Source organism: Gouania willdenowi, chromosome 21, assembly GCF_900634775.1.
Source record: "Gouania willdenowi chromosome 21, fGouWil2.1, whole genome shotgun sequence".
NCBI lineage: Eukaryota > Metazoa > Chordata > Actinopteri > Blenniiformes > Gobiesocidae > Gouania > Gouania willdenowi.
In genome coordinates, this window is record NC_041064.1 from 14,984,793 (window position 1) to 15,106,688 (window position 121,896).

The 121,896-nt window shown below is 37.5% G+C and overlaps 4 protein-coding genes across 8 annotated transcripts; 1 reads left to right on the forward strand and 3 right to left on the reverse strand.

The window, feature by feature from the left end:
* The first annotated feature begins 6,371 nt into the window (after nucleotides 1-6,371).
* Nucleotides 6,372-10,293, forward strand: LOC114455676 (protocadherin 8). The gene is made up of 3 exons (XM_028437057.1): nucleotides 6,372-8,998; nucleotides 9,091-9,289; nucleotides 9,584-10,293. The coding sequence occupies exons 1-3, from the start codon at nucleotides 6,569-6,571 to the stop codon at nucleotides 9,895-9,897; spliced, it is 2,943 nt and encodes a 980-aa protein (XP_028292858.1). The 5' UTR covers nucleotides 6,372-6,568; the 3' UTR covers nucleotides 9,898-10,293.
* A 16,473-nt stretch (nucleotides 10,294-26,766) lies between these two features.
* Nucleotides 26,767-31,709, reverse strand: LOC114455014 (endothelin receptor type B-like). The gene is made up of 8 exons (XM_028436006.1): nucleotides 31,399-31,709; nucleotides 30,770-31,228; nucleotides 30,516-30,628; nucleotides 30,123-30,327; nucleotides 29,695-29,835; nucleotides 29,444-29,577; nucleotides 29,227-29,335; nucleotides 26,767-27,821 (listed from the first exon to the last, which is right to left on the reverse strand). Exons 2-8 carry the CDS (start codon nucleotides 31,214-31,216, stop codon nucleotides 27,639-27,641), a joined length of 1,332 nt encoding a protein of 443 aa, XP_028291807.1. The 5' UTR covers nucleotides 31,217-31,228; nucleotides 31,399-31,709; the 3' UTR covers nucleotides 26,767-27,638.
* A 19,488-nt stretch (nucleotides 31,710-51,197) lies between these two features.
* cog3 (component of oligomeric golgi complex 3) lies at nucleotides 51,198-75,275 on the reverse strand. 2 transcript variants are annotated; one of them, XM_028436298.1, is made up of 23 exons: nucleotides 75,063-75,275; nucleotides 74,698-74,844; nucleotides 74,552-74,613; nucleotides 71,757-71,922; nucleotides 71,340-71,414; nucleotides 70,597-70,689; nucleotides 68,951-69,076; nucleotides 68,744-68,824; nucleotides 68,607-68,650; nucleotides 68,393-68,519; nucleotides 67,213-67,304; nucleotides 65,388-65,527; nucleotides 64,601-64,761; nucleotides 60,052-60,151; nucleotides 59,794-59,912; nucleotides 59,566-59,655; nucleotides 58,674-58,794; nucleotides 58,302-58,390; nucleotides 58,077-58,211; nucleotides 55,455-55,530; nucleotides 55,184-55,311; nucleotides 52,667-52,765; nucleotides 51,198-52,551 (listed from the first exon to the last, which is right to left on the reverse strand). In XM_028436298.1, the coding sequence occupies exons 1-23, from the start codon at nucleotides 75,246-75,248 to the stop codon at nucleotides 52,522-52,524; spliced, it is 2,487 nt and encodes an 828-aa protein (XP_028292099.1). In that variant the 5' UTR covers nucleotides 75,249-75,275; the 3' UTR covers nucleotides 51,198-52,521. The 2 variants fall into 2 exon arrangements, with proteins under 2 accessions (XP_028292099.1, XP_028292098.1); XM_028436297.1 differs by having other exon boundaries at nucleotides 60,043-60,151.
* A 2,682-nt stretch (nucleotides 75,276-77,957) lies between these two features.
* mid1 (midline 1) lies at nucleotides 77,958-121,526 on the reverse strand. 4 transcript variants are annotated; one of them, XM_028436810.1, is made up of 10 exons: nucleotides 121,342-121,526; nucleotides 96,106-96,827; nucleotides 88,361-88,456; nucleotides 85,910-86,017; nucleotides 83,677-83,825; nucleotides 83,458-83,585; nucleotides 82,236-82,379; nucleotides 81,522-81,683; nucleotides 80,105-80,312; nucleotides 77,958-78,647 (listed from the first exon to the last, which is right to left on the reverse strand). In XM_028436810.1, the coding sequence occupies exons 2-10, from the start codon at nucleotides 96,769-96,771 to the stop codon at nucleotides 78,299-78,301; spliced, it is 2,010 nt and encodes a 669-aa protein (XP_028292611.1). In that variant the 5' UTR covers nucleotides 96,772-96,827; nucleotides 121,342-121,526; the 3' UTR covers nucleotides 77,958-78,298. The 4 variants fall into 4 exon arrangements, with proteins under 4 accessions (XP_028292611.1, XP_028292612.1, XP_028292610.1 ...); XM_028436811.1 differs by lacking the exon at nucleotides 121,342-121,526 and adding an exon at nucleotides 113,495-113,682; XM_028436809.1 differs by lacking the exon at nucleotides 121,342-121,526 and adding an exon at nucleotides 109,962-110,147.
* Nucleotides 121,527-121,896: the final 370 nt, after the last annotated feature.

Below are 121,896 nucleotides of genomic sequence, written 5' to 3' on the forward strand. Positions count from 1 at the left end.
CTCATTTTGAATTAAATTCATTTGTTTTATTTTAATTCAATAAAAGAATTGTTACATTTTGATGAACCTTTTATTTTATACAGAAACAAATTATATTTATTTGTGCAAGATTTGCGCTGTTCCTTTTTAAGTTTATACATGAGATGTTTACTGTATGCATGGGAACCGTGGCAAGATTTATTACTAAAAATAAACATGGGAAAGTAAATACTAACTTTTACTTTGAGTACTATTTAATTGGGCTACTTTTTACATGTGGATGTTGGGTTCTTTCTTTCTTGTGAACTGTTTTTTTGTCAAGCGCTTTGAGATGACTGTGTTGTAATTTGCGCTATATAAATAAAGTTGAATTAAATTGAATTGTACTTGAGTATTTTACTGTATGTATGACTTACTTGTACTTGAGTGCGATTTCAATCAAATAACAATACTTCTTTGAGTTGGATGTATCAGTACTCTTTACGCCTCTAAATATTATTAAAGTCAATGTTACAGCTGTAGATAGTCCTGAGAAAACAATCCGAATCAAATGTTTTTTATTTGCCAAGTACAGTTTTAAAAACAAGAAATTTAATTTAGTTGGTGCGAAGAACAAAAAACAAACCATGAACAATTAGAAATATATATAGAGAAACAAACTAGTGATGTGCAACGGTGAATTGTGATACTTTACTATGTTTGAATCAATTATCAAGTAAATAAAATGAAACTGTTATATTAAGCTATTAAATCAAATCATTCCAGTTTGTTTGGACACATTTGTTGTAGAAGCGTTGAGAGCACCTAACCTCTAAATCACTGGAATATTTGGAACGTAATCTTATTTTCAGAGTTGTTTCTTCCTCCACACTAGCTGAAAACTTCAGCGCGGCACATGCAATTACTGATTTTATCTACTTCTGCTTGTTTGGCAGAGCTCTTCAGAAGATTGTGGTTTGAGAGATTTGCTTGCATTCAGCCACGCAGTTATCAGTGAGGTCAGACACTGACTCTGAATGATAAGCTCTGTCTTGTTGTCAACACTACATATTCACCGGAAGAAATAAAAAGCAAGATGATGTTAAAATGGATGCTCTATGTTGGTCCTTTTTTTTTTTTTCATATCTAAGTGAGCAAATACTTTTAAGGGCACCAAGGTCAAACTAAGGAAAATAAGTTGTATATATTTTCCCAAATTGGCTTCATAGCATAATAAGTATCTTAGGGTTTAGTGTTGGCTTCTTCAATTTCCCTAGAGCGCGGTAGTACAAAACACAAAGATTGGTAGATAGCGGACATTTTGTATTGCCAAATTGTTGGGTTCTCTGTCGACACCAGCATCTCCCATGACATTCATGTCTTTCCTAAAAAAAAAAAAAAAAAAAAAATCGTGCTCGTCAATAGCTGTGTTTCCATTACCCTTGGAAATGCGCAAAATCTAAATAGCGCAATAAAAACTGGTAATGGAAACACAAAAAAAAAACACAAAAAAAAAAAAAAACTCAAATATCCCTAGGAAGTTTTTACGCTTTCATGAGGAAGAATTTCAGACGTTTTGATATTGAAACGTGTCGCGAAAGCGCTATGGAAACACTTTCCACAAATACACGTCACAAAATTTGACGTACATTGTCACATGATCACTACTCTCTCACAAAACATTGCGCGGTACGTGAAAACAGAAGGAGACCGGGACATTTCTTAGCATTATATACTGTTTTATTAGACGTGAAATACGGAGAGTTCATCTTCACGCAACGAAGTCTCGAGCAATAAGATTTAGGCAATGGTCTATCAATACGGTTGCCATATCAATATACCAGCATTCTATCTGTACACAGCACCCCTATTTGGCCAGTTTAGGTCATGTGACTAAGACTAAACCTTACCCTAACCATAAAGTGTTGCAATATTGGGTTATAATCTAACCTAAGACGCTACGTACTTGTACTTTGGTAACCGTACCAATAGCACCAGGGGTTGTCCGTATGGCAACCATACAAAAAAACACTTTTTAAGATTTACCGGGAGTTACGAGGCTCCGGCCCAAAACACGTTCAAAGCGCAATTATCCTTTTTGACATTTAGAATTATTGCTTTTATTTTGCAAAAATCTGTAATGAAAACCCAGATCGTGTCTTCATGAATGTTGATTTACATTCTGGGATAAAGTTAAGGAAATGGAGGCTATCCCTGAAATCATACCACACATTTCGAAAAATGTATTTGTCCAAAGTGTCCATGGGATGCTGAAGCATCTACAGTTTAAATCTAAACTTGACAAAACTACTCCTCTGTCACATATCAATCATAAGTTGGTGAAGTTGATTGGCTGAGAGCAAAGTATTGCTCTTTATTTTAGAAAAATACTGAATTTGAAGCCAGCAGATATTTTTTTTTTTTTCACCACAGTATATACTGTATGTCACTTTACTGTTGCACTTTGTCATGGACGTTCTGGATGCTCAACCATTGCAACGCTTTTCATTAAAGTATGTGGAGTTCTGTAGTGATGGATTGGTGGCCTTCTGTTTTATCAAATTTAATTATTTTCCTGTTCTCCAAACCCTTTTTCCATTTTATTTCACCCATCATGTCTAACACTGCCGTGTCTTTTTTTTATTTATTTTTTTTTACATCTTTTCACCTAATAATCTGGTGATGGTCAAAGTAATGCATTATAATAAATCTATTAATTTATATTTTGCAAGAAAATGCATGCACAGTTGTCGTGAAAATACATCATGTCGTGTCAACCTAAAACTCCATCATCAGAGGGGGGTAAAAGATGAGTAAAAATCTATATTTAGTTCCAGCACACTGGAAGGTGGATGATTATCGGTGTAAAGATTACTTGTGCCGACCATAGTCCCCATTGCTTCAACTGGATATCGAACAGCTGCGGAATACTAATTATTGGAGGAACTCTAATTCGTGATTTATTGCACAGGTTGCAAACTGTAAACCATTAATTGTTGACTTGACAAATCTTCTGAGAACAACTTATTTTGTTTGGCAGGTGTTTAAAGAAGCAGTCAGCATGCCTCGCTGTTGGATTTTAAATCTTTTTGAAAGTGATTGATCACAAAAGAACAGACGTATTGCAGGCAAGTATGCTAGAGACGGAAATATGTTGTTTTTCCTCCACTGAATGAACTGTCGTTTGATTAAAAACCAAGAAATAGCACATTTGAGTACCAGTGCCACAAAGTAGTCTAACCTACTGTAATGGACTGTTCAATTACTCTAGCCTTTATCAAAAATAAATAAAACAAAAAAAATAACAGTTGTCCAATAATGTCTGGCATTCAAATATTAGGAACAGCCAGTAAGTAGCAGCCCTGCAGGTTATAAGACTCATTAGTCTCATTCATAATAAAAGACAACCAACACTGCACCATGAAAACACTGTCTGGAGCTTTTTTCTAATTTATTTCATTGTTTTCACAATATTAAACAATAAGCGTGTAGCTCAAATCAAACTTTCCTGTTTTACCTGAACATGTGTACCCAAAACTATCTACGGTACTAAAAAAAACCACCATTACTAAAATATTTCATTTACCATTGCCCAACGCCGCAGATGGGCACCAGCAGACCCCCACGACCATGAAAAAAGTAACAATTGGGTCAGAAAATGATGGATGGATGATTAAGTCAAACTAATTTTAGTTCATGGGCCAAATTATAAAGTAGTTTGATCTTAAGTGGGCTGCAGATTTCAACAATAATTTCCCATGGTTGCACTTCGACGTACAAACGACACAAAGTATGTTAGGTGCCAACAGATACCAGTCTCTGCCAGATTTTCTCTTTAAACTTTATTGATTTTGACTGATTTTAATTGAATTTTGGGAAAATGAGAAATAGTACCAGGAAAATTGATTGCTCCAATTTGAGATTTGAAATTACAGTTATGTGATAAAAGCATGGGAAAATTGCAATCCTCCAAATATTGTGGAGTTTTATTGAATTTGTGTATTTAGAAGGGCTAAGATATCGACAACTGAGTTATTTGGTTATTTACACATTAATTCATTTTTTTCCATCTTTTTTTTTTTTTAGGTTCTCCTGCGGGCCGATTTGGATGGTCCAAAGGGTCGGACTTGGCCCCCGGACCTCAAGTTTAGACACTTATTGACTTACTAAAAGCACTGACCAAAATAAGGCTCATGCATGACCAGGCTAATTTTATTTGGATAATTTATTAGGTTGGATTTGTAGAAAGGCTGGGCAATATATCAAAATTCAAGAAATATTGAGATTTTTATTTTGGCGATTTTGAAAATGATAGTTTTGCCTAGAACGTGTCCAGGTAAAGGCTGCTGACAGAAATTCCCTCGAGCTGAATCTTCCCTGATCTCACCTTGAGGAGGAAATTCTGCCAGTAGGAGAGTTTTTTCACCAAAAAAAAAAAAAAAAAAAAAAAAAAAAATCTCTTCTGGTGGGTCCTGAAGTGTCTGGCTCTTTCTGTCACATTGGGTGGGTGTGGTGGACCAAAGCCAAGAACGAGATGGAGGCAGCAGGCAGGCGTGGCATTCATAAAACCAGTCCACGTTTATTTAATCTAAGTCACAAAAAACCCAAATCCAAAATTGGCACAAGTTAAACAGAGAGCAGGGGACAAAAAAAGAGGCCAGAGCACACAAAGAGGCTAACATTTACAATGAACTCGCCATCACACTGTGTTCAAACACTCAGCTAAATAGAGTGCGAGGCTTGATTGGTAACAAGCTACACCTGAGTGCAAAACATGTGGCAGCTAATCACTCAACCCAATCACACCTGGGAACAAAAAGACACAAGCGTTAAAACATGAAACTACACAAAACAAAGACGTACTAAACTAAAAAGAGGACCACGAGATCTAAACACAATCAAAACCAAACAGAACCTGACACACAAATTGTGCAAAAGTGTGAAAGTGTGACATTTTGATTCAGCAAATGTAACCCGAAATTGTCTTTGGTAAGACTTTATTAAGTTAAAAATATTGAGATTTATATCTATATCGTCATTTTGAGAAAAAAATATTGAGATATGCATTTTGATCCAAATTGCCCAGCAATTTGTATAGCAGTGGTTCACAAACTTTTTTGGCTCAAGTACCCCCTTTCTATTATTTCTGAATCCATGTACCCCCTTTGTCCGACTACAATATTTTGGTTAGAAAACTATTTCAAAACAACTATAGAGCATAATGATGAAATTAACTAGTTTTAACACACATTTGAAAGAATCTCATTGTGTAAATAAGCGGAAAGAAACAATATTTAGTCATTTTTTTTGGATCGTGGCCCCATTAATATCAAGATTTTTAATTTTCTTTTTTTTTAGAATTAGTTTTTCATCATGTTTGTGTTCAGATATTTTATCACAATATTTTTTTTTTATTTTTTTTTTTTTTTTTACTGCATTTTAGTTTAACTAGATTTATATTTCACAAAGGAAAAGTATAGAAATACAGTTGTTTCAAATTGTATTTCAATTTAAAAAAGAATAATAATTTCAAAATTTCAAAATTGTATTTTAATTTTTCAGAAATTTCAGGCAACCCCACATGGGGTCCCGACCCCAAGGTTGAAAAACACTGATTTAGTGGCTCCTGAATAGATTTATTCCTATAGTTTTTAAAAATATATATAATCTCCAGCCATCTCACACCTGGACCAAGACTGACACTTTATTTGTAAATTGTCCAATCTCTCTTCCTCACTGCAGTGCCATCGCGTACCCCTAGGGCTACACGTACCCCCATTTGAGAAACACCGTTGTAGAAAAAACCTGACTAAAACAGTTAATAGAGTTTCTCTCTATGGCATGTCATCATCATTCTTTTGTATTTGTATTTTATTCAAATGAATTCGCAACAAAGGAATTCTGCCCTTGACACCAAGGTATCAACTAAGAATCCATCCTTGGTTCTCATTCCTTTCAGATGATTAAACAGTGAATTCACTGAGCCTCCCTCGGCTCTTTTTAAACAATGGAAAAGGTGTGTGTGCGTTTTTAGATTTTAGTGCAGAGCTATACACCGCTGCAGACGAAAAAGAAGGAGACATCAAAAGCAAAGAAACTGTCTAAAGCTGGGAAAACACATCACTGAGTAATGGCTGTAATAAGACGATAAACAGTGTGAGAACTATCTCTGTCTGCCCCCTTATTTCTCTTTTCTTTCTTTTTTTTTTCTTTTTTTTTTTTGCAACTTCTGTCATTGTGCACGAATGAAAAAAACAAAAAAAAGAAAAGAAAAAAAAAGGCTTAGAGCCTTTTCCACAAACGGGTATTTTTAATTCTAAAGCGAGGGATTGGTCACAGTTGGTGTCATTAGCATGAGGAGCCGTATAAAGCCCCCACTGCGGAGACGAGCTGTGTAGAAGGCGAGGCAACAAGCTTGTGTCTGTGTGTCTGTGTCTGTGTGTCTGTGTGTGTGTGTATGTCTCTCTCTCTCTCTCTCTCTCTTTCTGTATGTGTGTGTGTGCGTAAAAGGAACTTTCACTTTACGCACACCTCATAAAGGCTGCAGCTGGATGGAAAGCAGGCTCCTGAGGTTCAGCTCACACTGAGAGAAGGAGAGTCACATCCAAACATGGCAGGACGACATTTAAAAACTTTTTGGCATCGGCGGATTTTAATATTCTTCGTTTATTATGTTTTCTTTGCGTCCTGGGCTGAGTCGGAGGGAAATACCATCAGATATCAGACCAGGGAGGAGGACGCACCAGGTACGGTGGTCGGAAACCTTGCCAAGGACATGTCCTTGAGCCAGACTCATTCCTCCAAGACCAATTTCAGGATGATGAAGCAGTTCAACGCCTCATTTATCAGGGTAAGAGAGAGCGATGGGGAGCTCTCAGTGGGGGAGCGCATCGACCGGGAGAGGATCTGCAGACACACTCCTCAGTGTCTCATCACTTTTGACGTGGTGAATTTCTCCAAAGATCGCTACAAGTTGGTTCACGTGGAGGTGGAAATAAAAGACATCAATGACAACTCTCCTGAGTTTCCGCACCGGGAGTCTGTGGTGGAGATCTCTGAGAACGCAGCGGTGGGCTCCCGGGTCCCATTGGATCCGGCTGTGGACGCTGATATCGGCTCAAACTACATCCAAAGCTATCAGATCTCTGTCAATAGTCACTTTACTATTGATGTGCTCACTAGAGCTGATGGGGTTAAATATGCGGAACTAGTTTTAATGAAAGAGCTGGACCGGGAGACCCAGTCCTCATATGGAGTGGAGCTGGTGGCCACAGACGGAGGAAACCCGTTCAGATCAGGCTCGACAAAGATAACCATCAAAGTGACTGATTTTAACGACAACAGCCCCGTTTTTGACCAGAACAGTTTTTCAGTCAGTTTGCCAGAGGACGCACCGGTTGGCACTGTTATTTTGGACTTGAACGCAGTTGATGCGGACGAGGGATTGAACGGAGAGGTGGTGTACGGATTTGGAAAACAAGTTTCTCATGAGATCCGAGAACTTTTCCAAGTGGATAATAAATCCGGTCGATTGTCCCTCAGGAATCCTGTGGATTTCGAGGACAAAAGCACGTATGAGATAGACGTGCAGGCGACAGACCTGGGCGCAAACCCGTCCCCCTCCGTGTGCAAGATCATAATCCACGTCACCGATGTTAATGACAATGGCCCAGAAATAAGCATCACCCCTATGACCTCCATCAGCACCGGCATCGCCTACATCAGTGAGTCTGCAGACAAGGACAGTCTGGTGGCGCTGATCAGCACCTCGGACAGAGACTCTGGCATCAACAGCCAGGTCCACTGCACTTTATACGGACACGATCATTTCAAACTCCGACAGGCTTACGAGGACAGCTACATGATAGTGACAGCAGCTGCTCTGGACAGAGAGAGGATCAGTGAGTACAACCTGACAGTCATGGCTGAGGATTTCGGGTCACCTCCACTGAGAAAAATCACCCAGTACACAATCAGACTCAGTGACGAGAACGACAACGTCCCTCATTTCGCCAGAGCTGTCCATGAAGTTTCAGTGGTAGAAAACAATGCCCCGGGTGCTTATATCACCACGGTGGAAGCCAGCGATGCTGATTTGGGCAACAATGGGAAAATCACCTACAGACTAGTGGACAGTGTTGTCATGGGATCCCCAGTCAACACCTTTGTGTCTCTTAATTCGGTGTCTGGCTCCATATACGCCCTAAGAAGTTTTAATCATGAGGTAATGAAGCAGCTAGATATACATATTCAAGCGAGCGATGGGGGGTCACCACAGCTGCAGAGCACAGCTGTCATCAGATTAAAAATATTGGATCAGAATGACAACTATCCATCCATCATAGAGCCCCCACTTTACAAGGGCTCTGCAGAGGTTTTCCTGCCCAAAGACGCACCCGCGGGTTACGTGGTCACCCAGTTAAAGGCCACAGATGCTGACGAAGGCATAAACGCACAGCTGTCCTTCAAAATCACAGAGGGGGGACATCTGGGCTTCTCTATTAACAAAGACACGGGGAAGGTGCACGTGAGCAGACAGCTGACGTATGATCTCACAGACACCGTCAAAGTCACCGTGTCCGTCTGCGACAAAGGATCCCCTCCTCTCACCTCCACAGCTATCATCCACTTTAGTTTCATAGAAGGAACTCTGGCCAGTTTTCCGTCCTTGGCTGAAGACAGCAGCGAGGAGCCCTTTGAGTGGGACACATCCATAGCCATTATCATTGTCCTTGCAGGGAGCTGTTCTGTCCTCCTATTGGCTATTATTCTAATTACAACTATCTGTAGCCGGAGGAGAAAAGATAGAAGGGATGGAGGGTGTGATGAAAAAGAAGACGTACCAAATGTTGAGAATGTGGAGAGTGATCAGATCGATTCACTGATAGCCAACCACAAAGGGAAAGTTTTTGATAACCATCCATATCCAGAAAAGCCTCCAATGACCAGCAGCAACACAACGGAGGTGAGCTGCGAGGAAAGCAGTCAGACGGCAGGCGTCTTTGAGCCTAACGCTAAAATCATGGAGAGTAAATTAAAGGTACGCATTTCAAAAAAACAATCCAAATCCAGTTTGTGAGCTATAATTTGTCTTTTGTGTGACTTTTTCCTCATGTTTTCGCTTCCTTACAGGGATATTCTACTCTGCCAGGGTATGGAAAAGAAACCCTTCGACCGATAACGATATGGAAGGGCAATTCTTTCACAACCATCTCAGCCAGAGACCCTCACATCAGTGGCAAGGACAGTGGCAAAGGGGACAGTGACTTCAATGACAGTGACTCTGACATAAGTGGAGATGTGCACAAAAAAGAGTCGCCACCAACACACAGTGAGTTTCATAAATATATATAAATATAAAAAATTAAAAAAAAAATCAACAAAAGCAAATGTGTAGGGAAGGGAAATCACATTCCAGTACATAACGGCTGTGTTCACACTTTAGTAACCTCCTTTAGTTTGATATATATGTTTAATTATAGTACAACAACTCAACACACACAAAGGCACTGGGTACAGATGAATTATGAATGGCCTGACTTGAGCTCACGGGGATCGTTTATTTTCCAGGGGAGCCAGTAACTGTATTCATATTGCACACTGACAGAAGTGCTATTTTTCACAGGTCTGTGGGCATGTACAAGCGAGTGCAAAGTGCTGGGACACTCAGACCGATGCTGGAGCCCTTCAGCTACAAGGCCCAACACGAGCCTGGCCTCCGGACCTCATCTGTCCACATTTTCCAGGACAGCCTCGCTTCCCCGTGACGGCAGGAGGGAAAACTACTACCCAGCTCAGCTCCCTAAAGCCAACCCTTTGCAGAGCGTTTATGAACAGGTCCAACACCAGGAGTTTGATTATATCTTGGTTGGCCCAGCAACGCCAGCCAGAATACAAGAGACTGATGAAATATCCATTCCTGAATATACAAACTCTTAAAATGTCCTTAAAGAAGACTCATATTGGTGTTTTGTCTTTTTACTGTACAGTACTTTTATTCTTCATTGAAAATGTTGGATTGTTGCTGTTTTGTAGTGTAATGTGACTTTTGGCTTATATGAGGCTGTTCATTGTATTATGTGTAATATGGGCAAGATTTTTTTACATTTATAATATATATTTTTCATATTGACTCATTGTATAGAAGAATTTTATTATGGATTTCTATGAGCATGTGTTACTACTGTATTTAAGGGCATGACCAATGAATTCTAAGGCTAGAAATGGCCTCCTTATGTGGGAAACAATCAGTGTGAAAACAAAAAAAACACAAAAAAAAACAAGGTTTTTGGTCGACGATATCACATTGTTGCACAAATAAAAGGTTGAAGAAAAGGAAAAAAAGACAATGTTTTGCTTTTTAATAAGAGTTAAAATGTCTCTATCTGGCTTACAGGATTAAGCGTTTATTTATTTATGTTTAAATGTAGCAGCAATTGTCCTGAGGAAGCATTCATGAGGCACACAGAATAACCATAATTACCAAACTGAATGCATTTCATTTGACTTAAAGCCTCCTAAGCTGCAGTCGATAGAATGAGCCCCGTCTAACAAAAATTGATCTTTTTTTTTATTGTATACAGTGAAGTTACTGTGCCTGCCTCCATTTTCAGGCAGCTATTGCTTACCTCATCAAGTGCTCCCACAATAACATTGTTCAAAGGTCAAAAAAAAATCTGTACCTTTCATAATTGCCTTCCAGCTTACCAATTATACAGAAAATGTGATTTAATCGGTTTCCAAGCAACAGCGGCGCTGCGTGTTATTATTCAGCTTCATATAATGTTCTTCCTTATTATGCTGTGATAAAGGTGATGCAACCTTGAGTACAAAACATTCTTTCTCATAGTCAAATCATCAAATTGACAAATAACCCATGAGTCTGTATAGTTGAGTGGAAGGAATCAGAAAAAAATAAATAAAAAATCATTATCTTTTGTGTGCACAATGTAGCAGAAACATAAACACTGCCAAAAACCTGCAGAAAACTTTTAGTGAGAAGCATGCTAGTGACCTCAAACTATTATATGTGTGTTTTTCAACAAAGGGAAACCTAAAAAATCTCTGACAAGAGGCTGATTTGATAGGTTGTATATTTTTTTCCTCCAGCAATCACTGAGTGAAAGGTCAGACAACAGCGTTTCTCCAAAGCACTGCATCACCGCTTGTCATGCTGGACTCGAGCCAGTATCCCATGAGGTCAGAGCTGCTTCAAAAGTCTTGATTTAGTTTGATACCGCCGGGTGGTCACTTTGCTCTAGGCAACTTGGGCACACAAGTAACATTCAGACGACGTACTTGGCCACCATGATATCTATGAAAATATTCAACTCGTGTCGGTGACACCTTGGAGTCGAATGGCTTTCAGGTAGATAGCTCGACTCCTTTAGAAAGATTTAGAGAGAATATTATAGGAGAAATAATTAACAAAGTGTACACTGCAAATACACAAGTTGAATCCTGCACAAATTTTAAGAAACACCATTATAAAAATGGATTAAAACACTCCCAGAATCTTCTGAGGGTAAGGTATTAGGAATCATATCAGAGGCTTTGATATTTGTGTAGGATTTACAAATCTTTAATTTGGAATCATTACGGATGGTATGAGCACAAATGACGCTTATCTTTTGAACATTTTATTGGCAGCAAGTGAAAAAGCCATCACAAAATGCTTGCTCCAGAAAAATAGCTCTGCTATTGCCCTCTTTGGTAACATTGTTCAGCAGCTGCATACCTTAGAGCAAACTATTCTTTAAGCGGTGTGTATATTCAGCCACTGAAGTGGACCAACACTGATTATTAGGTGACTGTCATAGAACTTAGAACTGTAATTCATCTCAAGGTACAGCCCCCCTTTTAAAAAAATAAAATAAATAAATGAATAAATAATTCAATGTAATTACATGTGGGCGCACGGTTGCTTAGTGGTTAGCACGTCCGCCTCACAGCAAGAAGGTCCTGGGTTCAAGCCCTGGGGTGGACTTGGGTCCTTTCTGTGTGGAGTTTGCATGTTCTCCCCGTGCTGCGTGGGTTTCCTCCAGGTACTCCGGCTTCCTCCCACAATCCAAAAACATGACTGTAAGGTTGATTGGAGTCTCTAAATTGCCCATAGGAGTGAATGAGAATGAGTGGTTGTCTGTGTCTGTGTTGCCCTGTGATGGACTGGCGCCCTGTCCAGGGTGTACCCCCGCCAAGCGCCCCATGAGAGCCGGAAATTGGCACCGGCAGACCCCCGCGACCCTGTTAAGCGGGTATGAAAATGGATGGATGGATGGATGTAATTACATTTTCATTTTTTTGGTTTTGTTTTTTTTATCTGTGTTGATACTGACAATATTCTCATTACTTTTTGTTTTTTTTTATTGAAATGTTTCTTTAAAAAATGTTATAAATAAAAAGTAAAAAATGAAATAAAAGCTGTGCCAAAATAGTACATCTTAGATCTTTAATAGCATAATTAATCCGGTTCTGATGATTTTACTGTCAGTCTTTTTAGTCTTTGTTCACAATATACTGTAAAGCAGGGGAATCAAACATTTTTTCTTTTTTAATTCAGGGTCAAATTTAAATTTCTTTCGACAATGTGGAGATTAAAATTGACCATCATGCCATCATGTGATACAAGCAGGGAACTGTGAGCCCTGAATACCCCTGATACTGCTACTATATTAGTTGGAAATGTACACAATGTTTCATGTTTTCACTGTCATTTTTATTTCTCCCTGTGGGCCGAATTGGATGCACTAAAGGACCAAATTTGGCCCCCGGGGCCTTGAGAGTGGCACATCAACTACTCCTGCTATGATTGTGATAGGTGAGGTTCTTATTGTTGGTACTGTGTTAAAGCTATATGCATCCATTGCTGGCTCAGTACCTGTGGAAAGTCAGAGATGGAAATGTTTGTGTCAACAAAGAACTGCTGGGTTTATTATATTTCCTCTCCTTGAGCACAAACCTGCGAGTGAGCATGAGGAGGATGTTTTTTGTGGAAAAATAGATCCAAAGTTGTTGTAAATTTTTCTGCTAAAAATACATTTTGTTGAGGGCGATGCCTCATCGAAAAAGAAAATGACATATTCAACTTCATACCACATTTTTTATATCCAGGAAGGCAGCTTTTATTTTGAGAAAGCTTGTACTGTTTATTTGTGTTCTAATGAGCTCACCTGTAGGGCAAACATCTCCATCAAGGTCTACGACAACATTCCCTGTGGTGCTTTACTCCAAATCTCAGTGTGGTGAAACTACAGAGGATTCTGTTTTCTGAAAATGAAAAAAACAAAAAAAACAAAAAAAATAAAGAAATAAAAACGATTTTTCTCAGAAATAGCATAAACACAAAGCAGCTTGTTCTGTCTGTTTGCCACAGCAGGGTTTACACAACTTGACTAATCAGTCATTTCATCATCCCTCTTTGAATGCCACCACGTTTATAATGTTCGTTACAGCATGAACATCAATAGGGAGCTGTGGGAGGGCTTTGGTGAAATTGATTCCGACAACAATCTGCGAGAGATTGAGAACTGAGAGTGGAGGAGATTTATGATTTTCAGACAGTGTGTGAGTTTGTCCTTGTTTTTACATTTTTCAGGTAAAGGCTCTGCGGAGACCCTTTGTGTAACGTAGCAAAGCTGTGAGTGTAACCATGACATCTCTGTAATTTGGTGGAGTAAATAACTAAAATCCACAACAATGGAGGTGGCGAATACTGTATAAAGTCCCAAATCAAAGCCAAACCTGCCACAAAGATGAATTCATCCTTGTGAGCTTTGATATGGATTGCAGCTAAACGACACTAAGCTCCAGAGCAGGAAAATATAAATATTTGTGGGAAACTTTCATTTTTAAACGATACTGCATGTACGACAAGGTTCTTCTGTTCTGCTGCTTTCAGGTAGATCTCTCCATCACATCCATCCATCTGATTATTAAGAAAATCAAGACTTTGTTGCTAAAAGAACTTGAGTCACAAAAACCCTTTTTTGTTGTTAAACCGAGACTCTGTAACAAACTGGCGTTGTAATCTTTCTTGCCTTAAGAGCTAACTTTAGTTGCATAGCTTTCAGTACCGCTTGCAGCTTCGTACTGTACATATTGTAAACAGGAGGCCTTGAGCCAACACAGAACTGTCAGAGCTTCCCGTCTGTCCCTGAAAATTATTAATTATAGAGATAATAAATGTGGGACTCTTCTTTGGATGTCCCATGCAATTTTAAACTGTGTGACAATAAAACCTGAGAGCATTTCTACTGACTATGTACAGTACGTAGGGGTGGACTGGCCATATGACATACTCTGTGGGTCATCGACCCAAAATGGGCCATTCTGATATGCTATTTTTTTTTTTTGAAGAGCGATTGGAGGCAGGCATGGTAACAAGTGGCCAGAAATGGTCCAAAAGTGTCAAAAAAGGAGTGAAAAGTTAGTAAAATTGGCCAAAAACCAGTCACAAGTGACCAAAAATGGGCAAACAAACTAGTATGTAATGGAAAAGTGTGGCTTGAATGGGCAAATTTTGGCAAAGAATAGTGAAAAAGGGCAAAAATGTGAAACAAAAAGAGGCAAAATGTAGGAAAAAATTAAACAAGTGGTATTTATTGAGCAAAAGTTAGCTTATTTGGATGAAAAGTGGGTAAATAAAGTAAGGAAAGGACAAAAATTGGATGAAAGTGTCAAAAACTTACAAAAGTTGACAAAAAATATGAAAAAAAGGGATATTTATTGGCAAAAGGAAGTCGAAGTCTGAAACAAGTGTCAAAAGATGCAAACATAAATAATAATACTTAAGACATAAAGAGCCACATGTTGAGCATCACTGACTTAATAATGGCTTCTATATGGTAATGGACTGGTTTGGACAGAAAATGCCAGGACTGGATTTTTGTTCCAATCCACCCCTGAAAGCACGTGATACATTTCTTTACTTAGCACCAATCTTCTAAAAATATTCAATCCAGGTCCAGTTCCCACTGAATGCACCTCAATCAGTGAAACTGACTGTAATAAGTTGTGTGTTTTTTTGTTTAACACATATCACCTATACACACGTGTTTCACAACAAAACAAAGACCGAACAGTGATTTGTTCATTGATTTATATCATATGTCCTGAAATATCACTACCAAGAGCAATACTGTGAATATGAAACCATTACCTTATTAAAATGATACTCAATTCAATTAAATTCAACCTTATTTACATAGCGATAATTACACGAGTCATCTTGTAACGCCAAAATATGAAACTCTTAAGAAAAAAACCCAACAATTCCACATTAAAGTACATCAGATACAGTGGGGAGGAAGAAAACCTCCCTTTGAACAGGAATGAATCTCCATCAGAACCAGGCTCAGAGGTAGCAGCCATCTCCTCACCTTCTTAAAACACTCATGGTGTGTTTAGATGTGTTGCATCTTTTCATTTTCCTCTAACTCATCCTTAATCGTGATCACCTCCCATCTCTTTGAGCAAAACTCGCGGGAAAAAAAATGAATGTCTCGTCGAAAAACACTTGAGCATGATGAACATACACTGTGTTTAAAGTGTTTAAAGCTGAACATCAAAAAAGACTCACAGATTCTTGTATTAAAAAAGAATGATCATGAAATATGCAAGGCTGCTTGATATCATACTGCTGCTAATTCAATTATTTAGGACGCCTGAGACAGCTCCAGCTATGTAGGATTGAGCTCTGAGGACATGAATGGCATCTTGAGAATGTTGACCCAATACTATTGCCTCTTGCGGCAGCTGTAACAGATGGGGAAAGGAGAAAGAACGATGCAAAACCAGCCAAACAGCAGTTTAACATGCAGGAGTTTGGGGCGGCTGCTGAGGAGAGAGAACCAGTGAGTTAAACAGAGCAGACTTCCAGATGAGGAGGAGGGTGGGGTGGGGGCAGTATCCCGAAAAGCCCCATCCTTTAAGCAGCAGCAACTTCGTCAACAACACTGTTTATGATAAACAGGACTCAAGAGTGGGTGAATATTTAATTAATTGTCAAGAGGCGCATTCTGAGGCTCGAAACTACCCTCGCAGAAGTGAAGTTTCCCCCTGTTGGAGATACTTTTCCAAATCTCTGAATAACACATGCTTGGAAAACAGCTTTGTTAGGATGATTCCACCCAAATCACACATTAAAGTGTGTTAACTCAGTTAAACGGACGCATACGGCTGCTCTTGTTGCTGGTAAGGTGTCATTATGGAAGTTTTTGACAATAGGTCACAAAGTTAATTTCTGCCATTTAAATTTAATGAACTCATGTGAAAACTCCCTTTGATCATGAAAATGCATGTTGGCTTGGAGTGCAGGAGTCACGAGCTCTGGGGGTGAGACGTATTTGGGAAAATTGACTTGCAAATAAGTAAATGAATAAATGAAGTATAATTTTTAATATGTATAACATTCAATGGTTTATACCACCAACTCCATGATTTGCCCTACTTTTCTATGACATTATTAATACTGTGTTAGCTCAACTGTCACTTGTAGGTTGTTTAGCATCAGGCGTGGCCAACTCGAGGGCCGGGGGCCAATGCAGCCCTCGCTCTAATTTTGTGCGGCCCCGAAAGTAAACGCTCAAAATGGCTTTGAAAAAAATAAAAAATAAATAAATAAATAATCATTCAAAATGACAAAAAACACACAATGATTACCAAAAACTCTCAAAATGCCAACAACCCCACCAACCACCCCCACCCCCCCCCCCCCCCCCCCCCCCCAAAAAAAAAAGAAATTTGAAAAATATATACAAAATGAAAAAAAATCACACAATGACAAGAAAAACACACTAAACAGCAACAAAATTACACAAAGGCGAGTCCAAAATCAGAAACTTACAAAAAATATACATAAAGATGACTCAAAAAATACAAAATGACCACATAAATGCACAAAGTGACTCCTAACACACAAAATGATAACTAACAAAATGGCAGGAAAATACACAAAAAAACATTGAAGGCAACAAAAATACACAAGACGACAGCAAAAATGCGTAAAACATAAGCAAAATAAACAAAACGACTAAAGAACAACACAAACAGAGACCAAAAACACACAAAACAACCACAAAATGAGAGACAAAAATCATACAAAAACATTTGTTTTTTACTTCAATAATGAACAGATTTTTTTTTTTTTTTTTTCTAAATGTTGACATGAATATTGTATTGAAATGAATGAACTGTATTTATTAAATATGATTGTTATCAGATTGTCACACATTTTATGGCGAATGTGTAAAAAATTGCCTAACATTTATGGGATGTCTTTATGCAAATGTTTTCCCCCAAAAAACCTTTAAAAACCCTACTTATATGCAAATATTCATTTTCTAAGTCTGATGACTAAATTCTGCCAGACAGATGCACGTGCGAGCGCAATATGCAGATTATTTATAACACATCAGCGAACGTTAGCATTTGTCATCATTATAGCATACTTCTTCACACACTTTCAAAAGTGACTGCGTTCCTGTTCACAGCGACAAATTTGCAAATGAACGCATTCATTTTTTTTTTGCACCAAAGCACTGTACTGTGTTTAATGGTTAGTGTGGGACCAAATCCAAAGGCAGCCTCAGAAGGATCATGTACCTCTTTGACTAAACAGACTTCAATAAATTCTAATTACAGTAAATGCTGAGCTTTGATGTTGATGTTTTTTATGTTGCGTGTTGTTTCCATGGTTCCACCGGGTGTTTTTCTGATAAAACTGAAGTGACAGCAATGGTTGCCTTAACTTCCTTTCACAGCTTCAAATCAGTTTGAGGGCAAAACAATCTGTTCACACTGACATCTGCATTGATGTGAACTAATGTGAGATGAGTGTTGTAGAAATGATGGAAAATGTTTCCACAAAAGTGACATTTTTTTATTAAATAAATAAATCAACGTGTATTCCAATGAAAAGAGAGAGAGAGGCACAAATGCTTAGCAGGCGAACGGAATACAATCACACAGGCAGACTTCCTCATGTGCAGCTGCTATTGGAGCTTAAGGTGCAGGCTTTTCAGAATAACACATAATCAAAAGAAATCTGATTACAATCTCTACAGCCAAATGCCAACTTTCTAAATAATTGAAAGAAGCCATGTTGTGATCAAAATGATTTCACAGAGGGCGATCCAGGCACATCAAATTACAACAGATGTGAAATTGCACCATATCTGCCACCAAAGCCGCATTGAAACTCTGAAGCAGTGCGGGGATACAACACAAAGAGATGCTTGTCTCTGTGCTTGGAGATTTTTTTCCCCTGGTTTTCATGGGGGTAGAGGTGCTTATCACATCTGTGGTGCTGATAAGACGGCCTCTGTGCTTCCGTAGGCTTTATAATATTAATCCCTCTCCCACGTCTGCAGATACACTTAAAGGAAGGTGACAAGCATGACATATCCAGGACCTCCTGATGGCTCGTGCTCTAGAGTGCAGCCACTAAAAGAGCCCCAAGTACCCTCAAGTGATGTAAATTTGCAAGGGGAGTCCAATTTCCATCACAGCGCTGTCACCGCCATGGTCATTAAACTAAATCATCCCGCTGTGTGTCACACAGCTCTCATTTTAAAGTCTTCTCAGTAATGGAGTTATACTTGGACTGCAGATTGCAACATAACAGTGTAAGTCTGACCTGACAGCAGCTGTAAGGTTATCCTGCACATTCCTTAATTACACAAAACTGCAAGAAAACAACACAAATCGAGAATATTGGCATTTCCTGAAGGAAAAGCAAGTGAGGATGCAGGTGCCGGCAGAGCGTCATTGAACACTGCATTAGCATTAGCCTAGCATTAGCCTAGCATTAGCCTAGCATTAACCTAGCATTAGCCTAGCATTACCATTAGCATTGGCCTAGCAATAGTATTAGCCTCGCATTAACATGGAAATAGCATTTGCTAGCATTACGTAGCATTCGCATTAGCTAGCATTAACCTAGCAATAGTATTTACTAGCATTAGCCTAGTATTACCATTAACATTAGCCTAGCAATAGCATTAATCTAGCAATAGCATTAGCCTCGCATTAACATGGAAATAGCATTTGCTAGCATTACGTAGCATTCGCATTAGCTAGCATTAACCTAGCAATAGTATTTACTAGCATTAGCCTAGTATTACCATTAACATTAGCCTAGCAATAGCATTAATCTAGCAATAGCATTAGCCTAAGAATAACATTAGCCTAGCATTAAGTAGCATTAGCATTAACCTAGCATTAACCTAGTAATAATATTAGCTAGCATTAGCCTAGCATTAACTAGCATTAGCATTAACTTAGCTATAGTATTTGCTTGGACTAGCCTAGCATTATCTTGCATTAGCATTAGCCTAGCATTAGCCTAGCATTAACCGAACATTAACCTAGCATTAACCTAGCATTAGCCTAGCATTACCATTAGCATTGGCCTAGCAATAGCATTAGCCTCGCATTAACCTAGAAATAGCATTTGCTAGCATTAAGTAGCATCAACATTAGCTAGCGTTAACCTAGCAATAGTATTTCCTAGCATTAGCCTAACATTACCATTAGCATTAGCCTAGCAATAGCATTAGCCTAGCAATAGCATTCGCCAAACAATAACATTAGCCTAGCATTAAATAGCATTAGCATTAGCCTAGCATTAACCTAGCAATAATATTAGCTAGCATTAGCCTAGCATTAACTAGCATTAACATTAACTTAGCAATAGTATTTGCTTGGATTAGCCTAGCATTATCTAGCATTAGCATTAGCCTAGCATTAACCGAGCAATAGTATTTGCTAGCATTAGCATTAGCCTAGCATTAGCCATCCGACAGCTGAATATTTTAAAAGTGAAATGATTGAAATTCGTTGAAGAATGGCTGAAGAGCTGAAGTTCAAAGTTGAAGCCATTAAAACTTAAAATGCTGAAATTCCCAATCGAAACCAATGGGGACATTTTTTAACATAAACATGTAGTTAAAAAAATGATAAAAGTTACAAATCACAGAAGTACAAGCACCCGTGTGCTGAATTTTTGATACCTTAATTGTCAAAATCGGTAAAACTCTGAAGGAGTTAGAAACAGATAACAATAGTAAAAATGATCCCTCAATAATTGTTAAAAATCCATTTCCATTCATAGGAGCTGCAGATCAATAAAGCGAAACACTGATGCCATATTTATAGAGTGAATCATCTCTACAGGTGGCTTCTGAAAACACTCAAATATGATATGACATGTACACTGATGGCATTCTTTTATTTATCTTCTTCCTGCCACAAAATTGAAACAGCTTTGAGTTTAAGCAAAAATAAAAAAGCACAAAGCAATAAGATAAATACACATCACCACAAGCAACAGTTAAGAATGACAGTTTTACAGAGGAAAAAATACATAGCTTAGAACAGCAGCAGTTTTGTTATCCCGAGGCCCTGTTTCTAAAGAACTCGTTTCTTTCTGCCATCCCTCTCCTAAGAAGAGAAATGTTCCCTGTTGAGTAGAAAAGACGAATGTGTTGGAGATCAGCTCCAGTGTGTGAGACAGTGGTGCCTTTTTGTTTGTTTCCCCCTCTGGAGCTAAGCTTACCCCTGGAGCCCTGCAGGAAAAGGGAACAAATAGAGCTTTGTGAGCACTGACCCACTGTACCCAGCAGCCAGACTGCAAACCGCCACCACTCCCGTGCTAATGGGACACCACGGATGAGCATTGGGTGGTACAAGCGAGGGAGGGGTGGTCGCTTCCCTGCATCCACCTGTGCTTTCATCATTGCCATTCAAAACAAGCACAGGCAGGCGGGGGCGCGGTGGTGATCACTCAATTGAAAGCTTTGTCACCTCCAATCCTCTTCACACAAAAACAGGAACACGAAGCTTCATTTGGGAAACCTCATTTTTAAAAGAAAACAACAACAACAACAACAACAGGAATTAGATTCTAATCAGAAACATGCACTTGCTAAATCTCTTTATAAATGTGTCAGCAGGCAGTAGTAATGTCTCTCTGTTGTTGCCCAGGAGGAATTATAAGTGTGAACATAAGTGTGAAGTGAACCACTCTAGTCCACGTGCCCTACATTCGATTGCATGTTTTCTATTACATCCTGAATGGAATAAACACTACAGTTCATTTTGCACCTTAACCAGTACACAGAAACCCTTTTAGAAAAGCTCATTATGAGGTTGTTTTTTCTGCAACAAAGCACTGCTGTACATACATTGGTGGGAAAAAAAAACCTTGCAATTCACATTTTTTGCCCCAGCAGTGAAATCAGCTTTGAATTATTTGTCCTTTTCTGTGTCCTGAACGGTGGTGAAATACGTGTGTGGATGAAGAAAGGGTTTGGTTCATGGCTTAGATGCTGTTTAATCCCATGGTTGAATGCCCGCTTGCAGCCCAACACTGTGTCTGCTCACTGTTTGCAGGTCTCTGATGTTTCCTGACCATTGGCTGGAACACACAGGCACCTTTCTCTCTCTCTGCCTCGTTCTATTTTATATCGTGAGCCTCACATAACCATCAATTATATGTTTGGTTGAATTTCCGAAGAAGAAGAAGTCAAATTACTCATTTCATATCCAAACAACATCTAAAAACCCGCTTACATCATTACAGCGATTCTCATGGATCAATCAGTTACTCTGCACGCACTGCAGGGATATTTTTTTCTTCTCGTCTTTATGTATTGCACAGGGTTGCATATTGTCCTTTTTTTTTTTACTCAAACAGGAAGCCTGTACCGTGCTGTAGGTCTAAATTGGACACAGTGGTGGAATTTGAACTGGAGCTGCCATGTGGATGACAGTTTACAGTTTATAGACATAAGCAACTGGGGACCCGGGGTCTTAATTTTGTGCTGCCCCCAAAACAAGTCCCCAAAAATTGTATTTCAAGAAGTTGGAAGGAATATAAAACCCAATATTATACACAAAATAACTCCAAAAACACACTAATCGACAGCAAAATGCACAAAGTACACAAAAGGACTCGTAAAATAGAAAATGACCAACAAAGACAGACACAACAACCACTTGAACAAACAAAATGACTACAAAAACACAAAAAAACACAAAAATACGTTACAGAAGACACACAAGTTTACACAAAAATGTTACCCCAACAATGCACAAATCCACAACATAAATGAAGAAATGACAGAAAAATACACACAATTACAACAAGAACAATTTTGTTTTTTTAAATTCACATAAAATGTTAATGAAACAGCAGAATTTAGAAGGAAAAAAAAAACAGTAAAATATCGCAAAAAAGTTTTCACGCTTTCATGAGGAGGAAATTCAGACGTTTCAATGTCGAAATGTGTCGCAAAAGCTCTATGGAAACACTTTTTTCGCAATACATGTCACAGAACGTGGCGTATCTGGTCACATGACGAGTGTAAACAGAAGAGGAGACTGGGACATTTCTTAGCGTTATACTTTCAAATTATTACTGCCACATTAAAAGTGAAACAAAAAATAAATACAGAGTGTTATAAGGAGGTTCTGAGCGTCCGTCTTTCTGCAGCAAAGTCTCGCGCGATGAGATTTCACGGGAGTTACGAGGCTCTTGCCCAAAACAAGCTTCAATGGAAAAATTATACATCGTCGACCTGTAAATATTACTTTTATTTTGCGAAAATTTGTAATGGAAACCCAGCTAATGACTCCAAAAACACACAAAATGACTAAAAACTGACATATTAATGCTCAGATCAGTCATTATTCTAAATGCTGGCATGACATGAATGTTGATTATGTGGCCCTCAGATCAGATACAATCACATTTTTGTGGCCCCCACTGTGATAGTGTTGCCCATCCCTGGTTAACGTGGCGTAGACATCCAGCCCATAACGGACGTCACAAAAATAATCGCACCACATTGTTCCTAACCTTTAATTTAAGCCAATAGCTGCAAAGTTAAAGCATTCCATATCAAAGTGTGGCATTTGTCTAAACCTCGGTCACTCTAGAATGTACCCTAGACACATACACATCCTCTAGCAGGGTGGTAAAAAAAAAAAAAAAACGAAAAAAAAAAGGGGGGGGGGAGGGGCATAAATACCTCAAAGCAGACAATTCAATACTTCAAATCTACAAAAAAAAAATGTGCTCTCACAGAGCAACGTCATGGGGTTTGCCACATGAAAGTGGAAGTTGTCTAAAGAGTTGCAGGGAAGCACTGACAAAGTTGATGAAGTTAAAAAAAAAAAGTCAATGTGTTTTTAATCCTCAGCCACACAGGCAACAATAAGGGAGCCTGGGCGTTTGGATATGCCACCCCGGGGGCAGGCTCTATACTTAAGGCTTACAACAGCCTCATTATCTCCCTCAACTCACATCAGATCCGAGCAGCAGTTTGTCACAGGCAGGCTCCTCTCTGCCAGTAGGCATCAGACCAATCCTCCTGCAACACTACTGTACATAATTGCCATATGGACAACATTCTGAGCCAGACTGAAGTCTATAAAGCCCTCCAGGCAGATTCCCCAGATAACTAAATGAATATTTTATCTAATTTCCATCTAATTTGCACCACATTATTATACAGAACTGAAATATTTAATTAATCATTAGAACAGATCAAACACAGGTTTACGTTTTTGATTATCGGGAGCTTCTGTTTTGACTATTTGCGTGACTTTTTCTTCCCCCCCCCATGCCAGGCTTTTTAATCTTTCAGAAATGATGCACCTCTATGAAAATGCTGGGAGGAAAGAGGAGGAAAGGGGGGGGGCATAGAAAATTAATAACTGTGTACATGAAATGCCTGTCTTGGTTGTGTGAGCAGTTCCAGTGAGGTTCTTTTACCTAACACCTCACTGATTAATTAATTTCACACTGTTTAATTAAATCCACAGTCTGGGGAGTCTGGGCAGCGCCGTGGGGAGCCGTATTTGAGCTTTGTGTGCACAGAGATTAGTGAAGAAAGGTCTGAGGATCCTGCACTCTGGCTGATGTTGACACTGACATCAGCCTCGTCTCAGTCTTTGAGCCTGATTGTGTCATTGTTATCTGGCGTTTGGTGAGTTTTCACTGTGATAGCACTGCACCACTGCTTGATTATCTGCTAAGATATATATATATATATACACATTGATGAGACATGTGAGGATGTAGTAGCATGTGGGAAACAAAGCAGTATTTATCAGGCGTATCTGATGAAATATTCACAGTAGAATTAAAAGCTGTCCCCCATGTTTAATAGCGGTTCGATACGAATTAATCCAGTAATAGGTAATTGTAACAAAAATGCATTAGAATAGGGAAAATAAAACACAGGCAAGCCAGAGAAGGCAGCGAGTCGACACAGAAAATAGATACGAGGACTAAATTCTAGATTAAAAGAAGCCCAATTTGGCAGTAGCGCAAATGAGCATATTGAACCTTGGTTATCTCATCCAACACTGCTGTATCCAACAGCGAAACCCTTAGAGACACTGACTCTCTCAAGTCAAGAGTGAGAGAAAAAAAAAAAAAAAAAAGCTGCACAGCAGGGGGGGGGGTCCGTGTGGGCTAAAAAGCATATGCATGTTACTTTACACAGTTCTCTTTAAACATTTTATTTTTTTATTTATTTTTTGCATCGCTAATGAAAAACGACAGCGTGAGTCACATTGGTTCAATCTGTTTCTGCAGGGCAAGTTATAAAGATGATGTCTGCACAGGGTACAGGAAACACACACTCACACACACACACACACACACACACACAGACCAATTCATTGTTTCGAAGTTGAATTTTCCTGTGGTTTGCGATATGAAAACCACTATGATTTGATTAAGGACACAATGGTGGCGAGCTGCTGACTTCACGTTGCCACATTTGCAACTATTGTTTGAGAATCTATGTGACAAGTAAACAAATCCAATTTTGTGTCACAATAAGGTTTACATTTTATCTTCACATGGATTGATTGTGTTGGATCTTCAAGAGGGGTAAAAAAAAAAAACAAACAAGAAAAACACTTTACAATAATAATACTAAAAAGTGGTAGTTTTATACACTTTTTGGTCACACTTTGCTTGAAGTTTTATACATAAAGGCTGACATTACGCTGTCATTATTATGACATGACACCTGTCATTAGCATAAATAAGGTGTCATGAAGGCTGTCATTAAATATGTGTTATTGAAAGTAATTGATTACAACTACTCACGTTACTGTAATTAAGTTACTTTTATGGGTATTTGTACTTTTTTCAGTACATTTCTAAATCAGTCATTTTACTTGTACTTATGTATGTTTTAAAAGAAGTAAAGTAATTCATTTATACACCCAATCAATACTGGGTAAATTATTATTTCTTGTGATCATTTTTTTAATTATTTAACATAATCCATATGTTCTAAGTTGTGCTATTTCAGCCACGTTCTTGAGTTCAGGTTGGGGATGCTATTTATCATGTTGTTACCCACATGGAACATTTGAAACATTTGTTTTAGAGTTAATACAGTTAGCAATACTTAGAGCCTGATATTTTTAGTTATTTTTTTTAAATTTTCAATTGAACTTATTGGTGTCATTTTATAAAAAATTAAGTTTATACATGTTTACTGTATGCAGGGAACCGTGACAAGATTTATTACCAAAAATAAACGTTGGGGGTGAAAGTAACTAGTAACTTTTACTTTAAGTACTATTTAAATGAGCTACTTTTTACTTGTACTTAAGTATTTTATGTATGACTTTACTTGTACTTGTACAAGAGTACAATTTCAATAACAGTAACAGTACTTCTAGTTGAGTAGGATATATCAGTACTCTTTACACCCCCGCCTTAACCCCACTAGATCCCTCCACCTCACCCAAAAAATGCCAACATAGCGCCAAAGGTGTCATAATTTAGGGAAAGGTGTCATAAATTAGCGAATGACACTTAATGACTAAAGGTCCCATATCATGCTATTTTTCACCCATCTCTATTTGTTCTAAGAACCCCAAAAACATAGTATTTGAGGATTATTTTCCCAAACTTGCCTGTTTTCCAGAGTTTTAGCCTCTGAAAAGTCACTTTCTGAGCAACTCTACACAAACAGGCTGATTTGCAGCCTACTTATGCATATTCATGAGTGGGCGTGTCTATAGACGGGACACTGACTTCCTCCTCCCCGCACGGTGACGTAGGGCCAGAGGACGGCCCACCCACCCCGTAGCAGAGCGTGGGGGTGGGGCATTCACCGGTACATACATAGACTGTAGAAAATGCATACATAGCACTGCGCGAAGGACCCTGAAATGCTCACCTTTGTGGCCGTGTCTACTTAAATGTCAATCACAGCAGAGAGCTTCCTGGAGGCGCAGCTTCTCTAACTCAGTGCTGGGTCAAATTCGTCATCAAAGTGGGAACACGTCATCAATTTGGGGCGAGGTGTTTGGGCTCACCCTGCAGTAAGAAAGGAGCAAATCACCCTCTAACTAACGATTGAGGGAATCAATGAAAAAAACACTTTGGGCATGTGTATGAAGCCTGAATAACACTTTTATCATGTTTAAAGTACAGAAAAGTTGATTTAGCTTAACATGGGCCTTTTAATGACAGCCTTCGTGACACCTTATTCATGCTAATGACAGATAATGACAGCATAAAGTCAGCCTCATGTGTAAAAATTAAAATGTTACCCACTTTTTTTTTATAGTTTATAAATAAATACATGTAGAATTAAAACTCATTACTTAAAAGACATTTCAAACAACAACAAAAAGTGAACACGTCTTCTTTTCAACAACCCAAAGTTTACTTCCACATGAATAACTTTCCATTGCACATCGTAAGGAGACAAGATAGCAGCCTGATACGGCTTTAGCGGGACGAGCAGCGCTCTATTTGTGCTTCCCTTGTCCTTTGACAGGGAGACCTATCAGGTAACGTCCCCCCCACCGCACACACACACACCCCACATATACTGACTTGTGCACACATAGACACACACAGACACTCAAACCCCTTCCCTCTCTCTCTCTTTCTCTCCCTCCTTGTGAGTCGTGACCCCATTCTGTCATCTTCGTTTTCCTTCCTCCCCACTCACAGGTCCTTTAGAAAGTGTCTCCGTGCATTACACATTTAACAATGCATTAAAATAGGCCACCATCAATCAGTCATTCTGGAGCAGAGACCTGTAGTGCCGATGTGATTTTAGGAAGATGACAGATGCTTTAGAATATACACATAGGTTGTGTACAACCCCATAGAGGTGAAAATAACATTTCTGTGCTAATAATACACCACGGCTGGTAAAATCCTCTGTAATAATTTGGGTTGTATTCACATAAGCTTGATTTGCTTTGGCACTGTGTCGTTCCAGAGAGCAGAATCAGAATTAAAAGAATGCAAGTTAAAGCAAGCGGTAAACTGTGACTAGATATTTGCTGATCGGTGCCAGCTCAACCCTGTGCCCTAAACAATGATTCGAGCGCTGCGGGGCACGATAACAGATAGGTGTAGTTGGTGAAATCTGATGTAAGTGTTGACAGTGAGTCAAGCCTTCAGGGCAAACCTTCTGAAGAGTCTGATTCCAGGTAACTCATTCCAGAGCAGATGTTCAACTGAAGACAGCATTGGAAAATAAGAATAATAGGTTTGGGGGTGCATTTTTTTTTTTTTTTTTGCATCAATAACACAATGTTGATGTTTCTGTCCAACTCATGAAACTCCCAAGGAGAATGTTTGGATGATCATGAATATTTAATACACAAACGTTAACGTTCTGGCATCATTGACGGTAGAGCGCGAGCGACGGCTCCTCCTGCTCAGGTACAGCTGTGCGCGTCTGTTTATGGGCTTTGACGTTGTCGCACTGTTCCGAGGTTTGATCGTGCAGTCTGGACTTCAAAACAGACTGCATGTCATCATGAGTAACAGATGAAGCAGGTAGACACGGATTGCACAGGCATGCCTGATGGATCACACACAAACACATAAAGTTAGTTAGACTCACATCTCTCTTCACAATAAAATGGAAAAATGAGTCTAAGTGAAGAGAATGAAGAAAAAAGTGACCTTGCTTATGCTGATTTAACCTTAGGGTTAAAAAATATCATAGATTTGCAGAGGTGTAAAGAGTACTGATATATCCTATTCAAGTAGAAGTACTGTTACTGGATTGACATTGTACTCAAGTACAAGTACAAGTAAGTCATACATAAAATACTCAAGTACAAGTAAAAAGTAGCTCAATTAAATAGTACTTAAAGTAAAAATAACTTAACTTACTTTCACCCCCTACGTTTATTTTTGGTAATAAATCTTTAGATGTTCCCTTGCATACAGTAAACATCTCATGTATAAACTAAAAAAGGATGAGATGAACTTCATTTATTTTCCACATAGGCATCTGTATAAAATAAAAGTTTTGTCAAAATGTACAATTTAAAAAATTAAATAAATAAAACCAATGAATTAAATTCAAAATAAGTATACGTATACATTCATGAACTTCAAAACTGAAAAAAATAACCGGCATTCAATGCTGTTTTGGCGCCGTGCATTACGTTCAATCTGATTGGTCGGCTATGATGTCATGCATTTGATGTCTGGTCATTTCATTTTTTGTAGTTTCACAATGTCTGTTGATCATTTAAAAAAATGAGAAATAAATTATCTACTCAGTTACGGTTGGGTATAGAAATGTAACAAATTACTTCTTTGGTGATGTACAAGTAAAATTACTGATTTAGAAATATACTAAAAAAAAGTAGCCATAAAAGCTACTAAATTATAGTAACATTTCCATTACTTTCACCTCTATTTGTGTTAAGTTTTGTGTGGAAAAAAGAGTTCAGTGACATTAATAATATGAGAACCTATACATATATATTGTAAAAAAAACATACAAACGTTACAAAGCCAGGGTTGTTTTTATGCACCTTAGTGAGTAAAATTCTAATGAAACAAGTGAAACATAGGGTTTCAAATATCATCCTCTGAGCTCATAATGCAATAAAAGCTTTCTGAATCCTTTCCCTGAAAATTGCCTTGAAGCTATGCTTTCTTTTTCATCATAACGCATCACTTTGATTCAGTGACCAGCTATCTGGTAGATTCCCAAGTGTCTGTTCTTTTTTTTTTTATTTCTTATTCTTTTTCTTTCCCCGATGATGTTTTTCCAGACCATTTTCACTTATGATCCCCTCAGGTCATTACATACTGCAGTCTGGCCATGTTGCAGACATGTCTCCATATGTTCTAATGACGTACCATAGCTCATCCACTGACCTATGGGGGTGGCAGCCCTGCTGTTTCAGACGTATAACAGAACTGAGAATAATTGGAATATACCGCAGGTAGAAGTAGAAATGTACCTTGAAACCTTTTTTGAACCGTCTGCTGACCAAGAACAAGGCGATAGGGTTGATGCACGAGTTCAGGGATGCCATGTTAATGCCAAAATAGTCAAGGACAAGAAAAGCACTGAGGAAGAAGCACACAGGCTGCAAATGACACATATGCTGGGGCTTGAGAATGGAATAAAAGAAAAAGAAAATTCTGAATTAGAATAATACTTTTTCATCATCTCACCTCAGCATCCGACACCTGTTTGAGTCTTTTTCATCATATAAGGTTGATTTCAAGATTCTGCTGAGATATAGTGGCAACCAGCAGATTGCAAACACAGCGACGAGGCAGAAAACTGTTTTTGCAACTTCACGTCTCTTTAAAAAAAAAAAGAAAAAAAGAAAACGAATAAATGCAGCCCAGTTTAATTTAAGGGGAAAACAAAAACATGGGGAATCAAAATATTGCAAAGTGGAAAAAGTTTGACTTCCAACCTGTTTGACATGCTCACTCAAAGCATTCTGAGCATTTTTCAGCATTTTTCTGGTCATCAGTGTGGAGAACACAGCAGTCCAAACCAGCGGCATGCAGAAATAGAAGCCAAAAAGCCACCAGTCCTTTACTGATTTATAAAACTGTTGATATAACATGACAGAAAGGCCAGCGTTTGTCAGTGCAGTAAGGGACAATAATAGTCGGTTCTTCATATGATGCAGCACTCGCAAAACAACAATTGACAGACACGTGTTGATTTCAAATACAACAGGAAGGGAAAATAACTTTGCATCTATAAGTGGATGATAGAAACATTAATGAACGTCCTTTTTCTACTCCGTTCAACAAGTGCGGCAAATGAAAGGAGAATCAACACTTGTTGATTTGTTTATCACATCCTGTTGCACAGGGAAGACAATTACATTACCTGCATATACTGTGTGGTTTGCACAGGATGAAGGAGGCAAATTCTCAGATGCTTCTCTTTATAGTTCATTGTTATCATATCAAAGCCGACAGCTTCAGGGACAGCCAGCAGAATAGAAATAACCCATATCAGAGTTATTTTCATTGCTGTCCACACAGACACCCAGATGCCTTTGATTTGATTCCAGGATACTACGGCTCGGTATCTGCGAAAATCAACGACAATTGTTAAACCCTGGGAAATTGTTCCCTCGTGCTTTCTGTGGCTTTTTCATGTGAAGAACATCTTAAGGGCTGTGGGTAAACAAATCTGCCGACACGAACGAAATATAAATTGCAGCCACAAGATGATGTTTTCTTGGAGAGCATGTTGAAACACCGCCGCCTTCCTCACCTGTCAACACTTAAAGCACATAAGCTCAAAACGGTAACACCAACAGAGGTTTTTTGGATAAAAGGGGTGAGTTTGCATACGACTAAACCAAAGGGCCAGTCCTCTGCCATTAGCTGCAACAAAGAAGAAAAAGCAATCAAATCAAGTTGGCGAGGGTTCAAGATTCAGAACAAAGTACAGAGAAAGAACTTGAGCTGCAGTGTTGTTGGTTTTTTTTTTACATTTAAATGCACATACCTGAGAACATAACTCACCCTGTAAGCGTTGATTGGAATGTCGATCACTATGTGAATCAAATCCCCCAAAGCAAGACTTGCAATAAGGTAGTTAGGTCCAGTCCTCATGCATTTGTTTGCATATATGACTTTAAGCAAGGCTACATTTCCAACAATTCCAACAAGGAAAACCACCAAGGAGACTGTAATGTTTATATATTTAAAGGCGTCTCTGATTCCAGCGGACTCCAGGCACATCGGTGGATTTGAAGCTTTCGGCCCTGCCATTTTTGACTGAGGAATCGAGCTGTTGTGGGTTTGAAGTGCTAAAATATTAGCAGAAGTTGTCTCAAGGGAGTTGGCCACAGAGACGTTTCCTGTGTGCTGACTGTTGGCTGTTTCAGTGGCAACAACATTCCCCAAACACAAAACAAAAATAAAGGGCCACAACATGGTTGATGTCTTCCAAAGGCTCTGAGACACCATGATTTACAAGCTCTAGAACAAAAAAAAATAGATGTGAAACAATCAGCAATGTGAGTATTAAGATTTTTGATAAACTGTAAGTATCATAAAGGTTTGAGTGATTTCACCATTTTAAAATCTAGAAAAGAAAAAAAAAACAGCAGCAGCAAACATGCAGTTTTAGGTGTTTTCTCGGAGCTTACCTTAAGGTGTACTCCTGCAAACTTTATTTAAAAGGGAGCCTTTGTTGTCGTAGCTGTGTCTGTAATACTTAAGACACTTGCTTGTTCCAGCGTCTGCTATAAATGTTCAAACCCATCAGAGAAAAATCTGGGTTTTATAGACTACTATGGTCTTGCTGCCAGCGTTAGTCATCGATCTGTCGCTACTGACTGTAATTACTCACTTGATGCATCACCCTTGAATGAAAGGACTGTGAAGTGCATTGTCTAGATCATGATAGTAGAGGACTCACTTAAAGTACTATGAAATCCTCTCCCTCCCTTCTCACTATACACCAACGCACTTACAATCTTAAATATCATGACAAAACTCACATTATTAAGTTGTACAGCTGTGGTTTCTTTCAAAAAAGGTAAAATAGAAAAACAGCCCCTCCCCCCCGCTTCTTTCTGACAAAGTACATGAGCTTGATGCACCTTGAACAGTTGCTTAAGTCATACTAATGAAAGCGCGCAATTTTCGGTGACTTTCCTCTGGAGGTTTTGATTCAGCTGACATATCACGCTTTGAAAAATATTCCCCATTCCTATCGGAGAGAGATACAGCTTTTCAATCTCCAGAGAGTCTTGGAGAAGGTGACTTCTCCCCTCTGCAGTTTTATGACAGCCTGAGGAGTCTGGAGAAGCACAGCGAGGAAGATCTTGATGTTAATAACGCGCCCGCCAACTACTTCAGTTCCCTATAGAACACACGGATCTGTTCTTCACTTGTGGCAAATGACCTTCAAAACCTAGTTGGCAGGTTTTCACAAAAACTAAAAATTAAGAACAGTGTATGTGTGTGTGTGTGTGTGTTCTCACAGGCTGGAAGACACTGTGCTTTTGGGTTACTTTATGATAACCATGTCAAGGCGCTCATATAATTAACAATACATCAAATAAAGATAGTTACCATATTCTATTTCATAATTTTGCATTTTAATGCTATTTTTGTGTTATTTAAAGTTATCTGTAAAGAATTAAAAGGATTCAACATATCTGTAAACTGTCATCTTTAATCAATGGGTAAATCGTCAGCTTCGAATGGGAAAGTGCTGGATGTATTGGGTGTGAAAAGAGAAAACAGCCCCTGCCTCTGTAATAGCAACAGACATGATTACTAAATGGGGGTGTTTGCAATCCTGTTCAGAGAGAATTTTTGTTTTTCTGGGCAAAACTGTCCTTCCATCCTGAGAGTGGTTAATACATTTTGTTTGAGAAAAGGAACAAAAACAATCAGACCCCTGTAGCTGCTAGAACCCTGTAGAAACTCTGACCAATCCCTGCCATTCGGTCCTAGCCAACCAATCAGATGCCTTCCATGCCCTCCCCTAACCTGGCAAGAGTCAGACTGATGTGAAGCCCTCCCTCAAACTCGAGTTCTCCACTTCGATCTGGGTCCGTGTCAGGAGAATCCTTTAGGAACCAGGGAGGGACATGAACAGAATGCTTGAGGCTGATTGAGCGAAGCGCCTGTCCACCATGATTAGTTTTAGCCAATCACACGGCAGAGACGCTGCTATGGCTACAACAACAACAAGGCTGGTGAAAACATACGTCTTTAACATTCAAAAAGCACCTCTCGATGTTGCTCTTTCAAAAAAATTGTTGTATTCTTCTAAAACTGAGTTTATACCAACTTCCACATGTTTATCCTCCTGCGTCGACTTCTTTCTGTTTTGATTCGAAGTTATGCTAATAGCGGTAGCCCAGCTAGTTCCTCTCCCCGCAACTGCGCATGCGCCAATTTTGCTTCGGCATTCTTTCTTCATCACAATCGGATATCCCGCCCTAAACCACAACACTGCCTCATGATTGGTTCGAACCGATTCGGTTTGCTTACGAAGGGGAAGGGCTGGAGCAGCACAAGATGGATTGTGGTGTTTGTGAACACCAGGAGAATCCATCTTGTAGGCAAGGTGAGCCCTCTCCTTCTGTCCCGCCACTCGTTCATGACACAATTCCATAAAATATCAAGCACAAGGCATCTAAAGGGCCTGAGATGTGATCCAGAAGTTTCTGTCTGTCTGTTGGACAGCTCATTATTGGTTTTGCTTCGAGGGATTAGTTATTTTTATATCAGATGCATGTTCAAGGATTGTGGAGGCGTGGTTTCGGCTGGCGCTTTGGTCAGAGCAGTGACAGGAGCATACGGGCGGGAAGGAATTGGGGGGGTTTGTAGCTTAGAGAGTCTTGCTTGCTCAAATCATGCTAGCTTTCCAACATTGCGTACTACACCTTGAGAGAAAACTATTAGAAATTCAGGAGCCAGTAACCCTATCATGAGCCAAAGTGTACATAAACTTATACTACAAACAGTCTATAAAAAACTCTCTTGTTGACGTTAGCAGAAGTAGGCTAACATGGCATTGACAATTTTCTTTTTACAAACCCATTTTTAATAAGCTGTGGAAAAAGTTATTAGACACTTTACAGCATTTACTTGGTAAGTGCCTTTCAGGGCTTTGTTGGTTTATTTTACCTGATACGCAAACGTCACTTGGAAACTTTATAAGAAGGTTTGACAGAATATGACTAGATGATCTTTTATTTATCAGATGTTTATGCTTTTGAGAAAAAAGTTTTCAGTTGTCAATAGTAAAAGATGAGATGGACTAAGCCAGTACTTGTTGCTGATTTTGAAAATGATACTTTTGTAAAAAGAGAGGTCACAAGGTTAGAATATTAAGCTTGTGATAAAGGATTTGTTGGTATTAAAGCTTGGAAAACAATCTCTGAGGTCAGGGTGAAAGGTTGCCCCGGCTATTGTGGATCCTTAGAAGTCACAAAAAATCATTAAAGTTTGCTCCATACTTGACCAAACATCACCTCTGTTCTATCTAAATTAAGCCCTTAGAATTTGTCTTTCAGCAAGGAAACAAAAACCTACCTCTACATTAAAATTTTCCTTGAATTGCTAAAGGTCGAACATAACACATATAATGGGGAGTTCTTTACACACTGAGTGCTCAGACTAGTTTGCTGAGGTTTTTCAACAAGAGACTCGCATAAAAATGCATTCAATACAACTACAGCTGTTCCAGGAAAGTGAATTCTTCATCCTTTGTCTCACTGCTCTCAGGTCTCTCCAGAGTTCACGCAGACTGAATGGAAGATTTATCACCACAGTGAGCCCTCGCATATAGACAGATTGGACGTGGGTGGTGCTGAGCCCCTTTTCAGCTGTCTAGGTAAGCCACATCATCAGTTTAGGTGTGATTGGGTCACCTGCAAAACTTAAACATCTGTTAAAGTTTTAATTATTTCTATTTCTTGTTGTTCAAAAGGAAAATTAGAATTCCCTGTTGTTACTAAGCTACATATAAAGCCTGCTTTCATGAAAAAACAAAGCATGGTTACATTAGTTGATTACTGCTGCAAGATTATTAAGTGGTTTTGCATTGTTTTGATTATTTTGCCCATACTTTATGTAAATAAGTGGATGGATTTTTCTACCTCTGTTATAGGTCAGATATAGTTCTTATGGAAACAGTGAATTTGTCACAGGATCTATAAAAGGCTACAACTAATGAGATGGAAATAGTTTTACCGTAATGAGGAACGATAACAGAAGTGAACGCTTTCTTTTTACTGATTGACTAAGAATACTTCATTGACCTCTTTTAGTCTTTGAGAATTTTTTTTTTTTTTATGAGTTCTACCTCCAAACAGCTCAATATCCTTCTGAGAAGAGTTTGCACACTTTGGCTTGCTCCAGGTAACCCAGTTTCCCACTATAGCTATAGTACGTAAACAAGCTACAATCTCTGCTCTTCTCAAGCAATGGTCAAATATAAATAGCAGAGGTATCTGTCATTGTCTTTGGTCGCCCAATGACTGATACCCAAAGCCCAAAAGAGGATATGGCATTAAATCACAAAGCTATGTTAAAGTAATGGAGTCCATTTATCCGACAAACCAGACTGGATACCATAAAATCTGACAATGACTATGACACATTCAGCACTGACTGCCAAACAGACAGAGGAGTCTAGGAAAACAAAGGGCAGCTGGTAAACATTAGGCGAGGGTAAGCAGCAAATAGAAGGGAATGAGACTCGGAGATCGACAACAATAGATAAACGAAAAACTAAACAAATGTAATCCTGGGTTATTTCAAAGGCAAAATGCCCATGGTTGAAAATTTTGACCGGAATGTATGATGATAAATGCTACCAGTTTGGGTGGTTAATAATAAAGGACGGAGATGTGTCCAACTTGGAGATCAAAGTCTTTCTTAGGGGCATTGAAGCAAATGAACAGGTAAAACCTGGGATTGAACCAGTGTCTCTTATATACAGCTGTATAAAGTATTTAGGAATGATCAGAACAATTTTATTTCTGAAGTTTTGGAGGTATTTTTTTGATGGTAGACCATCAGCAGTGTCTGACAACACCGTCTATGCTGCTGCATGTCTTAAAAGTGAGTGAAAACACTTTTTTTTTTTTTTTTCCAAAGGAGGCCCTTTCACAGATAATGTTAAGTACATTTAAAATAACCTTTTAGCACTTAAGAACTTATCTTTATAAAACAGCCGCTGTGAGCTGTAACAAAAATGTCCAAAAAAAAAAAAAAAAAAAAAAAACCCAAACCGAAAATAAGTCTTTCCATTCCTGGCTTGCAAATGTTTGTACTTGTAGATATGACTGAGTCATATTTTAAAGTTTTATCACCACAGGTTGCCCTCCATTAAAGCTATTTAAAGTTGTTTTTGATGCTGGTTTTTTCTTTTTTTGAGTCTGTGAATATTGATTAGCGCTTTGGTAAATAGAGAGCTAAAACTATCACCAATCAGTAAATCCACAGTATGAGTCATTTTGTGTTTGTGTCTTTAAGTGTCTTTGTTTGTTTAATAGCCCTGTGGGACTGGAGACTCTGCAAGGTGTACCAGGTTCCATTGCACCACAACCAAATCAGGATGAACTTAAATGGCTGAATGTCTGCAAATAAATGTAATATTCTTTATAATAACAGTCACACATCACCTTGATGAAAGTTGCAAAATATTAGAAATTCGTACTCTGGTCACATTTCTTTTCTATAGCTACTGTATATCATATTAAGTACAAATGATCTACTGTGTGAGCAATTCATAAAATATTCAGTTAAAGCTCCTCGTGTTAAAAAGGTTCTGTCAGCATCATTCAAGACCTACAAAGGAAAGGTATTGCATATTTTTCATATTTTTCTCACAGTATTAGCAGTGCACAGATGCTATAATATCTGCAGTAAAGAGGTAAATGTGTGTCATTTTTGTCCTGCAGAAACCAAACGTTGAACTTAAAAATGTTCAATTCCTTCCAAGTAAAGAAGCTGAATGTGTTTCACACGCAAAGACCAACTGGGATGGGAAAATGGCTTTGAGGTCACTGCAGGACTTGTGAATGTATGCATGCATGCAGCCTTTTTACACTTCTACTACTGCAATAAACTAGATATAGTGACTGCCTTCATCAAGTTTGAGTAATAGCAACGATGATTGTTTTATTGCAAAAACTCTGATTCTTATTCCGTGATTAATCATAACTGTTCCTATTTGTTATGGCAGGGTTCCTATGCTTCGATCAACACTTTTTAATGCCATTTGAAATTAAATCTAAAACCAACTTCACAGTGAACACAATTGAGTGGGAGAAAAATGCCACATCAATTGCATAAGGTTAGGATAGATTTTTTCCAGGGTCTAGTGCAGACATGCAACTGGTGGCCACTCAAAAATACACAAAATGTCAGTAAAATACACAAAATAATCAGATTAAAATAAACTCCAAGAACACGACTACAAAAATAGCCAGAAATCTATAAAGCAACAACAAAAATACAAAAAATAAAAACCATTTAGAAAAAAAACATTAAGATAAATCTTTGTTTACATTTCCCCATGTTGTTGAAAGTTGCAACAAGCATGACGCGCATCTGCATAAAGTCCCGCAGCAGCCACATCATTGTTACGGTAAATTATATATATAAAAAAAACAAAAAAAAACAAACGTAATTTATTTTGAAATGTGAGACTAATTACAATCATAATCATACTTATTATGTGTAAAACATTAAGACTTTTGGAAGAACTGATTTAAGACATTTTAATGACAATTAAGGCCTTATTTTTAGATTCAGGAATTGAATGCCTTTTAAGACTTTGCAAGGATCGCGGGGACCCTGTATGGACACGAGAGGTGTGGAATGTGAACCCCTCGTCCCTTTCTCTGGTTTAATTCAGTGCTAAATTAGCAACAAAATGTTTGAATGTTTAATCTATTCTTAATTTCCATTATGGAATATTTACCAAAGCCTAAAATACTGGCATTGTACACAAGATGAGACAAGTCTCTTAAATGACTGACATGATGATCTGACTGGAGGAGAGAGATTAGGAGGACTTTTTTAACGTTGGCATGTTATTGGGTTTTTTTTTCTTGATGGTGAAAATGCTGCTTCATAAAGAAAACTGCCTCCAAATTACAAATACAATACAAAGTGTTTTTTGACTTAATCAACTCGAGGTGTAATGTTTTGCTTTCAATCTAAATGGTGTGAAAAGTGTACAACTGATGATGTTGGTCAAAGCACACATGAAAAAGCACCTTTGTTTCCTTTAAGGTTTTTTTAAGTATTAATGATGGTTAATGGACCAAGTTGTCCTTCTGGGAAAGCAGCCATTAAATTACTCACTGCAGAACCTTCACTTAGATAATCATGGAGGACAAGGACGAGGCGTTCAACATCAAAGGCAATTCTTACAAATACAGGCTGCACCGCACGCTCTCATCCCAGTGGAATGACACAATAATTGCTATGCCATAAAAGTTGTAAGCATGACCTAAATTAAAGTCTTTATAGTTGAAGATGTCAGTTAAAGGTTGTGGCACAAAACCATGTGTTTGTTTTTTGATGCAGGATTCGTTGTGAAAAAGATTGTGCTAAGGGCATTTCTGGCCTAAAAGAGAAAAAATATATATTTTATTGGAAAAATATGAACTATTTTAAACTAAATTTGGCCTCACAGCAAGAAGACCCAGAGTGGATGATTAAAACTTCTGTGTAAAGTTTGCATGCTCATCAACATCTATGGGGTTCATTTGCGTCTCTAAAGTGCTTGTATAGTGACTGTGTTTGAGTTGGCTATGAGTGTGTTCCACTTCGCACCCAATGATGGCAAGGACATGGTGTCTGTGGGTGATGATCTAAAAATGAAGTTGTTGATGTAGTGTTATGGCACGTTCACACCAAAATCGTCAAAAGCGTCAGGTTTACATACGCAATATATGGTGGACGCTTCTAGGAGCGTCGAGGGATCCCGCAGCGCCTCCCGCTCCTCCTGTGATCCCTAGTGGGGTTAAATAATGACAGCATAATGTTAGCCTCCACCTTTAAGGCTAAACTCAAAGCCTACTTATTTGCTAAAGCGTATACCGTATAATAGCATTAACCTAACCACGAGGAACAAAGCTTTAAACTTAAAATTAGGAACTAAAAACTAAGATTATATAGTAGAACACCAACACTATATTCAAACACAATCCACCATCTATACATAGCTCTAATGGGCTGCAATGTCCAGTCAAACAAGGTTGTGCCGGGTTGTAGCCAACCCCCCACTTCTGAACCTCGTTGTATACCCATCACACTGCTTACACACCATTTACACTGATGTCTACCCCATACTCATTCTCATTCCACTCACACATAGTCTAGCACCAGGTGTTTCCATGCAGGCAGACCTGCTAATAATGTATCATGTTTTTCTGCAGCCTGTGCCTTCTCCTCGCCCTTCTTTCTCTTTTCTGTTTCAGGTGTCTTGTAGCTGGAGTTGACAGTTCCTGATCTGTGGTTCATGGCTCAACTAGTCTGGGACACTCTGAGGTTCTATCTTTCTGTCCACTAACCCTAACCAGTGGAGGCAGATGGCTGCCACTCTGAACCTGGTTCTGCTGGAGATTTATTCCTGTTAAAAGGGAGTTTTTTCTTCTAACTGTCGCTAAATGCTTGTTCATGTGGATCGTGTTGAGTTTTTTCCTTCTTTCTATGAATTTTATATTTTGATAGCGCTTTGAGATGACATTGTTGCAATGTGCGCTATATAAATAAAGAATTGAATTGAATTATGCATAAAATATCAGGTAAAGTGTTCTGAAGGAAGAAGATTGAATACACATTATAAAGATACTCAAGTTCAAGGGTAAAAGCTGAATAGCTGCATTGTATCATTAGTTGTTAGACTATGTAGAGTCACTGTATATTGTTTGCATAAACTGCGATGAGAGATGTACTAAGGGAGCCATTTTACGCCACAAAATTAAAACCACACCTAGTGTTGTTGCACAAAGCCCCTAAAGAAAAGAAAGGTTAGTGTTCAGATTAGTTGGGTGAATGTCAAGCTTTGATTCAAACAATACACACCGGTAAATTAATATGAAACGTCTCCTGCCTGCCAAGAAAGTGCGGCTGCATCAGGCCGCCAATTAAATAAATGAAAATCATTACATCCCTCCTGTTCAGCATACTGTGTACATCATTTGCTTTCAAATTAGGGCTGTAAACTAAAATCCTTGATTAGTGACTCTAATTTGCTGATGTTCTATGCTTGTGACTTTCCCTTTTCAACCTTTATCCTTGACGACCAAATTTGGTGCAAACAAAGAGTTTCCTATGTGCATCGGAATTAACTTTATCCTTCACGGCAATTACAAACAAATGTAACAATGCATTTCTGATTTTGTAACTTGTAATTAAATGTGCTTCTCATACATATGTTAAATATAGGAGCTGCAGCTGTATTCTCGATCTGGCAAACTGCAGCAGATTTTACTGTTAATCAAAATGTATTCACAAGAGACAACTCTATTACAGCTCGTTTAATCAGAGAGAAGGGACAAGACTGGACAAAAGGAGGAGATAATGCAGAGCACTTTTTATGTTCTTCATCATATACAACAGTAAGTCAGTCTGTAGTGTATGTGACCTAGTTACAGTAGTTTTACAAGAGAAAAAGGGAAAAAAGAGGGGAAAAAAAAAACCTAATTTAAAGCTGGGGTTTGTAGAACTGTGAGGCGCTCCACGCTCCCCCCTCCCCTCCTGAACGAAACTCTGCATGCACGCGCACACTGTGGAACTCTTTGCGACTGTTTTCTCCATAGAGACTAGTAACAAATGTAGGGACTTGTGCTATTGGATAGTTTCTGGTGTTTTAGTTACATGAAAGCACGTATCACTCGCTGCTGAGGACAGTAAGAGGGTCAGAGTCACAGCTGCTGCTCAAACACAAGCAGCCGATCTCAGCCGATGCAGAGCAGACACACTCCGTCCACACTGAATTGGTCTGTTCTTTCACCTTAGATCATTTTTAAGAAGCTATTTATTCCGTCTGTTATCACTCTCTCTTTCTGACTCGGGGCGGCTTGCGCTGACTGAAAGCGGCTTGCTCGCAGTTTGTGGCACACACCGACTCCACACGTTTGTGCTTTATTATGTTACTTCACATTAGTTTGGAATAAAGTGCTTGCAGTCATTCTAGGAACATTAAGACAATGAAATGGTTCCAAAGAATGTGTCAATTATTGAGTTTTAGAATCAATTTGAAGAAAAGTACAGGAAGGAGAATACAGCACACATTTTAAAAGTAATCATGTGCAACAAAACACATTCATATCATTAACATTTAATAGTAAGATAATCAATCAAAACACCCAAAGTGGGCCAGTTCGGTCGACTAAGTTTTTTTTAACAAGTGAGTGGAGGCAGACATGGTAACAGATGGCCAAAAATGGTCCAAAAGTGGCAAGAAAAATGTGAAAAGTGACTAAAATTGCCTAAAAGCAGTCTAGAGTGGCCAAAAAATGGGCAAATGAAGAGGAATCAGGTTGTATGTAATGGCCAAGGGTAGCTTAAATGGGAAAAATGTGTCAACGAATAGTGAAAAATGGCAAAAACGTGGAACAACTAGAGACAAAATGTAGAGAAAAAGAAAACAAGTGATATTTATTGGGAAAAAGATAGCTTCTTGGGATGAAAAGTGGCCAAATAAAATTAAGAAAAGGCAAAAATTGGATAAAAGTGTCAAAAATCGGGAAAAAAAGAGGATATTTATTGGCAATTGAAAGCTAAAGTCTGAAAAAAGTTCTGAAAAAGGGCAAAAAATGGGACAAAAAAAGGAAAAAGGTAAAAAGGTGTTAAAATTTCCACCGTTTAAGGTTTTCTGAGGGAAATAATAATTTAGATTAAAGCTGCAAGCAGCGATGAACGGGCCCTTGCAACCACACACATGTCGGGAAGTGGCGCACGTTAGGTGTGTTGCGTGTCGGGGTGTGGCAGAAATTTTAAAGTGTTTAGACGTAGCCGACCATTTTCAAGGATTATATCACAAATTTTCCTGCGATGTTCTGTGCAAATTGAATGCCTGTGATTTCCTTTTACCAATAGGTGGCGCTATGACTATGAATGGGTGGGTTGGGTGAAACCATAACTGGAGATGCATGATTTGTTTCTGAGTGGGTATAAAACAGATGTAAATCATTAGACGATAAGGTTTTATTGTGTAATCTTTGGGAATGTGTGTTTGTGGTAGAAATAAATAATCAGGGAAATCCTCAGTGTACTGAAGTAATAGTTCTTCAGTGTACTGAAGTAATAGTTCTTCAGTACACTGCAAAATCCTGACATCATCACTAGTTCTACTGTAGAATTCTGACATCATCACTGTAGAGAGTGATGATGTCAGAATTTTGCAGAAATTCCACAGTGATGATGTCATCAGTGCCAGCTGGGAGCAAATACAATTTTCAAGAGAGCGCCATTGAGTCATTTTGCCATTCACATGTCAAATTCCCCCAAAATATCAAATTTTTCGCTAGTCCTAATATGCGTTCAAATGTTCATCAGTTTTTGAACGTGTTTATGCCCTCAAAAATGCAATCATTTGGCCGTAAATAAAATAAAAATAACTCAGTGCATTACAATAGGGTTCTACGCACCGTTGTTGCTCGGGCCCTATTAAGACATAAAGAGCCACAAGTTGAGAATAACTGACTTATTAACGACTTCTACATGGTGTCCTCTGATATTGTAGTGGGCTGTTCTGGACAGAAAATGCCAGGGTTGGATTTTGGTCCCAGTCCACCCCTATGTACCAGTACACTACACCACTTACTGTTTCAGATACCCAGCAGTCATCCAATAAACATGCTTTATTTGACAATTGAGGCTTTGTTTAGATGGAATGGAGCTGTAATAGCGCTCCTTACAGTAGTCTCATTCTGCTGCTGAGGGACCTGCTAAAGTTTCCTACGGGGGCTGTCCATGTCTACTAGAGTCCAAGGGACAGGTGAGGACATGACTTGCAGTTCTTAACTGTAGTTTAGTATTCTTTTTTCTTCTTTTTTGTCCCTGCTCCACAGCAGATTATTACCACTGTCATAAAATAACAAAGACCTTCACACTTTAAAGGAGGTCGACTCCTTCTGCAGTTGACGGAGACAAAGACCATTTCTTGGAGGACGTATGTGCCATTTGTTCAGAGGTGGTTATTGAACAGATATATCAGGTTTATGAGGGAATATTGGGTCCAAGAGGACCTAAAGGAGACATGACATATGCCATTAATGTTATTGTCAGAGATGCCGGAAAGAAAGAAGTTTATAGCATTAGAGAGGATCTAGATTGTTCATTATTTGGGGCACAAACCACAGGAATAATAAGGCTTTGAAAGTGCTCATCAATAGCAGTTATGAGATGACCTTGATAAAGTAAGAGCTTTTCAAGGACACTCAGAGATGGAGACATTTCCTCAGAAAGCAACAGAATATTTTCATGGTATTATTAAACTAACATCGAAATAGCTGGCGACTTGTGGAAATCCTCTAAATAAGCAGTGAAAAGACACAATTAGCATATACTGTATGAATCTTTTTTCTTTTCTTTGTTCGGTGTTGTCGAGATAATTCGAAGTAGAACTGGGTTTGCGTTTCCGTTGCCTTGTTTATCATTGTCACTGTGTGGGTTTTATCTTGTGAAAGATGATATGACATGGTACCCAGAGACATGGAGCTTCACGGTTTTGATTTATTCATGAAGCGCGAGTTAAAGACCTCAAAGAATTTAACAAACTATGAAGTGTCTTTGTTTTTTTTTACTCCTTCTCTTCTCCTCAGAGTGTTCCTAAAAACATGAAGAATGAGCTGGAGATATCCCCAGATAATGAAGTGTTCAATAAGGAAACACCCTGAACTCCAGAAGACTGCAGAGAAGAAGCTGAAGAGGCTTTATATAGTGTTGTAGTAGTCAAGACCCGTCTTGGTCTCGAGACCGAATTTTAAAGGTCTCGGTCTCGTCTCGGACTCGGAAGCATTTTGATTCAGTCTTGTCTCGGACTCGGGCTGCCCGAACTCGGAATTTTCCCTCAAGACCGTTCGAGACCAGCACTAATTTCTGCTATTTTTAAACTTTTTTATAATGTGATAATAACAAGGAGAGGAACGGGTTGAAACAATCCTTTATTCATTCTTTAAACCAGCCCGTATAATGACCGCAACCTTCCTTAATGATTCCTTAATCAGTTTGGACTGCGGAGCAGAAGGGAGATAGAAACTAATCACCGGTAAAAATCCCAGTAAAACAATCACCAGGAATAAATATTATCTCCCTGGTAAAGACAGTAGCTCTAACAACAGGTAAAATGATAAACTGATGATATTACAGCCTGTGCATGCAGTACGGAGACGCACTTATTCCGCCTCTGGGTCCTAGTTCCTGCCATCCTGTGAAGCCTGTTTCGTTTACCGAGGTCCATGTGTGTTTAATAAGTCGGTGTGTGTCCATGTGAAAGTCTGCATGTTTATGCCTCTGTCCACTCTTTTCATTATATCCATGTCTTTTAAGGCTCTTAATAAATTATGTCATCACCAGCGCATCATCGCCGCAAGTCAAATTCCTCGTGTGTACAACATACACTTGGCGAATAAAGATGATTCTGATTCTGAAGTCGCGCAAGCGCAGAATGACTCAAATAAATGTAAAGAGGTCTTATATTAGTCTATTATCTTTTTAAAGTGGTGTTTTTTGTGGCTTTAGACTCCAATTACATATTTGTATATAATATCTTCCCTACAATATAAATAGGTTCACAATATAACTATTTTTTTATAGTTTCTGTTTACACTGTATCCAGAATAATAATAATAATTCTCAACAAGAACTGTTGATTGATTTGTCACATGACGGTTCCAGGGTTTGAGTTTGTTTTATTTATTTTCACCATGTTATTTCTTGGCAGAAATGCTTTTAAACACTTGCTGTACATTCAGCTGACATAAAAATCTTGTTTTCAAATATGCAGAATAATTGTGAACTTTTCAGTAGCAGTAGTAGTTTTAATATTTTAATTAATTTTTTGCAGGCACCTTTTTTCTCCGTCAAATGTATTTAAAAGAAACTAAAAGTAAAGAGAGAATGTTATTTAACTGTCGAACCTTGTCATAATTTTATTTATATATATATTTTTTTAAATTTAAATTTTTTTCTCCGTTCTCGGTCTCGGCTTGTTTCGGTCTTGGTCTTGGTGCATTCTGGTCTCGGATAGTGCGGTCTTGAACACAACACTACCTTTATATAATCCGGACATGTTATAGAAGAAAATGCCACTTTTTTTAAGTTTTTTTTTTTCCCTCTACTTTGGATTCATTTGAATTCATTGTGCATCACACAATTAGTCTCTGCTTATATTGTTTATGAAAACGTACCTGTCACTGCTACTGCTGCTGCTTTTAAAAAATGTGTTGGAGTTTGATTCCAAATGCCTCATTAACTGGAATGTTTGGATAGCACATAAATCTGGCAGCATCTGCTTAAGAGGGAGGAAAAGCAGTTAAAAAAAAAAAAAAAAGTTCGATTTAAAGTCATCTATTCCCATAATGTTTTCACATTCCAGCCTCAAGTGTATCCAAGCAGTTGCTGCAGACTGTGTTGAACATTTGCTGTGGGCAAAGCCGGCAGCTGAAGAAATCCCCGGTGCCTGGTGATCAAATAGCCAACAGCACTGACCCAAAAGAAGCGTGAGAGTGTGTCGCATAATCCACAGTTAATATGGCTCCGCAAACATGTTAAAACAAAAAAAAAAGAAAAAGAGAAACTGACTTGGAAAAGAAATGAGGTATTTTCAGCAAAAACTGCCTCACATGCAGCAAGAAGTTATTCTAGATGTTGGTTCACACTTGGGTGGTCACGCTGGTCACGATGCCTAATGTTGTGACCAAGTTGGTAGATTAGTCATCTTTAACTTAAACGTTGGTATATCAATTAACCCTCTGGGCACCTTTAGAAAATATTACACTTTTTCAGCTTAGGTACCAAAACGGTAACCTTCATAAAACTGTCATAACAATTTTGTATATACAGTAATTTACCCATCTTCCCCCCAATTTTTCACATCAAATATTTCAACAACTCCAGACCTAACCATTGATATAAAGTTTTCATTATATTTCTGTTTTTTTTTTATATATGTTTTTATGCCCTTTCTGTCATAAAAACACAAAATGTGCATTTTTTTTTTTTTTTTTTCAAAAATAAGGGGCAAAGTGGAATATTTCATATGAAGTTATTATAGACTTGAGTAGGTCAATAATTGATAGGAATATTGATTTTGATGTATTATTACTTTTAGAGCTATGAGCATTTTTTGAAAAAAAAAAAAAAAAAAACCTTACACTCTGCACTTATACCAAAACAGTACCCTTCATACCCCACTTTTCTCACATCAGATCTTTTCAACAACTCCAGACCTAAATATAAAGTTTTTAATTGTATTTTTATATTTAATGATATATTTCATGACAATAAAATAAAACTCCTGGCCAATGTTCATGCAATTAGGATTTAAACTGAATGAGATATTGATCATTTAAGACAGTGAATAAGCAGAAAGTACACGTCTGGTCCCCCAGGGTTAAAGGCTTTACATATCCATGTTGCAAAGTATCCTTGTGCATTTATATATATTATATACATGCAAGATAAAAATTGTTAATTGCACTTTTTATTAAAAAATAAATAAAAAATCATAATAGATTTTGTTGTTGTTCATTTGATTTCTATTAAAAACACTTTGATAAGAATGACTTCATATTGTTAACTTAGGCTACAAAGTTTAATTTTTTTTCTAACATTTTTTGGTTGGTGGTGTACCTTAAGATTGTTTTGTTATGAATAGGTGTTCCTTGGCTCAAAACACTGATGTATAGCACATTACAACTCTAGTGGTGATTAAAGTGCTATACAAGTGAAGTCCATTAACTGTTGAGAAATGGAAAACACAGTTTGATGATGACAACATGGGGAAAAACTCAAATAAATCCTCGTCCAGGACATAGAAATATTGGCTATCTGAAAAAATGGTAAAACATGTTACCATGTTTTTGTTCCCATTCCACCTAAACTTTAACGTTATGTAGACAACACTTTATTATTATAAATAACATTTAATCGCGCTAAAAAATGCATAGCCCGGTACAGGCCTTGTTCAACTATATCGCAATATATATCAAATTGTCTAGTATCGAGATATATCGTGTCATGACAAAATTGTGAATCGTATCGTTAGATCAATAATGCCCAACCCTAATAAACGACTAGCTAACTAAACTAAACCACATGCTACGTACTACACTTTAAATATTGATTGTACCATGTTAATTGGCTTAAGTTTATGGTACACATTAACCTGCTTTTTGAATGGATAACTAACAAACATGAAAAAACAAATACTTCTTTTGTGTATAGAAATGATTACAATTACATTTTGTGTTTGAAAGACAGGGAGCAGGCTTTTACAACTTGGAACAGAATGTACTCTGCAATAGTACTGGTAGCATTCATTTACAAATATGCCCATCGGTCTCATATCTTGTGTTTTCATTTCTGACATTTCCAGGTAGAAAGAGCAGTGCACGTACTATGTGCTGGTATTTTTAACCATGCTTGCAAGGAAATGGTGCTGTTGCTCAGTGAGCCTTGTTAGAGTGGTTTGATACGTCTTAGTCAAAGGGGCGGAAAAAAGACGAGGCCGGCTGACTTTGACGACCTTCTGACTTTTCCTTTAAGTGCTCTCATGAGGATGACATTTTGTGCATTGGAAAAGAAAAAAAAATCTCCAAAGCTATTCAGCAAAATGTCTTAAAATCCTGATGATCTTTGAAGTCTTCACCTTCAGGAGGACAAAGGTCCTACACTGCTCTATATTTCAGCTGAAGGTCACCCGTGTACAGGATTTCCTTCTACTCAAAGTGGAAACGAGCTAAAATCATGACTGAACCTGAGCCCTGCGGCACAGTTTGAGTACTGTTGTATTTTTATTTTCTTTTTAACTCCCACCATAAGCAACCACTGCTGGATGTTTACAGCTCAATTCTTCAGTCAGGTTGAATTACTCCATATGAATAGACATTTAACTTGAGTATAGAATATCAGACTGTTTAGGCAGCTTGATTTTTGCACTTCACACAAAGCCTTCAGAAAAGGTGCAGAAATAACATATTAGTAAATATATGTTTTTTTTTTAAAAAAAGAAAGTTTTGAAAAACACTTGAGCATTGAATTTGAAAAATAAAGGTATTTCAAAACAAAAGAAAGATTTATGGAAGAGGATATTCTTACTATACAAATCAAAGACTTTTCAATGCCACACATTCATTTTATTTCATTAGAAAAAAAGATTAAAAGCAGAACTCAGTAACTTTTTCACCTTAATAAATCCTTCCCGTAGTCTCTGTGAGGGTAATACAAGTGTTTATGGGGTGATTTGGGGGTCTTTCATCTCTCCCTGCAGTCTCTGGCCTGAAAATCGCACTTGTAACTTTCCCTGCCTCTGACCTGGTGGCAAGACGTACTGCTTTACGGCAGCACAATACAATCTGATGCTAGATTATGACCGTATTTGTAGACTTGGTCTACGCTGCACTGGCACGCCTGTGGGATAAAACTTGTACTGGGCTTAACCTTAGACACGTTGATCCCAAATACCTGTTATGGGTATTACCACTCACTCCTTCCCTCTGTCCACAGCCACCACCATCATACCTAAGCTTCATGCTTGTCACCAGAATGGCTGACACAATAAGCACAATATGCACAACTACAACTTCACATTTCACACTCACTCTTGTGCACCCTTTCCATTTCCTACCTTGAATCTACCCTCCCTGTTCCCTTCCCCCTAATTTAGGTGTAACACTGCCCTCACTTTTTATATCATCCCTATAATAAAGTGTTTCTTACCCTTCCTTAGGAAGGGCTGGTAATGGTCACAGGTTCTTTGTTCTTGTTTTCTTTGTTTTTTTTTTTTTTGTTTTGTGCACCATCTACCAAGACAAATTCCTTGTACTGTCCTTAAAACTGTACTTGGCCATTAAACATTTCTGATTCTGATTATGCAATAAAATAAATGTATTTATTTAATTGCAATAACAAAACATACATTGCTGTCTTAAAAAGATCACACTTCTTGTAGCATTGACCTTTGACAGCATGTGTAGACAAAGTGAAAAAATAAATAATAAAACAAAAGATATTCAATATTGCTGAAGGGCAAACTGTGAGTGAGAGAGACCCTCTGTAGCAGAAAGATCAAAGGTCAGGATTGCTTTTGTTATTTCTTGCCTCACTACTATAATCTGTGTCCTCAAATGTAAATCCAGCTGCATTGAATCTTTGATGCAAACGTTTCCATGGCAAAAATGTAAGTTGGAAGGTTTGAAAAATGAAAAAGCCTGCCTTCAGCAGGTCACACACACCATCACCCACAGGAACCCTGCACATTAAATGAGCCTTTTTTCCTTCCTTCCTCCCCCCCACCCTTTTTTTTCATAGCAAGTAGCTGTGAGTTCCCATAGGCAACAGTTAATATACCAAGAAAGAAACTCCAAGTGTAAAAACACATTTGATCACAGTTAAAAGCAATAAACTCAGTTTGAGAATGTTTGCTTGATTCACTTACCTAATTCTAAATGTACAAATCAGTCTAAAAAGCAAGGAATCTCTGTTTGTCTGTGTGTTCCCCAAAAATCTCTGCGGATCAGGCTCAGATCGACCTGAGACTTTCAACATGGCTGCTGCTTGGTTCAAAGGTGTGCGATTTCAGATTAGTTATGACTGCATGATACCGTTAATAAATAATTTCTTAAAATTGTTCACCTGGAGCAGAGCGCCAGAGCCAATGACTGTGGAGTTAGAACTGATGACATCATCACTATGGAGGTAAGACTGATTAGCCTTTGCTTGCTTTAATCACCAGGTAGCAGCGGCACGGGCTACCGTAGTGTTTATAAGGTCAATTTAAAGACGATTTAACTTTTATTCTCAATTCAAGAGGAATTTAAGCTCCCATGTACATGTGAGTGTCTCAAAGTGTTTCTCCAGGCATAAGTTCATACTGGTGCGTTGCTTTGTCCCCAATTTATTCATTTAAATATATGAAAACAATAGTTATCACTACAAATTTCACAACAAATTCGGTAAAATGCTTAAAAGAATTTCATTTTTTTATTAAAAAATAAAATCGGCCAACACTTTAAGTTTTATACACATGGCTGACATGACGCTGTCATTAGAATGAATAAGGTGTTTTAAATTATGACACCTTTGGAGCTATGTTGGCATTTTTAGGGTTTAGGGTTCGCAGTTAGGGTAACGAAGGGTTAGGGGTTACGATAACAAATGACACTTAATGACACCTTATTCATGATAATGACAGGTGTCATGTCATAATAATGACAGTGTAATGTCAGTCTTTATGTATAAAACGTGCATGTGTTGTCAAAAAATCATAACCAAAGCAGCACTGACAGGAATAAGGTCCATAACTTTAAAAAGAATCCGTTGAAAAAACGTTAACTCAATTAGATTTTACCCCAATGAGACAGTAAAAATGTAAATAGTTTCCTATGTGCTTTACTGTTCCTTTTATTGTTCACCTGAAATGCATTTATTAAGAAACACACAGGGGGCATTTTAGCTGCTGCTGCAAGAGGAAAATAGTTGCAGGTGACAGATTAGACTTGAAAATGTGTCATACTATTTGATTGCACATAAACAAGTGCATCGCCCTTCATTCTGGTAGGGTAGAAGGTATGAGCGTTTCACTGCAGCATCTGGGTAAACAAAATAAAAGTCTCTGGAGGGGTTCTTTTATTCAAAACATGCATTTTGGGGGTGGAACATGAATTCACAGGGCGTTCCCTGCTTCAACAACACATGATTGAAAGGAGCTCTCGAGCGGGATGGACAATGACAAACATGGGAATAGAGCACAATGTGAGCCCTCACCAATACATTTACAAACCCTCCCAGATGCTCATGACCTCACCGTGCGTTTGTAGCAAAAAATTTAAATGATTGTCAAGCGATCTGAATGAAATCTTTACTTTGTATTAACGCGCGGCAACAGCTAAGGAAAAGGTTGGACGCAGCCAGAGGCCTACATGCCTCAGTGATATTTGCAGCAGATGAGGTGCAGAGATCAATGTCCTGCTCAAGAACATCCAGTCCCTCATCACCTATCAAAAGACTGTCAGTCCACAGGAGGTCAAGCCCCCGGAAAAGCCTCATCTCACAGATAGAAAAACAGGCAGCTGCCAGAGAAACTGCACCAGTTTGCCAAGAAAAGCCCCTAAAGCTGAGTACGTCCTTGAATGGCAATTTCTCATTTGTGTGAAGCCACTGGAACTACTGCAAAGTGCCAAATTAAAATCTGAAAATAAAGTTTTATTTTAGAAATAAAACCAAGAGACAGTTCATCCTCATCCATTTAATCAGAATGTTCATAAATAACTGTACAGTTTTTTTTACAGTCTGTGCCAGAGGAAAATGTTACATCAACTGTGTTCCATTACATTTGTAACTCGATAACGCAGCCCTTTATCATAAAGCAGGAGCCACCATGAAAGTCTATTATTATTATGTAAAGTAAGCAACAGAATTAGGTATGCATATAAAAAAAAGTATAAAAATCAATATTTCTTTGTACATTTAGAACAGAAATGCCACAAAACAAGAAAGCTGGTTGGAACTCCAGATCAACTAAATGTAGTATGTTCTTATGCCATCCTTCTGAACCCACGGAGGAAAAATAACCCTCACTGGCCATTAACCACTCCTGCTGAAGAGTGTTTGCTGGTTGTGTTTGTGCACCCCCCACCGCCCTGTAGTGTGCGAAGTTTTCATATATTGCAGTTTCTGATGTCCAAAGAAAGAGACCACTACAAATCCACTGGAGTACAAAGTGGATGCAACCCCAACCACAATTAGAATTTTAGTGAACACTGATTCATTCAACATCAACATGCTCCGAGATGTTTGACAAACAAACGGAGAAGATTCTGCTCTTTCGTACCGTGTATATTTTAGGACATCCTCAGGTCTCAGAGTGAGGTATCGGGTATCAGGAAAAACTCTGTCATTTGTCAAACCAAAAGGATCCATGTCTCAGCAAAACTTAACGGCTTCACTTATCAAGCCAAGCTCCGTCAAATGGCACGGCCTCTCGCTTCAAAATAAAAGTCATTAGACTCGACGGTCACAGGCTGTAAAACACGACATGACGTATTTTGAAGAAACCGGAAATACACAACTGCAAGTTGAAAGTTGTTATTTTATTTATTCATTTTTTAAAAGATTAAGCTATATCGATGTTTCATTTAACTATGTATCTATTAATCAAACAATATGTTGATACATCTTAACTTGAAAAAAAAACAAGTCATGTATACTCTTTGTTCCTCCAAAATCATCGCGTGTACTTAGGGTTAGGCTTGTGTTTTACGCCGCTTGGTTTGATAAGTGAAGCAGTTAAATTTGATGGTTTTCCTGATACCCGACTCTGAGAACTGAGGATATCCTAAAATGTACACCGTACTTTCGGTTGGTCAGAAAAAAAAAAGCTTTGGCCTTAAGCTGGAAAGTCCATTTCCTGCCATGGCTTCTTCTTTCCTTCATTTAACTCAGGAGCAGGAAACGGGTCATCTCTCAGTCTCGACTCAAAGCTCCTGTTCAGGGCAAGAGGTGCTACATTGCACTGTTTTCCAGAGGTGGTTTCACTAGCATCATTATAAGAGACATTACTTATTGACAGACAGCAGCAGGTTCACCTTTAAGAAAGAGAGAAAGGGAAACGGTGAGCACTCACTATACCTTTACTATTGGATATCTAATGGTTTTTAAACTGAGCTTATGCTATTCTGATCCACAATGATGCTAGTTTACCTGCTCCAATGATGGACATGCAATGATCTGAAGGTCCTCTCCACTGTACTCCTCTTGAAGCAAAGTATGCAGCCTTTGGAAAACCTGCTGGATATTATTCTGTGGGGGAAAAGCAATCACATTGCTGAGAGCCGAAAAAGGAATTAATACTGTATTTCCATCTGGCCTGAGTTCCCTCTCCCTATCTTGTTTCCATGTCAACGGCAGAATGTTGCCCCTCTCTCATTCAGCCTCACCTGTTACCTTAATGAACGCCCCGCAGGCGGCACAAAAGATTTCTCTATTAGGGTTCAATCACATGGGCAATTTGCTGCTAAAAGACATGTTCTCCAAGCAAAAATTTTGAAAACAGTCCCCTTAAGGGCAAATCTGGGAGTGCGCCATCATATCAATCAGAAATTAACCAACATCTCTTTCACACAGGCTGAGGGAAAATGACACTGCAAATGGTAACTGCAGACACCAAAGGCATAAAAAAGGTGACAAAAAAAGATCTATCATAGGGGGACCTAGGGGGATCCACCCCCAGAGAAATGTTTTGATGATTTTAACACATAAATTAAGCAATCTTGAACACTCCGAAGAGTACAATAAGGCAAAATACACTATTTTCTTCAGGCAAAAATAAAAAACCAAGTTGTGGTTTGTGAAAAACAATGAAAAAAAAAAATATATATATATATATATATATGAACTGTGATGTTAAAAAAAAAAGTACCTAACATTTGTACAGTTATTGGCTTTGTTACTTAACACCACAGCTGCTGAGCTACTGGTTTTATAGTTCTTTTAACAGTTTCCATCATGTGCCTTGTTTATTTCCTCTTTTTGTCTGGACAAGCCTCTCTACCTTTCTTTGTTGATCCATGAGCCGTTTACCAGCCACACACTCTTTCTCCACTGCTCTTGCTTTGTTCTCAGCTACACTGCACTTTCATCGCAGGGTGAAATAACTGGCAAACATTAACAGGACTTATATAGGTCACTATAAAACATATTTTATTTAATTTTTTTTATTGTTTAAATTGTATAAGTTTTTTTTCAGAAAATATTGGTTTTCAACTCCTGTGAGTAAAAAAGATGAATAGTTAAAAAACAAAATGACAACCATGAACAGGAATGTATGTCAAAATAAAAGTGTAATTTAAAACCATGTATAAACTCCAATTCATGCTGCTCCTTTTTAATTATGTATAATCATATGTCATTAAAAGATGTATGAATGACAGCAGCATTAATGTCACCTATTTCCCCTTAGGGATCAATGGTTTACTGAATCTGAGCAGGTTTACTAAGCATTGATAAACTTCATTTAAAATAACCTAATTTAAACTATCCTGATGATATTATTCCAGATGATTAGACAAAAATAGACACAAGATGCATCAGTTAATTCACCACTAGGAGCCAGAACATTAGAAGCTATCAAGTTATTATGAACCTACAATGTTTTAGATTCTACAATCCCTGGAATCAGTCTCATCCACAACAACACACAACTTGTTCCCACAGATCTTATGTAGCACTAATAAAATGCTGTTCATATTAAACACTCTGAGCAGGTGAAGCCCCTCCCTCCCTGTTTGTAGCGCTTCACCAGAAACAGGTGTAGCTTCACAGACACAAAAGTTAGGAGCTGCTCAGCTTTGTATTTAAGACTGCGTGATAGGTTTTTTTGACAGTTTAGTTGGTGTTGCGGGTGGCAGATTCAACATGTGTTTACATGTGCGGGGCGGGGGAACGAATGAACGGCTTCTTTATGATGACGGCGTTTCATTCACATTCAATTTTTAATGGTCGATTAAAAGATTCCTTAACGTGAAAAATAATAGGGCCCTAGATACCTGATAAGTGTCTGTGTGTTTTCCCGGTCAAATGAAACCGGTTTAATCCACTCCTGTGATTTGTTCCAAGCAGGTCCGTACGGAGCACGAGCGCTGACGGCTATGTGCTCACATATTAGTCCGCCGCGGAGTAATATGTAGAAATTACATCTGTTTGTGGATGACTATTTCTCAGAACAGCATGAAAATCACAGATTTCTGAGTGCGTCCTAACCCAGACCTTCATCTAAACAAGCCATACTACAGAACTCACTCACACATGCTGTCTGTTATAGGAGAAAAGCCAAAAGTGGCACATACAGTATTGCCCAAAATACGTGGCAGTTTTCATTAGTAAATCTCACCCAAAATTGTCTTTGTGGTCTGACTTGAGTTAAAAATATCGTATCACATATCGCAATTTAGAGAAATGAGTTTTGGTCCATATCGCCCAGCGCTAATAGACACACAGTTCAGTGCATGAGTTATAACCTCAAACCCCCGACTAACAAAAGTGACTCACATTCACACTTTAATATATACACTGTATATACCAAATTGATCTTGAAGATCTTGTCATTTTTTTCCTGTATAAATCTTGTATGAAAGGACTATTGAATTCTTTGGGTGAACAATCACTACAGAAAAGAGACTAATGCAGTGTGTGCTATAGAGTGGATTCACTGCCACCCACCCGGACCGGCTTGAAAAGGATGAACTCTGTGTCTCTATTGGCCAAGTACAAGGACATGCTCTGTAAAGTGCTGGGCAGCTTGCTCTTCATCACCCGATAGGTGGCCATCACAATATCGTTGATCTTGGCTGGAAGGAGAAAGGAGAGTGAAAGAAGGTTTTTATTTAAAAAAACAAAACAAAAACACATTGACATGCCCTCTAGCATTTACTGGCAAGCTTTTGATGAATTACTGCTCAGTGCTCAGGATGTTTCCTGAGACAAATCTTACCTGGCTGCGCCCAAGGTTGCTGAGAAAGACTGTATGTCGGACCACCTTGGATTGCCATAGTTTTGAGTGCTGCAACCTTTGTGTACACAGAGCAAAAAGGATACATTAGACATAAACTAAAGATCTGTTTCACTGCATTACTCACAAACAAGCAGAGAACTGAATCCACAGTGTTGGCACTAGAACTAATTAAATAGTTTCTTATTATGTTGGACTGTTTATAAATTGTAGTTCAAGGGTGGCAGAAAAAAAAAGGGAACAAATTCTCGCAGCACTGAACATTTACACCAACAACTTAAAGCCGAGCATATATGAAAGAAAACGCAGGATTTTTATTTTTATTTTTAATTGCCTGCAGGACAACCATTTTTTTTTTTTTTTTTTTTTTTTTTTTTTTAAAAATCAGATTCATCTTTTTATTTCCACCATAAACACACTGTTGATATTTTCGTACAATGCATTATGGGATGTGGAGTCATGAAGACGGGTGCATAGAAGTGTTTTTACTTCATTCTGTTAACACGGGCAGTATGGGAAATAAACTAGAACAATTGTGTCAAGTGAATCTGACCTTGTTGTTTGGTGAAAAGCAGAAGAAATCACAGTAAAAATGAAATTTAAAAAAACCTTCTATGCAGGGATGTCCAGAAGTGGAGGCGGTGGCAGAATCGCCTACAACTCTTTCAGATTTCAACTTGTAAATGCATCATGCAAACAAAAACTAGGTGAGAGAAAACACATCATGCTAAGAAAAGTGCTACAAAATAGACAGAAGAAAAGCCACAATTACACTAATATAATGCATCAAAAGCCACCATATATCATCATTTTTGTAAAATTTTCCATGGAGGGGTATTCCGCGTCATCGACACGCAGCGGCGGCAACTCGCAGCAAGTTTTAGCCTTCTACTTTTTTTTAAGCCAACTACTGTTTTGTTTCCTGGACATCTCTGCTTCTATGCATCCACCTACGCCAATCCCACAATGCAACTTGCAACATTATTTTGAAAAGGTCAAAAAGAGAGATATTACTTACTTCATCTATTTTGCACAATTAAATAAACAATACATAATAGCACAGAAATAGATACGTAGTGCAGGAAGAGACAGAAAAATCAAAAATCAATTAAATTAAATTAAATTATTTAAGATTTTTGAGTTTTCTGAACTCTTCCTGCACTTTTCAAATTAAAATACCACACACAATCTCAAACACCTATATTCTATACTTTCACTTTCTCAAATATAAATGCAGTATAAAAATATCTGAGCTGGCACATCTCGTCACTTTGTGCACTAATACTGGCTACTCTATATTTGTAACCCTAACCCTAACATAATCCATGAAACAGATAAAACATGTGTCCGTTCACTTTGAAAACAATAATAATTTTATTTATTTTTTTTTTTTTTTTGCAAAAATTAATTTTCCGGTAGTGCGCATGCGAATATACAATTTCAGTATGATGCGCACTCAGTACATGACACCGGGGGTCACCAGAAATTTATGATATACGAAATGGGGTCATGACAAGAAAAAGGTTGGGAACCACTGCAATAATCTATAAAGTCTACACTACAATTTAATCTACCAAAGAACTGCTACTTAACTCATTGAGTGCCATTCACATCTATTGACGTATATAGCTGGGGTTGCTAGGAGACACTGTGACGAAGCTCTCCGGTGAATATCTTATTTGTACAATGATGTAGAGACCAACTGGTAACATGTAGGTGGCAGCAGTGTACCTTTGGATGAGAGATCACCCATGATGGGCAGAGCTCAGAGGGAGAGGAATAGAGTTTACGAGACAGAAAATGGCGCTACGAGAGTTGATGCTGAAGTTCCCAGCAGAGCACACTCAACCAGAGCATGTGCGGAACCTAAGTGGACTATTGAGAGTGTTGCGATAGTGAAATAAAACGATCAAAAAAATGGGGCAAGCGGTGACACTCGGCATGTCCGGGAGGAGGAGGAAGTTGCGTGTGGGGAGAATGACGGGGGGAGAGACTTGGAGGAAGGCTAAAATACAGTAAGCAAACCATTCACTTCTGACTCGGATAACAAAATAATAATGATGTTGCCATCAAAAGCCCGGTCTCAGTGTTGTTTTTGTAGTTTTATAAAAGGAAACCAATGTTGAGGTGTCCCTAAAGTAAAAAAAAATAAAAATGCTTCAAAGTCACTAATGGCTTTTTTCAGAAAAAGCCATTTTTCTCAGCTTTTTGTCACAAACTGGCGATTTGTGTGAAACATGCCTCTATTCAACTGCTGATTACAGAAGAACGAAACAAGCTAGAAACAAAATTCTTTGTTCTGATGAAAGTAGAGAGTCTAATCTTTCAGATGTCAGATTGTCATAGGACAAAATATTCTGTGGGTCTTTAAAAATCTGTCAAAATGCTCTGAGGCACTGAGGGGGGGTAAACATTTTGAAAAGGGCTGGCACTGAATTAGTTAAAGGTAGCAGCTTAAGGTACCGTGACCCTGAGTGATGAGTGAATGAGAATTTATTTATTATTTGCTAAAGGTCTTTAAACAGAAAAAGCTGTGAGCAACAAAAGGTACAGATGAGCCACTACAGCCTGAGGCTAAGTCTGCCTTTTCTCTCACACTCTTACCTTTGTGAGAAACTCCTCCAGGTTCCCCACAAAGATCTGAGTCTGCTGCTGAATAAACTGCTCACAGCTGAACTTCAAGTGGCGGTCCACATCTTTCTTGGAGTCAATGTAGTGCTCCTTTATCTCTGGCGTTCCCTTGGGATCAAACACACAAAAGAGGCTCAATCTAGAGGAATCTAAGGTATGTCGAGAAGGACAGCTGGAGAAAATGAAGACTCACACTACCTCCAACAGGAATTCAAGTATTGCGTTGTGACTGTTGAGTCGGAAAAAATTGGGAACAGCCTTAGGGTTCAGGATTTTGAAGGCGGCATCTTCACACAAAGCAGAGATTTAATCAGGGGCTGGCGTAATATTACAGTGCCCCCTAGTGCTACAAATTAAATTTGTCCTGTCCTGAGAAAAAAAGACAACAGTGGGAGCAAAAAAGAAGCACTGAGGAGTATCAGCACACATTATTGTGTTGCATAACAATTTCCACATTAATTGTTACCACTCATGCATTTGATGGGCACAAGTTGCTTAATGAGCGTGAAAATGTAATGACTGGTTTTATGGGGCTGAACACCAATGTTCCCCCACCTTTAATTATCTTACCTCGGGTTTTTTTCAGGTCCACTGAGATTTCCTTGATGGCAAAATCGGTGTGAAATGGAGCAATCTGTTCGCGCATTATCAGCAGGTGCTTGATCAGGAAAAGTTGTCCGTCTATTTGTGTCTACGGAAAGTGAAAAAAACACACTGAAATCCACAGTGCCCGCTGCCAAGACAAAAGAGAATTGTAGACCATCTAAGCTGCGGAGAATATAAATAGCTCAGAGATGATAAGGGAGCACGTTCAATTAATAACTGCTGATTAACCACAACTGGAAAGGGACATGTCACTGCAACAAACAGGGTGGCTGATAACATTTATTACTGTGCGTTGTTAAAGTATAAAATATCCACATCACTTTTCCACATTTTGTCACATTACAACTACTAAAATAAATATATTTTATTGGGATTTTATGATATAGACCAACAAAATATGCCAAATAATTGTCAAGTGGAAGGAAAGTGACATGTTTTCAAAATAAAAAAATTGCAAAGTGTGGCAACTAAAACGCTTAAAAAAAAAAAAAAAAAGATGCCATCAATAAAGGATGAAAGGAGACTTCTGGGAATTAAGTGGCTGCTTTAATTTAATGCGCTGGTTTGAAACGAGCCAGTTAGCACAAATATTGACAAGAAATCTGAAGGTCAGAGAAGCCCATAAATAAAAGAGGATCTGTTGCACATGCTGTAGAGCATAATAAAGTATTACAAGAAAACCCCAAATGACAGCCCAGCTGCTTTATCTTGAAATTTTAAGTACCTAAGGGACCTTTATTGGCAAAAATTGTGTTGAATTTCTGTAAAACTAGCATCGTCATATGCATACAAAGTGTATAAAATGATGAAGTTCTGTGAGAGGACAGCAAAAGACTTTTAAAACACGTGTGCCAACCTTATTTTTGAGGATAATATCAGATGCTTTAAGAAGGGACTGGATGCAGGCAGATAAAGCTTCTTGGGATAAACCTTGGAAGACTGCTCGCTAAAAAAAAAAAACAAACACAAGAAACCCCGAAGTTAGCATCAAAGAATCCATCATTTAAAAAGAAAATGTACAAAACTCTAAACCAAATATCTACTTGTACCATTATATAACGAGATACAGCGGATGGTGACTCACATCTATACATCTGTAGAGCTTGGATAGACAAACCAACGTTCGTCTGACAGTAGGGTACCACATGCCGTGCAGATCAGCGGGAGAGACAGATGTCTGCAGACGAGATGCTTCTGCACTGCCTGTATTCATTGAATCAATATACAGAAAAAGAGTAAACAACTGGTAGATGACAAGACCATCAAATTGATTTTTTTGGTTTTTTTTTTTTAAAAAGCGAGTTGATGCAGGTGTCACAGTCGGAAAACAGACCAAGATTACTGTTTCTTCTGCCATGAGGATCCTCAAGCTGCACATCAGAAAACACGGGCTCGTGTGACATCTGTTTCATCTGCTCTTCCTTCAAGCTCTGAGCGATTCTCTATTCAGACGGAGACAAGGAGAGGCAACAGTAGCTTATAGAATACGGGTAGGATTCTGAAAAGGTGTGTTTTTTTTTCAAGGCCTCCTCCAACAGTTCGCCTTTGGGCCTCAAAAAGATGCAAATACAAAGCAATCACCTTGAACAACAAGATAAATACTTTATCTCTTTGTATCTCTCTGTATCTTTATTCATCCATCATTCTATACAGGCATACATGTATTTTTTTGAAAAACTTTCATTCTCTGTTAAAACGGTGAGGATGCAACAAGTTGAATAGTTGTTAAAAAGGAGTTGTGATTAAACAGAAACAATCATGAAATTGACACCAATCTTAAGAAAGACACGTGTTTGCTCTAGCACAGGAGTCTGTAACCTTTACTCTCAAAGGAGCCATTTTGCCTCATCACACCTGGATTAAAGTCCTCCTGAAGCCGAAAAAAATACCTTCTCAATGAAGACAATACAGTGTATTAAATCATATACAGTTAAAATTATATAGAATGTTTGATTTAATTTGATTTGATTTATAATGATCATGTAAATGACAACTTAAAAACAGTTTAAAATAAAATAAATTGACATCAATAAATAAAACAGTATCTTGCATCTTCAAATTCTTACACATCTTAGTTTACATGAACACAATGTTATATAAAGAAGTTTTTTTTAGCTAATGTAACTGAAAGGCCACAAAAAGTAACTTGAATTTGATAAAACATGATCATGTGGTCAACACATGCTAATTGCTCATTTATTGCCGCACATAAAGCATGCATATTTACCAGTGGCGGTTAAATTAATCTGTCTCCACACAATTAAAATCTCTATTGCACAACATGATTTATTTTAGGTAAACAAATTGTTACATCTTGATATCATTAATTATTAATAGCATCTGTAAAAAAAATACCAATATATTTCAATAGATTTTTTTCTAAAGCTATAGGGAGCCATTGCATAAGAGTCAAAGAGCCACATGAGGCTCCAGAGCCGCAGGTTGCAGACTCCTGCTCTAGCAGAATGATTCTAAGGAAACACCAGGTGGTAATTAAGGCACACGTGTACTTTCATCCAACAGTTATTCATAATGCAAAAAAGAGCCATCAGACTAATACATAATGCAGATTTAAACACCAGATTTAAAACTCCTAGATCCCAACCAACTCAAAACTGTCCAAATGATATATAAAGCAAGTAAAGGTTCACTACCAAAAGGCTTGCAGAAAAGATTTTTTATAGAGAGAAGGGGAATGTAATTTAAAAGAAAAACTACATTTCAAAATGCAATATGCCAATAACAGGGATATTATAGAACTGCCTAAAGGATGAAATAAAACAAAGCACCAACATGAACCAGTTTAAAAAGCTATATATTGTAAGTATAAGAAAGACGAGCAACAATTTTACCGAGAACAGCAATAATACATAATATTGTTTTGGGGGGTTGATTTTACGATTTATCGAGATTTTTTGTGTGCCGATTTTAATAATCGATTCTGCTTCCCGGTATAAATTTTTTTAATTGTATTTTTCACAATTTCATGGGCGACCACTGGGTGGCGGTAATGTACCAACAAGAGAGTGCAAACACGAGGAAGACTTGCAGCACGAAGAAGAGTTGCAGCAGCTGTGATTTTATTTCCCTTTAGCAAACAAACCAACAACCGTGATTAAACCTGCAACTGTACGATTTAAATCAAAAGTATGGACATACTTTGGATCGATTCCATGGCGAACAGAATGCTCATCCGGACATAAAGCTAAAGCAAGCAAAATAAGACACCCAGCAGCAGACCAACGGACCCTGGATGGGATATTGAATACACGTATCCAGGTAATGAAGCCAGTAAAGGTGGCTACGTGTGTTATGTCAGATGAGGCAGAAGGATGGTGGTTGCTGCGTTGCAGAGCTGATCAGCTGTGTGCCGCGTCAGCTGCAGCTTGTGAAATGAAACTCTGACAGACGTCTGAATGATGTCCACGCTGGTCAACTATTTTAATACTGTGTCCTATGTAAATGATGATGGCTAATCTGGATGATCATTTCTGAATGTAAGAAGTTAATAAAATCAGGCTTTCCACACAAACAAACGTTATTCTGTCATTAGTATGAGGGGAAAAAAAAAAAAGAGAGATTTTAACTGTGGCTCAGACAGAAAAATGAGGCCGATCCCCACACTGAAATATATTATGACTTCTCTTTTGGAACAGCCTAACTACCAGCATGTTGACCAGCTCCTGTTCCTACACAAAAACCTAGACACTCCAAAGCACTAGCTTGATGAATATTAAAAGTTTCAGTTGACTAACTTCAAAAATATATGTAAAAATCAGTTTTTTGTACTTTATGGTGGAGGTTTTATTTTATTTTATTTCCTTCAGTATAAACAATAATAAATCACTGAATAAATAATGATACATCAGTGAATGACTGAATGTGATGTGCGTTGTTTTTTGGAACTGTGACATATTTCTATAAGTTTAGGACTCAACTTTTGTGTTTGAATAAAGAACAAATCGTGATAATCGTCACTGTAGAATTGCAATACTTGTAAAATCAGAATCGCAATTTAAATCGAATCGGCACCCAAGAATCGGGATTAAAATTAAATCGGGACAAAGGGTATGATCCTAGCCCTATATAATATGTATATAATGGTACTAAATATATTAATACTTAATAAAAATAATAAAATATACATATTGTGATGGAGAATGTTGTGAAATTAAATATTAAATATTATGTACATGCATGTACAATATGTGTGTGTACATATATAAGTTTTAAGTGAATGTATAAACTGTATATAGGAAAACTGCGAATATATATATGAAATGCGTATTGTAAAAAGAGTAAACACTGTTTTGTTTTTGTGATGGAGTAGGTGTGTATAAGCTTTTGATTCAGCCTACACCCTTTTGGCTGATTAGTTAGACAATTGAGAGTTGTTTGTTTTGTTTGAAGACTGATGAAATAAAATTCAAATTCAAACTTACTTTAGGGCGTTATCTATTTGATAACATTTCATCATCGACGACATGCTACACATTTACAAACAGCAGATCGAAAACCAGTTTTTCACACATAATTCATGGTGAAATAAACAAAGCCATATGACAGACTATGTGCAGCTTATAATAGGCTCTAAACAAACGGGGTAATAAATATTCATAGTGACAACATTTTCAGCTCAGCATTGCAGCTGTGCAATCCACTGAATGATAATCCACATGCAACGATAAAGCTTAAATTTGAGGGAACCAAGTGAACGGTGAAGAAATTGCAACACCTTTAATAAGTGCTCTTTACTCTTTGAAGAGAGCTGAAGTTATTTGAAAAATGTGTGTTATAAATCAAGAGTTTGATGCCTGAAACGCAAATCATGTGCAGTCAATTCACGTGTGATGTCTAGAACCCATTGACATCATGAGATGCTGGGTTTAATTTCATTTATGTCTCCACAAGTTAAATATAATCCAACTTGGATTTGGTTACTTTTGCAGTTTATAGGGATTAAAGTGGTAGTAAACTTTGGACCATGAGAAGTTTCACTCCGTATCTATTTAAGGCAGAGTCACAGGCAGGACATTACAGTATAATTTTATTTCTCTTTAATGCTATGGGTTTTAATTTTACTTTGTTTTATTAAATATTTTATCTTTATCACCATATGTTCTGAATTTCTCACATTTCCTGTTTTTAATTTAATTTAAATGAACAAATTATATAATAAATTGTAATTTCTAGCCTTGTCCTCATTCATTGTCTTTTTATTGTCTTTACTATCTGTAAAGACTATCTGTAAAGACAATAAAAACCAATTTCTAACATTAGACCATAAATTAAATGAAAGAATAATGCACACAAGGCCATAAAACAGCTTAGTTGGCTCCCGTTTATTTATTTTGGAAAAAATAAAAAAAGAGTACATAAAGAACGTTTGATAAATGCAGTAACAATCAGTTGATTAGAATTGAAATACTTAAAATCCAAATATTTAAAGATCTGTCCTTAAATGGTGACGTTGCTTTTAGTTGTTATGCTGCAAATAAGTGGAACAAACTGCCAGCAGAGCTGAAGTCAGCATCCAATGTGAAAATTTTTAAATAAAAGTTAAAGGCACTCTTTCACTACTGCGTATGACTATGAGGTCATGTTGTTGCTGATTTTAAATGTTTTTACTGATGATTTTAAATGTTTTTGCTGATGATTTTAAATGTTCTTATTAATTTTTAAGCTGTTGAATGTTTTCTGTTGCACTTTTGGATCATGTAAAGCACAATGAGTTGCCTTGTGTATGAATTGTGCTATACAAATACATTTCCCTTGCCTTGCATTAAATGCATCTTTAAATTTTTGTCTCAACCTAACTGTATTGGTGGGAAAAGCACAAACTCTTTCGACTGTGTCACAACAAAAAGCTAGTGAGGATATACAGGTCTTACCTCCATCATTTCTAGTTTTTCAGGATAAGCCAGATCCCCTGGAGCCGGGTTGTAGCCGATGATGTCATTCTGGATGTAAATGTGAGTCCTGTAGACAAGCCGTTCCTGAACATCCTCCAGCATCTGCTTTATCACGACATCAAAGGCTCCCAGCTGGGCAGCTGCACACATGCACCCACAGTTCACCACAGGTTGACCCAAAACCTCAATTCACAACAAAAGCCTGTTTCTTGTATTGCCAAAAAACATTTATAATACAAATCTAACAGGTCTGACATGGCATTACGACCACTGACTGTCCAAATGTGTAACCTACACACTTGATGAATTGTTAAGAAAAAAAAAATCAATGACTTGTTTGTTGTTTCCTTAAAATGCTGAAATATTCATTTCCGCAAGGAATGGGGTGTGCATTCATTGTGTGAGTGTTTAGTTTAAAAACAAAGCCAGACTTTTTTTTTTTAAAGCAGAGGCTGCTGTGGGCTTATTGACAATCATTAAAGATTTATCCATCTCAGGATATTTCAAAGTGTCTTAGTCCATTTGATCAGTGTGCCGGTCACGGTAAAAACCTCTGCAGTAACGGTGATGAAATATACTTGAGGTGATGCCACAGGTGGTTTTTCTTGAGATGATTTTTCCTTTTTAAAACAACAAAGACAACAATTCCTTTGTAAATAGCCTCAAGCATAAGTAATTCACTAAGGTGTTTTCTATAGCAAACAAAAAGAAAATCCAAAAAGGTATAAAAATGATTAAGTAGCTTAACACAAATAACATGCGGTACCGTTGTTTTGAACATGGTCTTCCAGCATCTCATTCTTTAGGATGCTGCAGAGCTCCGACAATGTTTCCAGGTGGATGATGTGGATTATCATGGGCCGCAGGACATCATAGAGTGACAAGCACAGCTTTTCTAACAGCTCACTGTTTTCACACATTTAAAAAAAAAAAAAACAGAATTGATACATTTTACGAGTTAGAAAAATCAAGAATTATAATTCTATGATCAAGCTTTGAGGTTTATTGAGTAAACAAATCTAAATGATCTTCAGATACACAAAGTATTCAAAACATAAACCTTAAGTGCCTGTACTACAAAGCTGGATAAGTAAATCCGGGATATCTCCCCATTAGCAGGCATCACCTAACCAAACACTCTCAACACTCTTACACACTATCATCATAAAATAACGTGCAACAAGTTTCTTTTCACTGAAACTACTGTGTAGAAGTATCAAAGTAACCATGACAACATAAAGATGGCATTGTAACAACTGTAAGTGCGAACATTAAAGATAAAGCACCCTGAGTTACTGATAATGCACAAAAATAAAAAAAATAATTTATCCTATTGTATCAGTTTAAGCACTGATCTGAACAGATTATATGAAAATAAAATGTTTGTGCATAGATAAATATTGCAGGCATTACACACTGCCATCATAAAATCAAGTGCATCAAGTAACCATTGCAACACAATGAAATCATTGTAACCACCACTGAAATATTGCACAAATACACAAAAATATTGATTAAATATAAAAAATAAAAAAAACATAATAAATTTTAAAAAAAAAATCGATTTAAAATCGGCACCCAAAAAAATCGGGGGTTTGAAAAAAGCATTTTCATACCTGTTTATGTCCTAGCCAGAACAAAATCTACTCCCAACCAGGTTAGCCCTTCAGCCTGTTACCACGGTGATTTAGCCCGGTAAGAGGTTGTCATGTACAGCCAGTGTCATGTACAGGACACGCCGAATAAATCCTGAGGTTAGCACCAGCGTTGGGGTTAATTATAATTGTAATCGCATAATTGATCATTAATTACAATGATGGTGTTATTATAATTGTAATTTTAAAAACATGTTGCTGTTGTAATCAAATTGTAATTTACAGTAGTTTAGATAATTGACATTGTAATTGCCATGAAAATATTATATATATTATAATTTAACGCGAAACTGGGGAACCATCTTACATTTCTACACATATGTAGTTAAGTTATTAAAATATGTTTCATATCAAGCTTTCCCACATTTTACTGTTTAAAATAAATTTAATCTAGGGGTATACTGACACAAAAAAAGGCTCATACGCCCACACACGCCCTATAATTTCATTGATTAGGAAGAATAACAAAGTAACCAACAGATAGGAAAGAAATTAGATGACAGATATATGTTTTTACAGCTGATTTAGGACCTGTTAGCATAAGTGATGCTGACAGAAAGCTAACACAAGAGGAAGGTTAACTTTTATTAGATTATTTATTTCAGGCTCAGTAATTGTGATTTATTGTAATTGAACTTTAGTAAATGAAAAAGTAATTGTAATTGACTTTGTGAGGATAAAAAATTATTGCGATTGGAAAAAAATGCTGGTCACTGTAATTGTAATTGAACATCGGTAATTGAAAACGTAATTGTAACTGAAAAATCTAATTGACCCAAACCCTGGTTAGTGCGATAAGAGGGAATCCAGCTTCATAGTACAGTGTGTACATTTTACAGTAGCCATACCATAAACATCCAGCACCTGCCTCATGGTGTGTGGACCAAACATATTTCACACATTTAGCGATGCTTTAGTGAGTCGGGTGATACTCACTCTAGCTTCAGTGTTGGTTTACTGAAGAACTCGTTGTACAGCTGGTGTTCGTCCTGACACACGTGGACCATGAAGGCGCAGCCACTGCGAACCTACAACCAACGCGTAAATGATCACAAGCTGCAGAGGCTGCTAATACTTTGGGCTCACAAGTGAGCCAGTAAACACATTCTCCCAATTAACCATTACAGCAAACACTACTAAGATGCTAAACCTTTCAAGGTTCATTAGAGAAAAGATGTGGACAGGTGGCGCAGCTGTTATGATGTTTTATTGCTTGAAAATCTGACCTTTAATTATTGCATCCCCATCAAGCCAATTAGTGAGGTGTTTAAAATGCCATAACAACATGAGGATAAATCATCAGTACGTGCCTAACTGGACATGTTTTCTCAACAGAATCAAACACAATTAAGAAATATTCACTATAAATTAACCTTGGGTTGTTTACTGAACCGAAAGCACAATGAGGAGTAAAAATAATTTACAACCTGATGAGTGAAACGTGATCATTGGCTAGAAATAAAACAAACAAACTCCTGCATTGCACTACATCTGTGAAATCATTGGACACCTGTTTAACACGAGCACGTGACACCATTTATCTTGTTCACACCCTTGAACAAAACAAGAGAATATGAAATTAAAACCGAAGCTAAAACCTATGAGATCTAAGGCTGTGCAATTAATCGAAATTTGATTACGATTTTCATTATTACATTCAACAATTACAAATATAACATAACTCTGGCCCTACTCACCACGCGGGGAGGAGGAAGTCAGTGTCCGGTCTATAGACACGCCCACTCATGAATATGCATAAGTAGGCCGTGAATCAGCCTGTTTGTGTAGAGTTGCTCAAAAAGTGACTTTTCAGAGGCTAAAACTCTGGAAAACAGGCGAGTTTGGGAAAATAAACTTCAAATACTATGTTTTTGGGGTTCTTAGAACAAATGGAGATGGGTGAAAAATAGCATGCTATGGGACAATATATTTCATATTGTTTTTACAAAAAAAAAAAAAAAAACTTTTTGTTGACAAATAATCGTGATTTCAATTATGACTGAAATAATCATAATTCTTTTTTTCTGAAATCAAGCAGCCCTAATGGGATCGTTTCTGAAGTGCCACCTTGTATTAACTAAAAGACGTTCTCAACTTCCTACTGCTCGTGCCTTACCAGAGCACAGTGGTCTTTACTGTTCTGGCTGGACAAGTCACTAATGGTGGATGTGATGCAGGGAATGAGGAGCTGCTCCCTTTGGTCGAGATAGCACTGATGTACTTCCTCCAAAAGCTGACGATACCTACTCCCGTTAATATGAAAAAAGATGAGTTTGTAAGGGAACTTTGAAAAACAGGCACAGCTTTGGTAAAGAACTGATAATACTCACTCAGGAATCTTTTCTGTCCGCTGTTCAATCTGTTCAATAAGTGACTGGGAAGGAGGAAAAAAGTGTCGAGAGCAATTACTAGAATTCTCAGAGGGATTCTTAAGTGCTGTATAAATGTTAAGGGATGGGATACTTACTCTAACTTTGGGTGCAGCTGCTCTAAACTTTACATAATAAAGTGTGAAGGCATTATCTGCATTAGTCAAGCCTTGTGGATCCTGGTGAGGGGATTTAAAGAGAAAAAATCAAATACTTGTGTTGGACCACTTTTCTTGCAGAAAGTTTTCTCAGCTGGAAGCACTGGTGTTGACTATCAGGGAGGAGAGCATGTGTTGTTTACTTACCCTTTTTGTTAACTGGTTTGTCAGATTGTGCATTGTGTTTACGATGTGGACCTTCATATAGTGCATGGCTTTGGAGAGACATTGTTTGAACTTGGCCAAATAAACGGGATAATCCTTGAAATTGGGCTGAAATTCGAGACAGAACAGTTTGATAGTTAGTTATTAAAAAGTGAAACACGTTCCTATTTGACGATTTCACTGAATATATATGTTGGATTTCTTACTATTCAGAATGTATTGTTGTGTGTTTGAAGATTAGCAGTTGTTAAACCATTGCAATGACATACTATTCATACATTATTGATTTATTCAATTTTATGACAATTTAGGACTCTTTCGCTCTGAGATGAGATACAACCATTAATTTCTAGCTTAATAAAGTAATCAGAAATTAAGTCTAATTTCCCCACTACAGTAATGAAAAAAACAACAAATTACAACAATGATTCCCAACAAGAGGTACACTTCAAACACCTAAGACATTCCTTTCCAAAATATGAAACTTCCACTGTCTCCGACTCTCATACTTCGGCTGCGTCCCAATACACACACTTGCTTTAGCACCCGCTGAACAACAAAAAAGGCAAAAAATAATAATAATTTTGAAGTGTAAGTAAGGTATCAATTATTTCATTTCTATAATATGTATTATATTAAAATACATTTTGTATTACAAAGGTTTTGGTACTTGTAGTTATGCTCTGTAACTTCCGTACATTCCCAAAATTCCTTGTAATAGTAAAAATATGAAATATACATGAACTTGCTAATTCAATTTAGAATCTTTCACAGGGATGAACAAAATTTTATTTAATTCAGTTGATGGTAGAAAATTACTTTTTACAGACCTCCAAAATGCTTGAACACAAGGATACGATCAACTTATTTGAATTTATTTAATTTTTTTTCCCAAGAAAAGCTAATTTTTTTTAAATTTTAATTACTTTATATAATTTGCAGTCACAATTGATGACGTCCTGACTCAGGTGAATGACGTGACCACAAACGGTCCCAGATTCTACCCTTTCGGCACACTTGTTCCCTTACACACTTTACATCCGAAGTGTACTTAAACCAAGTGAACCTTTTGTGGAAGTCCATAGGGTGTAGTGTGGGTATTGGGATACAGCCTTCCTAATACTAGACAACACCGTCGAGATTTACAAAATTTTGATTTGAAGAAGCACATGGAAGACATCCAACCATTATTCACGTTCATGGCTTTTCAGAACAAAGACCTGCCTTTTTATTGTGGTTTTTCCACTTAATATTGCTACCATATAGTAATAAATACATCAGACCATATAAAAAAAAACCTCTACAGAACAAACGTTAACCTGCAAACTCATACCTAAAAAAACACTTCATCAACTTTTTGTTTATTCAAGACCAAAAAGCAACACAGCTGTTTTCATGAGTGAGACATCTGACCTACACACAGAATATTCATCCTTATTTGTTTAACCTCTATGAATTCAATGAAACTATTATATTTCAAGTAGAATTAAACAGCTTTGAGATCATCTCAGCATGGCAGCTGAAAATATCACATACAAAATATGCAACAAAAACAATATGATTAAGACTGACTTGATTACCATAAATAATGTAGAGAAGCAGCTTTGAAAAGAGCACAAGCTACTCACATGTGAAGAGACGTATTCAATGCAGTCATCCAATTTTGACAGCATTGGTATAAAGCCTTCATTGTTTACTGACAAAGTTGGTGAATTAAGTTTCTGCAAAAACAAAGGGAAAAAATGTGAAGGTCTTTTGAAGGCGAATCTTTATTTTGTGGTTTTAACACATTCATTACAGTTATTGTGATTACAGATTTATAATGTAGCTGTTCATTTTGTTTCCTTTTACATAGCGAGTTCCCAGAGTTTAATGTAATTGTTAATCACACTGATGGATAATATAACTACCGCCTGTTCTGCCTGTTGGGATGTAAAACTTTTTATTGTGCAAATGTTTGTTGTTCAGCAATTTAAACGAAACTAAACTAAAATATATTTCTTGCAAATGCCACATATTTTTTCCAGAGGTTTTTTCTTTACTTTTCAGTTTAATTTCCATGCTTTCATTCACTTCTATTTGAGATACCTCTGGTAGTTTTGTAGCGTGCACACATTTCTGCAGTAATTTAACCAATAAATTGACAAGTAGAATATGTTTTCAGATAGTTTTGAAATGCACACAATATTTTTATTGTGTATAAATTGAACTGTCTCAGAAAAACCATATGCTACAGACTATTTGAAGAGTCAATAAGGAAATATAAGTGTAGTCGACAAAGAAAAAATCCTATTTGCAACATCCCTACTCATTATTATGAAACCCATTAATATTTTTTATAGGGAAAAAAAAAAAAAAACACCCAGCCTACCGTGTTAATGCTTTCCAACTCATTAAAATATGAAAGTTTCTGCTGAATGCTTTCTGCCAGGTCAACAAGCTCTGACTGTTGGGAGAGAACAAAAAAGCACAATCAGGAGAATACACCATGACTAATAGTATAATTTACACACATTAACATCTGCCTGTCAGCAAAAGGAAAAAAAAGTTTATTATTGGGATTGGGCAAAATCGGCATTATTGAAGAACTTGAATATGGCATAAAAAAAAAATAATTAAGGACTAGCCTATCTAGGTCACTTTGATCTGAACTCAACAGGGTGTGGCATTTATTTTCAACTGCATTGGATAGTAAACCATTCGTTTTACTTCAACTGTAACAACTTCTCAATAACTTATTTTACACTTACAACACATTTTACAGATGGTGGGATTGTAAACATCTCACCTGTTCTTTAAGGAGCTGCTCACAGGCCTCGTGCAAGGCTCCAGTCTTATTGGATACAAACAGGTACTGTTTCTGAAGAGAGTCCAATTGCTCCAGAGCTGCACTGACATCTTTTAGAATAGCATTGCATTGTTCCTGGTAGCAGTACAGATCATCTCTAATTTTTCTACAACAAAAACAAGAAAAGCAGTCTAGTTTTTGGTCAAACAAAACCACATCAGCGTCGACACTGACACTATAATTTGGGCATCATCACAATGATATTGTTCCACAACGAAAGTAATCGACAAAACACATACCAGTAATTCCTTAGTGCTTATTATATACTGCCCTTAATTCTAACGTTATGTTTGTTTACAATGAGCAAACATCCAGAACAGTTTCAACATTCATGTAATGTCAACATTCATGTAATGTATTAGTTCATATTTGTCCAGCAAAAAACTCAAATCAATGTCCACGAGGCACAGAGAAAGCACACTTTACGCTGGATCAAAAAATGTCAATGTCCAAGCAATCTTTATGTTTTCTTTGGTTATTTTCAATTACACATCGCCGACTACTTGGCGTTTCCTCGTGTCATTCGAGGTTCCAGGTATAAAAAAAAAACATTTATCTTTCTGGTGCTCGCCCTGTTAATGAAGGATCACCTGGTGATACAGTTACAGGTAGTCACACTCATCATAGAATCAATAAATGCAAACTGACTTAAATGAGTCATATCCAGTTTCTTTTCATTAAACTACTTGATGAACATTTAGAGTTCTAAGAAATGCAGAAATTTCTTTTGAGAGGCAATGACTTTAGTTGTTGCAATTTGGAGGTTTAATAATACCTTTGTAAAGAGAGTGAGATGGTCGGTTAATCATTTCCCCGTCAACAAGTCTGTCTATACCAATATGCAGCATATTTATAAAGTGTCTATTGATACGGAAACAAATCAATATTCCCCAGGACTATGGGGTACGTTTTAGGGTATTTCCTGGGTTAGGGCTAAAATAAAAGGGTTAGCAGGGTAGCTAAAAATAAATATGAGCTAAAATAAAACTGACGGAACTTTAAGTTAGGTGGTACACCTATCACGTCACCTAAACTGGCCAATGAGGGGCGCTGCGTATGAATAGACTGGCAGTCTATTCTTACGTTTCCGTATCAATAGCCACGGCCTATTTATAAGGAAGTGTCTCCTGGTACGTAATACATATCTATATACCGGCAGTCTACCCGTACAAAAAATGACGTTGCCGAACCTTTTCTACATAAGCGTAATGTGCCCATGTTATCACCGTGTCAGGATGGCCAAGTGGTCTAAAGCGCCTGACTAACTATTCTCCCTTCCGCTGCCGTGGGTTCAAATCCCACTATTGACATATATATATTTTTCAGTGATGTGCAGTCAGGGTAGGCAAGGTAGGCAGTGCCTACCCAAGGGTGAATTGATATTTTGATTATTTGTTTTAATTATAATGTCATTATAAATTATTTATTTTTCCATTTCCAATAGCCTACAGTACCTATAAGTTTGAAAGTGTCCGCATTCTGTGCATTTCATAGCCCAAATTACTAAACAGCGCTATTTCTTGGAATGGCTGCCGTCTCACTCCGCTGTAAGGCAGGAGGATGCCACGCCCCTTCCCAAAAGCACACGGCTGCTCTGCCTCTGTTCTCATAGCGTGTTTTTATGCGTTTGGGTATGCGCAGTTCCCCAAGATGACAACCATTTACGTCCAACGGCAGCTCTCTACCCTGTCTTTGGACGTAACCGCGCTATGCTAAATGCTATACCTAAGTTCACAGTACATTAGTGAATTGATCCCATGTGACCGCTGCTGCTACGTTCTCTCTCGCTCTAGCGAGAGGGCGGGATAACACTACAGGCAGGATGACAGCACTAGAGACGATAGAGACACTTTTTTTTAGGAAAAACCACAGCTTTTAAAAGATGGGAGACCAACACCTGAGCTACCAGACCTTCAGCAAAGGTAAGGTCAAAAAACGTTTCATACTTTTCACAGCGAATGATACAAAATAAAGGATTGGCTTTGTAGATGAGCCTCACAGAGGCTGTTCAGAGTTGTTGTTGTTGTCATTTTCTCCGTGTTTCTGTGTTTCCAACACAAACAACGGATGCGCTGCCATGTCATGAGATATATCTTGTTGGGTGAGTATGGAGGCTATATTAAATAATGTTTATGTTTCTTTAATCGTGTTTTACAATGTTGATTTGATTTGTTAGATGGCTAAATGCTTGTTCATGTGGATCTTGTTGGTTTTTTCTTTCCTATTATGAATTTTATATTTTGATAAGCAGATTGAGATGACTTTGTTGTAAATTGCTTTATACAAATAAAGTTGATTTGAATTGAATTAACACTTGCCAGCAGAAACATATGAAATTGTCATTGGTGGTCTCAATTCGCAACGTGCCTACCCAACCCGAGTGGTCACGGCACCTCACTGATATTTTTTAATTTTAACATATTTAACATGACAAATTCCACCTTTAAAAATACATATACAAAAAAATATTAACATTTTAGGGTATTTCCTGGGATAAGGATAGGGTTAACATAAAAGGGTTAGCGGGGTAGCTAAAAATAAATATGAGCTAAAATAAAAGTGACGGAACTTTAAGTCACGTAGTGCACCTATCACGTCACCTAAACTGGCCAATGAGGGGCGCTGCGTACGATAGACTGTCAGTGAATTGACACGTATTACGTACTGATAGCCACTGCCTATTTATAACCAGAAGTACCAACAAAAGTCATAAGAAGCTCTGTAAGTTTCAGCACCTGTGCTGGGCACTCTCATCCTGGTCCATGTTTGTCTGTAACTTTGCAAACCAGGCAAAAAACTGCAAAACAGAATGAGTAGCTGAATCAGTGTCATGATGTTTAAATGCATTTTTAAAAAGGAAAATGCTAACAACGACAGCTACCTGCTGTGCCGTCTCTATTCTGTCATTCTCCATGTCCAGCATTTGGAAGCCTTTGAGCAGGACGTCCTCTGTAGACTCTGGTACTGTAGCAGTGAATGTAGAACGCAGGGACCGGGACGACAGGCTGCACAGGTCCTCAATGGGAAGCTACACAACACACACGAGCTTCTTCACTTAGCTTTGGAGTATTATACATTACACACACGTCAAGAACATTATCTAAAAGGTGGTAGTGTGTTTTCAGCAATGAAAAACACAAACAGTTAAGAATACTGATGTAGTTTATTGGTTTATGTCGTCTATCCTGCTTCTGGAAAGTAAGTTAGCAACTATGCTAGCCTGATAGCTCCGTAGTTCGAGCTCACCTCTGACGGTACAGATAGACTTTCTGCCGCTTCTCGGACCTCCAGGATAGAGTCCCTCTGCCTCTCTGTAAGAGAGGCCGTGGCATCAGTACCACGATCCCACAAGGAAAGTTTCTCCCGGGTTTCCTTGTCTGTAAGGTCTGAGAGGAATACTTCTGTGGACGCCATCACTGCCGTACACAGCATCGACGTCAGCAGTAGCAACGTCGCTACTTCCTGTTCCGGGAGCGTGGGCGGAGCTTCAGAAGTGGGCGGTTCTGTTATTAAACTATGTAGATGTCACCTGACATCTACATAGGTGACATCTACATAGTTTACAGTGTAAATGCCTTTTTTCAGCATTTACACTGGAATGCTGAAAAAAGGCTTCTCAACTCGTGGTTTGGCAAATAAAAGGAGGGTCGTTTTCTGATGATGATGAATCCTGAAATATGTTTTTTTTTTTTTTTTTTTAGTAATAATAAAGTTTATAAAGAAATACTGGAACTAACTTAAATGTCTGATCAAAGTAATAGCTATTGCATTGTATTAAAATACATGTAAGATTACATTTTTATTTTGTTGTTTGATTTAATACTACTGGAAAACTGACTGATTTACTGATACCTTTTTGAATTTAAGATTTTTGCTTATACACAAGATATCTTATATTTATTAAATAATTAAAGGTTGAAATATTAATTTCCCCCCTTTTTTTAAAAAAAAAAAAAAGCAGTTTTTATCACAGTATTGAGACACAAGATTGTTTTAACTCTTATTTATATCACAGGAATAACAATGAAATCAATCATTTAATTGAAGAATGTTTTAGTTTGTTTTGTCATAATCATTTATACTAGCACAGTGCCCATTGGAAATATGTATTCATAGAGTGGGAGCTTAAGTTGAGTTGTCAAATATGGCCAAATGAGTGTGTTTGTTGCTGTTTTTTACTTGTTTTTATATATTTTTTTTTGTTTGGTGTATTTTTCTGTAATGTAAGTTTTTTGGAGTCAACATGTGTATTTTTGTATCTTTCTGTTGTGTTTTTGTGCATTTTCTTGGAAAATTTTTGTTTTTTGTTGCCATTGTACTGTGATTCTGGTGTCATTTGTGTATCTTTTTAGTGTAGTTTTGTGCATTTTTGTTGTCATTTTGTGTATTTTTTTCTATAAATGTTTAGTTTGGTCTATTTTGAATCATTTTGGTGTATTTGCACAACTTTGCCGCGGCCATTGCCCGTCATAACTTCTGGGTCATGTCCGTCCGGTCTAAAGAGCGAAGGGTCAAACTAACATGAAAATAAACGTTTTGAAATGACTAAATTACTCCAAAAAAAATCGATGCACACACTTGGGGTATTTGGAAGTTGTTTGACAATGTTTCAGGTCGAACAGACACCGCGTCGGGGAGATATTCGCTCCATACACACACGTACTCAGACCTTTCTTGCATTATAGATAGATAGATAGATAGATAGATAGATAGATAGATAGATAGATAGATAGATAGATAGATAGATAGATAGATAGATAGATAGATAGATAGATAGATAGATAGAGAGATTTTCTTGCAATGTATCCATGTACTTAATCTTAGAAAATGTCCTACAATTTCAAATCTTTCACTTGACAATTATGTGAGTGAGGACGTGTAAACAAACCAAAAGTGTCAGGCTGCAGTTATAATCAAAACAAGTCATTAAGCAAACAAAAGGTTTTGTATATGTGTCTCAAAACAAGACACATTTTAGAATCCAGCCCCAGTGAAGTAATTAGAGGGAGGTGGCGTTGATGGCTGGAGGGTGTCACAGGATGAGGTCACAGGGAGTTCAAGTTGTTTTTGTCACTTACTTCACATGGTCCACTTTGTCAAAGAGAGACGCCACTAAATTCAAGCCACGTTACTTCACTACAAAACAAGATGTCAAAGCCAATCTTGTCAAAAGTTGTGTTTTGGTTCAGGGCAGGTCACAGGAGCAACGCTGACACATTTCTTGTTGCTCTTAATTCACTGTTAACAATGTCTTCAGGCTTAATTGAGACACCCATTATAAATGGGTCTAAAAACATGTAAAATTGCAGAGATCACTTTGGAGAAGCAGGAAAATGACAAGTACAAGATGTGCAATGCACGTCTCTATATGTGAACTATTGTATCTTGAAATTAGAGAAATTTTAATATGTAACTTGTGATTAAAAAAATAGTTAAAACTGCTGAAATAATGAGATTGTCAATAATCAATCCCATTAAAAGCATAGTTATTGTTCTTAACTGATAATATCATCAGTTTTTCTTACAATACAGTAACAATTTCTAGGGCTGGGGGATATATCTAGATTCAAGATATATCACGTTTTCTACATTTGTGATATAGAAAAGTACAATATTGCCTATATATATATATAGAGGCAATATATATATATATATATATATATTATTATTTTTTTCTTTTTAATTTTTTTTTTAATATAGCTTATTTTGTATCAAAATATTCATTTTAGCAGTCGCTGATTTCTCTACTTCTCAGAACAGCGTGAAAGGCCTCTAAACAAGCCACACTACAGAACTCACTCACACGTGCTGTCCTTTATAGGAGAAAAAGGCATAAGTGGCCCATATTGTGCAGCTGTTTGTTAATAAATGTGCCTGCGTGGCCTTTTGTATCAGCAAATTTAACCCAAAACTGTCTTTCTGGTCAGACTTCATTTGAATTAAAATAATTGAGATTAATATTGTATATCGCCATTTTGAGAAAAAATATCAAGATATGAGTTTTGGTCCATATCTCCATATCTGTACAAAAACATCGATTGCTCCAAATAGTGGCTTAAAAAACCTTTAATAAGCAAATTTTGTCAACAAAGTGCTAATAAAAACATAGGAAAATACTTTTAAAAATGTAAAACAATGTTTGATCATTGAAGCCAAAGTGTCTTAACACCCACTTCAAGGTTTATTATTAATCCTTAAAAGCACCCTAAAGAAAATGTGTATTATAGAATATAGAATTAAAAAACATTTAAAAAACAGTGGTTGAAATGTTTCCACATTACAAATTGCATACAAACTTGAACCAGCATAGCCAATAATAGTGCAAAGAAGATAAACAATTCAATGTGTGCCATAAAAGAGTTTAAATAATACTTTTTTTAAAAATTAAAGAAAAATAATTTCATCCCAGGTCATCCCAGTTTGATGAACTGCAGACGATCTGGTTTCTTTATTAATACAAAACTAAAACTCCAGATCTACTGTTAGTTGTTGAAGTCTGTCCCCTCTAAGTGATCAGGGATGGGGAGTCCAGTAAGGATGGTCAGACACCTATTCCACACGTTAAACACTGGGCAAACTGGTTGAACAAAGTGGATATCAAAGGTATACAAGTGCTGTGAGCCGACAGCGTCGTAAAAAGACAACGAGCCGGAGTCATAGTCCAACAAAACCCCAAGACGCCGCAGGTGGAGGGAGGGCTCAATAGGTATCTCTTTACTGTTGTGACGCACCACCCACGAGTTGTTGCAGCGAGACAGAACCCAGGAGGCCGAGTTTTTGCCAATCCACTCATGTTTAGGTGCAGACTTGTAAGCGACGCCCACTGCAAACCTGTGGAGCCAAAGAAAACGGTTTTAAACATAGGATTTCATAACTACATTTACACATCAATCATTGTAAATGTAAATTATCATTCACGATTGTAATAGTAATACAAGATTAAACAAGAAGTTGACAAGGATTGAGAGTGAAATCCATTGTGTGGAGTCATTGGCCGGGGATGGACAACTCTGTCACTGCGGGGGCCACAAACATGTGATAGCATCTGATCCGAGCGCCACATTATACATGTATTGTATGTCAGCATTAGAATAATGATCGGTCTGAGCATTTATACAGGTGTGTGTGGGGGGGTGGGGTTGTCTTTTTTTTTTTGTCCTTGTCTGTCATTTTGTCAGTTTTTAGTCCTTTTGTGTGTTTGTTATTTGTTGTGCTTTTGTTGTAATTTTGTGTATTTTTCTGTCATGTTCTGTCTTCATTTTGTCGATTTGTGCGTTTTTGAGGTCACTTTCTGTATTTTTGTTGTTTCTATATTTTCCTGTCATTTTGTGAAATTTTGCTGAGAGTTTGTGTGTCTTTGGAGCTATTCTGTAATGTGTTGTTGTTTTTTTGTGTTTTCGTAGTCATCTTGTTTGTTTAAGTGGTTGTCGTGTCTGTCTTTTATGAGTCATTTTGTGTACTTTATGAATTTTTTGTGTAATTTGTCCAATTTGCTGTTGAATTGTGTGTTTTGGGAGTTATTTTGTGCATCATGTCGGGCTTTATATTCCTTTCAACATCTTGAAATACAATTTTTGGGTATTTGTTTAGGGGGCCTCACAAAATTAGAAAGAGGGCCACATGTGGTTTGAAGATCCACAATCAATACATTTTTCAAAGTGGATTTAATGATGCTTTTTGTCTGACATAAAAATAATCAGGTTGGTTCTTTGCTGTCCTTTTTGATAAAGATAATAAAAAGTTTTTAAATATTTTTTTAAGCTATACGCTTCGCTAAAGACGGCTGCCTGCGTTAAGTTTTTGATTAAAAAGCAGCTAATTGAGCATGAAAAAGAACATTTCATAATTTAACATTTTTATTTCATCTCAAATTTTTTTTTAAATGCAGCACTACTGGGATTTTCTATATAAATTCATATACTGTACTAACTTTACCACCTTGCATCAAATACAGTATATCTAAAAATTTGGAAATTTTCCTTAAAATGGGTTATGTTTCACTATGGAGGGCTTATGGTGGATTCAAAGCCTGAACCATTACTTTATAGTATCGTAATATCCTCTGTCAGATGCCCCACAATGCTTTCTTTTTAGGGGTCACATGCAGCTTGATTTGTTCTCTAGAAGCCTGGTTTGGTAAAATCAAAGCATCATATCTATAATATATAAATAAACTACGGTAGATCAGACTAGTTCAGGCCTGCGGGCTGAATGTTTGACACCTATACCTTCACAGTTGCTCAGAAAGCGACTCTGCTCATTGATATAAAAGAGAGAACGTTTGCTACCATGTGCTTCCTCCAATCAGAGCCTCCCAGTAATGTCGGCCACTGTCTATGTAGACATTTCCCGTCACGCCGTAGCTGCTGTGACTGGAGAAACGATCCTGACTGTGGCTTTTCTTCGACGACGCCTCGTCCCTTTCTACCGTCAGGTTGTCATGGGACACCCGCAGCTTCCTGTGAGCTGACTTTGGCTCCAGTTTGAATGGCTGACCTGAAAAAAAATGCAAAGTTGGGGATGCAGGTTTGTGACGCGCACTCGTACTCATGCATATGTGGTGCCGAATGTTAAAACCCGGTCAATTTTTCATAGCCGACATATTTTGAATATTTAGCTAATTTTCCTCACATTTAGCAAATTTTTCTCTCATTTGAGACAGAAATACAAGTTAAACAGCATGTTCTATCATTGTTAAAAATGTGTACACATGAAAAATAAATCTAAATGTAAGTTTTAAATGTAAATCTAAATGTTAAATTTGTATCTAAATCTAAATGTTAAATTTATATCTAAATATTAAATGTTAAATGTATATGCTAAATTTATATTTAAATCTAAATGCTAAATCTAAATGTTAAATCTAAATGTTAAATCTAAATGTTAAATCTAAAGGTTAAATTTATCTCAAAATCTTAAATGTTAAATCTAAATGTTAAATCTAAATGTTAAATCTAAATGTTAAATCTAAATGTTACATCTATCTCTAAATCTTAAGTGTTAAATCTAAATGTTAAATCTAAATGTTAAGTCTAAATCTACTGTAAATGTCAAATAGGTCACCAAGAGGCAAGGCAATGGGAAGGCAAATTTATTTGTATAACGCATTTCCTACACAAGGCAACTCAATGTGCTTTACATGATCAAAAAGTGCAACAGAAAACATTCAACGGCTTAAAACCTATGAGAACATTGAAGTCAGCAAAAATAATTTAAAATCTTAAAAAGAGTAAAAAAAAAATCTTAAAAAGAGTAAAGCTAGATGTTTAGAAATTAGTCTCTTGATTGACAGGCCCTGACCATTCCACTTTGTATAATTTCTAAACATTTAGCTTTAAACTTGGCAACCGATTTGACATTTAGATTTAGATTTAACATTTTCATTTAACATTTACATTTACATTTACATTTACATTTACATTTAGATTTGCATTAACCATTTAGATTTACATTTAACATTTGTATTTAGATTTACCATTTAGATTTAACTTTTACATTTAGATATAACATTTAATTTTTAATGATGATATACACATGTTGTTTTACATGAATTTCTCTCAAATGAAAGAAAAATGAGCTAAATGTGAGGAAGGTGAGCTAAATGTTCAAAATATGTCAGCTATGAGATGGTGAACGAGTTTTTACATTCGACCCTCCCATACATTCATACTGCATTTCTCATGAGAACACCACACATGACATTACTGTTGGTTTTCAGTCTTCCTGGTTCACTGCTCCGGCTGCCGGCCTGGTTTATGGCTTTCACTATGAAAATATATTTGGTGCCACACTGGAGTCCGTGGACGGTGTAGTGATTCTGCTTGATGTTTGGCACAATCATCCAACTGTCAGCCGAGTTACACAAACCTGCAGCAAACATTAGACACCATTTCATTAAGCGGGCTCTTGAAATACGCTGATATAGGAAAGTAAGGACATGCAAAGGACAACTCCCTGCAGAGTGTCATCCCAAAGAGGCTATTTTAGACTCTCTAATTATACTTTAGCACTTTACAGAGTGTGTATAAGCACTGAGGCAGATAAGAATAAATTGCTTCACTGAGTATGTCGTGACCGTCTGTGATATGATGAACAGATCATATAGACTGCAGCTCATTTCAACCCGAGATGATATCAAGCTGATGGAGTGCATCTGGAAGTAAAATCAGTGTTACTCTGGTTTTACTAGCCCTTTCTGAGTCACTGCAAACATTGCAACGTGAGATGGTAACATCATCTTGCCAGAGAGAGCACAACGAAATGTAACACTTTACTCCTCAGAAACTGCTTTCATTTAAAATCCTTTCATTTAAAATCCTTTCAATTAAAATCCTTTCATTTAAAATCCTTTCATTGTTGTTGCAGCTCCGCCTAAAACGTCATGCCGTGCCGTTATTAGAAAGCTGAGTTTGGACTTACTGACAACATTAGATTGGCTGGTGAAGATGGCGTACTGTAGCTCATACGACACAACTGAGAATTCATCATCTGTCGTCCAGTGAACGGTGATGGTGTCGTACGAAGCCGTGCATAGTTCCTCACGGATTACGGGATGGTTTGGTGCTGTGAGCAAGAAAACAAGAAGAAAATATTCAAACTGTAAAATTAATAGCAAAATGTTTTTTTGTTTTTTTTTCAAAATAACAAGAAAAATCACACTTAATCTGTCAAGTGTAATTATTCATTGTAGTTTTTCTTCTGATGGTCACAGTAACAGGCCTCAAATAGAATTAAACATCCTCTGCACAATAATAACAGTCTATGCAGTTACACCTTTTTTTTTTAAATTTACAAGGTAGGCCTTTATTTTATTAAAGCTTTCGTCAAAATGGACAAACAACATTAATATTTAATCAAACAGAAACATTGAAAGTTCTTTCTGAATATATTTCTATTCAGACATGTCAATGTCCACTTTATATCTATAGCACGTTTAAACAGCCAAAGCTGACCGATACAATAAAAACAGGCAAAACAATAGCGATGTCCCGATACAACTTAGTCCATTTACGATATGATACCAATATTCCAGCCTTGCGTATCGGCCGATACCGATATTGATCCGATATCAGCATGAATCGTACATACTCTTTTTTTTCTCTCTCTTTTTTCTTCAATAAAAAAAAAAATACTTATTTTGTAGAGTGGAATGTTAAAAAAGGCTTGATGATGTGATGTTATTCAAACAGAGAACAATAGTCAGCAACAGTAGGTATGAGAAAAACGGACTCATTTATTATTAACCAAGTGGTTACATAATTATTAACCTTCAACATAATATCTACAGTATTCTACAATTAGAATAAAATAAATAAAAAAATAATTGAAAAAAATTAATTAAATGAAAAATCGTAAAATCTGGAAATTTTAATCCGATATCTAATATTCGTTTTCAGGCTAATATCGGACCGATATCCGATATCGATATTGGATCGGGACACCCCTACAAAACAATAAAACAGATAAGAGGTAAAAACAGTAGCAAAATATGTACACAACACTCAATAAGCAGCAATATTTCAGAATGAAAGTGACTAAGTGCTGCCAAAGGCCAAAGTGAACAAGTGCGTTTTAAGACGAGTTTTAAATGAAATGAAATGAAATGAAATTCCTGATTGATGACATAACCTGTGAGGCACACCTGTAAGGTAATCCAACATTTCCAGCATCTTCTTCTCCTTCGTAAAGTCCAAAGAAAAAGTATCAAAGGTGTCATTGAGATTAACCTCTGGCAGCAGGATTTGGGAGGACGCAGTTGCCATAGACACTCTGTAATAACAGACATCACGCATTTGTAATTGACAGCTTTTAGATTGATGAACTAAAGCTGTTGAATGTTGGAATGTGGGTGTTTTCTTACCTCTCACAGATGCTTTTAGCTGTCTGAAGGAAGCGAGCCTGGTCAGTCTCCTTCAGGCTTTGCTCAGCCTGAGAAATGAGGGAGGAGGACCTCTCAACGCACTGCTTACTGCTTGCTATCTGCTGGGTCAGCTTCCTCAACCTCACAGACTGAGCAGGAAAAGGGTGGCACTCATTACAAACCTGGATATCAGTATATACACACCTAGCACAAAAAGTATGGACATTTGTGTTTGGAAGATTGTTTCTACAGACTTCTATCATCCAATATACCAAATGCCAAACAAGAGTCAAATAATGGCATACTGAGCTGTATGGAATTGGCACAAAAACAATTTTTTTCATGGGTGTAATTCACATAATCAACTCTGCTGCTCATACCATCATATGCATATTTATTACAAATGTGGTACCATTTAAAAAGTGCAGTAAATAAATATGATTTCAACAAAGAAATGATCCACAAAACACATTTTTTTCTTTCTTTTTGTGCTACATTGTTCTGAATAAATGGCCGGATTGCAAAACATTTTTCTTTTAAATCCTTAAATCCTGCATCAAAGAAACTAATAAAATAAGCAATGTGTTTTTTTTTTTTTTTATGAACCAAAACAAGGCTAAAGTAACAGAGAAAGGAAACATTCTTCCTACAGAGAAAGGTGAACTTGTACTGACATCAGAAATGACACAGTTCGTCCTCATATTTCAATGGACAAGAGATCGGAAGGATTCATTACATGGACATAGAAACACGCCAGATGCTTCAAAGAGGATAATTGTAATATGGCAGAGCATCGTTGGGTCAGGGGCCAATACAGACCAGTTTGATCTCAAGTGGGTCATAGATTATAGGTGGGAAAAAAGCAATTTCAACATTAATGTGCCCTAGTTTGCAGTTTAAGGTATAAACAACATATAAAGTAAATATGACACTGACAATATCTAAGCAACGAATGAATGAACGAATGAATGAATAGCTTTATTTGTCATTGCACATGTTACAGAGCAACACAATTTCATTTCAGTTTCATCCCGTCCAAGAAAAATATGAAAAAACAATCACATATATAACACTTATAACGTGAGGAGACAGGAGCGGGAGAACTGTGGGTCGCCACAAGAGCGGCGCCCCAAATTTAGATGAAAAAAGGGGCAACAACAGGAGGATAGGTGATGGGGAAAAGGCTGGTTTTAAACTGAATTCCCTATAGTGGAGGTCAGTGTCAAGCTTGGAAAAAAAACCTCCCCATTGAACAAGCACAAAGCAAAAACACAGTCACAGAAGAGCACGAAAACACGTAGGCGGGAGGGGTGTGGGTGTTGGGGGGTGGGGGCAAAGGCGGATTGGGGGAGAGGATTCCAGCCGCTAGGGAGGAGCGGGCTTGCAGCCTCTGGGCGCTCCACGGACACCTTCCTTTGGCCCGTACGGGAGGGGGACTTTTAACTTAAATTCACTTAGATTTCACCGAATTTGGAATCAATTCATATTCCATTTGGGGAAATTTTGTAGAATAATTTGAGGAAAATTGCTTCTTTCAACAATTTGAGATTAAAAATGACTGCCAATGTATTATTAATGGCACATTTGTAAATGTGTCATGTATATTTGGAGGGGCTGAGACATCTACAACTGAATTATTTTGTAATTTACACAATGACTCACATTTACTCTGTCCTTTGACCTGTGGGCTGAATTATATGCTCTAAAGGGCCAGATTTGGGCCCTTGGCCTTGAGTTTGACACATGTTCTAAAAGATGGCTGTTTGTCTTCAGTTTAAAAAACCAAGCGTTAATAATGTCCCATGCTATCATTGGAAACACTCTGCGACGGACTGTTTATTGTAGCTAATCTGAGTCAAAGCTAATAACAGATTAGCACAAAGTAGGAACAATATATTTGGTCTTATCAACAGAAGTCGGACACAAACAACTTTTTTTGGTGGTGTAGTTATAATTTCATCCCATTGAGTTATATGCTCCAAAATTCTCAACACAATACAAGTCATCCAGATGGATGATGTGTTTGATATAAAATGTCTAAGGTTTTGTGTCTTTGTGGCGATAAAAACGAATGTTGTTGTTTCAAGATGCATTCTTTAATCCCAATGAGGGTGATTCATCATTACTGCATAATAATAGCAACATGCTTGAGTGCGTGCAGGGAGTCAAGGTTATAAACATGAACAAAGTGATAAACAAACAGAGCTTATGAAGTTACAAGTGATGACAATACCTTCCCCTCTTTAATCTTCGCAGCAATGATTTGTCTCCTCTGCTGGATGATATTAATCAGCTGGTCACACTCCTCCTGAAGCTTGTTTTCTTGCCGTGATGCATTCACCTTACACAACAGGAGCACAGATAAAGAGACAGTGAATCAAAGTGGTTTTGAAAGTAACATGGTTTCTAAATGGCCCTGCGCAGGTGGAGATACATAATACATTTGAGGTGAATTAACGTTGCTCACATTGTCATTAAAATCACACGTTTTTTTTTGTTTTGTTTTGTTTTTAGGTAGGAAACAAGGCTCATGTTTACTAATTTTTAACAACTAATACATGCAAATTCAGTGCTACTGAATTAAAGCAAGAAGGTCATGGGTTCAAGCCCCGCTGTGGACACATTTCTGTGTGGTGTTTGCCAGTTTTCCCCTTTGTTTACATGGGCTTTCTTTGTGTACTCTGATTTCTTTCCACCACCCAAAAACATGTAGGCCTACAGTATGCTAGGCAAGGCAAGGCAAGGCAAATTTATTTATATAGCGCATTTCATACTCAAGGCAACTCAATGTGCTTTACATGATAAAACATTCAATTGTTTAAAATCAATAAGAACATTTAAAATCATCAGTAAAATCAATTAAAATCATCAGTAAAATCATCATTACATCAACAACATGACAAAAAATCTCTCTCTCAATCATATGCAGTAGAGAAAAAAAGTTCCTTTAACTTTGATTTAAAAATGTTCACATGTGATGCTGACTTCAGCTCTGCTGGCAGTTTGTTCCACTTCTTTGCAGCACAACAACTAAAAGCAGCATCACCATGTTTACTGTGAGCTCTGGGCTCCACTATCTGACCTGTGTCCATAGATCTGAGAGACCTGCTGGGTTCATACCTGACTAACATGTCACTGATGTATTCTGGACCAAACCCATTCACACATTTATACACCAGCAGCAGAACTTTAAAGTCTATTCTGAGGCTGACTGGGAGCCAGTGTAAAGACTTTAAAACTGGAGTAATGTGTTCTGATCTCTTTGTTCTGGTTAAGACCCGAGCTGCAGCGTTCTGAACCAGCTGTAGCTGTTTGATGCTCTTTTGGGGGATTCCTGTCAGAAGACCATTACAATAGTCCAGTCTGCTGGAGATAAAAGCATGAACCAGTTTTTCCTGATCTTTCTGAGTCATTAAACCTTTCACTCTGGAGATGTTCTTTAGGTGGTAGAAGCTGTTTTTGTGATAGATTTGATATGACTGCTGAATGTAAGATCTGAGTCAATCAGAACACCAAGGTTTTTGACTTGGTCTTTAGCTTTTAAAGATCGAGACTCAAGATACTTGCTGACAGCAGTCCTCTTTTCCTTGTTACCAAAGACAATCACCTCCATCTTGTCATGGTTTAGTTGAAGGAAGTTTTCACTCATCCAGCAGTTTATTTTTTCTAAACAGTCACACAACACCTCAATGGGACCATAGTCATCTGGGTTCAGTGATAGATTTAGTTGTGTGTCATCTCCGTAGCTCTGATAATCAACCTTGCAGTTCTGTAAAATTTGTCCTAAAGGAAGCATTTAAAGGTTAAACAGAAGAGGTCCAAGAACAGATCCCTGAGGAACCCCACAGGACATTGGTAATCTGTCAGATTCAAAGTTTCCAATGCTTACAAAATAGCTTCGCTCCTCCAAGTATGACTTAAACCATTGCATTATTTTTCCATTTAGTCCAACCCATGTTTGCAATCTGTGCAACAAAATTGTATGATCTACTGTGTCAAATGCAGCACTTAGAACCAACAGAATGAGAACAGATACTTTTCCTGAATCAGTGTTCAACCTTATGTCATTGATCACTTTGATAAGAGCAGTTTCAGTGCTGTGATGAGAACGAAAACCTGACTGAAATTTATCAAATATTTTGTTGAATGTTAAGAATTGACTCAGTTGGTTGAAGACCACCTTCTCAATGATCTTGGCCATGAATGGAAGGTTGCTGATTGGTCTATAGTTAGCCAGTATAGAGGCATCCAGTGTTCTCTTTTTTAACAGAGGTTTCACAGCAGCTACTTTCAGGGATTTTGGTACGGTGCCTTTTGCTGTACTCGATGTAGTACTACGATTTTAAATTATCAACGTGAACCATGACATCTTTCAATCGATTTTTAACTGCCTCACAATTAATCTTTACATCCCTACGAATAATAATAATAATAATAATAATAATAATAATAATAATAATAATAATAATAATAATAATAATAATAATAATAATAATAAATCTTGTTAACGATCCTAAATGCTCTGAAATAATGTTGATTTGCAAAACTATTATTGAAGTATTCATTTTTGGACACCATTTTCCCCAAACCATAGCATGTTGCTAACATATGTACATGAATTTATCATGAAGTTAATAATGTAACAGGTTAATGTAGCAGCAACACAACAGATAAACAGCCTCACCTCCACGTGCTGGCAGGTCTGGATAAGTTTGCCCATCAGACTTTCCAAATCACTGGTTCTCTTGATGAGATTGCTGAGGTTGGAATCCAACGCTTGCTGCAAAACAAACATGAAAGGAAATGTTAGATTAAAGAGCTAAGTGTGCCTTTGATGGACTCTCGTTGGTGAATGGGAACGCGAGGATCCGATCATTTCTGGTCCAAGGATACAAAAGGAAGCCTCTGGGTATGACGGGTCACATTTGTGCAGGTGTCCCAGTTTCTACTGTCACTGTGTGCCAACCATCCCATAATACAAGCCCAGTGGAGCATCTGGCTATGATTTGGACATTAAAACTGGTTTTGTTAATCACTGACTCACATCAAAGGCTAACAATAATTGGATTTCGTGATGATTGTGGAACTGAGATGAATTCAAGTCTTCGGGGGATTGTTTAGTCTAAGTTATAATTTAACGGTTAAGTATTATTGTTAGTATCACCAGGGATGTAATGACACTGGAATCTAAAAACAGTCATGTGGGAAAAAAGGAAACAACAAATACACATGACATTTTGAATATTCTTGCTTGTAACATGTGTTTATGGTCTGTACCCATGATGCACTTGTCCACACCCTGGGCTTAAGGATCAGTTAGCATCAAGTACAACTGGCAGTTAAAAACATTACTCATTTCTATGAAATCATTTTTAGTCTATAAATAAACATTAGGGGTAAATTTGCTTGTGCCTTTAATAGTCTGTTAAATATGGCCTATGCCCTGAATATGCCCTGACAGGCTTTAGCACTAAGCATGTGTGACAAAAGCAGTTAAAAAGTCATTGTATTTCTGGAAAGCTCTAATGATATAAAGCTTGTCCTAAAAAAAAATGACTTCATAATCATAATTCTTAATTTGATCTAATAAAATGGCGTTTTGATAAGACGTTTGCAAAGTCAAACAAATCAGGTGCTCGAAGCAAAGAGTGAGGATAACTCTTTTATGTTGGATGTCTCACATTGTGATTTCATGGGATAAATGCGTCACTGTCGACTAAAATAGCAAAGGCTTTTGTTTCAGCACTCTCATAAATATGATTTATTCATAAAGCAAAAAAATAATAAATATGATAGCCTTTTGAGCTGCCGCGCTCCATTCGCTAGTAAAGAAGGTTTCAATTTTCCAAAACCAGCTCATGATTCATCACATGATCATCAAAGTCGTAATGAAAATCACCAAAGGTTTTAGAAATAGAGAATAAACGGGGGATTTAATAAAGTTCAAGACACAAAAATGTTCATTTCTTTTCATATCTATTTGGCTTCTCCTTTAATGATATTTTTCACATTGACAGTTCTCTGTGGAGGAGCTGTTTCAATTGTGATGAATTTATTTTTTCCAAAACTTGATGGGATTTAAAGATTGACAGAATGTGACACATTACAGGTCAAAAAATATTTTCTAACAATTCCACTGCATAAAATAGCCTTTAGGGAGATGTGTTTTTGCTCAAGCAGTGCGATTAACCAATTGAATTACTTTTTAAATTAAAGGTAAATAAAAAATATGTATATTTTGTTACAACCCTCTTTAAATTTGTATTTATTTATTTATATACTTGTTTGTTTGTCCTTTTAGTTATACATTCTTACAGTGCATCTCATCAGGTCTAAACCAGGGGTCTGCAACCTGTGGCTCTGGAGTCTAATGTGGCTCTTTGACTTTGTTGCAATGGCTCCCTATAGCTTAAAAAAAATAAAATAAAACTATTGAAATAAATAGCTATTTTTTACATAAGCTATTAATGATTATTGACAAAAAAAAAAATCAAGATTTAACAATTTGTTAACCTAAAATAAATCGCGTTGTGCAACGACTCAGCACCTTCCTACTTCACCTCCTGCAACATCTACAGACCATTAATTTTCCTGCACCTGTGGCAAACCTTAAGTTTTAAATCCATCTGATCAATATAAATCAAATCAAATTAAATCAAACATTATTTTATATAATTTTAACTGTATAAAATGTAATAAACTGTATTGTCTTCATTGAGAAGGTTTCATTAAGAAAGTAAACCATTTCTTCTTTTTGGGTCATTATTAGTTATCAGATACTGATGATGAGTCCCAAAATCATAAAAGTTGAGAACCAGAAACATATTCTATTCTACGTTTTTTTGTACGTTAAAAATGTTGCGCCTCGAGATGACTTTTGCTGTAATTTGCATTATATACAGTAAATAAAGTTGAATTGAATTGAATTGAACATACTTTTTAGGTTGATTTTAGGCTTTGTCTTTGCACGTTCTGTCTTGATGAAAGCATCAAATCCCCGGTGTTTGACTTCCTCATGTTGCAGTGTAATCGTGTACGGTACAATGAATGATGTCTTAGGATGAGAAATATTTTTGAGTGAATAGTATATGACAATTCTGAGTCAGTGAACCTTTAGTACAACATAAAAACTGCTTTTGAATTTGGCCACATGAGTTAGAAGCTAGAAAGTGGAGCATGTCCTGTCGTCAGAAACATCTGATGTGAAATCACTTTGAATATGTCAGTGATTATGGACATTTTGTGTTTTTACATACAGCTCTGTAACTGACAGGTAATGTTCTACTCAGACCTCTGTTGCTCCTAAAATCAAAAAAACCTGACAAAAAAAAAAATAAAAAATAAAAAAAATAGATGAATAATGAAAAATTAACCCTGGATGATGTCAGATTAAAGGTAAAAAAAGTGTATCATGGACTGTACTTCACCTTCACAATGTCCTTACAGTGCTCTTTGTGTGGGACTTTTCTTTTTTGAAAATTAAAAGAAAAAGCAGACAACAACAAGCTCAGCTGGATGCCATGTGAGCTCTGACCTGCACACCATGAGGAAAAATGCACTTCTCTCCAAGATGGGAAGTGCTGCTTCCTCTTGTACTCCAGGCTTCCAACAATGAAAGTAACTGCATGTGATATGAGTTAAATAAACTGACCTCGTAAATCCAGGAACAGAAAACCACAGAGATGGACTTCCTCCCCCCCTCCCATCTCTATTGTTCTCTGAAGTAGGAGTGGTTAAACGTAGCACAACCCAATAAAATTGTCCAATCTTGATCATACCAAAAACCAAAACAAAAAACTGTTCCTCTAACCCAGGGGTGTCAAACTCTTAAGGTTCAGGGGCCGAATACGGAGCAGCTTGATCTTAAGTGGGTCAGAGATGCCGGAAAATTAGTCATTTCAGCATTATTGTGCCACAGTTTGCACTTTTAGGTATGCATAAGTATGTAAGAAACCGACAATATCTAAGCAATAAAAGACAGATATCAGTCCCAACAGGATCTTTAATTTAAATTTTCTACATTTTGTGACTAATTTCTATTAAATTAAGGGAAATATAATGTAACAATTTAAAGAAAATTGAAGGATTTTGTAGTTTAACATTAACAATGACTGCAATCATCCAAAATAAGCCCCTGCAAATATTGTCGAGTTTTATTTACACTAGTGGTTCTCAAACTTCTTTGGCTTAAGAAAACTATTTACTATTTAAAAAACAACTATAGAGCACAATGATGGAATGAATGAGTAACACCTGGGGTGGGACCAAGACTGACTTTGTAACATGTACTCCTTGAGATTCACACAAGACTTCATGTTTTCTCCGACATTTTTACTTTCTCTTGCGGGCCGAACTTGATGCTCCAGAGGGCCGGATTTGGCCCCAGGGCCATGAGGTGGTCACATGTAAGATTGAACGATTAATTGCATTTGCGATATTATCGCGATATCATAAAATGCAAATTTCGAATCGAAGGCTGCAATTACATTTATTTATTTATTTATTTATTTATTTATTTATTTATTTATTTATTTAATTAGATTTTTTCTTGTACTGTCCTGTTAAGTTCAGAGAGTGTTTAAGAAGTGCAGTCCACATGCTTCATGAAACGTGAAGTTAGTTCGATATGTGGAAGAAGTAAAGCCACAGATTTGTTTGCTTTATTGTTGTAATCTGTGCTTTTTTATATTTTACATTTATTTAAAGTTTTTATAAATCTGAAATTGTTTATTAGGAAATAGATTGATGTATTGCTTGTGTTCACTGAAAAATACATGACAAGAGGCCCTTGAAAAAAAATACTTGCATATTAAATCGCAATCGCAATATTGAGGAAAAAAAATCGCAATTAGATTATTTTCCAAAATCGTTCAGCCCTAGTGACATGTGCTCTAACCTTTCCAAAATGCTGCAAAAAACCCAATTGCATCCCATTTTCTATGACTAAGATTGATAAGAGGAGAGGCTGCAATGTGAGGCATGAAACCCTCAAACTTCTTTAAAACTGTTGTAAAGTCAATTGTCACTGATTTGTGTCAGATAATTAACTGCTCATTCCAATCAGGCACCGTACCAAAATCCCTGAAAGTAGCTGCTGTGAAACCTCTGTTAAAAAAGAGAACACTGGATGCCTCTATACTGGCTAACTATAGACCAATCAGCAACCTTCCATTCATGGCCAAGATCATTGAGAAGGTGGTCTTCAACCAACTGAGTCAATTCTTAACATTCAACAAAATATTTGATACATTTCAGTCAGGTTTTTGCTCTCATCACAGCACTGAAACTGCTCTTATCAAAGTGATCAATGACATAAGGTTGAACACTGATTCTCATTCTGTTGGATCTTAGTGCTGCATTTGACACTGTAGATCATACAATTTTGTTGCACAGATTGCAAACATGGGTTGGACTAAATGGAAAAGTAATGCAATGGTTTATGTCATACTTGGAGGAGCGAAGCTATTTTGTAAGCATTGGAAACTTTGAATCTGACAGATTACCAATGTCCTGTGGGGTTCCTCAGGGATCTGTTCTTGGACCTCTTCTGTTTAGCCTTTATATGCTTCCTTTAGGACAAATTTTACAGAACTGTAAGGTTGATTATCAGAGCTACGCAGATGACACACAACTATATCTATCACTGAACCCAGATGACTATGGTCCCATTGAGGTGTTGTGTGACTGTTTAGAAAAAATAAACTGCTGGATGAGTGAAAACTTCCTTCAACTAAACCATGACAAGATGGAGGTGATTGTCTTTGGTAACAAGGAAAAGAGGACTGCTGTCAGCAATTATCTTGAGTCTCAATCTTTAAAAGCTAAAGACCAAGTCAAAAACCTTGGTGTTCTGATTGACTCAGATCTTACATTCAGCAGTCAGATCAAATCTATCACAAAAACAGCTTCTACCACCTAAAGAACATCTCCAGAGTGAAAGGTTTAATGGCTCAGAAAGATCAGGAGAAACTGGTCCATGCGTTTATATCCAGCAGACTGGACTTTTGTAATGGTCTTCTGACAGGAATCCCCCAAAAGATCATCAAACATCTCCAGCTGGTTCAGAACGCTGCAGCTCAGGTCTTCACCAGAACAAAGAGGTCAGAGCACATTACTCCAGTTTTAAAGTCTTTACACTGGCTCCCAGTGAGCCTCAGAATAGACTTTAAAGTTCTGCTGCTGGTTATAAATCTGTGAATGGGTTTGGTCCAGAATACATCAGTGACATGTTAGTCAGGTATGAACCCAGCAGGTCTCTCAGATCTATGGACACAGATAGTGGAGCCCAGAGCTCACAGTAAACATGGTGATGCTGCTTTTAGTTGTTATGCTGCAAAGAAGTGGAACAAACTGCCAGCAGAGCTGAAGTCAGCGTCACATGTGAACATTTTTAAATCAAAGTTAAAGGCACTTTTTTCTCTACTGCATATGATTGAGAGAGAGATTTTTTTGTCATGTTGTTGATGTCATGATGATTTTACTGATGATTTTAATTGATTTTACTGATGATTTTAAATGTTCTTATTGATTTTAAACAATTGAATGTTTCATCATGTAAAGCACATTGAGTTGCCTTGAGTATGAAATGCGTTATACAAATAAATTTGCCTTGCCATGCCTTGCTTTGAAACCTTTCTACTGAGTCATGCCAAAATCTGTTTGTGAGGAAAATAAGGTCACTTTGACTCAAACCAAATGACACACCCAGTTGAGATTTACAGATGCATTTAATACAATAAGTGATATTCGATGCCTTTTTGTTTTTAAAAGCTTTTAAAACAACCTTCTCTTACGCAACCGCTTCTTTGTAAAATGTTCCTAAATTGTCGTTGTTGAATTTTGGTTCAATACGACCTGCTTCAGAGTAAAAGCTGTGGTGGAGCTACCTTTTCATGCTTCAACAGCTTCCTCTCATGTCTTATTGATGTGAGCCCATCTCCTGAAAGCAAGCCGTTCCACTTAGCCTGAAACTGTGAAAGAAGTGTCTAGCCTCAGTGCCACTACATTTAAAATCGACCAAGTGAGAAACAACCTGCGACTCACACACAAATACATTACTGTAAAACTTAATTGCATAAGGAGCCATTTTGCGGAGGTAATTATTTCACGCTAGTGATTTTAGGACGTTTTTCTACATCCTGCCACTGCTGTTTAGATCTGAATTAAAAAAAAAAAAAAAACACTTGCTTTACAAGTGAACAATCATAAAAAGAAGAAAAGAACGATACTTTACCTGAGTTTTATTGTTTTTCATAAAGCAGCTGAGCAATTCAAGATGCTCTCAAAATAGTTTTAATGTCTGTTTAAAAGCATCAATTTCATTAACTTCAGCTACTATTTTGACTCTTTATATTTAAAAAAGCTCATTCAATGAATTCTTCATTATATGCAACTGTTTTAAATTTTCATAATTTGGTCAGAAAAAAAATGCTTTTAGTCTTTTTTTAGTATTTAATTTCAGATTTAGTCAACTACATTTGATAGTTTAAAGATCTATGAATTCTTTAATGGTTTAAGGAATAGCTGAGACAATATTTTGATGATGTAGTAGCATTTTAAGGATTAAAACATGTCGCACAGACGTCAAACTTGAATCAGCATGTCAGCTTTGCAAGACAATGATAGGGCATCCTTTGGTATCCACACTTAACCATAGGTGGAGTTTGATATAAAGACCGTCTCAAGATTCGCACCAACCACAGTGTGTAACATAATTGAAAATTTGCGTAAACGCAGTACCACACATGACCTGTTGGGCGCAGTGTTGCTTCACCATTTACATTGTGAAGAGGAATTGCACGACAAAAGAAGAACCAACCTAAAGTCTCAAGTTTGGGACCATTTCACTGAAAACCTATACAACAACAAATACATAACAATCTACAACAGATTAATTCATATATATGTTGTACAGTCACTGTATTTTATGGAAACTTAAAGTATACATATGTACATTATATTCAGAATTGTGTTTTTTCGAATGAATTTGGAAAAAACCGTAATGACAACGTTTGACCACTCTGTGTATGGTACGAACACTCCTGCTGCTCATGAAACCACGTTAGCTTTAGAATGGAGACTTAACCTTTTAAACTAGCCTTTCTGTAAAAAAAAATATGTATTCATGTGGGAGCTTAAGTAGAGTTGTCAATTATGGCTAAATGAGGTTGGATGTACAAAGGGCTGTACATACTCTGTACTCTGTAGTGTTATATAGGGATATATTTGCGGATACAAAATAAAATATCGTATGCGTTTTCCCTGGTTTTAGTCCATGGGACATGCACATGATAAACGACGGGGAGAAATTTGCTCCACAAACAAGCACACACACATGCACGCAGAACTTCCTTGATTTATTAGAGAGATAATTGAAAACAATTTCACTGCTTCTCATTTTAGAAGCTCTGACAGCCAATTATTCCTTACCTTGAGTTTGTCATATCGGTCGCTGAGCGCTGCCACTTGGTGATCTCTGTGTCGACCAACCAGCTTACACAAAGCACAGATCAGCTGCTCATCAGTCACACAGTACATGTTGACCTTTTCGTCCTCGTGCTCCAGACAAGTGAGTCCTCGCAGGTGGGAGTCCTGCAAGGGTTCAATGAGACGGTGGCCCGTGAAAGGCTTCTTATTGGGATGAGTTGCCTTTAGACACTCCTCACAGTACGACACCTCGCAGGTGATGCAGGTCTTCACAGCGTCCTGAGGAGGGTCCTGCTCACAGAACTGACACTGCACTCGGTCCCTGGGAGAAGTCATGGCTTTGCCTTCCTGGCTCGGTCGCTCCCGCCGAGTCTCGTTGGGAGAATTGGGTCCGCTCAGAGAAGCCTTCTGGTAGCGGTCGATGATGTTCTGCAGGGTTACGTTGCGTTTGAGTCCCTCCAGGCCCCTCTTGTTCAAGGTGACGATGAAGCGACAGGTCGGACACTGAAAGGCGGTGATGGATTGGACTGCCTCGTTGGGTGTGCAGTGGGAAATGAGGATTCGGTGGGCACAGTTGAAACACAGACTGTGAGCACAGGGCAAGAGAAGGGGATCCTCGAATAGCTCCAGACAGATTGGACAGGTCAGCTCTGACTCCAGTGTTTCCATCTTCAGGCGAAACAAAGTAGAAGTGTGGGCGAAATCCAGGGAAGCTGATCAGCCGTCTGTTGTGATGAAACAGAGAATGGGAAATAATTATATTCTTCACCATGTGTTTATACAGTTACTGCATTATTATCCAAATCAGTAACATAAAGTATAATGTGATACAGAGATCACAAGCCCAATCCATGCAAGTAAAATCACTTTTGCAATAATTTTTGCACTAACCAACCAGGCTGCAATGTAGCTTATTTTCTCAGTTTTGTATTTCATAAAGTTAGCCATACTGAGAGCCTGAGCATTTTTTTTATTTTGAATTTAATTCATTGATGTTATTTATTTTGAAAAAGAATTGTACACTTTGACAGATCTTTTATTTTAGATGCCTTAGTGGAAAATGAATTAAGTTCCAGTTGTGCAAGATCTTGTCTCTTTTTAAGTTTATGCATGAGATGTTTACTGTATGCATGGGAACCGTGGCAACATTTATTACCAAAAATAAACATGGGGATGAAGTAACTTTTACTCTGAGGACTATTTGATTGAGCTACTTATACTAATATATGTATGACTTACTTGTACTTGTACACGAGTACAATTTCAATCAAGTAACAGTAAATCTACTTGAGTAGGATATACAGTACTCTTTATACCTTTGCATATTTGTCTATTAATGTGCATTGTACCTTTCACAAATAAATAAATGCAATTTGTAATTTACAAAATCACAGATATGAAATGATTCTGCAAATTAAATAAATAAATAAATAAATAAACTAGGCAAGACCTGTATTTGCAAGGCGAATATGTATTTGGTAATTGAAAATTTTAAAAAATTGGCAAAAATGACAACCTGTATCTGGATTTGTTGACAAGTTTGTTATTTTTACTAATTAAATTGAAAGTAATAATGAAGGAAAAACAGAAGACTGACCTTGACTTTAAATATGACCTTGAATGAAGGTCAAGGTCACACATTGAAAGGAAATGTTGCTCAATGGTACCAGTCTGAGTCTGAGTCTCAATTTGTGGCCAAGTTATAGGGAAAAAGTATTTTTTTAGGTTTTTTTTGTCATTAACTTTGACCCCTACCAATCTTTTTACTGGTAGGTGGTACAGCTTTGGTCCAATTAAATAAAATATTCTACTTGAGATGAGCTTTTCATAAATGTAAGCATCAAACTTGTACCATAAATATTGATAGAGATATGGAAAATCTTGGTTTCTGACATTTGACTCAACCTTGACCTTGACCTTGACATTTTGGCTCCAAAAAAGGTTGACTGCGCATCCTTGACATTGCCCCTATGAGATGACATGGGTGTCATTAGTGCTACATTAACAGCCTAGGAGGAGTTCTAGGACAAAGGAGTTGCAGAAGAAAAATAATAAGAACTCCTACTAGAACAATGTATTTGGCAAACTTCAATTGCCAAATACAATAATAAAAAGTGATAAGGAAAACAAAGCAGGGACATTAGAAATGTATCATATTCCTGTTTGGATTCTCACCAAATGGACAATATAAAGAATGCAGCAGGGTGGCTTGGATTTAGCACAAGGAAAGTCTTGCTGTCCACATGTGTTCTTTGCTGTCCTGTGAACTATAGGCCACCAGGCCAGTGAAGACTGACAGCTCAGTCAAGCATGAGTTTATTGGCCTGCTTGCTGATGGCTGGGGCTCCACACCATCACAGACACTAAAGCCTTTGTTCCTGGCGAGTTAGACACCCCAGCTGCGAGTGGGACACAGTGTGTTTACAGCAGCTCTGCTTGAGAACTCACTCCTTCCACTCATTATGTGTGAAGAAGGCAAATGCTCATTATCAGGACAGTCAGACACAAGCCGCCTTTTTGATGCTGTAGGATACAGCAATTACATCTGATCCTTGGGCTTTTTTTTTCTTCCCATGCTATTCAAATCTTTACAGGCGTTCAGTTATCCCACGGTGCTGGATGACACAAGAGGCGATTGTTGTGTTCGTCCCTTGTGACTGTGATGTTGGTTGGATCGAGTTGTCTTTGTAGTTTTTATCTACTTTGTTCCTCGCAGATGAAGCGACAAACGCAGGTGCGTACGAACAGAGGATCAAGAACCCCAGCGTATGACATTGTCCCCTCATCACCAAAGGATCAGTGTTAACTTTGACAACAACCTTTGTTTAGTTTGTCTTAGTGTTTTGACTAAAATGACGAAAATGTGACTCAAATTTAGAATTTGGTCCAAATTTAGTCATCAGGGGCATTTCAGTTATAGTGTCGTTTTTGTTCAACTAAATGACAGTAACATTTTAGGTTATCAAATATGTTACAGATACAGTTGAATAAAATATAAACCATATGAGTTTATGCATTTTTTTAAAGATTGAATTACTATTGATCAATCTGATATGGGATGGTATTATATGTAAATACCATCATGATCGCGTGAGTTCTGATTGGATTTCGTCCCATGTGACAAAATTGTAGTTTAGTTTTTATTAGTTGACAAAAATATCAATATATTTTGATATTTTTTAATAAGTCATAGTCTTGTTATAATAGCATTGAAAAAAATTTCAATGCAAGTCAACGAAAGCTATGACGAAAATTCTTACTCCACAGGATTTCAGAACAAACCTATTATTTATGAAATATAATTCAAATCTATTGTGAAATGCATTAACTAATACAATATTTCATGTCCACAATCTAAATGAAGCCCCACATGAAATATTACCACTACTCCAATCTGTTATGGCAATTCCTTTAAAACTAAGACATGATGTCATTTCAAGTAAATCACCTTGCCACAACCTCTTTAACAGAACACAAATACACAAATCTTCCCATGACTTCATCATCTATAGGATAAAACATCCAGAAGTTGCACAACTCATTAAAAACAACAACACTGTAACAACAGCTTGAAAGCTTCTCCATTCATACACGGTAACTTTACCCACCGATGGATTTTGCCCCATGTTGCACAGGAAAGACATTTTTGCTGAAGGAAAACTTCTAATCTCAATCAGGAAGCAGCTTTTTTTTCTTTTTTTTTTAACAACAAATGCAACCGCCACAAAAATCCAACATGCTGTAGACTAGAGGAATGCATCCGGAAGGCACAGGTTCTTCATCCTCTCAGTAGTCCTGCAGCAGAGCGGTCATTATGGCATATAGCAGTGAGTAAGAGGTAGAAACCACAACAGGAAAAGTTGCCCGACAATTCCAGGAAAGCCAGCTCCACCTACAGCTGGAGCACTGGCCAGTGCAGGAAGAAGAGAGAGTACAGACAGCAGCAGGAGAGAGAGAGAGAGAGAGAGAGAGAGAGAGAGAGAGAGAGAGAGAGAGAGAGAGAGAGAGAGAGAGAGAGAGCAATAAGGGCACTGAGGTTAGAATCAGCCAAAAGGCAGAGGCGGTGTGTCACTATCAGAGGTGTAAAGACGAACCGATATATCCGACTCAAGTAGAAGTACTGTAACTTGATTGAAATTGTACTCAAGTACAAGTACATGGCAAAGCAATTTGTAAAGCGCATTTCATGCACAAGGCAACTCCATGTGCTTCAAATAGATCAAATAGTGCAAGAGAAAACAAACAACAGCTTAAAAATCAAAAGGAACCTTAAAATCAGCAGCAAAAACATTTAAAAATCATCAGTAAAACTCAAGTACAAGTACATATAAGTCATACATAAACTACTCAAGTACAAGTAAAAAGTAACTCAATCAAACAGTCCTCAAAGTAAAAGTTACTTAGTTACATTCACCCCCCCCCCCCCCCCCACACACACACATTTCTAATGGTAACAATCCTTGCATACAGTAAAACATCTCATGTATGAACTTAAAAAGGAAGAGACCAAATCTTGCACAATTGGAACTTAATTTATTTTCCACAAAGGCATCGGTATCAAATATTTATTTTTGTCAATATACACAATTCTTTTTTTAAATAAAACAAGAAGACATAGACATCAACAGCCCCCACCAGATTGATTCTCATTGTAGCACACAACCTTTTCCTAAAAGCTCTAAATCTAACTTAGATGTATACATAAGAAAATAGTGTCACATCAGAATATAAAATTACGAACTATCCCCTTTGAAGACACCTCAGAGTAAAATAACTCCGGAAAAGATAATTGCACATTTCTCATTTTCAAACTCCATCAAGTTATTGATAACACCGAATTTGGTTATCCTATCTTAAACGATTTCTAAGAAAAGCTGTCCCCTTTGAAGATACCTCGAACACAGTAAAGAAAAACGACACATGGGCAATAACTCCGGAAAAAATAATTGTGCACTTCTCATTTTCGAACTCCATCAAGGTATTGATACCCTGAAGCCACACACCGAATTTGGTTATCCTATCTTAAATGGTTTCTGAGAAAAGCTGTCCCCTTTAACTCGGACAGACGCAAGCACGGACGGACAAACGGACGCACAGATAGATGGAGCTCGAAACCTATATCCCCCTTCCACATTTTGTGGCGGGGGATAATAACACCAATGAATTAAATTCAAAATATAAAAATTCTCAGGCTTTAAGTACATCTAAATTTATAAACTCTAAAACAGTGCAATGCCAAATGGGCCATGTGGGTAACAACGCAAAAGGTAGAAACCCCAACCACCCAAACCCAAGAATGTGGCTGGACGTTGATCAGAAATGGCGCAACTAAGAACGAATGAATTATGTTTAATGTGCCTTCATAAAACTAGTTTATGAAGAGACCATGAAATGGAAATTAAAGAAAAAAAAAAAAAATCACAAAAGAAAATAATTTACTCAGTAACAGTTGGGTGTAGAAATGTAACAAATGACTTTACTTATTCTAAAACGTATTTAAGTACAATTACTGATTTAGAAATATACTCAAAAACGTACAAGTACCCATAAAAGCAACTCAACTACAGTAATGTGAGTGCTTGTAATCCATTACTTTCACCTCTGATCACTATGAGTCCTGTAGTGTCCTCACAGTTCTAAAGGCTCTGGGATCAGTTTCAGGGTTGTCTTGTGTCCCTCTTCTTCAAGCAGCATTATGCAGTGGACTGGGATTTTCCCAGAGACTCCCTCCAGAGAATGAAATAAAGAAAGACCCAAATACGGATTATACAAAAACCTTGCACAGCTCATCTGCAACATGCAATAGATTGTAAAAATTCATGTGAAACCTGCAAACTGGGGGACGCAAAAAGGTATACAAATTATTTAAAGAAAAATTGTACACTTTGATTTATTGGTAACACTTGAAGTTTTTACACATAAGGCTGGCATTACGCTGTTATCATTATGAAATGACATGTAATTAGCATAAATGAGACGCCATGAAGACTGTCAATAAGTGTCGTTTGTTCCCCTAACCTCACTAGATCCCTCCACTTAACCCAAAAAATGCCAACATAGCTCCAAAGGTGTCATAATTTAGCGCATGACACTTACAGTATGTATAAAACTTCAAGTAAAATGTTATCAATTTATTAGACATAGTGTAAATTATAATGTTCAACCATCTCTCTTCTATTAATAATTCAAAAGCTTGGAGTAATAATTGAAAGATTACCACCACTGTTTCAAAAATAAAAGGAGACATTTTGAATAAAATACTTCCCTGTATTGACATTTAATTTAGTGGTAAAATATTGTATTCATTATATAGTGTTTGGTTATTTTAAAGCTTGTGCTATTGGTCCAGTTACCGAAGTACAAGTACTTAGCGTCTTAGGGTTAGAGTTAGGTTTAACGTTCGGTTTAGGGTTAGGTTATAACCCAATATCGCAACAATTTTTAGGGTTAGGGTTAAGGTTAGGTTTAAGGTAAGGTTTAGTCTTAGTCACGCAACCAAAACTGACCAATGACTGACCTATCACATGACGTAAACTGGCCAAATAGGGGCGCAGCGTACAGATATATATTGATACGGCAACTGTACAAATAGCCACTGCCTTTTTTTTATATTATCAATAGAAGAAAATTGAATGCTATTTATGTCATTTTTTTAAATTTTTTTTTTTATGAGATTTTGGAAATAATGTGCATGGGTTTTGCTGTTGTGCTTATTTTAATTTGGTAATTGATAAATAAAAGACATTCTTTAAATACTAAAAATAAAGGATTGAATTACTATTAAATCCTACAACAGTATAATGAACCTAAATAAGATATTTTATACAACATTGTGAGTTAAATTCAGTGTGTTTTTTTTTCTCTCTCTCTCTCCCAGTTGGTCACTGGTGTGATAATCACTGGTACAGTCTGCTTACCCTCTTCCTTTGTTTTCTAGACTCACCCCTGATGGGCTCTGTATGAGTCCACCTGTCATTCAAAGGAGTCCCCAGCATGACTTTACACTCTGACGGACACACACTGTAAATAATAATGGGAGGCTACTCCGTGAGTGTTGCTTGGCACTGTTGGCAAATGCACGTCCCGGGCAAACTGTTTCAGACTGGGAGGGAAAACTGTTTCTGCAGATCACCGAGAGAAATAATCATATTCTTAGAAAAATCGTCAAAGTAATGACTCGAGAAAAACAAATCCATTATTTGCCTTTTTAAAAAAACGACTCCTGTTCAGTTTTAAGCTTGTGCTGTTACAGTCGTTATTTACTGTGAAACCTGGCAGCGGGATATAGATTTTAGTCAAGTAATATAAAACAGTTGTTCTCACTCTATTGATCATGCATGCATGAGTAGCTGCCAGACCTTTAGTGACATATTGGGCTTCATAACAGATGAAAACAAACTATGGAAGTACATATGATATTCGTTTGTGTGGGGGAGTACAAACATGTATGTATATTTTACTGAGATCTCATTTCTACAGACACTATTTTGAGAATTTTTGTAACTGTAATTGTTCTTTTTGGTAAAAAAAACTAAACAAATTAATATTAATGAAAAAAGTAACTGTTGAATAAGGGTGGCATGTTAGCGTAGTTATTAGCACTTCAAAAAAAAGAGTAATCTTTTTCTGTTCTTGAGCAACCATTGTATGATTCTATGAAAAAACTTAAACAATAACATGTGATACATTTAAATTACAACAGCTCAAAGTTGTACCGCAGCAATAAATTCAGCATAATTAGTCCACTGTAAACATGATAACGATCGGCTGTGGTTTCTCCATTTTAATTGCCACATTTTCACTCCTCGAACTTTTTTTTTTTTTTTTTTGGCCATAAAGTGCTGGAAAGTTTTCAGGGTTTTGAACCAAAGTCCTGCATGTTTTAGATGTCTGACTTTTGCAGAGATGCATGACGACACACCTTTAGATTTAGATTTTCCTTTTTTGATAACATTTAAGACACCCGGGACTGAGTCACTGCAAGACGTGAGTGTGGATTTCCAATGTGCTATTGAAGCTGTCACCATAGATTGATGTGAGGCGTTCTTTTGTGCGCTTCTTTGAAAAATGATGAACTTGAGAGCTGGCTTGACATTTAGAGTTACATTTGATTAGGAAGTAATGGGTCATTTAGAGATGAAACAATTACACTGTCTCAGATATGAGGACAATTTCCTGCTCAAGCACTTTCTAATCCTTTTGGTTATGGTCTTTTATCATCCTTAATGATAGCTTTGAACCATGTATCCAGCGACTGAGGGAGTGTGATTGCTCTTTGTCTTCTTTCCTGGGGCGGACACCTAACATATTTATCTGTAATCCTGTCTTCGCCGCGTAGCTGTGACCAATGTGTGGCCTGTTGCTGCTCCCTGAAGCAGCCATTGCAGCAGCGTCCCACTCAGTCCTAATGTGATTTACAGCTGCAGCAGCACAAGCCAGATGATTAGACTGACAAATCTACCTGATCTGCAGCTGCACACATTACTGAGATTAGCCTAATGGAGCCTGGCTTGGCCGACAGCCACTGATGCTGTTACTTAAATGATTATAGAGGACAAGTTAATTAGAAATCTAAACATTTCGCCAGCTTCATTTAAAACACATCTGTCAGACACGATTGCGCGGAAAGAAAGAGCTGTGTCACCGTATTCAGATGTTTAAATCAAAGCATTTGCCAGAGAGTTCAGCAAATAGCAGAAGCCACGCACACAAGCCAGGTAAACAAACGGCAACAATAGTCATTTTTCTTCTTGCGCGACTTATTCTGATCAGGCGTCGACACAGGCAGAAAGGCAGGGAAGACCCTGGATGGATAGGGCCATGGAGCATCAGAGCAACCACACACATCGACTCCGAGTCAAATAGTAACTTGAATGAATCAAACATAGACCTACTGTAAGTGTTTTTTAAAAGTGGAAAGAAAACCAAAGTAGGTACCGTACCTACTATGAACATACAACCTAATGCAATCTCTGTAAGATAACACTGTTAGGGGTGTGTGTTGCCTGGCATCTGGCAATACAAGGTCATGATATGATACAAATTTGTACACCTTCAAGAGAACATTATGTATGAAATATATATATATATATATATATATATATATATATATATATATATATATATATATATTTTTCATATTTTACACTCAAAACATTGGCTTTAACATGCCATGTGCCAACAACTTAAAATAAAAAAAATAACATACAATCTGCCTGTGGCTTTAAAACCAACTTTGACTTTAGTGCAACATGACTTTAGTGCAAGATAACTGAGCTATATGCCTAGAATAACAAATAAATGCAGAAAGTTAGTACTTTCTTTTTAGATTTAAAAAAAAAAAAAAAAAAAAAAAAACACAAGCTGGTCAACATGCCCAGGTTTCAGCACACTTCTTTGTGCAGTGGAAAAGACTTTCCTGGTTAAATAAATAAATAAATAAATAAATAAATAAATAAATAAATAAATAAATAAAAATAAGTAAAAAAATTTCGATATGTATACATTTTGAATCGATCCAAGAATCGTGCGACGTAATATCGCAATATATCGGCGAATCGAATTTTTTCAACACCCCTAAACACTATCATCAGGTGATCCATCTTCTTTTAATAGTTACAATTTCAGTAAGCAATAAAAGCAGGCTAGGCCGCTTTTTTTAGGGTTGGTAGCCAATACGTCTGCAAAGGGTGGTGGAAAAAATTGATAGTCAATTAATTGCAATTCTATTATTGACGATTATTAATACATTCTTAAAATCACAAGGATCATTGATCGATATTTTTCAAATCGTAACACAAACCAGGCGAGTCCTCCTAATTTAGAATTTTGGAATACACTATACAATATTGAAAGTGCTGTGAGATGTTACTAATGAAAAAGTCAAATAATTCAGCAGTTCACTGAAGATAAATGGAAAATCAGCAATCAATTTCAAAATCGGTTTGAAATCGAATCGAGACCTCCGTAATTGCAATCGGATCAAATCTGAAAATAAGAACCCCTAATATCTACCTCTTAGCATGTAGGTTATGTATGGGTTGGGACCATAATGTGTGCTCTAATATTGTGATATTAAAATGTCACAAGATATATTGCGGATGGTACGAGTGGTATTGTGATATTGTGAGAGGAGGGATATGGGGATACCTTTCCATCTCTGTTACATCTGTACTAAGCACGCGTGACTTTTCAACTCCAGGAGACAATGTCTAAAGATCTTTATTCCTTCCAGAAAATGTAAAGATGCTAATATTTTTGAAAATAAAAAAAAACATGTCCATATCTTAAATCTGGGTTGTGTAGACTAGCAATTCTCAACTGGTGGGTCGGGACCCAAAAGTGGGTCACAGACCTGTCCATGTTGGACTTGTCTTTTATTTTGAATGAAATTTTTCTTTTTACAGGCATGCTGTGAAATGCATGTTGCACAGCAAAATATATAGATTTATGTTTTAAAAAAAGATTATATATGCGTAATTTCAGCAACTATCTTTGAGAAAAATGAAATTTGGTTGGTTGAATTCTAAAAGAAAAAAAAATTGAGTCGCGATTTGATGACCGTGGCAAAATGTGTGTCCCAGGGTGAGACGAGTTGAGAACCCCCTTATTGATGTTTCATGCAAAGTTCATGCACAGATAGGAATAGTTTTTGAAGACTGGTTTTGTGTTTTTGCATTTAAAATGGGGGAAAAAAAGATTATTTATGTTGTTATTTTTATTTATTTTTATTACTTATCTATTTATTTTAAATATTCCTATATGGTTTAAAAGGTCACACCCAGAGTAAGTATTTCCAGAGAGAGATACAAATAAAAGTGTGGTTATTTTTCCAACTGCATTTCCCTCTCCAAATATATAATCTCTTATCGTTATTGTGTGTCCAGTTGCATATATTGTCTCGTAAACTTTGCATATTCTCCCAACCCTATTGTGTACTAGAGGTGTGAAAAAAAATTGATTTCACGATATATCGTGATACATATATATATATACTGTATATATATAATCAATATTATGATATTTAATCAATATTGATATGTGTTTTCTATTGCTGAGGTGTAGTCCCTAAAGGAGGTTCAACAAACTATCCATAAAGTCTGGGTCAATGTGATGGGAAACTCTGGGTATCTGATTCCATTACAGCTGATATGAAGTGGGTCAATCAACCCTGAGTATGTAAACCTTGGGTTACTTACCTGCATGTGCGCGATAAAAAGCCATCATCAATGGATCGAAGGTTAGACAAACTACCATGGCAACCACCCGGAAGAGAGTGATTTATTCACCTTGATGGGTGAAAAAGGCTGGTGTTTGAGGAATATGAGCCTGTTCTAAAGGTGCGTACACACTGAATGCACCTTTAGTGACTATAGTGGTTTAAATCACCCGTGATTAGTCGCTTCACTTTATCGCTTCAGTGGCGTGACGAGCAGGGAATGATATGAATAAAATGTGTCTGAGGAGACGTGGCAGCAGCATAGGATGGCTGCATAGAGAGCCCTCCCGATACACTGGATATAAAGACAGTGACTGTCGCTTGATATTGCATCATTTATATTTATTTTTAATGTAATATTGTGAGCACGTCTGTGTTGTGTGATGTTACTAATATGTTTCAGAAAAGAGGGTTAAGGTACATTAAAGTGTTCAGAAACGGTGTTCAAGTGGGCGGAGCCAGGTAGAAACCCAGGGTTTCTTCGATAAAACCTGCCAGCGACCAGGATTAGTTCACTGACAATGTTGCCATGGTAACATACTCAGAGAAGAACATACCTCACTCTTAGGAATAGGATACTCAGTTTCCCTCATTTGAGCCCCAACATATTCAGAGTTTGAACATAACCCGCTTTCTGGAATACCCCTCCTGAGACATTGTCACTTCTCAGCGGAGCAGCCTAACTACTGGGCATGTTGACCAGTTCCTGTTCCTACATAAAAACCTTTAAAATTGTGCCACTTCCGCACCTCCACTCCAGTAGATGGTGATATTACAATAATAATAATAATAAATAGAATGATTTGAAGCAAATAGTTTTGACTCAGTTTGTCCTCTGAATGATCAATATCTTCTGATGAACATATACAGCAACTTCATTTTTCATCTCTACGTTTAATTTTGATATTAAATGGGTAGAATATCGCAATACATCACAAAATCGTGATAATATTGCATTGTGACCCAAGTATCATGATACGTATCGTATTGCAACATCTTTGCCAATACTCACCCCTATTATGTACTAAGTACAAACTTTATTTTCTTGTCTTTTTGTGCAGGATATGAGTGGACATGGGATTTTTTCAACATTGGCAGTTATTTCTTTGCAACACTGATCATAACATTAAATGTGTACGAGCAGCAAACAATCAGTGATTGTTAATGCAGCAGCATCCTGTCCAGGGTAAACCAAATCTTCCTCACAGATTTATCTAGAATAGGTTTCAGTGGCCCTTTGGCCCTGGACAGGATAGGTGGGTATGGTTGGTGTAAACTCTCGTTTCTTTTCTCCCTCTGCTTACAGTCTGTAAAGATCACCAAAAGCTGCACTAAACTCTCATTTCCTCCCTTTGGCTTGGCAGGTGGCATCAGTGGGAAAACACCGGATCATTTCCACAACCACAGGAACTTCACAGGATGTGACTTTCCAAGCATTTGTGAGCAGTGTGTTACATTGTCGTTCCAGGCGGAGATTTAGAAAATAAAAGCATACCACACTCAGCAAAAGGGTACTCAATATTACATTTAAAAGAAAAAAAAAAAATGAACTCATCTAAACTACTCTTTACTACCTACCTACTTTTAGGACAAACATTGTGGAGAAAATCAGACGTTGTGGAAAACGCATAAAGAGCGACACCATGAGGTCAATGTTTGAATTACAGAAACTATCAATGGGTTTTAACCTAAAAGCAGTCACTGGAAAACTTTCCCCAAGTTATTTCATTACCTTCCAAATCAATTTACTAGATATTTAGAACTATTGGAATAAACAAGTTTCAAACTTCTTTTCATTTTTTTTTATTATAAATAAATAATATGCCTGTCCTTTATACACATGTGTTGCTATGGCGACAGCTTAATAATTGCCACAGTTGTGATCACAGGCCGCTCTCTGGTTGAAAGATGTCTAACATTCCTCCAAACAAGAAAATGATAAGTTACTAATTAATGGGGCAAAACCACACACGGCAGTGCCCTAGTTCTAGTCGACTGCGTTCACAGTCTGTGTTTCTATGTGTGCGTGCGTGGCCATGTCCCAAACTGTGTCCAGATGTAGTGCTAGAGCAGTAATGGAAGAGCACAGATGGGAAATGTCTCCATCCTGTATCTTATCAGTGGAGCAAAAGGGTATGCTGTAGGTCATTAGAATGCCACACAGTGAATGCACGTGTGGTCTGACTGATGGGAAAAACTAAAGACGGGTTTTTGGCAACTTTAAGTCAACAAAAAGTCCTGTAAAATTTTGCATTTACTCTTGGAAATTAAAACTCTTGTGTGAATTGAAACAGTAAAAAGCAAAAAGTAAATTAGCCATACTGCTTTTAATGCCTAAAACCTATTTTCCGTACTCCCACTCTCTGTGAGGCTTTCTAATTAAAGAATCCTTTGCCACACACAACCCCACCCACTTAGCCTCCATATTCATCATCTCATCCCTTCAAGAATTATCCACAGTTGAGAACATGAAGGAATCTCTGAGCACCACAAGGCCGACAACCTCAGCACACAGAAACAAATCCCCGCCTGCAGGGCTTGGAAATATGTGATGACTCACTGTTTCGAGAAAATAACACAGCAACGCAGCAGCTTTAGAAAAAACACACAGAGTGGAGTTTCGAATCACCCTCTGTCTTACCTGCCACATGATTACAGCATGAACAAGCAGCAGGAGGAGAGAAGGGCCACCTGGAGAATGTGTCAGTGGCGATTTTCCAGTTATTCTGATCTTTCCTCTCAACGCAACTCCTGAACTTCTAAAATAAACTAAAGGACGAGGATGAAAACTTCAAGAGGGACCAACTCTCACAGTGAGCTGCACCTATCCCATCCACACAGAGTGGGCTGCAGTTTCTGCATCAGCCAATCCTAAGGAAGGGGAAGGACTTGGTAGTTCGGTCTATCACTCAAGGCTATCAACGCATCCTGCTCTGCTACAGCCTCCCACAAAAGTTTATTATTATCCTCATATGGCATCTTCTAAGGAGCAGAGCTATACAAAACAACAATCGGCTTGTAAATTTGGGACACATGTTATGCTCATTTTGCATGACCGCATTCATAAGAATCATCAACCATGCTGACGTTAATGTCAACACAATCCTGATTTGGGAAAGATTTAACGATAATGATAATAATATATCATACTAATGTGATATGACTCAGTTTGATCTCTAAGCGAGTCTGGAAATCCTCTAACTCAAGTCCTAAAATGGTCTTTTTTTTTTAAAGTTTACAGTACATTCATGTTTTTTGTTAAAAAATGAAAATCCTTTGTGCAGCATTACCATAATTTGCACCACTGCTGTTGTGAATTAGCCAAATAGAAACAATTCACTATTTAGCACATCAAAAGACTAGGGATGATCAACTGGTGGCCCTCAGTCTAATTTTCTGTGGCCCTGAAAGCAAGATGTCAACACAAATTTACCAAATGGCCGCAAAATCCCCCAAATATACGATTAAAATGACAACAACAAAAATTAAAAAAAAGAACCTAAATTTGACCAGTTTTCTGCATATTTTGTTTTAAATCATCACAGAGAATCTATGGGGTCATTACTATTTGTGTGTGCGTAATACAATCCGTGTGTCTGTACATCGATCTGTGTGTGCAAATTTCAATCCGTGTGTGTAGAATTAGGATTTGTAAACAAAGTTGTCTGTGCATAATTCAAACTGTGTGTCTGTATTAAATTCTGTATGCGTGGGGCATTCTATTGGCTGTCTCTGTGAACAGGACTTTAAGAACACATTTGGCGAACGCGATCTGAAACTTTTTAATACTTGTATCTTGTGTAATACCCCTAGAAACCAGCAGTTGTCGCTGGTACCAAGTGACAGACCCTCCAATCGGAGGCAAATTTCATAATTAAGAAAACACGCTTTCATAAGACACGTTTGCCATCCAAGCCACCTCCAAAAAACGCAGAAGAAGCAGAAGAGGAAACTACTGCTAAAAAAGAAGAGCAGGGGAAATGTACACTCGGTGCGTGCACCAATACATCTTTATTTGTCTTAGCAAAGAAATGAATATAGCTGATCAGTTACGAGGCGTCTCTATGATACTAGACGATGACTTGATAAATCGAGTGCCTCGGCTCCTTGTAACAGTGAGGCAGATTCCATTAAACGTGGAGCAGACAAACACTATCTTTGTAACACAACAGTCCCTGTACCGTTTGTTCTTTGGTGATTTTGTTTCAAAACAAAAAGAAAATAACAAATAAACGGTGTCGTTATTTTGTTTTCCGAATTCAAAACCAAAATAGAAATGCAGAAAAACCAAAAACCAGACAAGCAGCACTTTTCTGTGGTGTAATGAGTCTACTGGTGCTCCTCCTTTATTGTGATCAACTTTCGTGTGTGTTGACGGCTGAACGTGAGCATCTTGTTATGGAAACATCCACAGACTGAATGAAAACAGGAGCAGAACCTGAAAACTGTAGAAGGAGGGAAACCAGGTGCAGCGTAGTGGTCCAGTTCGCTCAGAATGACGCTCTAATTTCCCCAGTAAATATCCAAATATCTCACAGAACAAGATTAAGTTTTGAATTTGAAAACAGAAAAAAACATTGCTTATCTGGGTAACGTATATGACGTAAGTTATAAAAATAAAAAAAAACGTGTCTTTAATTAAAAAAATGAAAAAAGAATGTGTATTGTGAAGTTTGCCTACAATTGGAAGGTCTGTCACTTGGTGACAACTGCTGGTTTCTAGCGGTATTGCACGAGATACAAATATTCAAAAGTTACAGATCGTATTCGCCAAATGTGTTCCAAAAGTCCCGTGCACAGAGACAGCCAATAGAATGTCCCGGTTTGATGACCCAAGCATACAGATGTTAATGCAGACACACAGATTGGATTACGCACAGACCAAATTTGTTTACAAATCTTAATTTGACACACACGGATTGAAACGCACACACAGATCAAGGTACAGACACACAAATTGAAACACACATACACAGAACAAGGTACAGACACACATATTGGATTACGCACAGACAAATTCGTTTACAACTCCTTGTTCTACACACACGGATCAGTGTACAGACACACGGATTGTATTACGCACACACAAATAGTTTTGTTTCAATATCATGAGAATCTACTAGATTGCTAAGCATTTAGTCACATGTATCATTGAAGGTGCCACTGTTTTCTCTCTTTTAAAGATTCATTTTTACAAAATCATCCTGCAGGCCAGACTTGCAAAATCTTAAAGGTAAAATTTAGCCCACAGACCGTCACTTGGATACACTTAGTATCACATTTTCTACAAAAGTGATACATTGTTTCACTGCTCATCACAGTAACAATAAAGTTTACCCCAGCCACACTTCTGAGTTCACACACACACACACACACTTTTCACTTTTTCATAAGATCACATTAACTGGAGTGGAGACAAAATAGGATACACTGTGTGACAGCTGCTTCAGAAAACACATCTGGCAATGGCATAATGATGATCACTATAGGTTCACGGTTCATTAACAAGGCCTCGTGTTGTTACCTGACAAGGCATTGTTGACAACATCAACTTAGAATCTAAACCGCTCTATAGCAGACGTCATGGATGGAGATGAATTCTACTTTTAACTACTGAAAGGTTTTGGGTTTTTTTTCTTTTTTTTTTTAAACTGAGTGCTGACAATGAGATTTTATTGCATTGTATCAGTGCAATGACAATAAAGCATCTATATTCTACATTCTAAGCCAAATAATGCAAACAAATGAAGTGTAAAATAAACAAAATGCAAGGTAGAAAAAAACGAGTGAATCCAAAGCCAAAAAAATAATCCAGAGATTGAGGAATTCACATGTAACATCATAAAAAATGGAAGTTTTGTCTGTACTGTAAAAAAAAAAACAATCTTAGAGTTAAAAAAAAAGTATTAATGTTGGAGAAAATGTGTTTCTTGGAAAGAAAAAAAAAACCAACAACCAAACAAGCCATCAAACTTCTCTGTTGTTTGTTTAGAGTGAATATAGAGTAGATTTATTAGTTTCGCATTAATATAATTCTAAAGTCAAATCAAATTTACAGTTACAGTTAAAACACAACAATATTGAAAGTATGAAGAATTCAGTAAAGCATGTTTAGCTCAGTTCACAAAAACTCAAAAGCTTCATCCAATGGAGAAAGAGATCATGTGATCTTACCTCTCAGTCAGTCAGTCAGTCTGTCTGCCAAACCATTTACAGTCAGGGAGAACAGTTTTGTGTCTGCTACACCTTTTAAAACTCTTCCTGCACAGCCTCGTCCTCACTAACCCTCTCTAAAAGAAGCCCAAAGTGCTCCAGACGGTTCAACCTAGCGCCGATTTCTCAGGCTTTCCTCTCTTTGTGTTATTTTGTTGGCGGCATCACTTCGTCCCATGAGGAAAGAGGGAGGTAAATAACGTGTGCCCCCCCCCCCCCCCACCCACATCATGTGTGAGCCTGTCAATCAAGTGTGATGATGAGTTCCTGGGGGGGAGACGAGGGTTTGTTTTCAGCCTCCCAGGATCCTCTCCTGATTGGCCACCAGGGAAGAGAGGTGTCCTGCGTGACAAATGGGAGCCTTTGGATGAGCGGCAATTTAGGAATGACACAGCTGAGGTGACACGCCCATTCCACAATGGACTTTAATTTACATGTCATCCCACAACAGCATAAGACAAAAAAAGAAAAAGTCAATAAAATGTTGTCTGTAGTACTGCGTAGAATTAAGTGAATGTGAATGAGTTGCTCAGAGAGCCTTTTGATACGGTCTGGACACTCAGTGGGGGACTGTGAGAGAGGAACGAAGCCTTCCGTTGCCATGACACTGTGGCACGAGCAACGATGCATCCCAGTACTTGAGCCAAACGCCACTCCAGTCTTTTCACTGGCAAACCTCCACTCCTCTCCCCACAGCTTGTTTTTGTCTCTCAGTCAAGCTCTCTGCTGTCTGTCAATGTCCACTTCCTTTACACCGTCCACACTAAACCAAAGTCTGCGGGGCTTTTTGTGGGGAAAGCATAAAGACACTGAGTGTGAGTCAACAATACACGAGGGAGGTCACTGACCATAACTAAACTCGGTGTGACAAGCAGTGGGAAACAAATGAGAGAATAAACTAGACTTTCAATGTGACTTAAGGACTTGGATGGATTATTCTGCACACATTACCACAACGCTAATGGATTTGTAAACAGCTCAGTGCATGTGAAACACACGGACAGCGAAGCTACATTGGAAGCACATTGCCTCCCCAATCAATGGTTATAAGAACATCATCATCCCTGCATGCATGTCTTTGCCATATTTATCACAAACTATCATTGGAGTAATGACCTCGCTACACGCTCTTACACTGAGTTACATTTTAAGGCAATAAAATGTCTTTAGACGCTGAGGACGCTGCTCTGGCTTTTAGTCACCCTGACATTTGGGGCCTGTGCTTTTCAAAAGCACAAATGGCTGCGGACTACTTTTAGGGTCAATTCAAATTCACTCCTCCTACTGAACTGTACGAAACTCAAGGATTAGAAACGGATTTTTGTGTTGTAAAATAAATCCATCTGGACTATGTGTGTTTCTTTCCCAACTCAGCAGCAGGAAACCAGAACTTTTTTTATGGAAATTTATTTTGGCTTCCAAACCAGAAAACGGACCAAAAGCATTTATTTTGGTACATTCCAGAAATTCGATCCCATCTCCTTGGTTAAAGCAAGTATGAGGGCTTGCTTAAATCTACATTTTAAACAAAAATAGTTTGTTGGTCTATTAAAAGGACACTTTTCAGATGTTGGTTGGCTATCGATTACATATATATCAAAATCAATGATAAGTCATTTTTTTACACTGCAATCCACTTAAATACCTTTAAAAGTGATACTCACTATATGAACACTTTGTGAGGTCATTTTTAAACTGTAATCAATAATTAACAGCAATGTTGATAGAAAAATCAAAACTAATGAATATTCATTCAGACTAAATAAGGCCAGTTGGTGCTTGAGGCATTTTTCCTTGAACATTATATGCAGCACTAAATGGAAAATGGCATAAAAAAGGCCAGAAACACCCTGCTGCAAAAGCTCAGATAAGATATTGGAATAGTTTCTGCATGCTGTAGAGGGAAAAAAAACACACAAAGCTTTTATAAGCACAGCCATATTTTTTGCACTTGAAATCTATAATGCAGCATTACATTATTAGTCGATATTTCATATTCAGCTCATCAGTCTTGAGCAATCTCTTGTCTTACTGAGAGAAAAGCTCCAACATTCCTGCAAAGTCTGCAGATATCACCACATTTGAAAAGCATGGCCACATGGTCGTGTTTTGCTCGGCAGGAGGAAAACATGCACATGGTTAAAAACCACCTCACAGGAGCCAGAGTGGCTAACTGAGGCAAAGCAAATTATTTCCAGGGAATTCAGGGGACCACAAAATAATCAACGAATTCAACTTACACTCTCCAGTCCACAGTGTTCTCTTTAATGCAGTGGAAAGATGCTACACCCACTGACAGTTTAGCCGTCCATTCAAAAAGCACATGGATTCAATGTTAAACAAAGCATACAGTAGCATCTTTAGCTACAGTAAGTCTCTACAGTGCAGTCTCCCTCCCTCATTGTCAAAAGGCTCCCCACCCGAACGCAGCCCCATCCGTGTGCTCATGCAAGCAGAAAACATGTCCAGGAAGCGTCACTTCCACTGGGTCATTCCAGGGATACCGTCTCCATTAGGGCTTGGGCTTGCCCCCCCACCCCCACCCCACCCCCTCCATCTGGGCTGAGTTCTTGCCCCCGGCTCCCCATCCTCTCTGCAGTAAGACAAAGGGGTAGCAAATGGGGAGACAAAAGGGGGTGGGAGGGTTTTTGCAGAATCCTTGGGGAACACAATTTGATGAATTTCTAACTAACCAGCCAGGCCTTGAACAGATGGGATCAGTCTCCGGGGAAATCCTGCATCGCTGCATTTAATCCGCAGCGGTATACGTCCTCACGATAAATGTAGTGTCCCACTGCTCTCTGAATGGCACTCATCAGATCATAGACGGCAAACAAACAAAAGGCGACACAAAGCAGAATGGCGTTCCTCTGTTATGTTGGCAATTAAGCCGTCAGAAACGCCACTGATTAAAGTCTGACTATACGTGCCTAATTGAGTTAGGACGTGATTCAGCATCAAGATCCTCTTTTTTTTTTGGGGTGCAAATTCCGATCCAAGCCGTTATAATAATTTTCCTAACTAGGACAGTAGAAAATATGCTTTTTTTCTGCCAATACACAGTGAGATGAAAGCCTGCCTCATCATGGAAAAGGCTCAGGATTTTAATTGCTTTCATCCCTGAGGCCTGCTGCCCATAAACTAAGCAGCACACAATCAATCCAAGCATCAAACAAAGAAAACAAATGAACACATTTGTATCAAGCCAATTAAGACTCACTGCAACTTGTCTTTAGGTTTTAGGTCAGGATGTTGCCACCCTGTGCACACTGATGTTACAAAAATAAGTGTTCACACCCATTGACATTTGCATGCGTTTGTCATGGTTTATGATTCGCTGGCATCAGAACATGCAATCACTGACCTGAAATTAATTCTTGCCACAAATCAGAGTTTTGCCAACAGCAGAATCAATTGTCACCCTGGTTTTTCTCTTTGATTTAACAAATTGCACAAACACAAGGAGCAATCTGAGACAATGAGGCTGATATTTGGCGTGCAGAATGAATTTGTTCTTGCAGGTTTCATATCTATTTGCTGCGCAATCATTTCGAGGAACATTGACAATAGCTGTCTTTTTTTTACCTATTTTAAACCAGTGATAGACCGATACATCGGACGATTTTTGCGTTTTTTATGTACAGTATATCGGCATTGGCCGATGCGGGCTGCTGCGTTCGCCGAACCGCATTATTTACAGAGAGCAGAAATATTTGTTACTTGTTCTTCTTCTACATCACCTGTTTTTAATATTTGTTAAATATTTTTTTACTTGTTGTCGTTCTACCTCATGTTCCTTTTTAAAAAATGGAGATTTGTCCCATTTGTTATCATCATTGTGTAATTTTTATGATGTAAATTGAAGGAGCAAAAGTAGCATCAGCTCAAGACAATGGGCAGTCCGTATCGGTCATCGGCTAAGACTGATGGAAAAGAAATTGGTATCGCGTCGGCCCTAAAAAAATCCTTATCGGTCTATCCCTATTTTAGACCTTATGCCATGGAAGATTTTATTACATTTTGTAGCAAATCTGGATGAATATTCTGACTCTGGATGATTTTCATAAATAGATACAGTAAATCTCTATTTCTCCTTATTGGTGAGATTTCAAAAACTCATATCTCAGTTTGTAATTGACCAATCTTAATGAAATTTGACTCGTTTATGTCAGGTTGGTTCTTCAATTACTCCACCAAGTTTCATGCAGATTCGATCCGGATTGTGTATTTCATTGCGATTCTTCAATAAAATGGGAGTGCCCATACAATTGAAACGGTATCATCACTGACGTGGATAAAAATGTCTTCCGAGCCTTTAAAGTGTTAATCATCATGGTACCAGATCAGGATCACTGATCTAGATAACTGCCAATATCTGGTAATGAGGATATTTGGTGCTTGGTGGAGGTCTGTGTTCTATTTTTACTGCGTTAAATCTGAAGCAAAGTGGCTTTTGTTTTCATGGTAGAATGAAAGAAAGATAATGTTGTAACAAGAAAATAACATATTTTTGTGCCTAGACTACAGCAGGGTTGGGGTCAATTACATTCTTCAGTTACAATTACATTTTCAATTACCCATGTTCAATTACGATTAAACTACATTGCAGTGACCAGCATTTTTTCCAATTACAATTAAATTACAATTTTCTTTTAATCTTCAGAAAACCAATTAAAATGATGCTCTCGATAACTAAAATGAATCAAAATGACTGAGCCTGATTTAAATAACCTAATAAAAGTTAACCTTTCTCTTGTGTTAGCTTTCTGTTAGCATCTCTAATGATAATGGGTCCTAAACCAGCTGGAAAATACACTAAAAACATATATCTATCATTTCATTCCTATCTATTGGTTAAGTTGTTAGGCATCCTAATTAATGAAAATATAGGTATTAATATTTTTGGTGTGGGTGTCTGACCCTTTTTTATTTCACCATACCCCTGGATTTCAATAATTTTTAAAATGGTAAAATGTGGGAAAGCTTGATGTGAAACATGTTTTAATAATCGTTAATAGAACTGTAACATGGTTCCTCAGTTTTGCGTTAAAACATAATTGACAAATTTCATATAATTTTCATGTCAATTACAATTACAAAGTCAATTATCTGAACTCAATTACAATTTCATTACGATTACGAACGCAACAGATTTTTAAAATTACAATTACAATTATAGTTACATCACAATTATAATGAATTATAAATGATGTCATTACATATATAATGGACCCCAGCCTTGGTCTACGCCATTGAATAAAAGCAACTTTTATTTCTATGCTTTTACTCCTAATATGTTTCTGTTTAAAATAATAAGTCACTACTAAAGGTGTACATTTAATGTCTACTATAGGATCATCTGTAATTGCTTTCAGCTTTCTCAGGGAGCCAAACTATAACGACACTTCTTTATCGTAGATCTCCCAGTGCTTATCTTATCAAAGGCATTGCTGGTGAAGCATGCAACCACTCTCTCGTCTGGCAACGCCTCACGACCCCCCCGACCCCTGAAGACAGTACTGTTTTTAACAAGAAGTGCCAGTCACGAACACCGCCTGTCAAAATAAAGCCATAGAATAAAAGCTTTACATTCTGCCTGTTCAAACAGAACCATTATGAACAGCTTCTTCAATTTCTCAGTCTGAGAAACTGAAACAGTGCAACAGATGATGGGAAACAACTACCTTAAGATTTGCTGTCTGAACATCTGTTGTGGTGTTCTGTATCTGAGTGTCCAAAGAGACTCTTCGAGCCAAAGGCGGAAACCCAGCTGTCAGGATCCAGTTCAGCTGAATTCAACGTGTGTTTTTTCTTTTTTTAAAAACAGTCATCGTGCTGTTTTTCAGCAGTAATCACCGATGTTTAAAAGCACAAACGCCTGTCATTCCAGTGTTGGAGGTTAAAAGCTTGTCAAACTGATCAGTTTTCAACTCGCACTGTGTACGCTGGCCTGGTGGGACCTTGGACAATATTTCTTCTTACACTCCACTCTTCATGTCAACAAAGCATTCCTTCAAGACGATGCAAGACACACTCCTCAGTTTTGGCTTGACAAGCACAGCCTTTAGTTAAAATAATATGCAACAAGCGCAAATGCATCACTGGTGAAATACATTTGGCTGTGCAGTATGTTAAATGGATGTACATGTAAAAAAATAAAAATAAAAAAAAAAAGACATTTATCACCAGATTTATTAAATCGAAGCAAGTATAGAAGCTAGTTTTAAGTTCTTGGCTTGTCAAAACTTTCACTGAGAAGTTTCACAGCTGCTCACGATCTGACACTCCCAATCGAACTGCTTATCATCTGCAGTCAAGATAGAAGAGGCAGAATAAACATAATCCCCAGACTCCTCTCATGTAAAAAAAAAAAAAAAACAATATACTTTAAGTAAACCAGACGTGGGCAACCAATGGCCCGGGGACCACATACGGACCTTGGTCTAACTTTGTGCAGCCCCCCCCCCCAAGGTAAATACGCACATACAAATACACTATACATCAAAAATACACTTGAGTCAAAAAACACAAACTACAAGAGAAAACACAAGAGGAAAATTTACAAAATGACAATGAAACCCGAAAACGACAACAAATATTCTCAAAAATTCCCAAATATACACAAAATGAATCCAAAAACACAAAATGCCCAAAGAAAAACACTAAATGACTCCTAACACACAAACCAAATAGGAAAATACAAAAGATGACTTCAAAAACACACAAAAATAACAACAAAAATATACAAGACAATAAAAAAACAGCCAAAAATAAGAGAAAGATACACAAAATGACCACAAAATAGCACAAAGTTACACCAAAACACATGAAACGGCAACAGTAACACACAAAAACAACAACTAAAAGACAAAAATGAGAGGTCATTTTTCCAAATGAGATCAAAGATAACAAAAAATTTTCTCAAAAATGACAAAAAACTGAATTGCCTCAAAAATATACACAATATGTATCCAAAATACACAAAATGACTCTGAACACATAAAACAATCAAAAAGATAGGAAAATACAAAAATGACACACAAAATAACCACAAAAAAGACATGAAATGACAAGAGTAACACACAAAACAAGAACAACAAAAAAGAGACCTAAATAGACAACCTTTTCCTTTCCTGTATTAATCCTCAGATTGGTCAATATTCTGAATGCTCATAGATGACAACGGATTTTTTTTTTTTCGGACCAACTGATACCAAAAAAAAATTTACAAACTGCAGCTTTAATGTTGATAAAAAAAATTGCAGGTCTTTACTTTCTCTCCCAAAACAAAAGAAAAAAAATGCTCAACTAAACATTAATGTTCAGGCAGAAAAGTGTTGGTAATAAATTCATTTGTAGTTTCCAAACCATTACTGGTAGTAGAATCAGAGTGTTTTCAGTAGACAGGAGATGAGATGCATGTGCAAACAAGAGTGAACTTGTCAACACGGCTGCTTAACTGGCTTTTTACTATATAATCATTTCTTACATAAAAACAACTAAACTTGCTTCACATTTTGACCGAAAAAAGTCAAGGTCCTTTTAATGCATGAGTTCATTCAGTATTTTCACGCCTTTTCATGCAAACTTCAGTGGATACGTTTCCCAATAAAATAAAAGCAGTAATTTATGTGCATGCAAAATCTTCTTTTTAAAGACTTTTGGAACTCTATGCAAAAGGATTCATTGTCCTCAAAGACACTTTTTATGGGTCTGAGGCACAGTGCTTGTCAGTTTCTCCTCTGCCCAGCCTGAGCTGTTTAACAATGCCACTCTTGCACTAAACTCTGTCTTTTATCACAGCTTACCTTCTTCCCCATGGCTGCGGTGATAGGCCTTTCTCTGTGGTGAAAGAATACGAGGCAGGGGCTAGGGTATCACTTCCCCTCAGGTAAGGAGACAGAAGGCTGAATGGGTTCCAGTCTGCAGGTAGGGCCAGGGCCACTCCCATTTTTGGGGTGTGTGTACTGACACATACCTCAGTGACACACTCTCTGCTTCTCTTCTGCCCTGCAGGTTGACACAGGAGCACAGAAAACTTAACCCCTTGATGATGAGGAAGCATTAAAGCCACTAAGCTTAACTAACAAAGGCATCATCAAGTACTCCAATTTCTTTACTCGATTGATCGAGGAAAAGAGAAAAGGGAAGGATAAAATCATGGAATGTGATATACTGTAAACCATCTGACAGAAAATGCTCTTTTGTGTGGAAAAATAAGTCACGAAGAGTGGATTCCCAGCAGCCACCAGGCAAAGGAAAGAAATAAATTGCTATCAAGTAAGAGAATTGGTTTCCTCCACCCTAATGAGAATTCATCCTGTGAGACAGATGGGTCAGTCAGCAAAATTCCATACTTGCAA

Excerpts from the sequence above, each read along its gene's own strand:
- LOC114455676 (XM_028437057.1), top strand. The coding sequence starts at position 6,569 with ATGGCAGGACGACATTTAAAAACTTTTTGGCATCGGCGGATTTTAATA. Across the intron at positions 8,999-9,090 it reads TCATGGAGAGTAAATTAAAG|GGATATTCTACTCTGCCAGG; the intron begins GTACGCATTTCA and ends GCTTCCTTACAG. Across the intron at positions 9,290-9,583 it reads AGAGTCGCCACCAACACACA|GTCTGTGGGCATGTACAAGC; the intron begins GTGAGTTTCATA and ends TATTTTTCACAG.
- LOC114455014 (XM_028436006.1), bottom strand. The coding sequence starts at position 31,216 with ATGGTGTCTCAGAGCCTTTGGAAGACATCAACCATGTTGTGGCCCTTT. Across the intron at positions 29,336-29,443 it reads AACAGGTGTCGGATGCTGAG|TGCTTTTCTTGTCCTTGACT; the intron begins GTGAGATGATGA and ends CTTCTTCCTCAG. Across the intron at positions 27,822-29,226 it reads GGTTCAAAAAAGGTTTCAAG|GCATGCCTGTGCAATCCGTG; the intron begins GTACATTTCTAC and ends GTGATCCATCAG.
- cog3 (XM_028436297.1), bottom strand. The coding sequence starts at position 75,248 with ATGCTGTGTACGGCAGTGATGGCGTCCACAGAAGTATTCCTCTCAGAC. Across the intron at positions 70,690-71,339 it reads AGTTGGAAAGCATTAACACG|AAACTTAATTCACCAACTTT; the intron begins GTAGGCTGGGTG and ends TTGTTTTTGCAG. Across the intron at positions 68,520-68,606 it reads CGGACAGAAAAGATTCCTGA|GTATCGTCAGCTTTTGGAGG; the intron begins GTGAGTATTATC and ends TAACGGGAGTAG.
- mid1 (XM_028436810.1), bottom strand. The coding sequence starts at position 96,771 with ATGGAAACACTGGAGTCAGAGCTGACCTGTCCAATCTGTCTGGAGCTA. Across the intron at positions 86,018-88,360 it reads AGACCTGCCAGCACGTGGAG|GTGAATGCATCACGGCAAGA; the intron begins GTGAGGCTGTTT and ends CTGTTGTGTAAG. Across the intron at positions 81,684-82,235 it reads CAGCCAATCTAATGTTGTCA|GTTTGTGTAACTCGGCTGAC; the intron begins GTAAGTCCAAAC and ends TGTTTGCTGCAG.